This window comes from Podarcis cretensis (genome assembly GCF_951804945.1).
Source record: "Podarcis cretensis genome assembly, chromosome: 10".
Classification (NCBI taxonomy): domain Eukaryota; kingdom Metazoa; phylum Chordata; class Lepidosauria; order Squamata; family Lacertidae; genus Podarcis; species Podarcis cretensis.
In genome coordinates this window covers 37134872-37254556 of record NC_137179.1, presented here as the reverse complement: position 1 = coordinate 37254556, position 119685 = coordinate 37134872, and the positions used below count along the sequence as shown (strand labels likewise).

General features: G+C 41.2%; 2 protein-coding genes and 2 long non-coding RNA genes across 6 annotated transcripts; 1 reads left to right on the top strand and 3 right to left on the bottom strand.

The window, feature by feature from the left end:
- The first annotated feature begins 33637 nt into the window (after positions 1-33637).
- On the top strand, positions 33638-90324 carry PLXNC1 (plexin C1). Its single transcript, XM_079993438.1, has 31 exons — positions 33638-34700; positions 44766-44894; positions 46108-46242; positions 49107-49207; positions 50265-50379; positions 52021-52168; positions 54336-54411; positions 57056-57143; positions 57254-57316; positions 61503-61639; positions 62162-62341; positions 64342-64429; positions 67240-67440; positions 67567-67758; positions 69143-69236; positions 69957-70058; positions 71010-71113; positions 71795-71842; positions 73000-73124; positions 74500-74698; positions 76061-76207; positions 77310-77487; positions 78098-78201; positions 80572-80623; positions 82448-82491; positions 82592-82699; positions 83138-83301; positions 84108-84255; positions 86150-86290; positions 86792-86866; positions 88541-90324. Exons 1-31 carry the CDS (start codon positions 33723-33725, stop codon positions 88673-88675), a joined length of 4599 nt encoding a protein of 1532 aa, XP_079849564.1. The 5' UTR covers positions 33638-33722; the 3' UTR covers positions 88676-90324.
- On the bottom strand, positions 84192-86110 carry LOC307225583. Its single transcript, XR_013843094.1, has 2 exons — positions 85579-86110; positions 84192-85268 (listed from the first exon to the last, which is right to left on the bottom strand). It is a non-coding gene; the product is annotated as an uncharacterized lncRNA (long non-coding RNA).
- Positions 89012-92176, bottom strand: LOC307225581. The gene is made up of 2 exons (XR_013843091.1): positions 91558-92176; positions 89012-90073 (listed from the first exon to the last, which is right to left on the bottom strand). It is a non-coding gene; the product is annotated as an uncharacterized lncRNA (long non-coding RNA).
- A 1112-nt stretch (positions 92177-93288) lies between these two features.
- CEP83 (centrosomal protein 83) lies at positions 93289-116542 on the bottom strand. Of its 3 annotated transcripts, XM_079993887.1 has the most exons (16): positions 116218-116540; positions 114142-114400; positions 112657-112807; positions 110516-110608; positions 108375-108506; positions 107538-107789; positions 105557-105688; positions 101170-101284; positions 100111-100255; positions 99547-99696; positions 98091-98166; positions 96550-96707; positions 95425-95554; positions 94438-94541; positions 94081-94258; positions 93289-93495 (listed from the first exon to the last, which is right to left on the bottom strand). In XM_079993887.1, the coding sequence occupies exons 2-16, from the start codon at positions 114288-114290 to the stop codon at positions 93304-93306; spliced, it is 2157 nt and encodes a 718-aa protein (XP_079850013.1). In that variant the 5' UTR covers positions 114291-114400; positions 116218-116540; the 3' UTR covers positions 93289-93303. The 3 variants fall into 3 exon arrangements, with proteins under 3 accessions (XP_079850013.1, XP_079850012.1, XP_079850011.1); XM_079993886.1 differs by lacking the exons at positions 93289-93495; positions 94081-94258; positions 94438-94541 and adding an exon at positions 115728-115795 and having other exon boundaries at positions 95255-95554; positions 116218-116542; XM_079993885.1 differs by lacking the exons at positions 93289-93495; positions 94081-94258; positions 94438-94541; positions 116218-116540 and adding an exon at positions 116101-116196 and having other exon boundaries at positions 95255-95554.
- Between the last annotated feature and the right edge of the window lie 3143 nt (positions 116543-119685).

Sequence of the window (119685 nt, the reverse complement as noted above, 5' to 3'; positions counted from 1 at the left end):
GTTAAACATCAGGTGATGCTAAGACAGAAGGAAAGGAAAGGGAGGAAACGTTAAAGGAATTATTAACCCAGCCTTGTATATTCAACTTTATTCTGGTCAACTGCAAAACAGCAACAAATTTTCACAAGTCACAACCAGCATATGCCCAACCACGTCAATGCTGATAGTAGCAACGGTGTTAGCGTCTGCTGCAAATTTTCTCCTTGCTGTTTGTTATTCTCCCAGTCTAAATTATACTTTTAACATAAGTAACAATACAAATCCTTGCCCTAAGGTGCTTACCGTTTACATTTTGTCAGTAAAGGGACAACAAAGGGAGAAAATATGATTATGATCAAAGCCATTGTAAGTGGTGTTATTGTTGTTTAGTCGTTTAGTCGTGTCCGACTCTTCGTGACCCCATGGACCAGAGCACGCCAGGCACTCCTGTCTTCCACTGCCTCCCGCAGTTTGGTCAAACTCATGCTGGTAGCTTCGAGAATACTGTCCAACCATCTCGTCCTCTGTCGTCCCCTTCTCCTTGTGCCCTCAATCTTTCCCACCAGCAGGGTCTTTTCCAGGGAGTCTTCTCTTCTCATGAGGTGGCCAAACTATTGGAGCCTCAGCTTCACGATCTGTCCTTCCAGTGAGCAGTCAGGGCTGATTTCCTTCAGAATGGAGAGGTTTGATTACTGTGCCGCAAATGCAAGCCATCATTCAGAGTGCAATCCTATGCATGAAAAGTAATCTATCTCACAGATGTGACCAACTAAGATACAAAGCTTATTTATCTACTTATTCATTCTGATATACAAGCTGTTGTCTTTAATGGCAGAAAAAATCCTCTCATGGTTTCTGAGAAATGGCATCTATATCTTATCTATTATCTATTATCTATCTATCTATCATCTATCATCTATCATCTATCATCTATCTATCATCTATCATCTATCTATCTATCTATCTATCTATCTATCTATCTATCTATCTATCTATCATCTATCTATCTATTTATCTATCTATCTCTATCTATCTATCTATCTATCTATCTATCTATCTATCTATCCATATATCTATCTATCATCTATCTATCATCTATCTATCTCCTTCAGAGTCAGTGTGAAGAATGTCAGAAGTATATGCTCGAACATAACATTTACAGTCCTTTGGGAGCGATGGAGACAATGACACATCCATTCCACATGGGAAGGAACAGAGAACCTGCCACTGATTAATAAACTGAATCATCATTGTTGCTCTGAAGTATTATCGTTTATGAGTGCTTGCAGCTTTCTTTCTTTCTTTCTTTCTTTCTTTCTTCACAGTGATTTACACTCTAGCGACTAACCTTAACGTTGTTGATAGAACCTAATTGCAGATTGATGTGTTTATGATCTGCTCTATGAGGTATTATTCACCTAAATGTCTGAGTATTGATGGCAGCAATGCAGTCGTAGTTCTGCAGCCAGAAGGGAAATAGGACTTAAGAAATGCTGATTGGCACAGGCCAAATTCTGCTGGTCGTCATTTGTTTGAGGTTGTGATATGGCAGAATCTAAGGAAATAAGCTGTACTGGAGGTTGTGCATATTGTGCAGAACAAGGAACAAGATCTGTTCAGCTCTATCAGTCAACACTCTTTTCCAGAAGATGACCTATTGAACATTTCCAGGAATAGCCCTGCCAAGCTTCTCAACTGCTTTCTTGGCAATGCACTCAAGAAAAATGGCTTCAGGCCAACAGAGATGTACAGAAATCCTGGACTGGATCGAGCACTATACTTAGATGGAGAGAAGTCTGCCTTTCATAGCTGCTGTTTCAGGATTCAGAAATTTCATACTTCCATGTATATTTGCTGCGCTGCAATTATTTGTTTATTGTTTATTATGGAGGGGTTTTTTTGTCATGGAGATAGGACAAAAGAAGGAACATTTCCTTTACCAAGGTCTGGAGAATGAGGGTGCTGCTCTCTCATTCTAAATGAATTTAGAGAAGTAGTGTATTTTAGCATTTGCCTATATATAGAAAAGGTAGTAGATTTTAGTTAAACTATTTTTGCAGTGCAATCTGATACATGTCTATTCAGCTGAGTTCAGTGCAAATGATTTTGAGGTAACTGAGTCTAGGTTGCCTTTCAGTGGAATTCTTAGAGCTGCTTAGAGCAGAACACCACACACACACACACACACACACAAACTATAGAAATCAAGCAGAACAATAAACACTAAACAGAAAACTTGCTAAACAAGTAGCTGCATCATGCCCAAATGTGCACATTCACATACAGTACTTGCAAATACAATAATACACGCTCACAATAACTCAGACACTTAAAAACAGAATTTTAAATATGAAATGTTAAGAGAGGTTCAGTCAGCAGGGTTGTAAATGATCGATGCATTGGATACAAACATCAGGTTCTGTTAAACTCCTCACTACGATTTAGTACCACTGTTGATATCATTGTGTGGTCTGGGCTGAGACCAAATGTACAACCTTACCATCTGGGCAAACTAAACTTGGTGGAAATAATTAGAAACCAATTAATTGCTGACATTGGACAGCAGACATTTATTTGGCAGTAGATGGCAGATAAATGTCCCGGCAGCTCACTATCAGCTCCTCCTCAGTTCACTATCAGTTCACTATCATCTTCCTACTCCACCCATATTGATTTTTTATTGATTTGGTTTCTCTTCAGAAAAATAATGTAGTTGGCAAGTGTAGACATCTGCAGATTTGGTGGGTGCTTTGGTGTGCTTGTGGGTTTTGTAGACTTTTGAAGATGGCAGCTTTACAAACATATTCACCTGACGTAAACAGGAAAGTCCTTGTGGGATTTTTCATTGTGCTTTTGAGCTCCTTGCCCATAAAAAAACAAAAAACACTACCTGGGAATCTGAAGACTGATACAACGCACACACAAAAGAACTTAATAGATATGTCAAGCTGATCAGATTTGAACTATGGGTTTGACACCTTTTGTTGACTCCTAGCTTTTCTGCTGCAGGTTCTTAGGATGTCTGCTCAGATAGGTGGCATCTACAGCCTACAGCATGAACCCTGCAGCACCTGGATGAGGGTAAGCCGGAAAAAAGGGCGGGGGGGGGGGGGGACTTCGTTGGACTTCATTCAGTGAATGAATGAACTAAAGGCACATTAAATAAAAATGATTTGTCTGCTGGCAAGCCCACGATCTCACAAGATTTGCAGTGTCCAAAAAAGACTTGTTCCAGTCTTAACTGAATAATTGAAAAGTCACGTAGACATGTTTTTCATATAATATTACTTCCCAGTAAGCGTTCCAAAGTTGGAGGAAGATGCTCAGGTATTTGGAAAGCAGAACATTTGAATAGTTCCTGAGAAGGGTAGGGTTGTGAGCTTTCCATTTCCCAGAGGCTTATCATTGAGCATTTCAGATTTCATTTATCAAAATAATTTTACACCGACAGACAACAGACAATATGGAGCTGGTATTTTTAACAGTGGTCTTTTCATAGAAAATCTGGCTCCTGTTACACACAAATCATAACTGGATAGGAGTTTGTCACAGCAATTATTCATTTTCTACACCTGAATTTTTCATTCGACTTTTTTTTTTAAAGCCATAATATGAGTTTTAAATAAAAATTACACTGACTTCCAGAACAATTATACCATCATGGATGGCCATCTGTTATGGATGCTCTGGCTGAGATTCCTGCATTCCAGGGGGTTGGACTAGATGACCCTCACGGCCCCTTCCAACTCTATGATCATACACAGTCTTTGAAATATTTCACAAGCAGCTGCCTGGATGAGTGATAAAAGTGGTGGTTTTCAGATTGTATATGGAACAGAAGAGCAGCATGTTGAACAACCAAATAGGCAAAACACTTCAGGCTTTGGACTTATTTTATAATACACTCCATCTCTTTGAATCTTTTTGCCTCTTTCTCCCATCTTGCTTTTCACATGTAACTGGCAGCCCCGATCAAATAATACGTAGTACATTTGACACTGGGGCAGTCTCTTACTGACAGTGCTGTGCAAATGGCTCTCCTGATCATAACATTGCAGCCATCTCTGTCCTTGGCTCTCGCTTGATTCAAGTTCTTATTATATATTCATGATAAAATATTGTTACCAGAAGTGCACTTAGTAAATTTCGACTCTTGGGGAGGGGAGGGTGGAATAATCTGTATCACTTCAAATGGTCTTAAGTGTTGCCTTCCTCCTGAACACACAGTAATGTACTTGACTTCTTCCAAAAAAATGTGTTAAGCCAGTCCTGCTGCGTTTGGGGTGTCTCCTGCTCCTTCTTCTGCATGAGACCCTGGACTTATGACCCAAAGGCCTGCCCTGATTGTTACACTCTCTCCACTTCTCAAATAGCCTAACACATTATAAGGCAGCTTCACTTGTTCATCAATGTGTGAAGGCGGCTCCCACACACGACTATGCTCCATGCCATAGGACAAATGGGTGGGGCTTCTCCCTCTTCACCTCCCTGCCATGTAGGAGAACAATATTCTTGAATTTGATGTGGGACAATGGATTTGGTTGTCTGGAGGAGTGTTTAAGCTAGCTCTCCACTTATGCTTGTTCAACTTGTATATTTATAGCTAAATCAAATATTATTAAACACCATTAGTCTCCAGTGACTTATTCCAAAGGAAACGAAATCTAGTTGAGCACTGCTCACCTGGAACTTCCACGTTGTTTTGAGCAATATAACAATATCCACACCATTGCTTTGCTTTATGAACACCAGTTCCTTTTGAAATAGAAGTATCACAAGTATGTTTCTGGCATTTTTGTGTGTGCACAGTTTGTATTGCAAAGCTTTTTTTTATTATTTAAAGTTGCCCATGTTTTAGTGTGATGATAATAATAAACATAGTAATAAATTATCTTATTGATCTGAAAAAGAATAGTAGGCATTAGTTCTGAGTTAGATCAAATCTCTTAAAAAACAGTTTCCAGTCGGCACACAGTAAGTGAATTATTTGTGCTATTTACAGCAATAGTGCTTCTAGGCATGTTCCACTGCTGGAATTTAAAACCGTGTATTTTTAGACAAGCTTTCAACAGAACTTCACTTCCACTATTTATTTTGCTGTCTTTGTCTTTAAAGAGCAAGTGTAGCCAGTAGTGCCATTAGATAATTTTCTGGAGATCATGGACGGGGGTGTGGGGGTGTGGGTGTCTTTAGATGGTTATGTGTATGACTTACTTCAAAACATGGTAACCAGCCTTGCTGCATTTGGTGAGGGGGAACCTGCCCTTTCTGCCCTAATGTTCTATCCTAAATGCACCACTCAATTGAGTCATACAGTGAGCGCACAGTGTGTTGGGGCAGGGGCACAGAAATATACTATACCAGAACAGAAGAGTCACTCTGTACTGCTGTTCTGATTCTTCCCTATCAGTGTGTCTCTGTGTGTGATCCCCCTGCTACATGCCACTCCAATCTCTGACCAGCAGTAGATTTCAGGGGTTCCAGTGCTAGTCCAGAGTTCAGTTTCCTTGGAACAAAGGTCAGTGGAGACCATGGCCTCTTTAAGATATATGGTTTTATTTTCACATATATCCAACCTGAGCATGGATTGTGGATGTGACTTAATATGGTTTCTATTTTCAGAAAAGAAGAGCTTCTTTGCCTACGCTCATGGGCTGCACAAACTTGCAAAAGCCAGATCTGATGGGAAATTTCTATGCCACAGATGACTTAAAATGCTAATGTTAAAGAACCTTGTACTGGAACACAAGGCCAGCCCACAGGAGCCAGCTATGTTTTTTAATTGAGTTTCTAGCATATTTTATAATTAGAAAAGCCCTAAGGATAAAATAAATTTAGCTGTAATTATTTCTTTATTGGTATTTTACCAGATGGCTGCTATTATGGCTTCATAAGCAAAAGACTAGTAGCATTATACTTGGCCTGCATATCCTGAATTAATTTAGTTGCAAACTCAAATGTCCTCAGGTGGTAAAAATTACAAGGCTTAGCCTATGAGGCTGTGCCTACTTCCCTAGGAGTAAGCCCTGCTGAAGGCACTGGGACTTACTTCTGAGGGGACATGTGTGGGTTTGCACTGTGAAACTATAATACTGCTGCCAGTATTGTTTAACAGATCTAACTAGCAACAACACACATTTGGTGAGTTGCATTGAAAAGTATGGGAGGAACAAATGACTGTTGGGAAGACTATGAACACTCCACAAGCAAATCAGGTTGAATGCTTGTTGTTGAATAACCTCTCTGCAAGCAGAACAAATGCTCAATAAAGACCAGACATAAAATCTAACCTCCACCTAAGCTTTGTGCAAGCAAATCAGAACGAAGGCTGAATAAACAGGTCATTGAAGGAGCCCTTAGTGCAAAGGGGGAATAATGCACAGTGCTTGCTGGATGGCATAGAGCTGCTTCTTTGAATGTCTTGCCAGCATGATGTGAAATGAATTGAATACACAAAGCAAAAACAATCAGAGTTTACATCTTAATCTTTTGCTTGGCTTCCCAAATATTCTTCAAACTGCCTCTGCTGGATGCGTAAGTACAGAGAGGAATGTCCAAAAATAACTCTTTGTGTTCAACATGTCAGCCAGAGGTTACCTTGTGTGTTTCTTAGACAAGGAAGAAAGCAAAACAAAGGCATTGGGCTGTCATGTGTGGACTTACATTTCTTTCAATATGAGTAAAAACCTCATGTGGTATAACACTGAAGTATATGGGCAATTTTGAAACATTGAATCATTTCTGTTTATTCTTTGGATTGCTACTTCCTATAGGCAAAATAGACCATCTGTGTGCATTAGACTTTGAAAGGAATATATTTCAGTTATCAAAATGCATATTAAGTCATATAGATGAACACATGTTTACTGCTTTTGTCAAATGTGAGCTGTCTGATTTCTCATTTACAATGCTATGTGATCTGAAAATTTGCCAGTAAACTGAAGCTCAGTCAAGACAAGATGGAGGTTCTTTTGGTGGTTAAGTTGTTGAGATGAGTAGGGTTCACCCAGTTCTGGATGGGGCTGGACTCCCCTGAAGAAACAAGTTTGCAGTCTGAGAATGCTCAGCAATCCATCTTTGCAACACCTCTCCATGGCATGGTGCATTTTCTACCAGCTTAGGCTGGCACCCCAATGATGATTGTACCTGGACAGAGATTGCTTGGCCTCAAGGATCCATGCCCTGGAAACCACCATATTAGAATACTGTGGTGTAATAAATACCAAGTTGCCTTTGAAGAGGGTTCAGAAACTGTAACTTGCTGTGGAATGTTCTCCTTGGGGAGGTACTTATCCAGGTTTTTAGATCCTCCTCCCTGATGTTCTGCCTCCTGAAATCACAGATTGCCCTGGGCCAATCCAACCTGACTTGCAGCAATCCATGGTTGTGTATACCCTTCTCACCCAAGGCCCTCCAAATATACGCCATTTTGCTCAGGACTTGGTCAAATCCAGTGCACAGCCTTAGTTTGTACAGCAAATCTTGCTCGTTTTTTTTCTTTCTTTCTTTCCCTGTCTGTTTCTCCTAAAACAATATCTATGCCAATTACTATAAAGATATAATTTGGTACAATTAGCTACTGGCTGAAACAGGAGTCTCGTAATTCTGAGAGGCTTCCCAAATTGTGTTATTTGGAGCAAGTTCAAGCAATTTACTGCTCTTTGGGATGAAAAGCTTTTTCATCCACTCGACATGGATGCTCTCCAAGAGGGCTCCATTCCAGTTAAATGCAAAAGATGCAAAAATCTCCACAGATCAGTAGGATCTTTAGTAGTGATAAGGTATCCAGATTCATTGCATGGCTTGGATTTGGTAAAACCTCACATAAATTTGAAAACATTTCACTGATGAGGGGGCATAGCTCAGCAACAGAACACATGCTATACAGAAGGCCCCAAATTCAATCTCTTTCAGGTTCAGGTAGAGCTGGGAAAGATCCCCATCAGGAAACCCTGAAGAGCTGTTGCCAGTCATTGTAGACTGGGGTCAGCAAACTTTTTCATCAGGGGGCTGATCCACTGTCCCTCAGACCCTGTGGGGGGCCGGACTATATTTTGAAAAATATAAATACCCTGCAAGCCGGTCCCGCAGCTGCCTCCGGACCTGGAGGAGGAATGCACTCTGCACACGCTCAGGAGCACGTCACAGCGCTGCCCACTCACCGGCATTGTTGACAAGCAGCAGCTGCTTCATTGGCCCATCATGGAGGCCAGGTTAGCGGGCAGGCTTCGCAAGTGGAGTGCTGGGCAGGCGGCGCACAGCTCGCCCTTCAGCTGCTCCAGCGTGGCCGCCAAACGCACTAGCAGCAGCAGCACCAGGCCAGGTGCCAGGCATGGGACCAGCAGGCATGCCAAGCTCTGGCTGAAGCCCCACGACACGCCCATCACGATGCCCATGGTGCAGCCCAGACCTTCTGCCTGCCCATGGCTGCGCCGGGTTTACCTCAACTGTGGGCGGCGAGGCTTCAGATTGGCTGCAGGAACTTCCTGCAGCCAATCCAAAGCCACACTAGCATCACTGCCTGCCCAGATCTGCCTGTGGCTTCCTGCAGCCAATCCGAAGCTATGCCAGCATTGTCGCCCGCCCAGAGGCATCCACACTTCAGATTGGCTGCTGGAGCTTCCTGCAGCCAATCCAAAGCTGCACCGGCATTGCTGCCCACCCAGAGCCATGCCAGCTTCGTGGAAATCAGTCCCCATGCAGCGAGGTGTCTACAGTGCGCAGGGACTGACCGAGCAGGCAGCAGGGTCCGCGGGCTGGATTTACGAGCCGGGGGGGCTGTATCCGGCCCCCAGGCCTTACTTTGCCAACCCTTGTTGTAGACAATACTGAGCTAGATGAGCAAATGACCTGGCTCAACAAAGAAGACAGGTTCCTCTGTTCCCATGAGCCTGCATATTCATTGCCCATTGGTTAATCATGCAGGTGGCACTGTGGTCTAAAGCACTGAGCTTCTTGGGGTTGCCAATCGGAAGGTCAGCAGTTCAAATCCCCACAACAGGGTGAGCTCCTGTTTTTCTGTCCCAGCTCCTGCCAACCTAGCAGTTTGAAAGCATGCCAGTTCAAGTAGATAAATAGATAGCGCTGCAGTGGGAAGGTAAACAGTGTTTCCGTGCGCTCTGGTTTCCGTCATGGTGTTCTGTTGTGCCAGAAGCAGTTCAGTCATGCTGGCCACATGACCCGGAAAGCTGTCTGTGGACAAACATCGGCTCCCTTGGCCTGAAAGCGAGATGAGCACCGCAACCCCATAGTCGCCTTTGATTGGACTTAACCATCCAGGGGTCCTTTACCTTTACCTTTTTCATGCATTAAATGATATGGGAATGGTGGCTGAATAAAATGCCTTCAGAATCCCACAGGCATCTTGTTGGCCACTGTGAGAACAGGATATGAGACTAGATGGGTCACTCGCCTAATCCTGCGGGCTTTTCTTATGTCCTTATGAACTGGGATGGCTCAGTTTGGACAATTTGGAATGACAACCCTCCGCTGAGAGGGAGGGCATTCTATACATGCTCAAAAGCACTCTTTTGGTTGAGTCCTTCAAGGGACAAGAACATGAAATCAAGAAACAAAGTTGCTCAGAGACAGGTTCTTCAGAACCCTGGACAGGTCCCAGGGATCAGGCAGGTTGTTCCACCAAGTGCATAATGTTAAGTTCTCATTTGGGCCTGATTACCCCTTGCAGACTCCGCCTCCTCGCTGCGAAATGGAATGCCTTACAGGGCCATTGCCTGTAATAACTCCATATTACAGCACTGACTTTTACTGGGCACGCTCCCTGTAGTAGCAAGCAGGCTCAGCGGAGTGTGAGAATGCTGGGAGTGAGGACACCACCCCTGCACCCTGATAGCTTCCAGCTTAAGGACTGCAGTGTCTGGGGATTCTGGCTTACGGCTCTCTGGTTCAAAGGCTCTAGCATTCCCTGCTTGCTGGTCTTCAGAGCCTTGACACTGCCCTGATTCAGCCCCTCTTCACCATGTGCTGCTAGCCTACTTGAGCTGACTGGCTCTCTCTGTTTGAGTCCAATGTCCAGGAAACTGCTGGCCATCCGGGGTTGCTTCTATGTTATATACAGTATATTTTTCTGGAATTGCCATCTTTTGCTCATTCCAAGCTGGGACCAGACAGGCCAATGTTGGGGTTTGCTGTAGCTATAGATTTCATGCACTGAGCAGAAGGTTGGAGTAGGTGGCCTGCAAGACTTCTTGCAACTCTATGGTTCTTTGTTTCCCTTTTACAGAGCATCCAGATGGCACTGGCTGCTTGGTGCTTCCCCCCTCCTGGGTATTTCCAGACCTGCTATGTGGCAAATGTTTTTGAAATAAAATGCGCTTGCAGCTTCAACCTATGCAGGCTGGAGTGAGAAAGCTGTATTAAGGCCTTCAGGGTGCTTTATATTAAACACTTCCTCTTTATAGTTTCAGCCCATTTTTATTACTTCCTGTTGATAGGGGCTGGAGGATTAGCATGTAATTGCCCCTTCAATAGCCTCTCTGAATTGTTCCAGAGGCCACTTTTGTCTCCATGTGGAAAATTTAATTACTGATTTCTATGGGGCTCCTCTTGCTTTGGGGACGGGAGAATGAATCCAGATCAGAATACACAGCCAGATTACAAACATAATGGGAAGATTTCCAGTGCCAAGGGAATACCCATTAAATACAGTACTGAGGCTTTTAAATCTGGGCTATAAGTTTTTTTTTTTTTTTAAATACATTTTTATTCAAAATGTACAATCACACACATCGAAAAAAGAACAAAAGAAACAAAATACACTTATTAATAAACATATTAATTCTAGATAATTTACATTCTCTCTCCTCGTTTATACAAAGCACAAACAAATACAAATACACCAACAAAAAATTCTCTATATTTGGGCTCTATTTAAGAGCCCTGGACTCCCTTCCACCCTTTTGGTAAGTTTCAAATAAATTCCACGATCACGTATTTTCTTTTTAATCTTGAATATTAATTTTTCTCTGTAAGTGTTAATCCTAAAACCGCCAGTGCTTTCTATAGTTCATTTCCAATATATTTCCAATATTTACTCCAGTTTTTTTGAAATTTCTGTTCATCATGATCTCGAATTCTGTCTGTTAATCTAGCAAGTTCAGCATAGTTTACCATTTTTACTTTCCAGTCGCTTATACTAGGTATTATTTCCGTTTTCCAGTTTTGCGCTAACATGGTTCTTGCGGCTGTGGTGGCATAGAGGAATAGCATTTTGTCCTCTTTTTGGATTTCTTTGCCTGGCATTGCCAGCAAGAAGGCTTCCGGTTTTTTGGGAAAGGTGTATTTAAAGATTTTTTTAAGTTCATTATAAACTAATTCCCAAAACACTTTCACTTTATTACAAGACCACCACATATGGTAGAGGTCACCTTCTGCTTCTCCACACTTCCAGCAACTTTTATTCTTTAATCTATACATTTTTGCCAGTTTTGCCGGCGTGTGATACCACCTAAACATCATTTTCCAGATATTTTCCCTCAATGCCATACAAGCCGTAAACTTTATGTTGTTATTCCATAGTTCCAACCATCTTTCAAACTCGATATTATGACCGATATCCATCGCCCACTTTATCATTACCTCCTTCACCTCCTCGTCTTTTGTGTACCAGTCCAATAATATGTTATAGATCTTAGATAGAACTTTACTCTCACTCTCTACCACTTCTTCATTGAATCTAGATTTTTTATCTTCAAATCCTATTTTCTTTTTATCTTCATTCAATAAACCGTTCACCTGGTGATATTGCAACCAGCTAGTAAATTGGTTTTTAACCTCCTCATACGGTCTAAGTTTGACACCTTGTTCTGTTTTAATTGTAAGTTCTTTATATGTGACATTCTTTTCTTCCATGTTGATTTTCTTAATAGCCAGTACCTCTATTGGTGAAATCCACCATGGGGTCTTTCTTTCTAGAAGATTTTTGTTCCTCTCCCATACCTGAAATATAGGTCCCCTGAAGATGTGGTTTGAGAACCCCCTGTGTATCTTGGCTTTTCCATACCACAGGTACGAGTGCCACCCGAACCTGTTGTCAAAGCCCTCCAAATCCAATAAATCTGTGTTTTCCAGTTTTATCCAATCCTTTAGCCATACCAAACATGCCGCCTCGTAATAAAGACTCAAATCCGGCATGGAGAAGCCCCCTCTTTCTTTTTTGTCCACCAATATTTTCATTTTTATTCGGGGTCTTTTCCCTTGCCAGATATATCTTGCGAGAGCTCTCTGCCATTCTTTGCATCGACTCAAACCTCTAAGTACAGGAATTGTTTGAAATAAAAACAACATTCTGGGCAGAACATTCATTTTAACTACCGCTATCCTTCCTAGAAAGGATAGTTTCATTCTCTCCCAGATTTCTAAATCTTTCTTAATCTTCCTCCAGGTGACCTCATAGTTGTCTTTATATAAGTTGATATTTTTTGTCGTGATCCAGACCCCAAGATATTTCACCTTTTTAGCGGTCATAATTCCCGCCCTTTGTTCTAATTCTGTCGTCTCATCCTTTGTTAAGTTTTTGACTAACATTTTAGTTTTATTCCTATTTACCTTGAACCCTGACACAGCACCAAATTCTTCAAGGTTTTGCAGGGCTTCTTGTACACTTTGTTTTGGGTCTTCTAATGTTAATACAATATCGTCAGCAAAAGCTTTAATTTTGTATTCCTTTGATCCAATCTTAACTCCTTTAACCTCTTTTGATTCCCTTAGTCTCTTGTTAAATATTTCTAATATTGTTATAAATAGTAAAGGAGACAGGGGGCATCCTTGCCTAGTTCCTTTAAATATATTGAAGGCATCTGATGTTGAATTGTTTATTACCAGTTTTGCCTTCTGTTCCCAATAGATAGCCTCAATACCTTTTCTGAATTTTTCTCCTATCCCCATCATTTTCAAACTTTTCTTCAAAAAATCCCAAGAGACATTGTCAAATGCCTTTTCGGCATCTATAAATATCAGCGCCGCCTGTATATCTATTCTAGTATCTAAATATTCGATAATATCAATCACGTTCCTAACATTCTCCCTCAGTTGTCTCCCCGGAAGGAAGCCTGTTTGATCTCTATGAATTCTATTATTTAATACTTTTTTTAATCTTTCTGCCAATACGTCTGCAAATAACTTGTAATCGTTGTTCAATAACGAGATTGGTCTGTAGTTCTTCACGTCTGAGGCATCTACGTCCTTTTTGGGAATTAATGTAATATAGGCTTCCTTCCAAGTGTTCGGTATCCTTCCTTCTTTTAAAATGTTATTCATTACTTCGCATAGAATTGGCGATACCTGTTCACTTAGTACTTTATAATATTTGGCCGGTAGGCCATCTGGTCCTGGCGCCTTTCCAATCTTCGTCTTTTTTATTGCCCTTTGAATTTCTTCTTGTGTTATCGGCTGATCTAATAACTCTTTTTCTTCCTCTGCTATTTGTTGCAGGTGGTGTTCTTGTAAAAAACCCTCTATTTCACTATCTGTTTCTTTCCCTCTTTTATATAAATCTTTATAATATTTCTGAAATACCTTTTTTATTTCTTTTGGATCCTCTATTATCTTGTCTCCGTCTTTTATCTTGGATATTGTGTTTTGTTTCCTCCTGGGCTATAAGTTATTGTCTGCTGCCTCTGTGTAATGAGGATTTTGTTGTCCTACACACACACACACAGAGACACACACACACCCCAGCTCCAGTATACTTGCTAGAATTGCCCCGCAGTGTTCAGGCCAATACTACTCTTCAAAGGAACTCAGCATAAAATATGTAATATCAAAAGAAGCAAGATTTCAACTATGTTGAGATAGATGGATGGGAAAACTGAATTCAGAATTGAAATTGCATTGTAAATCAATGTGTGTGTGTGTGAATGTATTATCCAGCTGTAAAATAGTTCATTGGTTAAACTACAAAAAACAACAACAACCCAGTCTATAAAAAACAACAACAATCAAGCCATTCCCTCTATACTAGAAACAGTGAATGGTCCTTACATAGCTGGAATGACATAATCCATTCGTTATAGGATGGCATCAAGGAAAACTTAGTTTAAGGTAAAGGTAAAGGTACCCCTGCCCGTACGGGCCAGTCTTGACAGACTCTGGGGTTGTGCGCCCATCTCACTTAAGAGGCCAGGGGCCAGCGCTGTCCGGAGACACTTCCGGGTCACGTGGCCAGCGTGACATCGCTGCTCTGGCGAGCCAGAGCCGCACACGGAAACGCCGTTTACCTTCCCGCTGGTAAGCGGTCCCTATTTATCTACTTGCACCCGGAGGTGCTTTCGAACTGCTAGGTTGGCAGGCGCTGGGACCGAGCAGCGGGAGCGCACCCCGCCGCAGGGATTCGAACCGCCGACCTTTCGATCGGCAAGCCCTAGGCGCTGAGGCTTTAACCCACAGCGCCACCTGCGTCTTTGTTTACTGAAGTACAAATTCTGCAAGTGGGAGGGGTGACCTTCAGAGAAGGACCTCCTCCCAAAAGAGCCCTATAAGGACTGAATAGGTCCACAGACTGCTGTGTCCACAGAATACTAACTGTCTGTTGTGCAGAGACAGGAGATGACAGAAAACTGGGGTGGGTTGAGGGGGAATGGAATGGGGTGACTAGCATCCTGAACCGTAGCACTCCATACTGCAAGATTTTGTTGCAGATCCCACTTATTTATCTGCCCTTGTATTAATATAGGAAAATAAATAAATCTGAGGTAGGCACATGTCTGCCTGAATTGTCATGGTATGAAAACTTGAATAGCTTGAGTGGCTTCCATACAGAAAATTAGTTCAAACCATGGTGCCATAATATATATTTAAAGTGAGGATTCTTTGCTGGTTGAATTTGATGCATAATTTTCTTTTTTCTTTTTCCAACATAATTGTAGTCACTCGAATTTGATTAATCCACTGATGTTTATGTGGCTGCTTTGGGCACTTTCAGTTATTTGTCCTGTATATGATTGCTTAAGTAGGTCCTTGTGCAGAAATCCAAGGTCATTAGCTTCAAACTATGATGAAGCATAGATTTGGTAATTAAAATACTTATTTTACTAAACAACTGCATGTTGGCACAGAGGGTTTCTCACTGCACTCTTGGCAAAAGCACCATGTATAATTAATGAACAGTATACTTATTATTTTGTGTAACACCGGCTTGAATCCAGAAGCTAAGATGCAGTCGGATCTTCAGTTTCCAGGAATTTTGCTGTGGGGTTTCGTGTTTCTATAGAGACAGTATTCGTGTTGCTTCACAAAAATAGGCCTGAAAATTTGTAACATCTTTCGTTTTCTGTAATAGGCATTACTCTCTAGATAAATTGCAGAAGGCATCATAAATTGCTTCTTTCCATGATATAATTTATGTGAAATACTAACCATTTATTTGGGTCAGCTGTAAAACTTGCACACTTTAATTGGTCTCTCTGTAGCAAAAGCTACTTATAGGTTGTTTGACTGCATTAGTGCCTATGGTGGAATATTTTGTTTGCATTGATTTGAATTATACTTTGAAGCTAAAACACAGGCTCTAAACATGGTATCAACATGCAATGAAATTGCTTTGAATTTGAGAAGAAAAGCCTTGTACAATAGTTATTTGAGCAAAGGGAGATGCTGCCAAGCCTACCAACTTCTTTGGCATCTGTGACTGAATACACACTATTGTTCAAATTGTATGTTGACCATTTCTAGGTATTTTGAGAGTTCTAACCAGAACTCTGATTCTTGTTTATAAGTTTCAGTGCCAGGAACAGCTAAAACAGTGCTTCCACTTAGTGTTAAGATATAACATGAGGTTCATGCCCAAATGGGGACGCGGGTGGCACTGTGGGTTAAACCACAGAGCCTAGGGCTTGCCGATCAAAAGGTCGGCGGTTCGAATCCCCACGACGGGGTGGCCTCCCGTTGCTCGGTCCCTGCTCCTGCCAACCTAGCAGTTCGAAAGCACATCAAAGTGCAAGTAGATAAATAGGTACCACTCTGGCGGGAAGGTAAATGGCATTTCCGTGCACTGCTCTGGTTCACCAGAAGCAGCTTAGTCACGCTGGCCACATGACCCTGAAGCTGTACGCCGGCTCCCTCGGCCAATAAAGCGAGATGAGCGCTGCAACCCCAGAGTCGGCCACGACTGGACCTAATGGTCAGGGGTCCCTTTACCTTTACCTTTACATGCCCAAATACAGAGTGACACCATATAACATACGTGCCCATAAGGCATTTCCACCAACCATCGGCTGTGACCAAGGAGCTTCAAGGCATTCTTTTGGCCATTGCACACCCTTCCTCTCACTTCTCAAAGTCAAGGTCCATAGCACCTCAAGACTAATCAAAGGGGTTTTGTTTCTTACCTGAAGCAAAAAAACCCTACACAGGACTCTCCTCCTCCCTGGCACTAAAGATTAATAATAAATTAGATAGATGAACAATTTGCTGCCATTTCATGACAGCTAATTCACTTGGCCTAATAGTAGGACCGGTTTTATTGGCTTCTTTGGCAATGGGATGTTTGATACACTGCAGCTGTAAAAGGCCACAATGTCTTGCCTCTGGCAACTCTCTTGAGGTACAAATGTACCTTGTAGTTCTAATGGATACGTTGAGTTTTGGGTTCTCCATGGGAAGAAGGATGAAATCTGGTTATAAAGGAAAAGTTCGTTGTGAATTTCCATTTCATTATACATTATAAATGAAGTCTGGAGTTCACACCTAGGAGGATCACTGTAATGAGATCTCACTGATATGCTTTTTGCAGTCCGGAAATCTTGTTTTATATGCTTGTCACACCAAATGTGTGCATAACAGAAGATGAAAGATCAGAAATCTTAATTAGGCATACAAGTGTTTTGAGGAAGTCTTGGGTCTGGGTGCCAGCCTTCCTTTCTGTCCACCTTCCTGGTCTCTCCCAGACCTACTTCTTCTGCCTCTCTCAATTCTGTTCCAGGTTGGCACAAAGGTATTTTGGAAGTGCATCTTGCAGCAGGTGCTCATTGGCTGCAAATAAAATCCTGACAAAGTGCTGGTCCTGGATAGAACTGAAATCTAACTATGGGTAACAATATAGCTCTGGCACAGACAGCACTAAACATTTTTGGTTCCATAGTAGTCAATATGGTGCCCTCACATCTGCCTCAACCAGCTTGGCCAATGGTCAGAGATGGTGGAAGCTGCAATCCAACATCTGGAGGGCATCACACTGGCCAACCCTGATTTTTGGGCTTGGAAAGACAAATCCTGGAACAAATCTATTTTCCCAAGGGACCAGACGAGCCGTGTCTATATTTTACTTGGTTAAAAGTGTGAAAACAGGGTCTTCCAGGTAAGACAGAAAGGGAGGCTTAAACTGGACACTTTTGAGCAGGAAGGAGAGGAGGAAAAACTATGCAGACCATTTTAAATAAGCGCTTGTCTGTGAACCTCTTTTCAGCATATTTTAGAAACAGCAAAACCACATTGTACATATTTTAGGACCTTGTAGTCATCTGACGAGACAGAGCTTTAAAGTGTTCTTGCTTTGCTCATTTGAACAGCACTTTGTGAGATGGATACATTCCCAAATTTGTGTACCTTTGTCCGGCTTTCTACTAGCTTAATTTTTGCCAAATCTCATTATTTTGAACAGGTCCAGCTATTTCATAGACTTCTTAGAACTGAAAAGAGAGGACATTCACTGGAAGCTAGTGGCTTCAGGTTTTTGTTTTTGAAAAAGAATATTACAGTATGTGAACCTGAAATAATATTTAATCTTCTGAAGGCAAGCACAAAAATTGAAAAATAATACAATTTTAAATCATAAACTGACTCAGTCATGCTTATTTGAATCTGAGTTTAAGAACAAGACACAGATATGTTTTCTTAGTTAAGACCAATTAATTTCAACAAGTTTACCCTCTATTCTTTCCTAACATCAGCAGAAATATATTTCCCTACATGCTTTCATAAATTGTCCTGAAACTTTCCTGATAATTTTAACTGAGATGGGGGGGGAGGCCTGAAGTTGAAAGGGGATAATTACAGTGTGGAAAAAAACCCCAGACTGCCCACCTGTCACCTTCTTTGTTGATAGAATATTTAGATTTTCAAAGTGGTGGTTGCTCTTCAAGAATATAGACTGCCTGCAGAATAGCCTGTTTATCTAAATTGTATGACAACTGACTTCCTTCTTAAGTTTCCCCCAAAAAAGCCAGAGCAGCCTAGAATGCATACTAGGTGTACAAAAGGTTTATATGTGATGAGAGCACTGCATGAAATTCTGAAATGACATCTAAAAAAACACACACCCAGTCCTCCATTCAGTAAAAATAAGTTTACATTGACACATAGCATTTCCCAAGTAGTTTATTACTTACCTGGGCTAATTCTAGCCCCCCCCCCGCCCAATTTACTTGCTTATTTATTTAGTATTATAAAGGATGCTGTCCTATGCTTTCCATATGGCTGGATGAGGAGCCTCCACCAATGGAGAACGAGTTTGCTGGCGGGACACAGCTTATGCCCCAGGCATGCCAGTATAATGTTCCGCTTACACAGCTATTCTGCCAGAGGAGCAGGGGGAATGGAGTGCCTTGAGGGCATCCAGACGCTCTCAAAGTATAGGCATGGGTGCATCACATAGAAAGCGATTCCAAATCCACTTACCTGGGACTTAGTTCTAAGGAGACATGGTTAGGGTTGCACTTTATTTCCCTTTCCCATTCAAGTCTGTGGGAGGGCGGGAAAACTGTCACTCCTTGTCAATGCTGAAACAGCAGATACATCCCCATGGGCCAGATGGGGAGGCTTGGCAGGCCAAGATCGGCCCCCCAGAGCAGAGGTTCCCACCCCTGATCGAGAGATTCTAAAATTTACCTCAGGAGCTGAAGGCCTCTTGTCTTGCCTCAGGGAACAGTACGACCCTGTCTGTCAGTGGCTGAAAGCAGCCTTGAACACATAGTGCAAATTTATGTTAACATAATTCAAAATAAACACCAGAAACATAGGGAATAATGTCCCTCTGGGGAATGAGATTGTACTGAAATCAAGTGCAGGGGCAGAAACGACCACTGAAGTATTGCTGTCAGTTGGCAACTTTGTTGTTGAGAATAACTGGGAAATTGAAAGGAAGATTTGTTAGCCCTGTGATGCAATATGATATTCATTGGTATGAAATCCCCCTTTTTGAAAGGAGGACTTCTGTGACATTTGTCTTCTATGCAAATGATAGATGATGGGTTTTTTAAAAAAAAATCATTAGGGTGTTGCCACAGCTAAGTGTAAATTCTTGTGGACATTGCAACTTCCCACATTGCATACAGTCTTGCTTTGGTGGCATGTGAGTTTTCACATTACGTTGGTCGCAGGTCATGCACTAGAAAACCGTTTTTTTAATGGAGTTTCCAATAAATATTACCATAAGACTGACATTTGCCCATGAGACTTCAGCTCTTTATATATATTGCCACAGATTGCAGCGTGAGGGAATGATTTGTACTGATGGAGAAAATGGATGTTGATGATTTGTACCGATGGAGTTGCAGATAAATTCTTACAGTTGCAAGACTGCTGCATTGGTCACATCTTACAAAAGCACAATAAAAAATACAGCATTTAATCTACCTGCGGCATACTTCTTGATTTTTTTAGAGGGGAAAACAAGGCAGTTAACAAACAGTTTAATGTTAATTAATGTTAATTAGAATTATATATGTTTAGGGAACATCGACCTCCTGCGCTGCTTAACATCTCTTTAGATAATGATACACCATGGCCCCCAACATCTGAAACTGAAATCACTTCGTTAATTTTACAAATGAAATCTGGCAAAGCCCCAGGAAGTGATTTAATTGTTGCTGAACTTCTGAAAGCGCAAATAAACTGGTGGGCCCCGGTTCTTGCAAATCTATTTTCATATATAGATAAGACAACTGAAATCCCTAAAGATTGGGGACTGGCTATAATTGTTCCTATATTTAAAAAGGGCAACCCCTCTGATCCATCTAATTATAGACCAATTAGTCTTCTGAATGTGATCTGCAAACTTTATACAAAACACCTATGCCTAAAATTGTGTGAATGGTTAGACCATAATGATTTGCTAGAAATTAAACAAGCACGATTTACATCTGGACGTTCCACCATTGATGTATGTGAAACATTGGAAAAAGTCATTGTATGCGGCCTTTGTGGACCTAAAGGCAGCATTTGATTCTGTATCCAGGGTTAGGCTCTGGGCCAAATTGGCCAATATGGGTATTAACAGAAGGCTATTATTTCTGATGATTAAGCTTCATGAGAACAATACCCTCCAGATAAGACTCGCACAGGACGGAAGACTCTCTAGAGAAATCCCAGTCCAAAGATGAGTTAGACAAGGATGTCTATTAGCCCCATTTTTATTTAACATCTATGTTAACTCCCTGGTCACATGTTGCTGTGAAATCGAAACCCATCCCCCCGTGTTCTCTAACGGCAGAAAAGTACCAGTTTTAATGTATGCGGATGACGCTGTTCTTCTCTCTCAAACCAAAGTGGGTCTGAAACGTGCCTTAGGAAAGTTTAGTGTCCAATGTAACACTGAGCTGTTAACAATTAATTTTGCCAAAACCAAAATTGTACATTTTAACCGCTCCTTCAGGAAAGATAATTGGAGCGTAAAGGGAAACACCATTGAACAGACTGAGATCTTCCAATACTTAGGCATTACTTTCTCTTATAATGCCAAATTGTCAACACACCTGACCACATCAGCTATATCAGCAGGAAGAAGTGCAAATGCTATCCTTAGATTATTCAGAAGGAAAGAAGCTGGCTTCCTCCCGATGGCCCTTAAAGTTTTCCAGGCAAAATCTTTAGCCCAACTCCTGTATGGCTCTCAAATTAGCCTTTCTGCCAACCTCAAGACCCTTGAAACAGTACAATCAAAATTCTTAAGATCATTATTTGCTACCCCAAAGTGTACACCTAATGCAATCTTAAGGCAAGAGGCAGGACTGCCCAGAGTGGAATTAAAAGTCTGGGAGCAAGCAATATCCCTCTGGCTGAAAATCCATTACAATCCCAAGGGACTGTTACCCTACTTCTTGGCCGCAGTTCCCTACCCTCCTTGGCTTATGCAAATATCTAACAAGATCAAACAAATTGGCCTAAACCCTGAAAATCTTCTTATTGGAACTCTGAACAAGGCAAAAGTAGCTATCACTCAGAGACTTTACGATGTCGAATTACAACAAGAAGACGCCCTACTCCCGGAGACGTATAGATGTTTAAAAGCTTGGCCTAATTTTGCAGCTGCCCCTTACTTAACTAACATCACTAACGAAGCCCATAGATGGGCTTTCTCCAGAGCCCGCTTTGAGACAATGCCCTCAGCAGTGCTGTACAGCAAATTCACGCGGGTACCAAGGCATGCGCGTCTCTGCCCCTGTATGTCTAATAAGGTAGAATCTGTCACTCACATCCTTCTATTTTGCGAATTTTATAGTGAAGAACGAGTTCAACTTATTTTGCCGCTTTTATCAAAATTTATACACTACAACATTATTTGGAATCCTCCCCCGAAATTCTACGAAAATACCTGCTGGAAGATTCCTCAAGCTCAATATCATATGAGGTGGCCAAATTCTGCACTTTAGCAATCAGGAAGTGTAAATCTATTTTGCTGAATGGCACACTGCGAAGTTCCCTTGTGTAATTTTTTTTTTGATGTTGTTGTTGATCTCCTTTGTTTGATCTTGTGGTGTTCTGTGTCGCTGGCTTTTGCTGCAATAAAACTAACTTGAAACTTGAGAATTATATAAAACACAAGTTTTTTTTGGTAAAGCTTACAAATGCTACACTGATCACTATGGAATTACCCCTTTGCACTAGTTTCCACACACACTCTCACACCCCTCTGTTATTGTCCAACTAGGCAAGTAGGAGCCATAAGTGGGACCTTCTAGTAAAGGGTACATAGTAATTTAACAACAACAGCAACAATGTGATGTGAAAAAGTGGCAACATCTGCTTGTGGTGAGTGAGTCATGTTATCTGCTCACCACATGGAGGGAAAATGCACAAAGAAAAAAACAAAGAAGAGCAGAAAGCCTCAAGCTAATACGTACCTCTGAAAGATGTATTCCTGTAATACACATGCAGTTTGATTTAAGACAATCTTCTACGGAGGCATAAATAAATTCTCAAGCAATGTTCTCAAAATCCTTTATTCAAGTAGTAGTTTCCACATCATGTGAAAAGTACGCTTCCGTAACAGGGAAAGCAAACAACAGACTCTGTAATACCATAATGCTACTTCATTTTAAAACATCTACCAAGCCAGGATTAATTATGCTCAGCACGCTCACCATGGAAGGACATTTGTGCACTTGAAAACGTGTAGATTTTTAATAGGAGAAATTAGGCTGTAAAATATGGTGTTGTTAGTACAGCAGATGCATTGGCTGCCTCGAAAACAGCAGCTTCAAATCTCCTGCTCTCTGATAACATCTAGGAATACTCAACACATGACATAACATTCAGCTCCTGTTAAGATTCCCTGCCTCCACACATGGCAGTCAGTGAGGGGAAGAACATGGAACTCACAGAGTGATGATGTCACATCATGTATTGAATATCCCTAGAGCAGGGACAAAGAACCATTGGCTCCCCAGATGTTGATGGACTCCAAGTCCCATCATCTCCAGCCTGCATGGTCAATGGTCTGGGATGATGGGAGTCAGAGTTCATCAATATCTGGATAGTCATCGCTGCTCTAGAGGCTCCAGGAGGGAGAGGAGAAGATACATGCCTCCTGTTTTTGTAGCATCAGAACTGGTTAATGTCTTGCAGTTTCTTTGACTTCATCAATAGACAGATGTATTTCTTCAATTCGCAAGTGAGACACTTTGCATTAACAAACAGTAAGTTCATAGCCTAACTAAGAGCTGCTGAACTTTTGTCTGGGGTGAACATTAATCCCTTCTTGCAGGAACCTGCCAGAGTGTTTTGTCTTCAGGCAGTTTACAAAAAAGATGAGTCACAGAAGTTCATCCTGGTTAAAACACTGCAGACTAATGCCTCCCTTACACCTTTCGCCGGATGAGGTACTGGGTAAGCATTATATGGAAAAGTTCTGACTTGATAGAATGGATCATACTACTTTAGGCAGCATATTAGTATTTAATTATTTCTAGTATTCTTGTATTCTCCCTTGTGTCAAAATGCAAGCTGAGCTAAAAAAACTTTCTCACTGATATATGAGGGTTAAAAAAAACCCCTGCAGGGTTGTTGTTTCTTGTTTGTATATTTAGGAGCATTAAACCATAAGAAACAACAGGATAGATTTGAATTGTGGCTAATATCCTGTGTACACTGCTTTCCAAACCAGTGGTGAGAGTGCAGTGGATTCAGATTATATGGGAGTATGTAATCAGCCTCTATTTTACATTGTTATAGGAGATGTCAAATTCCTGCTCCTGTTTCTTTTTTGATAAACAAAATGTTTATAAAGTCATTCTCCCAAACTTATGAACTGTGATTTTGCTAAATTCCATACACAATCAAACACAGCTAAAGTTCTACTACACTTGCAGTGTAATCCTATACAGAAGTGAATCTTACTATGTTCAGTGTGGCATGGGCTGCATACAACCCATACATTTAAGGTATTTGGCTTCCCCCAAAGAATCTTGGGAACTGGTTTGTTGTTGTTGTTGTTGTTTTTTACCACCACAGAGCTACGATTCCCAACATCCTTAACAAACTACAAATTACTTTTGGAATCCATCAACATTTGCAGGGCTATCAGCTCCAGTCAGCATGGGACCATGGGATTTGTAGTCCAACAACATCTGAGATGCAATAGGTTCCCCATCTCTGAATTATTACCTTAACCTGGGATGCAGTTAAGGAAAAAGGAATCAATTGCCCTGCACCTTTGAGAGAAACATCCAGTAAACTCAGTGGAACTTCTGAGTAGACATGCCTAGAATTGTTTTGTGAGTCCCATTATATTCAGTGGAGCTTACCTGAGATAACTGTACATAGGACTGCAGCCTTAGCCTTAAGCTTGTTAATATTGCAGACGGCTTTCTAAACCCTAGAAAGCCTTCCCTGATTTACAGTAAAACAGATAGGTAGCCGTGTTGGTCTGCCATAGTCAAAACAAAAAAAATTAAAAAAAATTAAAAAAAAAGGTGCTACTGGAAGGAATTTTTTTTGTTTTTACAGTAAAACAGTAAAACTGAAATCCAATGTATGCTAATTCAAAAATGCATTTCATTTTACTCTTTAAAAAAAATCACTTGCTTTAATTAATAATTTGTACATTACCACAGTACTTAAAATTTGCATTTAAAAGGTCTTTATTTTAAGTAAATGTGTTTAAGGTTACAATCCAAGAATACGTATTGTGAGGCTGCAGTAAAGAAACCACATTTCCAAAAACTGAGTAATTAGTGGCACCCAGTGGTCAAAGTTGGCATTTGCAGATGAAGATTCATGCCTTATGGATCTCATTCCCCTCCTGCTTGAATTAAAAAGACAGGTAGAATGGATCAAGAGAAAGCCAGGGGAAAGAATAAATGGAAAAAAATATATCTCTGACAAAAAATTATATATATTCCACCTTTCTCCCAGAACTGGAACTCAAGGCAGCTCACAAAAATTAAAACAAACGTGAATAAAACACAGAAAGCTTTTTAAAAAACACATATAGAAGATAATAGTTTTAAAGTAATTAAACTATAATAAAATTAAATTTATATAAAATCAAATTATTAAAATATGGGTAGGAAAAAGAGGGAAACACTATTAAAAGCCCTTTGATTAAAAGCAGTCAGTTCCCAAATGCATATTAAAATAAACCAGTCTTCAGAACTTGGCTCCTTCATGAAGTAAATCTGTGCTGCAGTTTATTCTTTGGCAAACTACCTGAGATTTACCAGATTGTGCAAAGCTGAAGTGCATACATTCAGGGCACAATCTTGATTGATATGAATATATTGTTAGACGTGATACTCATGCTAACATTTCTATTTCTTGTGAACCACTTTGTGGATGGCAGAAAAGTAGCTTCTAAGGAAACTTGAGCTGGCTTGATGTTCCAATTCCTCAAGTGTTTGGAACGCTCATTGATTTCAGGAAGAGAGTATTGGCCTGTGTTTAATCCATTAGATATAATGCTTACCATTGTGACATCACCGGAGTTTGTGAGTGATTGACATTAGATGGAGAGCACCTTTTTTTGTTTGTTTTAAAGAAGAAAAATAAAATCCTTGAAGTTGGGAAGCTGAGCGAAATATGATCACTCTCTTTGGCCTGACTTTCTTTTATCATTAGCTTAACGGATAGTTTTCACCAAGAACATCCACAGATATTCTGAGGTATAATCCAGCTCTATGGGTCCCAAGAGATTATTTGCTGTAGGCACATTGTCCATTATATGAAGTGTATGCTATTGGATTTGGATGGCATTACATTAGCCCAATAAAAGCTCAGTGGAGAGGCTCAGAAGGGCAAACATTTCTCGTGGGACTGTGAGAATGCAGTGAAGGCAACACTCTTGTTTTATCTCTCACTCGATAAGTGAGTAGCTTGAGCTGATTTGATTAGCACAAAATAATTGTGCAAGACTTGCATTTCTGGAGAGGAAATTCAGACAAGTCTTCCTTTGCACAACACAACAATCTGAACCTTCAGATCAAGTGTGGTGTAGGAGACAGAATGTCAACTTTGACTGGAAAGTTCTGGATTAGTGGAGCTCAGTGTATTGTCTTGGAGCAGCAAGCATCTTTTAGCCTTCTACTTTATGGGGATATTGTCAAGATAAATTGGATTAATTCCATCTACACCATCCTGATCTTGAAGAAACAACTGGACTCTATTTTACACTTGATTTCCCCCTTAAACAATCAGGGTTATTGTTGTTTTTTCTCTTTTAGATGTCCAACTCACTGACTACCTGGGTAGCAAAGTTGGGTACCTTGTTTGTTGACATTTTTATTTTATTTTATTTCCTACCACACATGAGAGAAGGGGCAAGGGAAGCAGCGGTTTTTTAAAAAAAGGTTTTCCAAATAAAACATTCCTTCCAAACACACAAATGGTAGGTGGGGGTGGGGGTGTCAATTTTTCTAAAATACTAATAACACCAACTGCCTGGTCTGGTGGGATACTATACAAGGACTTAGAACAAAGGAGAATGAGTGCTACACCGTTACCAGTTAACCAAAGTTATCATCTGACAGCTATGAAGAATGAAACTTGTCCACTGTAAGTGGCAGTGATTTATTTCATAGAGGTACAGTGGTACCTCGGGTTACATACGCTTCAGGTTACAGACTCCGCTAACCCAGAAATATTACCTCGGGTTAAGAACTTTGCTTCAAGATGAGAACAGAAATCACACAGCGGCAGCGCAGTAGCAGCGGGAGGCCCCATTAGCTAAAGTGGTGCTTCAGGTTAAGAACAGTTTCAGGTTAAGAACGGACCTCCAGAACGAATTAAGTACTTAACCCGAGGTACCAGTGTAGTATGCTTTGACTTGCTATCTAATTTGAGCAAACCAAAGAGAACTGGTGTACTCAAAAGGCACCAGAACTCAGTTAAGCAGTTGCCTGGAGAACAACGTTTATGCTATTTTTGTCTCTCTCTTTTAGCTTTCTACAACCCTTTTTTTCTTAGTGCTGCTACAGAAATACATGAAGTCAGGAAGTGCATCTGGTATTCCCCTGAGGGTGGCTCAAGTCCTGAGATTATCTTATCTCACCCCCATAAATCTCACCACCCAATCTCACGTGCACATACATATGCACATAAATGCATGCCTCAGCTGCTGCAGTCATCTGTACACTTACTTGGAAGTAAGGTCCTTTGAACCTAGTGGCATTTGCTGCAGGATCAAGAGGATTAAGATTGCTCTACTATGCTGTGAGTGTGGAAGCTGGGGTGCCTTGCTTTACCAGTTCAGTTTGTCCAACAGTATGAATGAAAATGGTATAACAATATAGTTCATTTGTAGGCATCTGAAGAGAGTGACTTTCAAAGCACCCTGTTCTATCTCTACAGACACAGAACTGCATTGAATATTAGTCTGATTATTCTCTCATTCTGTGGATTTGCAAAGTGTCTCATTCTGTGGATTTGCAAAGTGTGCAGTAAACAATCAGGAACAGAAACTGCTGACACTGAAAAACCATTTTTGTTGTTGTTGTTTAAGTTTCCACTAGTCAGTTCTACCAAGTTAGGCAGTTGCCTGGCAGCTGATTCTGGGTTGTCATGAAAGGCCAGCAAATGGCTATTTAACACTGTTGCTGTGGGGGTTTTTCTGCTAAGTCGAAGTATTTGTCGGATTTTCTAACTTTGGTGATAAAATAACGTGTCTGGTCCTGGGTATTATGCACTAAAACATGGGCTGAGCAAAGGTCACCCCTTCCATTTTATCTTGGGCCATGTACCCAGGCAGCAAAATGTCTTGGGTTGGCCCTTATACCTGTGACTTATACTCATCAATATTGTATGTTGTATTTTATCTATTTTGTAAATTGCCTTGGGATCTTGACAAATAAAGATTTGTTTAAAAGTGCAAAAAATGAAAAAAAATGTAGTAAGAAATTGAATTTAGATATTTAGTTGAAATATGGTGGAACTTTTATTAGCCTTCTATCAATAGCTGCTGAAAATTTGTCTTTCCAAATATCATATTATGATTCTGCAAGCATCACCTTCCCACAGCCCACGTATCCTAGCCTCTGTTTCCCTTGTTCCTCCCTCAGTCTTTTTAGTTCATTTACATGTGACATTGTGTATTGAGCACCTCTGTGCTTCTTTCACACACATCTTTTGCCAGTAAACCAAGCTGCACTATGATGAGTATGAAATGAAAGCAATACCAATCGTTCCTGTTATGTAATGAGTCGAATAGGATCCAAGAGGCAGCAGTCTGATTGGTCCTAGAACAATAGGATTCAGAATGCAGCAGTCTGATTGGTCCTAGAACAATGCAGCAGTATGATTGGTTGGCAGGAACCACCCAATCATGCTCCAGATAGAAGTGAATCCACAACCTGATTGGCTTACAGTAGAATTCCGGAATTAGCCAATCATGTGCAGCCCATTGTGTAAATAATGTATATAAAGCAGATACTTTGAGGGGACATTCATTCATTCCTCCTCACCACTATGAGCTGAATAAAGAGCATGAAATCACTTTGCGACTCTGAGTATATTTCAGTTCCTCAACTAAACAGCTTGTCAACTATTCTTTAAAATGTTCAGGTGTGAGGAACTGGTTTAAGCCAGCTGAACTTTTGCATCAAAATGTTGAGATAGTTCCTGATTTTATATAAACATCAACAGCAGAGAAATCAGTACAGTGGTACCTCGGGTTAAGTACTGAATTTGTTCTGGAGGTCCGTACTTAACCTGAAACTGTTCTTAACCTGAAGCACCACTTTAGCTAATGGGGCCTCCTGCTGCTGCCGCGCCGCCGGAGCACGATTTCTGTTCTCATCCTGAAGCAAAGTTCTTAACCTGAAGCACTATTTCTGGGTTAGCGGAGTCTGTAACCTGAAGCGTATGTAACCTGAAGCATATGTAACCCCAGGTACCACTGTATAGAACTGCATTGTATATTTCCTGAACACTGAGATAAGAAGGAAGAATGTGCCTATAAAGTATGAAATATGGGGCAAGTCACAGGTTAAAACAGCTATGCCAAATAAATTCCCATGTTAGAATTAAATATAGGAAACAGATAGTAGCTTGTCATGCTAAGAAAAAACACACACCCATGGGGGGTTTCTCTGGGTTTGCCATCTGGCAACCCAGATATTCCTTGTAGTGTATTATTCTATATTCAAGGTCTGGGAATGATGATAAAAAATTTCCAGCAAGGCTTATTAAGATCTTATGTGCTGAAAACATACATACTTTTTAAATGTTAAATTTAAAAAATGCACATAGAGGCTTTGGTTCGGAGTTATCTTTCTCTGAAGCTATTTGTGATGATGCAAAGAGATGGCGATTATTATTGTTTAGATTTGTTAGTTGCTTTTTAGCTAAAGCTTTGCAAGTGGCTTGCAGTACAGTTAAAAACACAAATAGATTATACCACAAAACAATGGGAGGGGAACCCATAACAACCACAGGAAGCTTTGTCCGCACACTAATAACAAACAATATAGTCTTAGTCTGCCAACAGCCAGCCTGGTGAGGGCAGGGAGGAAAGCTATCAGCAAAGGCTCCAGGTAGAGAGTTTGCTAGGGACAGCATTCCACAGATGATAAAATTTATTTTCTTTTTTATTGTAATAAAATACTGCTATATTTCCTCTTTTGTACAAGTTTCTTTTAATAATTTTTTAATATATCTTTTGTTTCCTTCAATTGTTTTCTTGTTTCGTTTGAATTTTTGGAATACTTTGTTAGTCTTATTTGTTATACTTTTTATTAAAATAATGATTTTAAAAAGAAATGTAAAGTAGAAAACTAGCCTGCTGACCTTTGCATAAATATATAAGTAGCTCTTTCCACATTGACAATATGTTATTATTTGAAGCTTAATGTTCATGTATATTAAGAGCACAGTCTCGTATCCAGCTACCCACAATTTCAAGTAGCATGCCCTTGTCTAAAAAAAACCCAAAACACCCTTTGCCAACATTTCTGGCATGAAAGAACAACAAATAATGTGTTTCCAAAATTACAACCCATGAAATGCTGCACTGCACATACTTTTTTGTCAATGAGTGTTTGGCAGGCAATATGAAGATGAGCCATCTCGTTTGCAGAATGGGATATAACAATGAAATTCCCATGGCTGAGAACAGAAAAGTACTGATAAAATTCTTCTGAAGCCATAAAACCAAAATAATTGTTCTGGTAGTGCCTGATGGAGTGGAGAAGAGGAAGTAGTGGATCATAGATCATAGAATCGTAGAGCTGGAAGAGACCCTGAGGATCATCTAGTCCAACCCCTGCAATGTAGGAATATGATTGAGAATAGTAACATTTTTCTGTTTGAATAGGCCACGTGTTTATACTACGGGACCCAAGTCACTAAGAATTTCTGCATGAGCCACAGAATTTCTGCAAAATAACCTCCTGGTGGGTTGTGTCCTGCTTTTGCAATTGCCACATTGTGGCTTCCGGATGGAATGCCTTGCTAACAATGTTGCATTACATATTGTCATTATCCAGTTTCACAGAAGATACTTTTTATTAAACAAAAAAAAATTTTTTTAATGGATTTTCTTTTTTCTCATCACATCACAAATATACTTATATCCATAATATACAATTTGCATCACATCTCCCCCTCCCTCCCTTTGGACTTCCCTCAACTTCCATTTCTGATTTTTTAATCCTCATTATTATATTCTGCTATTTTCTACAATATATCGTATTTTCCCTTTGTTACAATATTTGTTCCCTATCCATAAAATTGCGAATGTTTATTTAAATCCTGCCATCGAGTCGATATTCCTTCTTTGTTTCTGCAAGTATAATATAAAAGGTTCCCACTCTTTTTCAAAGTCACATCCAGCGGAAGATACTGATCTGCTCCAGGAAAATATTTCATGCAGCTTAGTTGCTCTTTTATTTTCCGCTAAGTGGAGAATTTTACCCTTCTTGCTGAGTGTGCAGCATTTTGTTCTACTTTGCTGCTTGCTTACAGGAAAGAGAACTACCATGCACCATATTTAAAGCAGTCTAGCAAATATCTCTATTTTAAGTGAGAGGCAATATTTACATTTTTGTTTTGAGGAAGAGGTATGTATGCCACTGTTATTCTGCAGAAAGGTGAGATAAATTGGGGAAATTTCTTTCTCTCTCTGATTTTTTACACTCCACTGCTACGCACATTGAAATAATATCCGCTGAATTCAATAGGATTTATTAACAGGAAAGTGCCATATATCCTGGCTTTGCCAATCTGGTGCCGTCCAGATGTTCTGGACTACCGATGTAGTCTGGTGCCGTCCAGATGTTCTGGACTATCAGCCCCAGCTTGCATGAAATAAGTTTTATGGGGCTTACTTCAAAGTATACCATAGTTATGGATGGGCAATACTGCTTTCCCTCCAATATTTTTTTATGTACAGTAGAATATAGTGGTGACACTTTTTACTGTTCAGAATGCAAACAGTTGGTTTAGGAATTTGATCAATACCTCCCTGTCCACTCACATTCTACATTGATCTCCTTGAAGAAAGGGCAGGGTATGTGATAGCATATTTTAAAAAATGATAATGGTGCTAGAGGATATCAGCTATAACCCAATTGTTGTGTGTGTTGCAAATTAACCAGCTGGCAGCATTTAGAAAAGAAATACCTTCTGCTCTGACAGGTGATGATCACACTTTCTTGGATGAAAAGGGTGCCTAGATTAATCCCTGCCCCCGAAGGTATTTGATGCTGTCAAAGCTGACAGTACTAACCATTTGGGGGCTAGTTCACATTTCAAACAGAGATCTCAGGATTCCCAAGAACCATTTAAAAAACCACAGTCATGCATTTGCGTCAGCAAAATATAGAGTCTTAATAGATTCACCACAAACGCTTTGCACTTCAACGAATTTAACAGATGTCACCCAGATAGGGAGAAGGAATGTAGTAGCTACAGAGGCCCCCATGCCTGGAGGGAGTCCACTGGCACCCCTGACACCATGTTAAATGAGCATCATGCAAGTTTTTTAAAAAACAACAAAATGAAAATGGCATCAGGTGGCAGGGAAGCTGGTGATTAAGGAGGCTGGCCTGTTGTCTTCATTGCATATCTTTAGGCATTACGTGAAAACGTTTCTCTTCAACCAGACCTTTGGCTGATTAACATTCTATGTCCTCTTAAATGTGTTTGTGGGAGGGGAGTTATTTGTTTTTGTTTCTAATTATATGTATTTTTTGCTTCTCCTTTTGTCTTTGTATGTTGCGAACCACCCTGTGATCTTTGGTTGAAGAGCAGCATACAGATTTAATACATAGCAATGATTAGGACCAGAGTCGGCTTGGAAGGGAAATTTAACCTTCTTCCTGCCCCTGCTGTGGTCCTAAGAAAAACCACGCTTCTGAAACTACAGTTTACTTAAAGGGGAGAAGAATGTCCTCTTGGCATCTTGTTGGCCCAGAGAGAGCAGCCAGTCCTGGGCAGCTGTCTGTTGCTCAGCTGCAAGAACAAGTGAGTGGTAGTTGCCAGGGACAGTCACCTCTGCTGCCTCAGAATGCTCAAGCCGCCTCTCCCCCTGGGAGATGTGCCACCCACAGAGGAAACGCAGGCCAGTGGCAAATAAGAGGAAGTTGCTCTTGTCTGCTTCCCTCCATCTTTGGCTGGTGCAGGGGGGAGGATTGGCCAACACAGAGACAGGACATCACTTGCCACCTTCTCATGCTTGCTTTCTCTCTCAGAATGTTGCCACGTGGAGGGGCTGATTCCCGCTGCTGTGCCAGCCAGTGTGTGGTCAGAGGGAGCATCTCCCCTTGCTCACTTGTGCTGTCCCTTGGAGTAGTGCAGCTATTAAGATTGGGCCCACTGTGCTGCTAAGGAGGAGCAGGTAAATAAGTCTGTAGGGCAGGTGTTGGGTACTGAGTTGAATAGGATCCAAAATGCAGCAGTCTGATTGGTCCTAGAACAATGCAGAAGTATGATTGGTCCACAGGAGCCACTCAATCCAGCTCCAGGTGGAAGTGAATCCGCAACCTGATGGCCTACAGGAGAATCCCGGAATTAGCCAATCACGTGTGGCCCATTGTGTAAATAAAGTATATAAAGCAGATACTTTGGGAGAACTTTCATTCCTTGCCACTATGAGCTGAATAAAGAGCATGAAATCCCCACTCGACTCAGAGTATATTTCAGCAGGTAACTCCTCCCCCCCCCCCAACTCTCTATATATGCTCCTGGGCAACCTTATGGGGGGCCACAGTGATGGGTAGAGCCGATGAAGAACAAATATTGTTAACTGCATCTTTACGCAGTTCACATACACACACATGGGAAGCATGATCACGGCTCAAGGACTTATTCCAGCCAGGCAAGCACACTCAAGGAAGGCATGAAGCAGGGGCCGGAAAGGGGCGTGGCCTACAGATAGGGGCGTGGCCTAGGGTGTGTGGTCAAAGCAGGCTCTGGGATAGGGTCACGGGGAGGAAGCAACTTGGCCCAATCCTCCCTATGACCCCCTCCCTCTTGTCGTTTGCGCATGCTCTCTGGCTCTCTCCGAACAGGGTCTCGTGATGGGAGGGGCGAGGAGGATAGGACAACCAGCTGGCGGAGGGGGCAAGGAAGAGGGCGTGGCGCATCATAACCAAACCCAAGCAACCCTCCCCGCAATAATTTGGAATCGGCCATGGAGCTAAGGCACCCCGCTGAAGCGCCTTGCTCCCCTATGGACCTCACCAATGCCTAAACAAGGCGGGGGGAGAGCGTTTGTGGGGTGGGGAGACTGGGGACTGGCGGGAAGCCGCAGGCCGGCCAGTTTCCAACACGTGCAGCGCCCCAGCTGCACGCGCCTTCAGGGGGCGGGGCGAGACATTGGCGAGGGTGGGCGGTGAGGGGCAGGCGGGAAAGCTCGCACGCGCGAGCCGAGTGGTGCTTCCCAGCGACGTGGAAAAAGGAACTTCTGCGCGCAAGTCTTCTGGGTGGCACCGAGGAAACCACAGAGAGAGCGAGGCTGGGGGTGGGAGGGGAAGGAGAGGGGGAGGTTCCCGCCCTCCGCGCGCAGCCATGGGGCAGCTGTCGGCCCGCTGCCTGCAGAGCCGCCTTAGGTAGCCGGAGCGCGGCGTGTGTGTGTGGCCATGGCCGGCTGGTGGCGAAGGCTGAGGGGGCGCCTGGGCGGCGGCCTCGCCTGCTGCTGCCTGCTGCTGCTTTCTGCCTCGGCGCTGGCCTGGGCGGCCGAGGAGGAGGCGGCGGCGGCGGCGCGCGCGCAGACCTTCCCTCAGCCGCTCTCCAACCTGGCGGCGAGCGCGCGGCGCTTGCTGGTGGCCAGCGGCAATCGCTGGTACGAAGTGGAGCCCTCGCTGGCCTGGGCGAAGGAGCACCGCAGCAGCGCGGCGCTCGACTCGGGGACGACGGTCAACAAGCTCCTGCTGCCCTTCGGCAACGACCGCCTCCTCACCTGTTGGACGCAGCCGCAGGGCTCCTGCTACGAGGAGCGCCTGGGCGCCGACGCCAACGCCACCGTTTTCGGGGAAGAGGTGGTGACCTGCTTGCGGAAGGGCTCCGCCGCCGGGTGGCTCTATGCCCGCGGCTCCGAGTGGCGGCTGGTGGTGGCCACGTCTCGCCGACTGAACGATTCCAGCGACTTGGATCCAGAGTGCCTCGCAGAGGGCGACTCCAGAGTGGCCGTGGCTCTCCAAGAGCGCCAGAAGCCGGTCCCGGAGGACCACCGGCTGCTGGTGGACGACGGCTGCTACTTGCACTTCGCGGACGCGTTCCTGTGGAGCGGGCAGTTCTTCTTTCCTTATTATCACTACAGCCTCAGCATGGAGCCCAAGATGCTGGTGGCCAACCAGATGCCGGCAAACCGGTTCTTCGGCCACGGCCAGGCCATCTTGCGCTGCGGCGGCGGTGGCTTCACCCGGAGGATCCTCTCTTCCAACTACGTCCAGGAGCGCGGCCTCTGGGTCGGCGTCTTCGGCTCGGCCGAGGGTCCGGCCACTCCGACCTCCACGGCCCTTTGCATCTTCAACCTCAGCCAGGTGTCGAGCGTTGCGGAGGGATGCGCCTTTGGCGATTCGAACAGGATCTGCGCACCCGAGCCTGCGGAGACATGCGTGAGTAGTTGGGTTCTAGGTTGAGCGTTGTTGCCCTGCGGAATCGGAGACCAGAGGGCCGGCTCTAACAGCGCACCGTCGTTGTTGCCGGCTGGTCTCATGCTCAAGGTAGACCGTTTTAAAGATGTGAAATAACTTTGCGGTCTCCTTTGCGTTTGCAACAACCCCATAAGGTCGGTCGCGCTTTCTAGCCCACTGGGTGAATTAATAGCAGCTGAGACACAGTGAGTTTTCTAGGTCAATAGTAAAACACATTGGGGCATTACTCGCCTGGGTTCCTAACTATTTTCTTTTTCTTAAGTGGCTTAATGTCACAAAGAGGCAGTCCGCAACAGGATTTCGCTTTCGTTTTTCTTATCAACTTATCTCCCCACCCAAAAGGCAAATCTGCATTAACTGGGGAGGGAAAATACAGGCTGGCATGTACAGCAGTGATGTTGTGTAGATGCTGCAAAAATAGGGTTGCCATATTTCAAAGAGTAAAATTCCTGACACCTACAAAATTGTTGAGCTGTTTTATAGGACACCACCAAAATTGTTGACCTTTTTTAAGGAAACCACCCAAATGCAAAAATCCGCTGCACTGATCCCACAATAAAATACCCTAAGCATCTTGGAAGTACCACCATATAAACACCTACATTTTCTGTTCAGTTACTCTCTCTCCCATCCCCTAATCTAGATATGGAGGGAGAAGTAAATAAAAAGCTTGCATGTACCCTGTGACTCTTAAGAATATTCCCGTCTTCACTGTCAATATTTGTAACTCAAGATACATAGAAAAAAATACTAAATAGTACAGGGCAGAACAAGAAAGAGTGTAAGCTTTCTGTGTAGGTTTAACCATAAGTTTGAAGTTGTCCAGTTTAATGAATGCTGCTGCTGCTGCTGTTGTTGTTATTCCAAATTATTATCTGCCTTTCACCCTAAGGTTCAAGGGCAGGTTGCAACAATTAAAATGCAACATTAGTATTAAAACACAATATAAAATTGTTTTTCAACAACTTTAAATTACTAAAACAAGTTAGGTCCTAAAAATATACATTTCACATGTCAAAAGCCAGGGTGAACAGGTGTATCTTCCACATTTGCCAAAAGTTGTATGATGATGTGAAACAGCTGTCATCAAGTTTCGCTGAAATAGAAAGACTGGTAGAAAAAGATTATACCAAGCACCCAGAAATTCCAATATTTGGAGAGCTTTTAAAAAGAGTTAGACAAATTAATGAAAGTAAAATAAAAGCTTCCTTGATGTTGGAAAAGATGGAGGGCACAAGGAGAAGGGGACGACAGAGGACGAGATGGTTGGACAGTGTTCTCGAAGCTACCGGCATGAGTTTGACCAAACTGCGGGAGGCAGTGGAAGACAGGAGTGCCTGGTGTGCTCTGGTCCATGGGGTCACGAAGAGTCGGACACGAGTAAACAACTAAACAACAACAACAACAACAAAGTAAAAGCTACAGTGGTACCTCAGGTTACATACACTTCAGGTTACAGACTCTGCTAACCCAGAAATAGTACCTCGGGTTAAGAACTTTGCTTCAGGATGAGAACAGAAATCATGCTCCAGCGGCGCGGCAGCAACAGGAGGCCCCCATTAGCCAAAGTGGTGCTTCAGGTTAAGAACAGTTTCAGGTTAAGAACGCACCTCCGGAATGAATTAAGTACTTAATCCGAGGTACCACTGTACTGGCCATGGTACCACTGTACTGGCCACTGTACTGCTCCTCCACGGTTGAAGGTTATACAAGGGGAGAGTACTCTTGCACTTAGATCCTACTTGTGGGCTTCCCACAGGCATCTGGTTGTCCATTGTGAGAACAGGATTCTGGACTAGATGGGCCATTGGTGGGACCCAGCAGGCTCTAATTTAGAAGGAACTTTCACAAGGAATACTACACAAAAGTTTACTTATGGGTGGAAGACAGCCTCACAACTGATAATGGGTAGCTAACTTAAGGAAGCATGGTGAACTTACTGCATGAGGGTTGTGGGGTGAGACCCATGACAGGGGATGCATTTCTCCGGATATGTTGAACCCAACAACAACAACAACAACAATAATTGCCCTTCACTGCAAGGTCCTAGGGAAGGTTAAAACAACAGCAAGTACAGTGGTACCTTTGGTTAAGAACTTAATTCGTTCTGGAGGTCCGTTCTTAACCCGAAACTGTTCTTAACCTGAAGCACCACTTTAGCTAAGGGGGCCTCCCACTGCTGCCGCGCCGCCAGAGCATGGTTTCTTTTCTCATCCTGAAGGAAAGTTCTTAACCCGAGGTACTATTTCTGGGTTAGCAGAGTCTGTAACCTGAAGCGTATGTAACCTGAAGCGTATGTAACCCAAGGTACCACTGTACAGTTAAAAACAAAGTACCGGTAATCACCTGCAATTGCTGAAAGGCTGAGCAGATGTAACTCTGTAGAAGAAGTTCAGCCAACATGAATTACTGTCAAGCCCCCTTTGGTTTCAGAGAGATGCTTCACTTTCCCACTGCAACCAGCGCACTTACAGTTGGATGAGTTGGCAAAAAAACAATGTCCTGCTAGCTGAGCATATATAAAAGAAGATCTCATGATGTTGCTCAACATAGGAAGCAGAAAGTTGGGTTTGCAGTGGCAAGACAGTTACTCAACAGCTTTGCAAAGAAAGGCTTTTCTATTTGAAATGGCAAGTCAGCTCACCACATGCATGTGACCAAATTTTTTAAAAAATGCTTCTTGTACATTAAGTGCATCCTTTATTAAGCATTGACATATAAATCTCTGCAAACACTCATGGGGGAAAAAACAACAGTTTGCTGTAGTGTTGTCCATTATCTAAAACAGCTTGTAAGGCAGAACAGCATTTTTTTGGTGCTGGTATCATAAGGAAATAAGAAGAGTCTGCTGGATCAGGCCAATGGCCTATCTGGTCCAGACCTTGTTCTCACCAGACTCATCAGATGCCTATGGGAAGTCCATAAAGCAGGATTCAGGTACAAGAACACTGTCCCTTCACGTGGCCTCCAGCCAGAGCATGGTCATCAAGGCTAGTAGCCTTTGCTTTACCTCCATTCATTTGTCCAATCCTTTAAAAACGTTGTCCAAGTTGGTTGTCTCCAGTGGGAGTGAATTTCATAGTTTAATGATATGCTCTGTGAAGCAACTTTTTCCCTTATCTCGAATCATCTAACATTCACTTATCCACAATCTCTAATTCTTTGAGAGAGGGAGAAAACCTTTTTCTGTGGGCACTTCAAGTCACACAATGGTAAAAATGCTTCATTTGGATGAGGGTTTCCCAAACTTGGGTCGCCAGCTGTTTTTGGACTACAACTCCCATCAGCCCTAGCTAGCAGAACCAGTGGTCAGGGATGATGGGAATTGTAGTCCAAAACAAGCTGGAGAACTAAGTTTGAGAAACCCTGATTTAGATTATGGTTGGAAGAAGAAGAAGAGGAGGAGTTTGGATTTGATATCCCGCCTTTCACTCCCTTTAAGGAGTCTCAAAGCGGCTAACATTCTTCTTTCCCTTCCTCCCCCACAACAAACACTCTGTGTGGTGAGTGGGGCTGAGAGAAGTGTGACTGGCACAAGGTCACCCAGCAGCTGCATGTGGAGGAGCGGAGACGCGAACCTGGTTCCCCAGATTACGAGTCAACCGCTCTTAACCACTACACCACACTGGCTCTCAAGAGAACCTGTGATGAGCCTAGGTGTTGCTGGTTCAGCATTCTGGATACATTAGTATGAAAAACAAGAATTAAATAGATTGCCAACCTAGTAAAAAAATAGAAATACACTGAGTATGCATAGAATCACATTTTAAACCTGTGCTGTGGAACATTTTTGGCTATGTGGACCTTATTTGGCAGGTGGGCAGGACATCACATAGTTAGGACTTAAAAACACCTTGCATAGCCAGCCCAGTAGTCTTGGCTCTACCACTCAGCAACTGATGGGAGTTAGAGTCAAAGCTTGCTGTAGGTTGCATGATGGAGTTCCCTGCAGTGAATCCCCTTCCACACGTGTTCCAGCAGACTTCAAATAACATATATTTAAAGGAAAGATAATAAAATGAGCACCTGTAACCCAAACAGCCACTCTGGCTATAAAACTGTTTTAATAAATAGGAAAACAAGTTGTTTGTTTTTACCGTTGTAACAATTTTCTTCTCAAAATGTGTCTTCTGTATCATGAAAAGTAAATAAAATCATCATCATTATTTTAAAGTGTAAGGAAGAGTCCCTCAGGCCTTTACTAGTCTGGCCGCTATAACCTAGGGATGGGCCCCCCAACATGGTGCCCTTGTGAACCCTGCTTGGTTCCCACCAAGGCCCCCTGCACCTTCCAATGTTTACATTAAATTGAGGTGTGGTTTTGTTTTTTGGTTGTGGGCTGGTTGCATATTTTGTAGCGCCCAAGACTGTCCCTTACATTGGTGCCCTTTGGCCCTAAGAGGTTAGGAACCTGAAAGGAATGGGAGCAGTGCTTGCTGCAAATGGGAAATGTTCAGGCTGCATGAGATGTTTGGAAAAGTAAAGCCTCTTCTGCAGAGAGCCCTTCTAAAGATGAGCAACTCTGTTCTGCAGGCTTTCTCAGAAGTATTCCAATGGGCGTCCTTCCAGTAGATGTATTTGGGATTGCTGCCTTGGATGTGTACCATGAGACTGAATGTTGTAGAATGGGAAACCGCACTTGGTGGATATTTTGTGCCTTGTCTAGATATTTTTGTTTTCAGATTACAGTGGTACCTTGGAAGTCGAACGGAATCCATTCCAGAAATCCGTTCAACTTGAAAAATGTTAGGAAACCCAGGCACAGATTTCCATTGGCTGCAGGAAGCTTCTGTAACCATTTGGAAGCCTTGGAAGCTGCGTTGGATGTTTGGGTTCCAAAGAACATTCACAAAGCAGAACACTCACTTCCGGTTTTGCGGCCTTCGGGACCCAAAACGTTCAACTCGTAAGGCGTTCGAGATCCAACTTATAACTGTACTTCTAACCCCCAGTTAAAGGACCTGTACAACTATTCAGAAACTTAGATTGGCACACTGGTTGTTTATAAATACTTTATTTTTATATACCAGACATGTTCAACCGGTCAACCGCAATGTACAGGCAGATTGCCGGGGTGACCCTGGTTGACCACGGAAATGTTTTGGCCCTACGCCCCAGGCACTATGTCCCTCCTCCACCTCCTCCACAGCAAGGAAAGTTGGGGCAGGTGGGAAGCGCAAGTATTGTCGCCTGACCCTTGTTTCCTGGAAGTGTCAAGTGACTATCCTCCCCCCAAAAAAGCTCAATAACACTTGCCAACCCCCCAAAAAAGCTCAACTCTTGACAGTCCTCCCCCGAAAAAGCTCGATAACTCTGACAATGGGTAGATCACTGCCAGTTTTTTTTAATAGTGGGAGTAGATCACAGTCTTTAGGGAGTTGGACGTGTGCCTGTTATATATCGTTAAATCATAAAGAATATATCACAGCAGCTTACAACAATATGAAGACATAAAATGAAACAAAAAAATAATAAAAAGTTGAAAACAAGCTGGAAGCAAAAGGAAATTAAAAACATGTTTGCTTCTGGTATTTTAGCACTTATTGTTACGGCTGTTCAAGTTGCCATGGTGACTATGAGGTAGAGCTCCACAATTGTCCTCCTCTCACACTCTTGCCACTGGTGAGTGTTCCTCATTATGTGGTGAGCATACCTTTCCTGGCTTCTCTGTAAACTGGAAAAAAGGGAAAGAGTTCTGCCAAAAATAGAAGTTGTGCAAGGATGTTCTATCTTCTGCAAAAGTCCAATTAGAAATTTAACAATAACCTTTTGTCCCTAGTAGTCTAGTTCACGTTTGTATAGGACTTGGGGATGCTGAGGGGCCCTTTGTTTCACATCCATGAAGGCAAGAAGCAGCATGGTGGAGAAGGAAAACCTAAGAGGGACTTGCACCATATCTTGCTTTCTCCTAAACCCCACATGAGGTAAAACAACACCCCCTTCTTCCACAAATCTTCTGCAGGGGCTAGAGGACTGATATGGGAAGAAGTGAGTTTTGTTTCTTTTCTAGCATGGCATTTGTAGAAAGCAGAAGTCTCTTGCACTGATTCTGCTTTGGGAAAAACTCCATAAAGTGTTCTACACCTTATATGTTACCCATAAAGGTAAAGGTAAAGGGACCACTGACCGTTAGGTCCAGTAGCAGACGACTCTGGGGTTGCGGCGCTCATCTTGCTTTATTGGCCGAGAGAGCCTGCATACAGCTTCCAGGTCATGTGGCCAGCATGACTAAGCCGCTTCTGGCGAACCAGAGCAGCGCTTTTGTCTTATGGACGGCAAATTTATTTTTCGTTCTTGTTGCTGCTGCTGCTGCTGCTGTTGTTGTTTTGGCCTAGTCAAGAGTTATGTGCAAAGAACAAAACACAGTAATATACCCCTCAAAAATAATTTATTGGATTGCCTTATGCAGACTACATGAATATAAAGGGTATGCCTGTAATCTGACAAGAATGTTAGCTTTTATAGTTAATGAATTTCTTTTTAACATACTGTGTGTCAGATCTAGCTGTGTTTTCAAAATGGGGTGCATTTTAAGCATAGCTTTCTTTTAAATAGGAATTAAGTCACAGAAGTTCTATAAGCCTTCAGATAAATAAGTCTGATGAAAGATTAGCATAGTGAGCCATCTGGCCTGGCCAGGTGTTTTGTGTATACGTACATTCAGAGAATGAGAGGGGTATTTGGCTACAGAAAGAGAGGCAATACAGTGAATGATGCTGGAAGGAGGGATGATCTCTCTATCACAATCTGGTCTTATGACAGAGTTGTGTTAAGGTTAACACGTTCCCATGAACACGTTTCTCGTGAATTCTGTGTGGCCCAATTCAGAGTACTACAAAGCCTTACATGGCTCTGGACTTCAATACCTTAAGGAATGCCTTTCCCCCATACAAAGCGACCTGGACCCTCCACTTGTCATCGGAGTCTCTTTTCTATGTCCCTACTCCCAGAGAGGTTTGGAAGGTGGCAACAAGACAACAGGCCTTTTTTGTGGTGGCTCCCTGATTGTAGAATACTCTCCCCAGAGAGGCTTACCTGGCCCCATCATTACATGTCTTTACCCAGGTCTATGGCTATTAAATAATCTATGGCCTGTAAAAGTGTGGGGAACAGGACTGTTATTAGGATGGTTATTTTATTATGAGGCTCTTTGTCAGTATGCTTTTTACTATATTTTTATTATATATTTTTATCATTGATGCTCTGTATTGTGTTTTTAATGTAGTACACCACCCTGGGATCTTTTGATAAAGGGTGGTTTATCAATTGAATTACAGTGGTACCTCGGGTTACATACGCTTCAGGTTACATGCGCTTCAGGTTACAGACTCCGCTAACCCAGAAATGGTGCTTCAGTTTAAGAACTTTGCTTCAGGATGAGAACAGAAATCGTGCTCTGGCGGCATGGCAGCAGCGGGAGGCCCTATTAGCTAAAGTGGTGCTTCAGGTTAAGAACAGTTTCAGGTTAAGTACGGACCTCTGGAACGAATTAAGTACTTAACCCGAGGTACCACTGTAATAGTATTAGTAGTAGTATTGCAAGACCAAATCAGATCTGTGCCAAAACTTCAGATGCCTTAATAGTATGCCATAGACTTGGAGCATCCTGTTCAGTCTTTTTGTGCCATTTAATACTTGCACAACTTACCTGTTAGCTTCAGTGGAGTAAGTGCTAGCTAAAACAAATACACATTTATAAAGAAGGATAAAGTTTGCACAGTGTGGGAGGGCTTGGGGGGGTGGACTACAGTATGATTGTGTCTTGCACAGGGGTTACATTCTGGGGATGATTCATATAAGCAAAAACACATATACCAGTACCTGAACCACCCCTTTGGAACCCCCCCCCCCAAACAACCATCCTTATCTTACAAGAAAGGCAGAGAACTTTTAAGCTCTCAAGACCTGCTTACTAAGGTCTGGGATGCTCTTGCTTGTGAGATCTCACAGGGCCATCCAAGTTTCCATAAGATATTGTGAGAGCATCCCAGAGCCTGGTACCAGCAAGTCTGAGCGCTTAAAAGCTCTTTCCACACTGAGAAAACCCAGTGCAGAAGGAGCTTTTAAGCTCTCCGCCTTGCGTGCAATTGATCTGCAAGATTTCAGACATTCAGCTTTCAACTGAGTAAGGTTGAAATTGCTCGGGTTAGTTGTGCATAGGATGCGATCCTACTACATTGTCAGTGCCTTCCTGCATAACTTCAATTGGACAACATTGGCAGAGAACAGCTATGGAACTTCCCCAGCCATGTTCGTTCCAGAAGATATTTGACTCGTTACCTCCATCCTGTATCCTTGCTTGCATGACTGATGGTTAGTGATGATGGGAGTGGTAGAAGAACAACATTTGGAGAGCATCATGTTGGTTACTCATTTGGGGTGAAGATCATCCCCGCTGAGTGCCTTCTAGCAGCTTCAGCTGGTGGTCCAACGATGACACTTTGTGGATAGGGATAATTTGGCTACAGTAATCTATGAATGCTCTCACAGCCTCAATACAGTGGTACCTCGGGTTACATACGCTTCAGGTTACATATGCTTCAGGTTACAGACTCCACTAACCCAGAAATAGTACCTTGGGTTAAGAACTTTGCTTCAGGATGAGAACAGAAATCATGCAGCAGCGGTTAAGAACAGTTTCAGGTTAAGAACAGACCTCCAGAACAGCTTGTTTGAAAGCTGTTAATCATAGCTATCAGTTTGGACATAAAAGGAAGCTGTGATTAACTGTGACTTCCTGGCCTGTTTATCAGCTGGTGCTAAAGGAGGGGTAAAATGGGAGAAAAGGGATGCATGAGAGAGTATTAAGTTCCTGCATATCATAGCTTCCAAAGCAAAGATCATGATGTGTGAATGGGGCCCATCATGCCCAGTTAAATAAGTGCTTATTGTCACAATTTTTTTTATATCCTTTTAAAAATATTGAATTGCAGCACAGTTTTTCATTTCTTTGGTTTTTGGCCTTTACATTTTCCTGATTTTATAGTTCAGGTCCCCACCTAATTGTTTATTTGTGTTTGCAATGATTAACTGATTTAATTAAACTGGTCTCCACCCCCATCGCTCAGCGATGAGGTTCAGCACCAAGGGCCTTCTGGTGGTTTACTCTCTGCGAGAAGCCAAGTTACAGGGAACCAGGCAGAGGGCCTTCTCGGTATTGGCACCTGCCCTGTGGAACACACTCCCATCAGATGTCAAGGAAACAAACAACTATCTGACTTTCAGAATACATCTGAAGGCAGCCCTGTTCAGGGAAGTTGTTAATGACTGATTTTTTAATGTATTTTTAATATTTTGTTGAAAGCCACCCTGAGTAGCTGGGGAAACCATGTATGTATGTATGTATGTATGTATGTATGGATGGATGGATGGATGGATAAATAAATAAATAAATAAATAAATAAATAAATAAAATAAATTAACGGAATAATTTTTCCTCCTTGTGTTACACTCTTTCCTGTAGCTTCCAACATATAATCTTTAGCTAGGTTCACAGTAAATATCAACTAAAGAACATGCTGCTGTAGTTGTAGAGTTAGGAACAGCTAAACTCATGACTGATGAGAAGTTTGCCAGAAGGCATAGCTGTTATCTGTATGAATGCTTCCAGTGTTCAAGTAATACATGCTGTTTGTTTCCTGATTTTTCTCTGGTCTCCTGATTCATACTCTGCTTTAAAACACGACATTTACACCTAAGATATTATTATTTCTCATCCTGATAGGAGAAAATTGGAAGCTTCCAAACTTCACTTTAGGGCCGTATTGGGGTGGTCATGTGAGTTCAGGAGAAGCCTAGAATCATTCTCGTAATACTAAACTGTGGTCTAGCATTGTATCTAAACCGACCCATAAGTTGCCAAAGTTTTGCAGTAATACTGTGTGGAGCCCTGCTTAAAGTGCAACGCTACCTCCCATAAAGAAGCTTTCAGCAGCAAGTTATAGTTAAGGTAGCTTGAAAATAACAAGTTGCATATTCGATAAAATGATGTATACTCATATTTTGCTTCTGTATTTGATTTTTCAGAACAAGATAGCTTGGCCAATCAACAATACAACTTTGCTGAGCCACTCTGATTTGGTGTCAGTTTATGCCACTGTGGTTCTGAACAAGATTGTTTTGTTTTTGGGAACAAGAAATGGACAGTTGCTGAAAGTATGTGGCTTATGGTTTGTTTCATGGTTTATTTGATGAATCATTGTCGTTGCATTAGTTGATAGAAGCTTCTTGGCATTTTGCATGTAAAAGTGCTAGATAGTTGCTATATTGGCAAATACAGTCGTGCCTTGGTTTTTGAACAGCTTAGTTCTCGAACGTCGCAAACCCAGAAGTGACTGTTCCAGTTTGCAAACTATTTTTGGAAGCCAAACTTCCAATGGGGCTTCCACAGCATCTGACTGGCTGCAGGAGCTTCCTGCAGCCAATCGGAAGCTGTGCTTTGGTTTTCGAATGTTTTGTAAGTTGAACGGAACAGATTCTGTTCGACTTCCAAGGTACGACTGTAACTTCTCTTCTTGTATAATATTTGAAAGATGGTTTCTTTCCCCCCAAGTCCAGTGGCTTTCTACGTAATTAAACAATGCCTTCTCCCCAACAAAAATATATGTTGGACTTCATTCAACATTTCCTTGGATTGGTTTTCAGTGAAATAACTTAAATAATGTAATTTCAAAATAAGTTTTTAGGCTGTTTAGTTTGTCTAGCTTTTTGAAAAGCTTTTATTGCTGTCATCTTACACTGTTTTATTGTATGTATGTATTTATTGATTGCTTATTAGCCCACATAGGGCTAATATAGCTATACAAAGCAGCTGAGGAACCAAACATGTTAGGAGAAATAGAGGCATGCAGTCCAGACATTCTGCTTCCAACACATTACCTGTACACAGCTGAGACCACTCCATGAGTTTGAGGATGAATGTCTAAAGTTGGAAGCTCTTCTATTCATGGAAGCTGCCTGTATGATTTTAAGACCCTGTGCAATCAAGGTTTTCAATGGTATTTGTAAAGAATAGTTGACCAAATCGAAAACATACAAATCCTGATCATTAGTCACTGAATATGCATTCAAAATAGGTCCTTGTATCTTTCTTGAGATAAAAGTAAAAGAACATGTTCTCTTTCTAGGTAAGAGTATTTGTTAGATTATGCAGTTTGCTTGTTATCTGTTCATTTGAGGTTCTGCTTGCACAGTGGGACTTCTGCTTCCACCTCCTCCACCCAAACATGTTGTCCCGCCCCCCAAAAAAAATCTGTTCCAAATAGCTGATGATGGGGAAGAATAGAGGAACCATAGTGTATTCAAATAGGGCAGATAAATTAGCCCATGATAACATGATAGTGGTTCTTTTTGTTTCCTGTGCTTTTAGGTTATTCTTGATGAAAACATGAAAGCAAATTGCCCAGACATTTTATATGAAATTGAAGAAGAAACACCAATTTTTCACAAACTTGAACTTGACCCTGTGAATAAAGATTACATCTATCTACCATCTGGTAACAAGGTGAGCTAAGAGCAGCAGTCAGCACAAATAGTACTTCTGAAGTTGGCTTTCAGTCATCTGGCAAAGTCCTTGTTAACTGAAGTCCAGCAACCTACTTTACTTTTGGGTTGTAGAACAGGACCCTGAATATGAGTAGGTGTGATTTCTAGTCAACAGAGATTCTAAACTATGCAACTGACTTGATTAGTTCTGTGTAACTTTAGAGATTAGCTATCACATCATTTTCTTAGTGTTCGCAGTTGCGTAACTGACTTACATTGCCTTACGTGAGTGCAGAGACTTTTCAGAGCTGAGTTGATGGAAACAAGAGAATACTTGGATGTCATCAGCTTGTGAGGAATGTTTGGATGGATGATGAGTAATCACCACACATGAGATTTCCTTCTTATAAGAGAACTCCTTTCAGTCTCTATTCATATTAAGGCATTAATGCATACATGGCTCACTGTTGCATGTGCTTGTTCAGGCACTTTTATCCACACAAGTGCTTTCAATCTTACGGCTCCAAAAACCATCTTTATCGTGCACATTAGTGGGTGGTACTTGATAGGATGCATGTAGGTGTACTATGTAGTGTTGTCTCCTTCCCTCAAATATTATTACTTCCCTGAGGTCCATTGTGGATATGTGTGCAGTTATTTGCTTGCCTGTGTGTGCACTTTTTAAAAAAAAGAAGTACAAATCTGGAATACAAGTTTTTTCAGAACTGCGCAAAAGTACAGAACTGCGCAAAAGTAATTTTTAAATAAAGTATAATACTCCAAGCCAGATAAGATTAGGAATCATTCATACGAAAGACTCCTACTTCCTTTCCTATCTTTTCCTCCTTTGCCATCTGGAAAGCTACACTGGCTCCCGGTGGAGTACAGGGTCAGATTTAAGGTGCTGCTTTTGACCTTTAAAGCCCTTCACGGCCTAGGACCCTCGTACCTACGGGACCGCCTCTCCTGGTATGCCCCACGGAGAGCCTCAAGGTCCATAAATAACAACACCCTAGTGGTCCCAGGCCCTAAGGAAGTTAGATTGGCTTCAACCAGAGCCAGGGCCTTTTCAACTCTGGCTCCGGTCTGGTGGAACGCTCTGCCTCATGAGACCAGGGCCCTACAGGATCTGATTTCTTTCCGCAGGGCCTTTAAGACAGAGTTGTTCCGCCTGGCCTTTGGCTTGGAGCCAGTTTGATTCCCTTCCTCCCTCTCTTTCTTTTTTCTTTTCCTTCTCCTCCTGCGATGAGGCTACATTTTAATATTTTAATGTTCCATTATTTTAATGTTGTATTTTATTTTTGTTTTTAAGTTGTAATCATTCATCTTGTTTTTATTATTGCTTGTAAGCCGCTCTGAGCCCGGTCTTGGCTGGGGAGGGCAGGGTATATATATATATATATATATATATATATATATATATATATATATATGATGATGATGATGATGATTATTATTATTATTATTATCTACGTGCAAGGGCAATTTATATACCAGTATTTTAACATAGCTGCTCTGTGAAAAACAGCTGGGTTAAAAATAAAAATGCCATGAACATGTCTTTGGGGCTGATGGAAACAAAATGGAAGAAGTAACGCGGCAATAGAAACCATCCAGTGAAATGTCACCACATATGTTAAAAGCAATGATGCTTCCCACATGATAAGCTTCATAGGATCCACATTTTTGTATTGCATTTTCTTCTCCTATTGGATTATCCACAGATTGGCAAATATTATGTCACCACCAGCTGTCTCCTCCTAGTCAAGAAGAGTGATTGGTTGTAGAGAAGGTTTCTTCATGAGCAAAGGACTACTCAGGTGTAGCACCCTCCTCAGGAGAAGGATTCTGCAGAGATGTCTTGAGAGGCTGCAGCTGTGCCTAGGGTGGGATTCTGGTGCCTCTGGTTTAAGAGCCTCAGTGCAAGGCTGAGAGAACTGCTGGAACAATGGCTTGCTAACCAACACTGTTTCTTGCACCTGATTCTGACCGTCTGCTTACCTGGACCTTGGGTTGCCCCTCAACTCTGTTAAAATCACTGCTTGCCTGGAATTGGACCTTGGATTGGCTCTGGAATTTGCAGCTCTGGGTCTGCAATAGCCATAGTTATCTGGAAGGCTACTTGTAGCCTGGGACCCAGCTAGAACAAGACAGAAAATAAACTTAGTTTAGCAAGGGGAGGTGCAGGCTGCCACTTGGATGAGGAGGACACTGTATGTACGCTGCAAAAGTGAGAGACAGAGAGAAGCAGCTTCAAATCCACATTAAACTCCAGAACACACTTTTGCCAAGAACACACTTTAGCATCAAAGACTTGCAGCAGGATTTAATAGGATTAATAGTGGAGTGCAGTTGCCCGTAGCAATCTCCAGCCAGGCAGAAATGGTTATGAGAGACCACACTCCTTCCAGACCAAAAACCACGTTAACAGGTGTGCAGAAAGTTGGTGGTTTTAAAGTGCTGAAGGGCAACCACACATTCAGCAGCCTTTCCTAGAAACGGAAGTTTAGAGACAAAGGCTGTAACAGGCAGGGAATCTGCATGCAAATTATTTTTGAAGTCATATGCCACCCTGTTGGCTCTGAATTTAAGTACAAGTGAGCACAGCTGGCAAAGGTCTTGTCACAGGCCCAGTTTGCAAATGATCTCTTCTTATACACCCCCAAATTAGCAAAGTGGTGTGATGGATCCATAGAAGGTTAACTTGAAGTAACATGAACAGCAGAAGGTTGTTGCAGTATTGTAAGAAACTCCTTTGAATTCCTTTTTTAATTACCAATTTGCTTTTCTTTCTATTTCCTGGGTTTATGGAAATTATTTTGCGTTTTTGAAAATGTTTACTAGAAACATGCAAGAGTGATTTTTTCCCCCTTTCTGTTTTAGATCTGGAGAACAAAGGTTGCCAATTGTAGCAAGTATATTTCCTGTAAAGAATGTTTAACTGCCATGGACCCCCACTGTGGATGGTGTTATTCATATAACAAGTATGTATTTTTGCTTCTTAGGCTCATATGAATAAATGCTTCGTTATTGGTATTTTTTCATTCTTGATACCTTGAGTCTGTATCCACAGTTGTTTTTACAAAGCCATCTTGGATCAGTTTTAAGTCTGCAGTGACTCTTCCTATAACGACACTTGCTAATAATATTAATGTAAAGGCAACTCAAGCTTCTCTCTTAACCTTCCCAGGATATTTGTGTTAGTATTCTAACTGGGCTAAGACAGAATCCTGGGGCCAAATAACTTTGAAATTCTAAAACACAAGAAAACCATAACATTTATTTATTTGCACTAAATTATCTTTTTATAAAGTTTGAGCAAAAAAGAGCGATAAGACACAATAGTGACAAGCCAGTAGCCGAGCAGTAAATAAGAAATTAGTGTTTTAGCAATTAAAGCTAGCGTGCAGTAAGGCTCTTCTTAAAAGGACATCTATAATTGTGTTTATAATTATAGTTAGCAGGAAGGAGATATTTGGATAGTTGTGTTAAGTTCGCATACCCTGTTTTTAATTTGAAATTTGAGAAAGACATAATGATATATTCTCATAAGATTGAAAAAGTCATAGAGTGGTCCCAAGGAAAATAATGTAAATAAATGTTTTTAACACCGACTCTCAAAACTCATATCTACTCTGTGGCTTCAAGGGACAATGGCATCACAAGCCATGAGAAAGAATCAATGGGCGTGACTGGATTTTTATGGTTTTAAAGACAGAAATGAAGCAACAATAAAGTGAGAAAATCTGATTAGATTAATCAGTTCTATCTCCCGGAAATTTGCATAGCTAGCCAACAGGGTGGAACAAATTGATTGAAAGGAAATGATGGAATAGATGTTCATTGTTTGATGTATCTTTTTTAAAATCTAAATATCTGGAACATGATTTCTTAGCCTATTAAGAGCTGAGAAGGCACTTTAGAAATGTTCAGTCAAGGTGGCCACAGTTTGGCTAGGAGATACAAATAATGCAGATTTTTATATATAATTGAAAGAGATTTCTCTATTTCTCTCATGCATATATTTGGATTTTTCTTCAGCTGCACTTTAAAAGGGGAATGCCCAGTTTCAAATAACATAATGAACTGGACAAGCATTCCATATGGAACAGATAAATGCCTGAAAATCTACACATCTAAGCATTACAGAGGTGAGGTATGTTAAACATCATTTTCATTTCATTTAAAGTATAACTGCACTACTTAATACATCGTTTTTACAAATGAGAGAATTTAACTTGGCAGTGCTGAGCTCTCTCAGCACTGACTGAAACATAATAGTCCAATCCTATGCTGCTTATACAGTGGTACCTCGGGTTACATACACTTCAGGTTACATACGCTTCAGGTTACAGACTCCGCTAACCCAGAAATATTACCTCGGGTTAAGAATTTTCCTTCAGGATGAGAACAGAAATCGGGCTCTGGCAGTGTGGCAGCAGCAGGAGGCCCCATTAGCTAAAGTGGTGCTTCAGGTTAAGAACAGTTTCAGGTTAAGAACAGACCTCCAGAACGAATTAAGTTCTTAACCTGAGGTACCACTGTACTTTTCTCCTGGTGTAACAATGGGGTTCTTTGTGGGCGAACCTGGGTAAACAAAACCCTATTTATTTTTATGTACACAAAAGCATGTATTTGGCCTAAGTTTCCATGTCTGACATTCTCTGCAAACCATCTCTATAGACAAGCAGTTCATCCTACATAATGAATCCAATGTATTTGGCATACTGGTAGAATCCCAGCCTCCCATACTTGCAGATCACGCTGTGTCAGTTTGCATGCACCCAGCAGGATTGGGACCCCTAACCGAACTTCATTGGGTGGCTACAGTTGTTTGGTGCCTTGCACAAAAGGAAAGGCCAAGCTGTGAAGGTGCAGGTGAATCCTTGTTAGATCAATGGTGATATCTTCTGATGCTCCCCGCTTTCTGCTTGGAATGGTTTTAGATCATGTTGCTATAATGTGAAGAGTTTAATGGTTCCCTTATGCTGGATATGGATTCCTGTAAACATGCTCTACCTCTGAAGGGTTGCACTGATGTAGAAAGAATACGGACATACTTTAAAACAGGATTTGTTAATCGCTTGAAGTACTCTCACATGTCCGGGTGGACAGTCTGCCTGAAGCATTGATCACTGCAGTGTGTAGGGAAAGTAGAGAGAAGCCAGGTTCACTCAGTGGGACAAAAAAGAAACACACACTATTCTGGCTTCTGTTGGTAGTATTCTCCCATAACGTTGGCTCTTCAGCATCCTTGTAGGTGACAAAGTGAGAGCCAGCCTTGAGCATTTTGCTGTTTTCCCTCCTGCCTCTGAAACTATTTCCCTCTTCTCTTTCTGTTGTTAGTCATCATTTAGACATACTGATATGGTTTATGGTTAATGCAAACCAGGAATCTTCTTGACCATATATTGAAGCTAAGGTTTGAAGCAGATTTACAAACACTGCTTGGTATCAATTCTGGTTTGCATAAAACATGGTCTACATGTGTAACAAATCATCATCATTCTAGGGAGAGAAGGAAGTGGGAGAATCGTTCTGTATAAATCTCATGGCTTCCTAGTAGGAATCATTGGGTGCGGTGAATGGAGTTGGGCAGATTGCAGCAGCTCCTGCTATTCAGCCAATTAAAAGTTGCCTGTATATTTTCAATTGTTTCTTGCCATTCACTTTTTATCTAATCTTTAAGTAGCCTATCAACATTTACCCTGAGAGTTTAACTCTGATTCTCTTGGAAGTTCCTCCAGACTGTCATCTAAGAGGTTAAGAAATCTTATCAATTTTCTCATTCCTTTAGATTTCTGTAACTGCAGTTGGAAATTCTGAAGGGCCATTCACTTGCAGAGTGATAGATGTGAATACCAAAAAAATTCTTTGTGAGAATGTGAAGGAAGATGTCATGAACTGCTCTTGTCACCTTAAGGCTGCTGATCTAGTTGGAAAAGGCAAGTTTTCTTCATATTTTACCTACAACACCTGGCATGTATTGTTGTATGGAATGTGTGAGGATATATGTAGCCTGATCTTTAATTACTGTGCTTGGGCAGAGGGAGGATAAAGCCACGTTGGTTCTGAAAGAGGAAGCTTTGAAAGTGTGTTATGGATTGCTGTGGTTGGATGGTTGGAAAAAGGAAGAGAGGTTGGCCGTTGTTTGTGGTTGGTGTAAGCCTGGCTACTATTTTATCATGTCACACTTGTCAGTCTTTTCTTGCGTGTGCAAGATTGGGGAAGATGGTCATAATTGTCTGGCACCAAGATGAAGACCACTTCCTGAAAACAGCCCTGAATCCCAAATCTTGTGTTGACAAGATTAGAGCATTTGTGTGTACGATTTCAACTATTTAAACTACATTAGGAAAAAGTTGCTATAGAAGACTGAAGACTAATTGTCATGCAAGAGGAACGTGACCCATGTTATCAGCTCTTTGGAAACTCCACTGAAAAGAGCAGCATAAACAGAATAAATAATTAAGTAATACAATTATCTCTGGCATAACCTCTTCATTTATGTGGGCTCTATGCATGGGTATCTGCAGGAAGATAAAGGGGATAGCCTCTTCACCCATTGAATCTTAATCAACATATTCCTGGCTTTCATTTTTTTAAATTAAAAACGTAGTAAGTTTCTGGCATTTTAGAATTTGACTGATGAGTTAGACATTGCAGGCACTATTCTCCTCATTTGTTTGTGAAAAACTTACCTTCTTCTTCAGACATTTTTTATATGATTTGGCATTCCTTTATGACATATTCAGCAGAAAAAATATTTTCAAGATGTCCCTTGTCACTAGCATGGCAAATCTGGAACTATAGTTGATGATCTGATGAAGCTGATAGCCTTTACTTGGACTTTGTTAGTTTAACTTACGTGCAACTACTCATTCCACATGCCTATTTTATAGTTTTGTTTTTTCATGTTTTAATTTTAATCTGGTGTTATAGTTGTTCTCTCTATTTTATACACATTGTAAAACGAAATAATAATCACAAACTTTACAAAGAAGAAGAAAAAAATACTAGCCGATCAGTGGCAGAGCTTCATGCTCTGGCACCAGGGGGCGGAGAGCAGGCAGGGGCGCCATCCTGGGGGCGTGGCATGCCACCTGCAGGAGTGTGGCACCCAGCGCGGGGGGAGGGGGTGGAACCGCGATGGCACCCTACTGGGATCGCGCTGCTGGGGGCGGTGTGCTTCCCCCCCCCCCCGCACTCCTCTTCCTCTGCCAGTGTAGCCAATGAAATTTAAGAAAGGAGACCTAACCAATTAGTCAAAGAGAAGGCAAGAGTAAAACACCCATAATCAAAACCCTTGATTTATTGTTAATCTTCATCTGTTGGTATTCCCTGGTAAATAAGTGATTGCTGCTTCATAGAAAACAATTTGATTATACAAGATTTTAAGGTAGCTGTGATTTGGGACAAGTGTGCCAGCTCAAGAACAAAAGATAATAGCAAAGAAGGAGTTCATGATTTTTCTGTCACAGATATAATAATAAAATAACGTTTTATATGAAGTGAGTTTGTAAATATTTTAAAAATTACTCTGCTAATGCCAGTGCAGATAAAGTCAATCAATGTTAATAGCTATATTGCAGAGGGCAGGACTATGGCTGAGATATTATGGGGAACGCCAACCCTACAAAGCAGCCCAGACTTGTTACACCCATTTTGTTGAAAGGAGGGAGGAGGCTGTGTTTTTTAAGTTGTGAGTGGACTGTGAAATTGATTGTAGGAGGAGTACAGTTAAAAGCTAGAGGGGGTGAAGGCAGCTAGGCAAAGAACTAAGACTTTCAGCAGTGAGTGGAAGGAAGTTCCCTGGATGCCATATTTACTCATTGAGAAACAACAGGTGGGTAGACCTGACATACATGTTGCTCAGGGACCAAATCTGACTAGGCCTTGCCATTGCAGAGTCACCAGCGCTGCCAGAAATTGTTGACCTGTTCTCTGATGCTAGTTATGTTTGTCTATTTATTTGGAGTATTTTCTTTTCCGTCCTTGGAAAAATTCCTGGGGACTCTCTTGTGTCTACTTTAAAATCAGTTGTATCCAAATAACTCATATATATGCTTGTACCCAATATATCAAAATGTTTTCCTTTTTTTTCCTTTCCAGTTGCTCAAGTATTACTCATCTCTGGTTCACAGACTTTATCAGAAATATTTAAATATGACTGCTCATTCGAGAAAATGTAAGAGATGTTTACATATTTTTTTGTGGGTTGTGGAACAGCTTCTTTAGGGTGCTTTCACATTAGCATGTCACTCTTGAATTGTCACTCTTGGTTCTCTGTACTGTTACAAGACATCTACACAGTGTCATCATAAATGTGTTATCTTGTATTCTCCCCATGGTACTTTCACCTCTTTTGAAACTTTTTGGGGGGATAATCAATTTTTTTGGAAGGAACAGAACATATCTGTAGATGCAGTGCTAAGTTGAAATACTCTTCTGTCTTTTTGAAGGAATATGGTTGTAGATCAGTGATAGAGTACACCCTTTGCATGCAGAAGGTCTCAGCTTCAGTCCCTTATATCTCTGGGTAGGGCTTGGAAAAATCCTTTTTGAAACCCTGGAAAGCTATTGCCAATCAGTGTAGGACCAACCTTCCCCACCAGATGTTTTGGTCTACATCTTGCGTGATGACCACAGGCCATAATGAGTGTGGCAGCTGGAGCTGAACATCTGCACAGCACTAGATTGGAGAAGACTGGTGCAAACAATGTCAGTGGTGATCATTCAGGCAGCTGAGCCTATTCCCAGGTCTCTACTTTTCAGTACATAGACCTTGCTATTTTTAGTAATGTTATTTTTTTTTAGTCAAAATAACATCTTCACCCTTATTTTAAATCTAGGTAAAGGTAAAGATACCCCTGCCCGTACGGGCCAGTCGTGTCCGACTCTAGGGTTGTGCGCCCATCTCACTTAAGAGGCCGAGGGCCAGCGCTGTCCGGAGACACTTCCGGGTCACGTGGCCAGCGTGACGAAGCTGCTCTGGCGAGCCAGCACCAGCGCAGCACACGGAAACAAGTCCTAGGCACTGAGGTTTTACCCACAGCGCCACCCGCATCCCTCATTTTAAATCTAGATTTGTGTAATTATACCATGTAATTAAACTATGTAGTGCAAAATGTTAAATAAATTAAAAAGGATCACACTGCTTTTCTGGTTGGTGCCATTTCAGTTAGCTTAAAAATTATTAGCACAGTAGCAGTTAAGGAAGGGGAAGCTCTTTTTGGTAAACATGAAAACCTGTGTGTGTGTGTGTGTGTGTGTGTGTGTGTGTTTTGAAAATAAACATCCTGATAAAAAGGTATGCCACCTACCCACCTACATAGCTGTATATAACACACAAAAGTATGGATGATGTATAACAGGATGTACATTTTTTGCAAAGTGTGAGACTACCTGAAGAGTCTTGCCATTCTGCATGTAGGGTAGAGGAAGTGCAATCTCTATATAACACTTGTCAGTCTGGAAGCAACCTTAGCAATGAATAAGCCTTATGGGTAGGCTTGTTGTTTCGCTTGGAGCTATTATTAGCACATAGATTTATAACCGTACTTGGCCCATGATACATTCTTTTGCTGAAGCATCACTTTAGATCTCGACTCTGTTTCCCTGAACTCATAGCACTCATAGCCAACCTCCAGATAGTGATGAAAAAGAGCCATTGTCGATTCTGTTGTGCATTAACTCTATCTAAGCTACTGTGTGCTTCACACAGAAGCGTATTTTCCAGAATTGAGAAGTTGGTGAGTAGGAGGGCAAGGCAGGTCCAACATGAAGGTTTACATTTCTAATTAATTGGTGCAATAAGGCTTGCCACTCATGACTCCTTTTGTGTTAACCAAAGGGTTTTTGGAACAGCTCCACAACAACCTCTAGCCCCAAGGCAAAACCCTTTCAACGGATTTACAGTTTTAAGTGAGATCATAGGGATGATGGAAGTTTAAATAGCAAGGAGGAATGGACAGTGTGATTTTTTTGCGCTACCACCTTAGCATAACATATGACCTTTACTGTTATGTACTGAAGTTCTCACCCTGGGCCAGCAGGGGGATACTGTAGATAGTTCAGGTCCACATATGCAAATAACGGATTGATAGTGACGTTCAGTGATTGGATAGTTACAGAAAGTTGTTACAGTTATGTTGTACTGGAGCTCTATATAAGCAGGCTGGCTGAACCCTTCAGTTCAGTTCTGTTCTGACCTGTGAATAAACAAGAGCAGTTTGGAGAATCGCTGTGTCGTCTGATATGTTCACCCACAACTTAACATTTACATCAGATGGTATGAGCCATCTACTTTTGCCAGCAGTTGAAGCAATGCTATAGAAATGAGCCACTTCACTTGCCATGTTCAGAGGCAGCATGGCACTGAAATCAGTCACTAAAAATCAACAGCAAAGGAGGACTGTTGCCTCCATGCAATGATTTTGGGCTTCCCAGGGGCATTTGGTTGGTCACTTTGGAAGGCAGAATGCAATGGTCTTTTAATCTAATCCAGCAGGAGTATCACTATGGAGCATTGCTATCCCATGCCTAATATGACAAAGGTGCCCTTGAAGTTCTCCTGCTGACCCAAATTGACTTTACATGTTTCAATTAAATTTCCAAGTTTTCAGCAGGCAGTATAATATCTGAATTGTAGAGGACCAGCGTTCTGAGTTACTGAGGCCACTATATGAAAAGCCTTAGCTTGAGTAGAGCTAAATAAATATTTATGGCATGTACGCCCCCTGGTTAAGACCTAGAATTATATACTGACACACCTTCTCTGCTGGATCTCACCAATCCCTGCAGTTGTGTAAACTATTATTTTATATTTCTAGATGTTCAGAATGTTTGTCTCATGCTGGTTGCACCTGGTCTACTAGAGAGAACAAATGTGTCTCCTCTACCATGACTTGTACACAAAAGGTAATTTTTCTGGCTTGTATTGAATTTAAATCACTATATGGAAAGTTTTTTATTTGACGAATGGTGTTTTTTTAAAAAATATTCTAAGGAAGTGCTTTCAATTTTTTCAGGTTGACTGTGATTCAGTTACTACCAGTGCTTCAGATGGGAAAGATATTTCACAGAGACCAGAGGTCAGCAGATATTCTGAAACTGATAAGTTATAGCACAATTGATTGGGAGGGGAGTTCACTCATGTGTTAACACCATCTCCGCCTTTTCCTATAATGTATCCAGCTCACTGTCAATCATATGCTGTTTTCACTGATGGCAAGTGTGAAGGAGGCAGAAGACTAAAAGGACATGATGGAAAATAAGGGGAAGCATTGAAGGGTGATGGTTGGCAATTGGACACACTAATTCCCCCTTCAGTACAAGACCTTTATGAGCTCCTGTAGACCTTTCCCAAGTCCAAGCTCAGGAGAATTCCACTGGCTTCTCTAGTCTCTCTTGCTTATGCTATGAAATGCTTTGCATAACTCATAAGACTAGGAGCAGTAGCAACAATGCTAGTAAAATACCATGGGATGTTTGTGTTGCCTTCGCTTTCCACTGCTGAAATATAGATAGTTGAGATTTGTGTGTGTGTGTGTGTGTTTCACATTTTCTGCTTGTACTCATGGGAATTTGTGCTGTAATGAATAACAATGCTGTGTTTGGGTCAGATACCACGACGCTATGAGAAATCAGTAGTTGTCATTTAATATAATTAGTGGAAGGATTTCATTTCACAGAGTTACCCTCTGGGTTGACTTCTAATCCTGTTGGATCACTTTTCTCCAAATCTAGCTAGCAAATGGCTTGATCAAGCTTAAAAAACAACAATACACAGCTGAATACAGTACAATACATACTGCTGCAATTAGCTGCTGTATGTGTTTTCCTCTTCAATGATTTGGGATGATATATACTTAGGAACAAAAAGCAGTCAAAATGTAGTTTTGATTTTCTGTGTAACTGTAACTGTGTTTTCCGTTAAACTTTATTGGATAGCACAGGTGTTGCCCAAAGAGCACACTGTTGTTTGAGGGAAGAAGTACATTGCAATATGCTTGTGAGTTGACTATATTATTAGTACTGAATAGTATAAATTAAGTTTTGCAATTCTTGGTTTGTGTATTTTTAGGCAATCACCATAGTTTCAATCTGACTTAAACATGTTATTATTGAAAGTGTCTATTTCCTTGTTCTCTTCTACCCACCACCAAATCAGATTTCTTTCCTGTGCTAAACTGATAAGCCATTATGCATTAGATAGTGCTGAAACTGTAGAAGCAAATGTTGTGTTGGGTGGAGTGAATTAAAACTGAACTGCTTCTTTTAAGAAATGGGGGGAACTGGAGAATTTAATCGAACTAATCTCTGAGCTGGATGGTAAGATTTCCGCCACAGGAACAAGGAAGGGGGGCTGTTGGGTATGGGAGACTCACTGAAAATGGTTTCCCTCCCTAGTTTGCTGGCGGAAGACTTATCAACTGCTTGCCTCACCCCCCTTGGTACTCCCATAGTACTTCGGGTTTCTAGTTAATATAGTGGCAAATGCAGCGGGTTTTTCTAAGTGTTGCTGCCTGACCAGGCATGGCAGCAGTCAGCCAGCAAGGCACTGCCCATCAGGTGGGGGCCTCTGAGTGGCCCATTTGAAGCTAGCTTTCCAGAGGGAAGTCTCACGCTGTGATCCTGCTGGCCAGGGGAATTCACAAATGGCCAGCAAGCACCTGTGATCTGGTTGCTGGGGCTGGTGGCAGAGAGTGAGGGGCCGCAACTGCCACCTACCTGGGAAAGGGCTGAGCAGCCATTTACTACCATACCACTTCATTTTAAGTATGATTTAGTATCTTTTATACCAAAAATAACAGTGAGGTCAACAAAAATGTATCTAATCTTAATCCATAAATATCATTTTTTTTGCTTAACCTTATCACATTATTAGTATCCAAAGAACTTCCTGAAGTTTTCCCATAGGCCTGTGCATTCCCAGTAAAATTGTTTACTTTTTAAAACTTCAGATAGCACTTTTCTTCCCTCTGCTGTTTAGAGCACTGTGCATTTTAAATTCTTCCCAGTTTCAAACCTAAATTGTTTTGTGGAATTAGGTGGGACTTTGCAGTTCAGGAAACAGAAGTCCAAAGCCATCTGTGTTCATATACGAGTATAGTACCCTGCCTAGAGGAGCTTACAAAAGAATATTGTAATATTTAGTTTGTTCTTTTGCTAATTCTTATGAAAACCGAACATGTTCAGCAGTTTTAACGTTTGTGAGAGATGCATATCAATAGACACATATCAGATTGGACTTCCTGTTGGTAGTTTTAGCTTTTCAGCAGCAAATGCAATTTAGCAGCTAACATCAAGGTTAGCTACTGTTGCTGAGTCCTTTTGAAATATAGATGAAATATTTGGATTAAAAGACTCATGAAGGAAGAAACAAAGAACCAAACTAATAATTTATAAACTTTTTGTGTCGTTCAAAAGAGGGCTCATGCAACTTAGAAACATTAATTATAGATATTGCTATGAAGGATTGTTACATTGTATCCAAGTATACCATTAAATTTGTGCTATGATTTGTGCAGTGCCTATATTATTCTCATTGTGATTTTATTGCAATGCTATTTTGTGGGTATGAGTGTTTTTGTGTTCTCATGGAAATCTGTCTTTTAGGATTTCCCACTCTGTTTAATGGAGGAATCGGAGCCTCCGTTTAATTTCTTGGGGTGGTTGTTGTTTTTTTAGTGTGTGTGTGCATAAGCCCTGGGTGAATTGCAGTACTTTTGAAACTCTGTGGAATATATGTTCACAGATAGATATAGATGTTGAATGTGTTTTAATAAACATTTCCAAATTATTGTTGTGCTTTGGATTTTTAGCACCAACACATAAGTAATGCTAGCTATATGCAACCCAAAGCATGCCAGTCATACACCGTCCTCTTCTTCTTTCTGGAATAAGTTCTCCTGCCCATTTTTTGCTTGCCTTAGGTGTGTTTTATCATTACACCTACATTGTTAATATCTGGGTTATTCAGATTCATGGGAACTGTGGTTGGCATTAACTAGGGCACATATGTGACACTAAACATAATAATAATAATAATAATAATAATAAATAATAAATTTATTATTTATACCCCGCCCATCTGGCTTGGTACCCCCAGCCACTCTGGGCGGCTTCCAACAAAACCCTAAAATACAATAACCTATTAAACATTAAAAGCTTCCCTAAACAGGGCTGCCTTTAGATGTCTTCTAAAAGTTTGGTAGTTATTTTTCTCTTTGACATCTGGTGGGAGGGCGTTCCACAGGGCAGGTGCCACTACCGATAAGGCCCTCTGCCTGGTTCCCTGTAACTTGGCTTCTCACAGCGAGGGAACCGCCAGAAGGCCCTCGGTGCTGGACCTCAGTGTCCGGGCAGAACAATACTGCCAAGGCTGACAAGGGTTGAGAGGGGAAATTCATGGGCTACCAAGGCTAGCTCTTTGACCACAGTTTGTAGGGGCAATAATTTATTTTAGCTAGCTTATATTCACACCAAAAAAAAATCTTAAGCAGTTTACAAATTCCAACCATAAGCAATCAATATATAAAAAAATACAAAAATACAAATTCCATATTCAAAACAATACTACCAATACCATAAGAAACAATTCCACATTTTAATTAGCATAATTAAATGTAAACATAAATAAGAACCACAAAAGCAAATCATATACAAAAACATCCAAATGTAGCATGACATATCATTAAAAGATCTCAAATAATATTATAAAAATCACATAATACAGTCACCGAAAAATCATTAACCTACACATTCACACTGCCCAAAACTGATATAAACATGTAGTCCCCATATGTGCAATTACCCAACAGTCTTTTTGTACCCAGTGGTGGAGTTTCATGCTCTGGCACCGGGGGGCGGGGCATGTTGCCTGCAGGGGTGTAGTGCCCAGCGCGGGCAGGGGGGTAGCTGCGATGGCACTCCACCAGGATCTCGCTGCCAGGGGCTGCGTGCTCCCCCGGCACTCCTCTTCCTCCGCCAGTGCTTGTACCCATTCATTTCATCCCATCCATTCCTTCCTATCTCTCATCTGGGCCAATATACTGTAGACTTATGTCTCCACCAGGCCATAGGCGCTTGTGGATTTGGTTATGCCCTTCTATGTTTGGTTTTTATATTCCATCCTGAAGAATATGAAAACCAGTGGAAATTACGGCGCATGGAACAACACTTAATATCTACCCATTAACAAGAAAGGTACAAGTTAAACATGTTTATAAGTGCATGACTGGATATTGAAATCTTGTTTTACTCTGTTTCCAACAGTCCATGCACATTACGTCCATTGAACCAATGTGGATATCAACATTAGGCAGCAGTGAAGTACTAGTCAGAGGAGAAAACTTTTCAAATGCAGATGTTTTGATGGAAATGACTGGAACCAGTAGCTGCAAATCAGAGGAGTGAGTAAAAATACAATCAATTATTTTATCTTTGAATTAACATGCACCTGTACCGCATAGACATTTATCCTGGAAATGTTTGGACTCGTGATTAAACTATATAATCAAGATGGAGCCTTTTAACTGTGTGATTTAGACTTGCTTATTCACACTGCACTAATGTGCTCTTTTGTCGCATTAGTCCCAAAAGTGAAACTTTAGTAATCACTGTAATAATCCCAGTTGTTTTAGGTTGTCCTCCTGTTCCTTGGTAGATAGTCTAATCTCTCTTTCCCCTCATTAGATTACTCTTATTCTTATTTTTTAATTTTCTACATCTGTGAATGGAATTAAAAGCAATGTTAGTTCTTAAGATGCTTTCTTCCTCTTCTAAATCACATTACAATATGAATTTTGATTGAATCCTTGGGCTCCATATGTTGCTAATATTGAGTTCCAGTGAGAGTTGGCTTGCAAAATGCTTTAAAATTAAACAGCATTTGGGTTTGGGGAGAATTTGAGAGATGATGTTCTTCTTTTCAGAATATTTGTCACTAAAGTGTTAAATCGCACACACATGAAATTCTGTTTACCACCAAGTCGCAAAGAAGCCAAGAGCATATGTATAAAGAAAATTGGCTTTCCGTGTTCACTCCCTGTGACACTGTCTTACGTCTCTCTCCCTGCATGTACTGGAATATTTCCAAATGTCACCTGGAAGAGGTAATCTTAAATTATTTTACTTCTTATAAAAAGTAGTACATTGAATATGACTGTGAAATAGTTAACGTAGTATCATAACAGACCTTATTGTCACTTGTAGAACCTTCAGTTTTATAGGGTGTGGCTGAGCATTGAGATCAGCTGTTCATGGTGCCATACCAATACACCCATCAGCTCAGCATTCATTCATTCATTTACATTTGCATACCGCCCTGTACTCGTAGGTCTCAGGGTGGTTCACAACATAAAATTACAATTGAAAAAAACACGACATACATAATATAAAAACATAAAATAAAAACAAAGACAACCCATTAATCCCCCCTTCCACAACACATTTTAGAAGGGCATTAGATGTCAGCCAGTCAAAGGCCAAGTTAAAGAGTCCAGCTGTACCCTTATCTCGACAGGAACAGCCTAACTGCTCTGTTAACCTCTAGGTTAGATTACTGCAATGCATTATAGGTAGGACTGCCTCTGTAGTTTGGAAAATTCAGCTAGTTCAGAATTCAGCTCACTAAATAGGTTAGTCACTGAGGCAAGGCAGTTTGAGCACATTACATCAATCCTGGTCCGACTGCACTGGCTACCAATTAGTTTCTGGGCCCAATTCAAAGTGCTGGTGCTATAAACCCTTAAATGGCTCAGGACCGCAATACCTCAAGGACCGCAGCTTCCAGCCATCACCCCTCTATTATTGTCCATTCTGGGTCGCCCAGCCACTGTTACAGTGTCCATTCTCTTGGCAGATCAAGATGAACAGGTAACAGCAAAAGTTACAAGGCAATTAGAATAAGATCCGTTATTTGACTATTGATCCAAACCCCCAAAATGCATTTTATGTAATTAACTGTTTACCTTTATCCTCTGTATACTGCATTTTGTTTTATTGCTATGGCTGGTGGCTGATGCAAATAAAGATTCAGTCAGTCAGTCAGTCATTCATTCATCCCAGCCATCACCACTCCCATGAGTGACTCCCATACCATTTCAGAACCACTGCTGAAGAAGTCCACTAGGGAAAGGGAAGACAGCTGGTAGTCGTTATGCTAAGAGTCCATTCAAACCTTGTAGTAGAATTGTAAGAGCTAAACATTCTTATATATGCAGTGTGTGTATTGGAAACCTAAGTAGAACAATGAAAACCAGTGGTCTATAGTTGTTAGCTTTAAATCCTACTGAAATATGTGACGAGATCCTACTGGAGATTACATTGCTTACATGTCATGCTAGGCAGACTCCGAAAAGAGGTGAACAATCACAATCAGTATGGATAGGAATTTTGTCAAGAGAAGGCAGTGTACTGTAGAATCATACGCATGACACACAAATACTCATTCCTTAAGCCAGGCTTGAGATTGACATTTGTGAATGTGAATAAATTTGCTTTGCAGTCATACACTGAGAATAGTAGTATTTACTGTGGGGTAAGAGAAGGAGCTTTGGGACGTGGGTGGCGCTGTGGGTTAAACCACAGAGCCTAGGACTTGCCGATCAGAAGGTTGGTGGTTCGAATCCCCGCGACGGGGTGAGCTCCCGTTGCTCGGTCCCTGCTCCTGCCAACCTAGCAGTTTGAAAGCACAAAGTGCAAGTAGATAAATAGGTACCGCTCCAGCGGGAAGGTAAACGGCGTTTCCATGCACTGCTCTGGTTCGCCAGAAGCAGTTTAGTCAATAAAGCGAGATGAGTGCCGCAACCCCAGAGTCGGTCACGACTGGACCTAATGGTCAGGGGTCCCTTTACCTTTACCTAACTGCAGGAGGCAGTGGTAGGCAGGAGTGCCTGGCATTTTCTGGTCCATGGGGTCACGAAGAGTTGGACATGGCTAAACAACAATAACAAAATGTCTTCTGAGCTGCAAACTTGATTATTATTTTTTTTTGTAGTTTTTTATTTACTGTGAGGTAGAAAGTTTTCTGAGCTGCAAACTTGTTTTTTTTTTTTTTTTAATTTGAAGTAGACCCAAGTTCCAAGCTTATTTCCTTTCCCTTTTTTTGCAGTGGAGGTCGCAACATGACTATACGTGGGAGACATCTAAATGTCACAGAAATGATTTCTGTTTTAGATGGAGGGGGACAAAAGTTGGCAGTAAGTGTTGTGAACTCCCCTCCCCTCCCCCCCAAAAAAATGTTGGCTATATTAATTATAAGTGCCACAATTCTGCAAACTGCCATAAAAGGTAAATGAGTGCCTTCCTGAAAAGTGTCATGATGTTTTGGTCCTGTATTATTCGTATTCTTTTTCAGTAGATAATATTGCTGGAACTTGCTTCCCTTTCCCTTTCCCACCCCCCTCCCTTTGGGCTTCCAATGAAGGATAAAGGCTCTCTTATTTTGGAGAGTCTTTGGGTTTTTGCCAATAATAGCTTTGCTGATCAATAAATATTTCTTGGGCTGCTTACAAACAAACAAAGTACAATGATGAAAGTACAATGTTATAATGATTAACTGCAGCAACAACAAAAAAACAATAAAAGGCAGCAAATAAAAAATCATTACAGGGGAGAGCACGCGTAAAACGGCATGGATTTATAACGAAATTAAAAAGGCTGAGTGAATAAAAAAATCCTGCTGCCAAGAATGCTATAGAGAAGGCTCCAGGGGAGCAGTTGCGCCACAATTTCACCTGAATTCCTTCACAGCTTCAGTTTTATCTCAACTTTCAAATGACTGGCTTGCTAGAGTGTATATCTAGCTCCCATTATAAAGCCCTCTCATGCTTGCTGGTGTTCAGCTAAATGGGGAGTGTAATGAACATTAGCAAGTCAGTGGAAAGATTAGGTTTAACTGGAGCTTCCAGGGAATACTAGCATGCTCAAATCACACCCCCCCCCCAAGTGCATTGTTTTAATGTACATGATTTTTGGTGCATGAGGCATAGTGGATGGGAAAAAACAAAGCTGTGGAAGAAGAGCAAACAATCCATGTTCTGATTCTGAAATTACAGAAATTATTCCAGATAGTACATGACCATTCCTGTCCATAGCCAATTACAGTGGTACCTCTGGTTAGGTACTTAATTCATTCTGGAGGTCCGTTCTTAACCTGAAACTCTTCTTAACCTGAGGTACCACTTTAGCTAATGGGGCCTCCTGCTGCCACCAGCGCACAATTTCTGTTCTCATCTTGAAGCAAAGTTCTTAACCCGAGGTACTATTTCTGGGTTAGCGGAGTCTAACCTGAAGCATCTGTAACCTGAAGCATCTGTAACCCAAGGTACCACTGTATTGCAATATTAATATCATTAGAGACTGAACAAGGGAAATCTGTCTACCCCTGCGTAACATTACAGGCTTGCCCCATTTATCAAGCATAGGATTCCTTTTCAGGGAGTAAAAGAAAATGCAAGGCTGTACACAATCTGTATCAAATATCCAAGTTCTGCAGAAAGGAATTCAATTGTTCAAATAAAAAAAATTTGAATTGTCATACAGTTGGTTAGCTAGAATGCTTTATTCTGAACTTAACCTGTGAGAGAAAGTTTGTTTGGGGACCCATGCCTGCACATGTGTAAAAGCTAAAAAAACAGACACACATATAATTGTTGGGATTTTATACTAAATACCAGATTTTTACACGAGTGTATTATCACCAAAGTTTATGGGCCTTAGTCCAATTGTCTAGTGGATTGTGATGTGATTGGCATTTATAGCTTTAAATGCAAGTAAGCTGCAGCTTTTAGACTGCTTACTCTGCAGAAATAAATGAGCTTATTGTAGGAGTAAGCAATTTAAGGGCTGTACTCCACCATAAGGTTTGAATTCAGACTTCCGCTTAGTGGAGTTCCAGTCATGCTGGAGGAAGCCAGTTCCTCCTCCCTGCTCCAGTTCTGAAAACCATCTCCAGAGTGCTGGGTGACTGTCCAGAACAGCATGAGAAATGGGGAAGGATGGGGGGGGGGGCGGAATCCGTGAAAATAGCTGACCTATGTTCCGTTGGAGAGGCTCCATTGGATCTCAGTTGCTTCTGTGAATGAAAGAGCCCTTCCGTTCACACAAGTGACCTCCTGAATCCAGCACAAAGTGTCTTAACGTAGGCTTGCCATATGTCAGAAAAATTCTAGACATTTCCTGGTTTCTGGGTGTAAAAATGGTGTCAGGAGGGAGTTTTGCCGAATTGGCAAAATGTCAGGAGAAAACCCGGCTGTATGGCAATGGAATGGGGGAGGGGGGAATCAGCGTAAACAGCTCCAAAAGCTTAAAATCACTATTTTGGGGGGAGGTTTCCCAAAAAAAAGCTCAACAAAATATGGCAATCCTACTTAAGGAATATTGTGTACAGTGGTACCTTGGTTTACAACCATAATCGGTTCCAGAGATCCGTTTGTAAACCAAAACAGGTTGTAACCCAAGGTGCATTGTCATCAATGGGGCCTCCCCCCAAAAATGGTTCGTAATCCCAAAAAATGGGTTGTAATCCAAAAAAGGTTGCAATCCGGGACATGCACTTCCGGGTTTTACGTGTTTGTAATCCAAAACATATGCAAACCAAGGTACCACTGTATATGAAAATATTAAGTTAAATTCCATGGAATTCTGTGATGTAAGCATCATAACTGTGCATAGAATTGCAGCCAACATATTGGCTACAATTTAACAATGTGTACTATACATTGGTACCTCGGGTTAAGAACTTAATTCGTTCTGTAGGTCCGTTCTAAACCTGAAACTGTTCTTAACCTGAGGTACCCCTTTAGCTAATTGGGGCCTCCCGCAGCTGCCGCACCACCGCGCGATTTCTGTTCTCATCCTGAAGCAAAGTTCTTAACCCGAGGTTCTGTTTCTGGGTCAGCAGAGTCTGTAACCTGAAGCGTCTATAACTCGAGTTACCACTGTATACAATTTGGCAGTGCTTTATAGTTTTTTCATTTTCCCCCCTTCCCCCTTTTTCTTTTTCTAGAAATTTACATGCCGCAGTGACAGATCTGAGTGTAATTTTACAACACCAGCTGTTAATACTGAGAAAAGTAATGTAAAAGTTGTTCTAAAAGTTGAAACGAAAAGTATACCTTGCATTGAATTTCGATATGAACCTGACCCTGAATTTATTCACTATGAACTGACAACTGATATGCATCCTGTCTTGGAGTTAAAAATACATGTAAGATGCTGGTTTGGGTTTTATAAAGAGAAAGCACAAATCTTCTATTTTAAACATTCACATGCTAAAATTCTTTGAATTTGGTGCGTATTTCACACTTCATAGTATTTTCTCATCTCTTTCCAGAAAAAAAACGATGGGTTAAATATTTCTATAGGTGAGATTGACGTTTTTATGTCCTGCATGGCTGCTGGGAAATTGCTAAACGTAACTTTCACTGTTCAAAATATTTCGCAAACTGAAAGTCGCAGCACTCTCTACTGCAGAGCCCAACAGACATCCAATGACGAGATTGATACATCCAGTGTGAAGGTTTATGTGAGTAAAAGCTTATGGGCTCTGTATTTTTTCTTATTACATGTGAATATACTATTTAATCTAACATAAAACAAAGAAGAAAATACTGCCATGAGATTAAATAAACAAAGAAACATAAGTACTTTATAGTCTTAACCAAAATTTTCAATTCTTTAATTAATATATTATTCTCAGTGTGACATTCACAGTTACCAAATAGCAGTTAGCAACGGTAAGGCCAATACCTTAACTTAATTTCTTGCTTGATTAAGAGAGTATCAGCACAAAGCTATGAGTGTGCACTAACAATAAGTTCCATGGGTTAGCCAGACAGAACATCCTCCAGAGGGTGTCTCGCAAAGCAAGGGTCCTATGCTACCAATGTGAGCACCCTACATCCACCGCCCGAAATTATTGAACACCTGGGTGACTCTCCGTGTAAAGATACCATCAGAATAAAGGGCAGCCAGTTGCCACAAAAAGTGGTAAACTCCAAACATTCTTTGGAAAACAACTGACAAAGATTAGACTTCAGTAAAACTGAGACTTAAACTAACCTGGGTGGGGGGTGTTTATGACCTCCAAAAGTTCCCCCATGAGGGAATGCATTTGGGCTAGAGTCCCCCCACCCTGCGGTATCAAGGGTGTGTGTGCGCACATGCGCACAGCTCAGCATCAGAGGCAGAAAAGCCCAGTTTTCAAGAATCAAATATAAAATCAATTAAACTGAGAACAAAGGGGATCAAAACTGTATGAGAACAGGTACGCTTGGGCATTATATTTTTCTATATCAATACTTGTATGATAAATACGCAGTGCAAAATATAGGTAACCAGATGCCAGGCACAAATACTGATGTGTTATACTCCTTCAACATGATCTTGCAGTAATTATAATTTAGAAACTGAAGTGCTGGTATAAAACCATATGATTTGATTTTACATTAAGAAATCCCAAAGATATAGCTCCAAAATTAATATGGGGCAAATATTTCTACATCTTAGTTTTCCCTGAGTCTTTTGTGGGGAGTAGATTGGTAATGTTGAGCATTATTTTGGTGTTTCCCCCCTTTTTCCCTTGTGTTGTACAATTGATTTAATCTTGGGTTAGATAGCACTGTTGAGTTTCCTTCTTTCCTGCATCGCTTCTATATATAGCACCTCAGTCATTGTTATTTCAGTCATGCTTGGAGCTGCAGCTCCCTGTGCGAACGGAGTGCTAGAAGGAGAGGTAACAGTGTCTATGGTTTTGTCTATTGATTTCAACACATAGTATTAGCTCAGCTGCAGTGTGCTGTTTTTTTCCAGCCACAGAAGAAGGATAACAACTCAGCGAGCAGGGTCAAGAACTACATATCAATATAGGTCTTTCTTACATATTCATTTCCCCCTCCCCAATCCACTAGGTCAAGCTGGGAAACTTTAAGCAAGAAGTTCCAAAAGAAGCACACAACTATTCATATTTGACCCTTCTTTTGTTAATCCCCGTAGTCATTGCTGGTAAGTAGCACTATTCATGTGTCCAGTTTTCCATCTGTTAAAAACCAGTAAGCGCATGCAATGGTGGTCAGTGGGGTGGTTTCTTAAGTGAAAGACCCAGCAGCCCTGACACAGCAATCTGTGGTGGATGAGACTTTCTGCCTTTGTTTTGTGGTGAAGGAGGAGGAGGAGGGAGGGAGGGGGGTTTAGTAGCCAATACATGCAAGCTTACAGTTTTTGCATAGATGGTCATTCCCTAATAACATCAGCAACCAGTACCCACACTGGGGCAACCAACTTCTTTGTAACAGTGTTGTATGGTGGCAGTCACTACTACCTTTTGGTGACTATTCTGAGACACAGCTGTTTTCAAAGTACTGCAGATTCCTGTTTTTGCCCTTTGTTTTGATAAAAAGAATGCAAATTAGTATATTTGATGGTTCTTATTTCTGCTTTTTATTGAGTACAGTGCTACCTCGGGATGCAAATGGGGATCCATTCCGGAGCCCCGTTCGCATCCCGAACAGAATGTAAGACACAACAGCACGTCTGCGCGTGCCGTGTTTCGCTGCTTCTACGCATGCGCGTGACGTCATTTTGACCGGCTGCGCATGCGTGAGCGACGAAACCCGGAAGTAACATGCTCTGTTACTTCTGGGTCGCTGTGGAGTGCAACCCAAAAGCGCTCAACCTGAAGCGTATTTATCCCGAGGTATGACTGTATCAATTTTTTTTCCCCAGTTGCAATTTTCGTGACCCAAAGAAAATCCAAGCAGTTGAATCGTAAACTGAGCGAACACCTGGAGCTTCTGGAATGTGAACTCCGCAAAGAAATACGTGAAGGTGAGGGTTTTAATTTTTTTTAGAGCTCTTTTGTGGATGAGGCGCCTCGTGATCTATCAAGTGCATGTATTCCTTCAAGTAGATCACCATTCTGTGATTTCCCATAGTCATAACACACAGAATTCCTTCTTCATGTTAATATTAGCAGTTCTGTGATAGCATGAGGTTATATCAGGGATGGCCTGTGTGGTGCAGCAGATGGTAGTAATTGGCTGCCATCATTCTCTAGAAGCCAAGGGGAAGAGAGATCAGCTGCTTTCAAGCGGAATATAATGCAGTGATTTTGGAAGCAGAAAGTGGCTGGGTCAGCACCATGTGTGCAGGTATTGATTAGCCAGTGGCACCTAGTATGGGCACAAACTGGCATAGCTAAGAGTGTTGTGTCTCTCCCTCCACTGCCGCCCCACAACTGCCCCTTGTAAGAATCTAGGCCCCAATTTGACCTCGGTGCAGCTGCCATTTACTACTGCCAACCCACCTTCTTTGTACCGCTACATTATGTTCAACAGTGCAGGTAAATGGGATATTTATTTAAGTGCCTTTAGTGCCATTTGCCCAGTATTGTGGAATGCTCTGCCAACAGAGATTCAGCAGGCACCTTTTGTTCCAACTCTTAAAACTTTCCAGTTCCATCAGGTTTATGCAAGCAGCTAAGAATGCATCTTTCCATAGCAGTTAGCTAATTTCTGCTTTTAACATTCTTATATGACATTTACTGTAAGATTTTATATATAATCATTGTAAACTGCTCTGCTATTTTTATGAATAAATAACTATTAAAAATCATATGCGATCAACATTTCCCATTGCATTAAAAATGAGTACAGAGATAAATGTATACTGTGAAAACTGTCTCATGATAGCTACTTTCCAATATCTCTTTGAAAGCTGTAATTAAGATAATGTTATATTACAAAAACCGGCACTCCAGGGGATCTTTGTTTCTTGCAGGCTTCGTAGAGCTGCAGATGGAAAAATTGGATGTGGTTGATAGTTTTGGAACCATCCCCTTCCTTGACTACAAACACTTTCTTATTCGAACTTCCTTCCCGGAGGTAAACGACTGCTTATGTATTTGTTATAAACCTTTTGCAGGAATTGAAATCGCCCAAGTTGTAAATGTGTCATGGCTTTGCATACAGTTAAATGACCTTTATAATAAAAGGGCAGCGCTTGACAGAATAAACCTTGCTGATTTTAAGACTTGGGGTTTGTTTTTGTTTTTGTTGCTGTTGAGCTTTTGTGGGATTTTTTGGGTTGAACTCAACTAACTCAGTGTGCTAGTGGAAGCCAACACAAAGACTCACACTACTGCAATGGGACTTTCCTCTCTTCTCCCCATGTGCCCCCGCACCTTCCCAAAATCCACTCTGAAGGGTTAGGAGAACCCCAGAACAGTGCACAGGAGCAGAGGGGAGATGTCATTCATCAAAGTATTTTCAGGGCATGTTGTTTTGCTGCCAGGTCACCTCAGGTGCTGTGACATTCTACTAAAAAGTTCACCAAAGTTGACTTCAACCCAGAAAATTATTACGTGAATCCAGTTTGCTTATAAAAATATGGGGCAGTTTATGCAAAGGTCTTCCTTTGAAAAGTCATTTGGTTATTGTGTGCATGCAGCTTCACCATATGGGCCAATCCAAACCACTGCTTTTTATTTGAATGCCTTATCTATTTTGCAATCTTTTGTTTTGCAATCTTCTGTCAACATCATAGTCGTCAATCTGTTATTTTAGGCTGGAGGCACGTCGTTTATCTTGATTGAAGACTCCAGTGAACCCCTTGTAAGTGTTTTACATATAATTTTAGTTCTCTTACAAAAGAGGCAACTGGTTTAACAGAAATAAAAACTGGGTAGTATGATTCTTTTAGTGTTTCTAGCGAATTTCTGTTGTCATTTTATGCTGCATCTTGCTTTCAATTCCTATACAGAGAATGCAACAGATAACTTTTATAAATAAGAAAAAACAAATCTGAATGCTGTAACTAATTTCCATACAGAGATGTTCACAGGATGTGTGTATTATGTTCATTAGCATGGCAGGTGGCAAGCTATATGTCACTGGCAGCCTTGTGCCCAGCATTGCTCGGGAATTGTAAGACTCTGTCAACCTGGGGAACGCTATCCCTCCTCAGATCCATTCTCAAATACGTTCACAGGTAGAACTAATGTTTAATTAGGGTTTTAAACCACTAATTAAACATGTATCCAGGAGACGGATGGGGGAAGTTGTCCTTGTGCCTCTTTCCTCCTACCAAGACCAGGAGTGCCTCTCCCCTAGGATTCCACGCTCAGGGGGCAGTCTGGGGACAGAAGAGCCAGGTTTTCCCACGCCTCTTACCTGCCTATCCGCTGACAGTCACAGATTGGATCACTCTGAGCCACCCAACTCATAGTGATCCATGTCTGTCTGAACCCGAGTTGATGCTCAGGTCCCTCCAAATAGGCCCAATTTGCCTCGGGACAAGACTGAATCCACTGCACAGCCTTCATAGCTATCTGCTCTGAGCTGTTATTGATAGGGATACTTATAAATCCTTGCTGTACAGGAGTTAATGAAGTTTGAAATCCTCACACTCTTCATTTTCAGAGAACAAAGAATACAGTGAATCTTAAAGACCTGCTAACAGGGATGGTGAAGCTGTGGCCCTCCAGATGTTGTTGGACTACAATTCCATCTCCCTGAGCACTGACCATGCCCATTGGAGCTGATGGGAGTTGGCATCCAACATCCTTTGGAGACAACCCATCCCTGTCCTAGCAGTTCCTAGCAGTGGTTGGTTAAAATAATATTACCTTGCCTGCCTGAAAATCTTTTTGTTTGTTTGTTTTGTATTCAACAACAATTTTTTTTGTATTCGATGCTTGCAGCTATAATTTATAATAAAACGAACAACATATTAAAAACAAAGAAACAGACATACAATTCATGTATTTCAGAGCAGAAATCCTGAGCAGAAGGATGAAAGCATTACAGCATTGTACGCCTTAATTTGTAACAAGCATTTTCTTGTTACTCTGATTCATACGCTTGAAAAACAGAAAACCTTCTCTGTAAAAGACAGGTATGCTACAGAACTTAGATTCTTCAAGTTGTAGAAACATGAAAGAACAACCTGCACATATAGAAATGTTGTGTTTCTGTTGACTTTGATCCCTCACACTGCTCCAAAAAATCTCATTAGTCAAGCTTCTGGAAAGAAAATGTAGGTGGTAAGCAATGAAGTTTTGGTTCAGAGTACTTAATGAAATTAATGGAGCTGCCTTAGTCATGTTCCTTAGTCCAGTGAATCTACTCTGAATAAAACTTGGTTGAATACAACCTGTATCTGATTCTTACAGAGGTATTTTCACTGTTATGTCTGTGTAATTACCTTGAATTAGAAAGAAACATATTGGAATCTTGCTAAGAGTTCAGTAACTTAGAATATTGAAACAGAATATGCAGACCAAATTGCACTAAGATAAGGCACTCTTCTGTAGAATGAAATCAACATATTCATTGGTGTTAGTTATTCTGTTTTGTGAATACTAATAGACATTCTGGGCTTTATTGGATTAAATGACTTGGAAGATTGACTGGCTGGAATAGCTAGAAACCAAAACTGGGGACAGCTAAGGCAATGCTAATACAAAGGGGCACCCAGTAAGATAATTAACTCACTTCTCTCCAACCCTTGCAATTATGGGGCTGGGGTGTTTTGAGGGTTGAAGTGGCAGGCCAAGTTAAGGATTCATCTCCACTGAAGTGAAATTCCAGGTATTGAAGATAGCTGGAGGTTACTTTTTTTAGCTGCATAATTTACACAAGTTAGTTATTCATCTCATAGGAGCTTCCAGCAATCATTTCTCTTCACTTGAAATAATACAAAAAGTTGGCAGCAGTGTTTAATGGTCTAGACCAGCCTTTCCCAACCTTGGGTCTGCAGAAATACAGCTCCCATCATCCCTAGCTAGCAGGACCAGTGGTCAGGGATGATGGGAGTTGTAGTCCAACAATATCTAGAAAATAACTACAGTGTTCCTGCCATGTGTCTTTTTCTTTGGTTACTTGTAGAGTGATGGACAGAGTTTAAAACTGTGGCATTTTGGTTCTTAGGTCTATGGACAGTACAAGTCTTGGTTTAATTTGAGACCTACTCCTGGAGCTTTGTCATGTGGACCATTTATACTCACTGCCTTATGTTAACAAGCGATCATGCATTTTGTATCCTCCATTTTATTGTTCTCCAGGTTTTCTTAGTAGTACTCCTATTTTATTTTATTTTGGAAGTGCTGGTATTTCCTTCAACTTTATGTGACAGCTGCCAGGATGAGAGTGGCAGCATATAAATCGAGTTAGTATTGCTATTACTTAGGTAATGATGTAGGCAGAATTACATATTAGCTTATATTCAAGTTCTTCCTCGTCATTAAATTTATTATTCTCTTTATAAACAGATGCTTGTTTGCATCATTCTTGACGATCGCACTACAAACAAACCTAGTCTACTTAACCCATATTCTAGAGGTCTTGACAAGGGATTTGATGGAACAGTCTAGCAATATACAACCGAAGCTGCTGCTAAGGCGTACAGAGTCAGTGGTAGAAAAACTGCTGACAAATTGGATGTCTGTTTGCCTCTCCGGTTTTCTTCGGGCAAGTATTGTATCTTTTCATTATACTTGCTTGTTTTCATGCAGAAGGAACCACTTGTGATGTGCATGTACAGCAGCTTTCTTGCCTAGCAGTTTGTTCAGTACTTAGTAACATGCATGCACTCGAAGAGTCCCCTTCAGTTCAGTGGAATACATTTGCATGAACAGGTTTTATTTTGAATCATTAAATGAATGGGAACCCCACATTTGAGCACTCATAAATATTTGGGGTAAAAGATGAGGAGTAGGAAAATGAGCTGTTTAGAGAAGGAAGAAGCCTTTCCAGGTTCATCTGTGGCACCTACCATTTCAAACATTGCTTCATACTTTTAAAGAGAAAACACATGTACATAGGCAAAAATGTGAAACATACAGGTAGAACATATTTTGTGACAATTGCACGTGTCTCTTCCACTAAATGTATGCATAACTGCATCCTGTAGCTGGCTGCCGCTTCCCATTACACATACATTATATGTAGATGTGAAGAAATAGATGAGCATGCAATCTACCGTATTTTTCACCCTGTAGGACGCACCGGCCCATAGGACGCACCTAGATTTGGGGGGGGGGGAGGAAATAAAGGGGGGGAAATTCTTCCCCTCCCCCGGTACGTGGCTGGGGCGGGGGAAGCCCCGAGTTTGCGGGGCTGGTGACAGGGAGGAGCAGGCTTCTCCCCCTCCCCCCCGCCAGCCTTCTAACAAAGTCGGGGGACAGCGGGATGGCGGCGTTCCGCCTCCTCGCTGTCCCCCGAGCTGTGGGGCTGGCGGTGGGGCTCTCCTGAAGCCTGGAGAGCGAGAGGGGTCGGTGCACACCGACCCCTCTCGCTCTCCAGGCTTCAACGAAAGCCTGCATTCGCCCCATAGGACGCACACACATTTCCCCTTCATTTTTGGAGGGGAAAAATTGCGTCCTATAGGGCGAAAAATACAGTATATGTGGGGTTCGTGTCTTTCCCTACATGGAAATGCCTATTATTTGCAGCAGACTTTAAGCAGGGCAGTTTTTCTGGTTGTTTTCCCCGTTTAACAAATAAGTTGTAATGCATAGAAAAATGCAAAGAAAAGAAGGTATAACTATAAGCCAGTGTGGTGTAGTTGTTAAGAGCGGTAGACTTGTAATCTGGTGAACCGGGTTCGCTTCCCCGCTCCTCCACTTGCAGCTGCTGGGTGACCTTGGGCCAGTCACACTTCTCTGAAGTCTCTCAGCCCCACTCACCTCACAGAGTGTTTGTTGTGGGGGAGGAAGGGAAAGGAGAATGTTAGACGCTTTGAGACTCCTTCGGGTAGTGATAAAGCGGGATATCAAATCCAAACTCCTCCTCTTCTTCTTCAATAACATTGTGTTTCATTATGTTTCTTAGGAGACATTTGGGGATCCATTCTATATGCTTGTGACAACCCTAAATCAAAGAATAAACAGGGGCCCTGTGGATGTAATAACCTGCAAGGCCTTGAACACACTAAATGAAGACTGGTTACTGTGGCAAGTAACTGAATTCAATACAGTGGTATGTCTTGTTAATTGTGTGTCCAGCAAATGAAACCAACAAGTCTTGTATGGTAGAAACTATATGGCTAAGCAGGGGTGGAATTCTAGATCAAGAAGTGGTCTCACATATGTAGTCTACGGTCGAATTGTGGTTCTTCATAGACTGACATTCATAAAAGATTCTATTGTTATGAGAGGGAGAGAAAAAATGCCAGATTGCTTTCTCCACACCACCTATAATTTGTGAGATAGGTCACTTAGTTTTTAGAGATGGATTATCTTGAGGCTGTGAGATACTGGCTGCAGTTAACAAGTTTCAAGCTAATACACTCTCACCTCAACTTTCCCAGTATGGTTGCAAGATCAGAAGCAGCCACTTCTGTTTCCAAGTATCCATAGTTTATCTTATTATATGAACCATGACAAACTGTAGCTTAATCTAGAGTTTGTCCAAACAACCAAAGATAAAATTGTGATTTCTGATCCTAGCTTATTTGGATAGGCCATACCTAAAAACACCAGTTCAAATAAATAAAATACTGTTTAATTTATTTATCTGGAAGCAGATACTTACAATTTCATGCCTGCATCAGAACAGATAAGAGGCAGCTATTTCATACATGAAAACTATGCTTTAGCATTATGACTAGATCAGGTTACTGACTTGCCTGAGTCGACTCAGCTTGCTTTTGGGTATGAGATTGAACTCTGCTGTCTGTGGCCCAAACTTAGCACATTAGTTCAGTTGGGATTGAGTAACTGTGAAGTGTGAAAACATGTTTTAGAAAGATCTATATTAATTTCCTCTGACATAATACAAGATTTGCTAACACAGATGATAATGATTTGCATACAAGTGGTTTACATATCACTGCTTGAGCACTAAGATAATCTTTGGAGGCCCTGCTCCAAGCGAAGTGAGTCAGGTGGCTCTTCAAGGAGAGTGCTTTTTCAGTGGTGGCACCTCGGCTATGAAATAGGCTCTTCAGAAAGACTTCCTTGGCACCAGCTATAAGGTCTTTTCAGTGGCAGATGGTTATCTTTTTATTCACTTAGGGTTTTTATGTGCTTTAAGTCTGGGTTGTAAATTACATTGTGTTTAAACATTTGTTCTCTTTCAGGAATTAAATGTTGTCTTTGAAAATATCCCACAAAGTGAGTGTGAAGGCACTTTTCAGACAATTCAAGTTAACGTCCTGGATTGTGACACCATAGGGCAAGCCAAAGAGAAGATCTTGCAAGTCTTTCTGAAAAAGAATGGCTCTCTTTATGATCTTCAGCTCAATGAAATGGCCTTGGGTAAGGCATTGCCACTGCCCTATATTTGTTAAAAATTTATAATCTGGCATTTATTTTCCTTTGTTTACTCTTAGAACAGAATTTAATAATGGGTTTTTGAAAAACCACAATTGAAGATTTCTCTGCTGTTAACAGACGAGACCCACAAATTACTATGAATTCATTAAAACCAATCTGTTTTAACTAAATAAATTCTGTCATTTGTGGATTACAGTTAGCTTATGTAATATGTAGCAGCCTATTGAGGACTGGGCAAATTAAATGCTTGACAAGCACAGTATCACAGTCGCTGTTGCTGCAGTATTAGCTGAAGCAGAATGATCCATTGGGAATAGCCAGTACAGCACTGGTAGTAGTGATCCACCTCAATGGCTGCTCACAAAACCCTATTGTGATACAGAAGCTCATGTAGCCATGAAGGAATGGAATATGGTTTCAAATGGTTCACAAATCCAGCATCATCAGTGCAAGTACTTTTAGCATCTTGACCTCTTATGAGAATTTTAAGACTGGCAAAATATGATAGGGTTGCCTCGCAAGCCACCAATGGCATCTCAAAAATCTAAGCACAGGATATGTTTGAATTGCAACTGTTTTAATTGTTTGGCAGCTCTTCAGTCAGGTGTACAAACAACTGAACTTTTGGACATAGATAGTTCCTCTGAGATTCTGGAAAATGGAATTACCAAGCTGAACACCATACGACATTATGCGGTAAGAACAAAAATCCTTAATAATTTGAAGATCTCTCTTTTGTAAGGACAATCTGGGATAGCCCAGTCGGTAGAGCATGAGACTCTTGATTTCAGTGTCATGGGTTCAAGCCCCATGTTGGACAAAAGATCCCCACACTGCAGGGAATTGGATTAGATAACCCTTGTTGTCCCTTCCAACTCTAAAATTCTATGATCTTCCACGATCTTCTCAAATACTGTATCTAATAGTTGTCATATGGTCTAGCTGAAAGACTGGACCAGGATTCTATTGCTAATGCCATCACATACTTGATGTGGGTCTATAGGAAGTCACTTAAGCTGCAGTCCTGTACATTCTTTCCTGGGAGAAAATCCCATAGTACTTGTGAGACACAGGATTACACTGTTAGCCTAGCTACATTTCCATGCACATTTCCATGAAAAAGCATTAGTACTGAGTGTTTATAAACAGTAAATTCAAAATGAGAAAAAAAAGGAAACCTTTGCATGCCAAACTTGTTCCTAAACAGTTTCAAGCATAATCAAAGGGACTTAATTGGTCACAATCAAGTTACTGAAATGGTTTCAATTGTATGTGCAGCACAAGTCAAAGTCCCACCAAGTTCAGCATTCTTAGTTATAGCTGCTCTTAGCTGGACTGGGGTCACTAGAATTAACTGAGTCTGAGGCAGAACTTTGTGTTACCGTGTTCTTTCTTACTGTGGTTTGGGGAAGGAGATCAGTGCTGGAACATCTGCTTAGCATGCAGAAGGTACCAAGTTCAATCCCTGGCCTCTTCAGGTAGGGCTGGGAGACTTCCCTGCCTGAAACTCTGGAAAGCCACTACCAATCAGTGTAGACAGTACTGAGCTAGATGGACGATTGGTCTGCCTCAGTATAAGGCAGCATCCTGTGAGTTGCATCTACTCATTGCCTTTCCAGGTGTCTTGCCAAGTACACAGAATGACAAAATTTCTCCTGTTCCCTTTGATTTGATTGTGTAATCTGAGATGTTTTCAAAGCCCTTACTGAAGTCCTGGAATAGTATATTCCCTTTTACACTTTGTCAATGACGTTTAGCACGTCATCACAGAAGGAAGTGAAATTTGTTGCCATGCTCTTTCCCCATAAATCCGTTTGAATTCATCTCAAGTACTCACCCACAAAATACACAATGTATATTCTTGTACTTAAATTTTTATTTACCCTTTTGTTAGCCCTATGCCCCTTGAGAGATTAGATTTTATTTGGAGCTATCTTTACTTTGTTTTTGCTATCTTCATTTTGCCTCTGCTTGGCTGTGCTACGTGTTCTTTTATTTGTATTTGGGGAAAGCCCTATAGCTCAGTAGTAAAGATTATGCTGTGCATGCATAAGGTTCCAGTTTTAATCACGACCATCTCCAGTTAAAAAGATTTCAGTCACAGCTGCCTGTGATTTGGAAGAGACACTGCCATTTGGCCTTGGTAATATTTGGCTGGATGGATAAATAATCCGATAGTAAAAGAGAAAAACAAACCCAGTTTTTCCTGTTCTTCGTCTTTCAGTTTTTGTAAATTTCTTGTTTCAGGTCATCAAACATTTCATCAGTTGAACAAAATCTATTTTTCTTGCACTTCCTAAATCTTGGTGTAACTGCAGGATTCTATTGGCAAAGGATAAGCTTTACAGTGGGCCGGCTGCTGCAGTTTCACTTTTCCCCATTTTTGGAAGGCATCCTATTCTGTGCAAGTCATTTCAGTAACTGAGTAGCAATAGGGAAGCACTGTGTTTTCAAACACACAGCATTCAACTGCTGAGCACTGCAGCTATCAGCTGGGTTACTTTTGGACCTATTATATAGGTAACAGCCTGGCTCACCAGAATGTTTATGGTTTTAACAGCCTTTGGGCACTGTTTTGGTTGGAACTCTTAATCCAGCCATTCCAAGGTTTTTTGTCCCACTTGATTAATGGAAAACCTGGATTGCATGCTTCAGCACATAGCTCATGCATAGTGGAATGTGACCAGTTTATGCCTTAGCAGGACATGTGAACAGTCATTATGATACATGTGCTTTCAGATAAGCATGTCACATTATATTAAAAAAAAAAAAGTACTGTACACATCCCAAAATATAAGGCCCTTTAGGAACGTCAGCCTTTATAGCATGGCTGGCTGGCTGCATTAGAATAGAAAAAACCCTATGGCTACTCTTAACTTTGCACTTAGGAAGCCTCAGAGTGGGGAAATGAACACAGAACATAATGCATTCTTTGACCTGTGCTGTGTATGTGCTAGCTGGGAACAAAGTAACAAGTCACATGCAGTGGATCATGTGAACTTTGAGGAACCGTGTAGTTTTAGGGAAAAAATGCATATTACAAAAGCTGTTTTATTTCCTTTTCAGATTTCAGATGGAGCGACTATTAAAATCTTTAAGAAAAAAACGGATCTATCAGGTACTGAAACCAATATAAGCCTGATATATATCATTGTGATGGCAGGATGGGGGACCCTTCCACAGGTTGTTGGACTGCAACGCCCACCAGCAGCAGCCAGAAAGGCCAATGGTCAGGGATGGCAGAAGTTGTAGTCCAGCAACATATGAACAGCCACAGGTTTCCCACCCCCACTGTAATGGGTTTTATAGAGCTATGAGTATATAGCAGACCATTTGAACCATAGTTCTGAAGCAGCCATTTATGCGAAGGGTCCAGTTTTATGATCTATAAAAAGAGTAAGTTGAAGAAAATCACAAGGATGGGGAACCTGTTGCCCTCCAGATGTTATTGGGCCACAACTCCCCCCCCCATCTTGAACCATTGGCCATGCTGGCTGGGACTGATTTCAACTTAATGGGCCACAGGCTCCCCATTTTGGAATAAGCTCTGATTAGTCTAAAAGAGCATTAAGCATACGGCCGGATGCTTCAGGGAAGCTTATATGTAGGTCATAAAGATATTACCCTTTTTTGTATTGTCAGAGCTGCCTCTAGGTCCCAGCTCACAGAGGACCAACGCTAGGCTGTCGTAATGTACAAAAGTTTTTATTGAAGTTCAATTTCCATTTCAAAGCCGCAGCGCGCAGCCCTACATCTTAAACCCTAGATCGGCGAAGTCCCGTCTGAGTCTCCTCCCCTCTGACACCAGTTTAAGATCCTAGCCCTGCTCCACCTTTTCCGCTGCTCTCTCCTCTTCTGGGTGCTCCTGCCCGCTGGGGCATTGCCCTTTCTGGACTCTTCCGACGCTGAGTCGCTTAGCTCCTCCCCCTGCCTCCTGCGGGCTTTAGGACCCGGTTCCCAATCCTCATTCTCTGCTGTCCCGCGCTCCTGTACATTTGAACTTGCCTCTCGCGCCAACCCAGTGACCTTTCTCCTAACCGTTACACTACTTCGGTCACTGCTTCCCTCTTCCGGGATACTGGCCGGATCTGACCTCCCCTCCGTTGTCCGACTTTCTGATGGAGGCGTGGTCAGCCCTGCCTCATCTTCTCTCCCTGGTGGGGAATGCACTGGCCCCAATCCTTGGGACTCTTCCCCCCCACTCTGCTCTGGTGGGGAAGCTGGTCCTGATTTCCAACTACTGCTCTGGGAGTCCCTGCTGCCCCCTTGCTCCTGGGGCGTTCCCCTTGGGAACTCCCTACCCCTGGCCACTGGCGCCCCCTTCTGTGAATCTTCCGATTCGCTGGAGAGGCTCATGGAATCCCTCGGTCCACTGTCCTCTTCTCCTACGCTCCCCTCGGATTCTTCCCCTTCGCTCTCCATCTCCTCTCTTCCCTGTGCCTCTGCTCCTGAGCCCCTGACACGTATGTTTGCAGAGAATATGGAGATTCCATTTTTAAGGCCAAAGTAGACAAGGCACAAGAGAAATTTGTAATTTTACACATTGTGAAATCAGCCTCATAGTTCGGATTGATGCAGGGTTGGTTTCACGAAGGCAACAGAATGCTACAGCAGATGTTTCATTCTGCTTTTCTTCCTGCTCCCAGAGGGCTGGGATGATATTTTGTGACAGAAGCTGGCAAAAGGGAGCAGTAAAGCCAATGATACAGATAATTTATTTAGCCTGTCTTCTTACTGCACAGAGTGGTGGGAATTACATTATGTAGTTATTACATTTATATCCTGCCCTTCCTCCCAAAGGAGCACAGGGTGGCAATTACACAACCTCAGGGTCCTTCACAGGAATATAATTAAACATGGATTACCTGGATGTCTTTTCTTGGCAACTGCTTAATCCCTTTCACTGTGTGCATTTCATTCATTCTCTCTTTCCTCCTTTAAGCATGTTTCTCAGATGGGGAATACCCAAACGACTATTGCCATCTGGTAAGTCAGCAATATCGGACAACTAGATGTTTTTGTTATATATTATTGCCTCCCTTAACCACTGCATCTGCATGCACATTTGTGTATACCTTTCTTACAGATAATACCAGATTCTGAAGCAGCCAAAGATACACAGGGTGCAAAACACAAAGGAAAACAAAAATTTAAAGTGAAGGAAATGTATCTTACTAAACTTCTTTCTACAAAGGTAAGTGCTGAACTTTATTTAAGGCTAGGCCAGAAAAGATAAGATTAAGAAGCTTCACAAAGAGGCAGCAATTAACTGATGTGACTTAAAAACACAGAATGAGATTGTAGAACCTAGTGACCACCTATAGATCTTTTTTTTCTTCTTGGCACATGGAGCTCAACTGGGCTTCCCCATTCATTTACATGAAAAGAGAATTATTGCGTACAGATGCATTCAGAGCTGCCCCTTCCATTGAGATGGATCTGAAGTATAAGAGAACACTGGCTTTTATACATAGTGATGGTGCCAGTCTTGAATGGGTGACTGAAAAGTGTTCAGCTCCATTTTTGTTGCACAAATTGTCCTTGATAGATGGAGCTCGTTGTTTTGTTAATTTACATCTCAGCAACTCTTTTGTCTAAGCAATAAAACATTGCCTTTTTATTTCTTTCAAAGGTTGCAATTCACTCAGTTGTTGAAGAGCTGTTTAGGAGCATTTGGACTTTACCAAACAATAAAGCCCCAGTTGCTGTCAAGTATTTTTTTGACTTCTTGGATGCTCAGGCTGAAAATAAGAAAATTACAGACCCTGATGTGGTCCATATATGGAAAACTAACAGGTATATATTTATGAATGTGCTTCATGTACCGTATTTTTCGCCCCATAGGACGTACCGGCCCATAGGACGCACCAAGTTTTTTGGGGGGAAAATAAAGAAAAAAAAATTTATTTCCCCCCCAGGCGCTTGTGGGGCCGGCAGCGGGGAGAAGCGCTCTTCTCCCCGCCGCCCACCTGCAGACCAGGTCCGGGGACAGCGGGAAGACGCACTGCGCCTCCCCGCTGTCCCCAGAGCTTGCGGGGCAGGCAGCGGGGAGAAGCGCTCTTCTCCCCGCCGCCCGCCTGTAGACCAGGTCCGGGGACAGCGGGAAGACGCGCTACGCCTCCCCGCTGTCCCCGGAGCTTGCAGGGCTGGCGGTGGGGAGAAGCACGCGTCTCCCCGTCAGCCTCCAAACCACATCGGGAGACAGCGGGATGGCGGCGTTCCGCCTCCCCGCTGTCCCCTGGCCTTGTGGGGCTGGCACTGCGGCTCTCCTGAAGCCTGGAGAGCGAGAGGGGTCGGTGTGCACCGACCCCTCTCGCTCTCCAGGCTTCAGCGAAAGCCTGCATTCGCCCCATAGGACGCACACACATTTCCCCTTCATTTTTGGAGGGGAAAAAGTGTGTCCTATAGGGCGAAAAATACGGTAAAACTCAAACATAACAATGCATGAACTGGCAGTATGTTCAGCAGTGAAGGGACTATACTATCACCTGAGGACATGATTATTTATTATGCTGAAGCACTGATGTTAAATTACTTTTAGTGGGATTAATAAACTTTTCCTGGAACATTATTAATTTGAAGTTTGCCTTTTCTCTTGCCAGTCTTCCTCTTCGCTTCTGGGTGAATATACTGAAGAACCCTCAATTTGTCTTTGATATCAAAAAGACTCCACATCTTGATGGCTGTTTGTCAGTAATTGCACAAGCATTTATGGATGCCTTTTCTCTATCAGAGCAACAACTGGGAAAGGTAGTATCTCGATTTCATGTTTTACATACTCTTTCCTTAGGCGATACCTTCCAAACCAATTTTTCCACAGTACTGTCCCTATTGAAGGCAATCATTTTACTCCAGAATTACTTCTGTAATTCAACATTCACTCCACTTCACATGCATGCCCTAAACTTGCAAGAACTTCAGTGTGCAGGTTTTCACATTCAGAGTGCTTTGTGGGATTAGATCCATGCACACTAAAGGGAGTTACATAGTTAAGGAGCCCATATCTGGCATCCGGAGTTGTGTGTATTACAATCCTTGATGCATCAGGTTCACTCAATAGACGAAGCTGTGGGAGATCAAGTAGTTTACATTTAACACACACACCCGATAAAGGAACCAACTGTCTGATTTGCATACAGGAAACATATTTCCTATTTTAAAGTTTTTTTAGGTTAGTGCACAAAAAAAGTCAGACTGGAAATAATAAAGGAAATTTCAGAAGTGCTAGATTTATCTTTCAGGCTTCCACAATACTGTTCATGAAAAAGCAACTGCTGTGCTCTGTTATATTTTAATGCTTAACCCCATTGAAAGTTTAAAATTTGATCCAAAGATGCAGTTCCCTTTGCAGCTGAGCAAGTGGCTGTGGTTGAAACTTCAAAGCTACCAAGAGGCTTCCCTTATTGACTTGTAATGAAAGGGTGCGATAAAGTGGTTTCTTGAATGACACATTTCTGTGACACCTTGAAAACTCAGCAACGCTGTTTTCCTGTAACGTTTCTTTTTCTTTTGGTTGCCGTACCAAAAGTGGGTAAAAGTTATGTAACCTACAAGGCTGAACAGAGACCACTACCAGCCATGATTTGGGGCTTAGTAAGTGCTTGGATAAACCTCCTATTCTTTGCTGCCCGCCTAGGACTATAAGAACAGGAGGCTTGTCACAGGCATGGCGTCTCACTGCATGCGGCTAGCATATACAGTAAAACTGTTCTGCAGTGCAAGTATAATGCAGTTTTAATTTGGAAGCCTTTTTTAGTACCCTCCTATTCCACATGTGGGATGCGGGTGGCGCTGTGGGTTAAACCACAGAGCCTAGGACTTGCCAATCAGAAGGTCGGCGGTTCGAATCCCTGTGACGGGGTGAGCTCCCGTTGCTCGGTCCCTGCTCCTGCCCACCTAGCAGTTCGAAAGCACGTCAAACGGCGTTTCCGTGTGCTGCTCTGGTTCGCCAGAGGCGGCTTAGTCATGCTGGCTATGCAGCTGTATGCCGTCTCCCTTGGCCAATAAAGCGAGATGAGCGCCGCAACCCCAGAGTAGGTCACGACTGGACCTAATGGTCAGGGGTCCCTTTACCTATTCAACACCTGCAGTATTAAAAAAGGAAATGACAACAGAGAACAAAACATGAGGCATAGTTTTCATTACTCCACACACACACACCTATCCATACGCTGTGGGTAACCTTCCTTCAAGGGACCCAGCTGTCTGAGGTGAAGCTGGTGATGAATGGGAAGTTGCCCTTCTTGATGTTCACCCCACAGATGGTTGTCTTTTCAGTGCCAGACCTTTTTATTCCCCCCAGCCTTTAATATCCTTCTTGCTTAGCCAAGGGCCATCACAAAATCATACTGTAATAAAAAGGTACACCACCAAAAATGTAACTAAAACAAACTATCACAATCCATTGCAGCATTCAGAGACAATTTTTGTTAGAAAAATGATAATAACTGTAACACTATAATTCTAACCCTCACTACCAAAAAGGGGCCTTTAAAATCTTAACAACTGTACAGTTTTAATGCTGTAAACTGCCATTTTATTCTGTGCTTTAATTGTTCGACACTGTAAGGCAGCCTGACATTATTTATATTGAAAGATAGTGTGTAGAAATAACAATAGTTGTCTTTTGTTTTCTTTTTTAAAGGAAGCACCAACAAACAAACTTCTCTACGCGAAGGATATTCCACTTTACAAAGAAGAGGTTAAAGCTTTCTATAAAGCAATTAGGGATTTACCTTCATTGTCCACTTTGGAGCTAGAAGAATTTTTAACTCAGGAATCTAAGGTATCATTTCATTGTTTCTGCCCACCTATGCAGATGGTATGACGGCATGCTGTGCCTTGGCTGTAAAGCAAGAACTGGCCTCTTGAATGAGAAACATCCCAGTGGTGCCCTGCAGACAGTAGTAATGTTTCTCCCTCACCTTGCATATTTATTAACCCAGTTCACACCTAGTGCTAAGCCAGACACATGAGTTCCTAGAGCAAAGATTGTGGCCACTGTGTTTCTCCCACAATGCTACTGAGGCATTAAGCCATAGTTTGGCACAGTGTTTATGTCCAAACCTATAGATGATACCATGAGCCTAGATTGGGACATAACACCCGTGCAGTAGCAGGTCCAGTAGAGTATCACAGTGGCTGTGATCTTCACTCCAGAAAGCCATATATCTGCTTGCTTGCACGCAGCCATGGTTTGGCGCAATGTTGTATGCAAGCCATGTCATTATTAACTATTTCATATGCTATTAGCATTGTTTCACCAGTTTTCCTTTCCTCCTCGCAGAAACATGAAAATGAATTTAATGAGTCTGCAGCCTTGACTAAAATTTACCACTACATAGCAAGATATTACGATGATGTAAGTTCCTCTTCTTTTCACTCCCTCTCTTTCTCTAGTTACCAAAATGTTTAGTAGTATGCCCTTTATCTATACTATACTGTGCCTCCGGCTGCAAAACTTCTGAGTTGTTGACTAAGGAATTCTGTAAATATTCAGACCACTTTATGAGCATGTACATTGCACATATACTTTTTGATCAGGACCTAAATATTCAGCTTGGTTCACGTACATGAGCAGGCCTCAGGTTTGACACAAAAGAAAATGAATCAATATACAAGAGGAGAAAGTGCTCACATTGCAGATGGAATAGAAAACTGTATTGCACTTCCCCTACAAAACAGAACTGCAAAACTTGATCAAACCATGGTTCGCAATTCTCACTTGCAGGGAAAATATAAACAATAATTTGGAAGTAGCAACAAACTATGTATTGCCACAAAAGAAGTGGGGTGAAGTAGAAAGCATACAGGGCCACATATTAACCAAGCCACTGTTTGACATTACATCCTAATAAGCCATATATCAGAGGCCGATTTAGGGGAGTACAGCTAGTTCAGTCACACTGGGCATGGAGCTTTAAGGTCACTAAAACTATGTAGAATGGAAGGCAGGAGGTGATTGACCTTGCCAACTTTTGGCATTGCACAGGTTGCTGCTGAAATTTGAGACCCCAAGGACTGCCACTGCATGTAAGGCATGTCTTTTTACTATTTAAATCTACAGTGGTACCTCGGGTTACAGACGCTTCAGGTTACAGACTCCGCTAACCCAGAAATAGTACCTCAGGTTAAGAACTTTGATTCAGGATGAGAACAGAAATTGTGCAGTGGCAGCAGGAGGCCCCATTAGCTAAAGTGGTGCTTCAGGTTAAGAATGAACCTCCAGAATGAATTAAGTACTTAACCTGAGGTACCACTGTACTGTCAAATTATGTAAGGTAAAATAAAACTTACTTATGGCAATTTTAATAATGCACAAACTATCCCACATGTCGGGGTAGTGAATGAGTTGTGTCAGGCTAGTCAGAGCTGAACAGAGTTAACTAAGGATTAGCCTGATGAGAACAGAGGAAGGGCTACCTGGGACCAGAAACAAGAACCTTTACCCAAGTTAAACAATATGATAAAAAAAAGGAGTGACCAAGTCTCACTAAACTTTATTGTCATAAATACCTGTTTACTCATCCAATTCTAAACAGTTTTGATGCCACATATAACTGGGCCACTCCATTTCATAGCTACAAAAGTGTGACTGATTAATCATCTTAGTATAAACATGCCCCTTCAAATCACACCCTATTATTACAACTGCTGAAAATGTTTCCGTCTGTGGCTCTGGAATAAAGGATGTGGTCATTTTATAGATATAAATTTCTGCTTTGCCCTTGTTATGCCACTGGAGGATGGGGACAGGACAGCTTTCCCATATTGGCTGTATCTTTCCTCATGACTGTTGTACATTGATATGCTTGCTTTCATAAATTTGGGCTTGCATTTACTAAATGTTTGTGGTTTTTAATTTAGATAGCTCTTGTCAGAGGAAGTGTTTTATCTTGTGATTGGCAATAAACTTATAAACAACAAGATGCATAGGCTAGCATTAGAAGGAATGTGGTTTGCTCAAGCAGAGCTACTGTAACACTGAAAAAAATGTGTTAAAATAAGGCCGCACACATTTCTTTTGTTTCCATAGATACTGAATAAACTGGAGAATGAACGAGGGCTGGAAGAAGCACAGAAGCAGCTGCTGTATATAAAAGCCTTAGCTGACGAAAAGAAAAAATGCAAGTGGATTTCAGATGAATCAACTGCTCCCTTACTAAGCTAGTATGAACTTAAAAAACTGCTACTGCATTCAAAGCATCAAGTTCTCCTCAAGCATTAGTAGTCTACAGCAACTGTAAGTCCAGATGGGAATGAGCATCCCTAGCTGCACTGAAGACACATCTCAGAGAAGTCTGGATAAACATTACATTGTTGATGTAAATATGCAGCCATGCGCATAGGACTGGAAGCTTGCTGCCATGTGCAGATTTCCCTTGCCAGATCAAAGCCACTATGGGAAGCAAGATGCTGCACTCGATAGAGACCTTCGGTCTGATGCACCAGGGAGCATCTTACATTAAGTAATTTTGGCAGTGTTTTAACCACTTTTGATGTGGGGGTTTTTGTTGTTGGTTTTTTGAAAAAAGGCCCCGAGCCACAAATCTATAAAAACCTGCTTGCATTTCATTTTCAGCACAGTGCTCTAAAGGCCCACTTTGCCAAAATAATTTCCTTACCTCATTGAACTGAGACAGCCTCCTTCTCTAAGTTCCACAAGAGCACAAACATGCAGTATGTTCCAGATGCTTGGGTGCGGCAGCCTTAAGAAGCATAACCACTGGATCTTGGAGGCCCAGCCTGCTGAGGTCCTTTGCAGCTTTCCAAGAAAATAGTTTGTAACAGACGTGGAATGATATGGGACACTTTCCATACCTTCTTGTGGAGAAGCATGCAGAATGGATTGGCTGGCTCACATCCCACTGGAATTTTCAATTGCTATAGCTGTGTCCAGCACTATGTATGTCCTAAACATTTCTTCCCCCTGCATAGACAATAGACAAGTTTCAAAACAAACTCAGGGACCACTAAGTATTAAGGTATTTTTAATTGACTCTTCTTCTGAGGCAGAAAAGGGTGCTCTGATTTATTTTGTACCTGCAGTTGTTTATATTTTTTTAAATGGTAGATAAATGGAAGGATTATCAAACTAAATTCTACATAGCTTTGCAAGTATATGCATCATGTTTTCCAGCTGAGGTAGCTACAGTAGTCTTTGGTCACCTTAAAGACTAACACACAAGCTTTCATGGCCCACCGTCCATTTTAGCAGAAGCATGAAGTGTTATGCCGAGTTGGCAGGTTAGAAATGCTAGAAGTGCAGACTGTGACAATCAATGAAATTATACAACTATCTTGGCATTGGGAAGCAAATTAGCAGGTCACTTCTGCAGGCAATACAAATGAATGGGAAGAGTCACAAACAGTGGTCAACACTATAGGATAGTTGTCTTACCAGGAACAATGCAGGCATTTTTTCATGACGGAACTGCTTTGTAAAGTGCACCTCTGATATTAACCTCTACCTTAGCTTATGAAACTAATGTAGGTGTCAAGCTGTGTTGTTGCTTGTAGAACCTTTGATTGGCTTGATAACCGTAGTATCTTGCATCAGTCAGAGGAACTAAATAGTGAAATGAAACGGAATATTTGTGACAATCTGCAGATGAAAGCATATTATAACACTTATTGTAAACTGCGTAAAACAATCAAAACTTATTTTCAGACGTATGCAGGTAAATATTTCATCTGATCATGATACATCTAATAACTCCTCTTCTATGAAAATGACGTTTGTATAAAAATGCATTGATGAAAAATACATTGGATATTTACATGAGATGTTTATTTCAAATACAAAGTATTTGTTGTTTACTTTGCTAACTTGTCTTGCTAACTTGATGTGTATATATAATTAAAACTACAACATTTCAAAGCAACTCAAAGTGAGAACACATGTCAGACTTTTATAGCAAAACCCCTGCTTTACAAAAGGAAAAGAACAGTGTACCTCTACTCAGCTAGAGTGGCATGAAATGACCTTTTCTCCCTACCTCTCTGGTCTCTCAGCTGGAGGTTTATATCACAATTTTTGAATACTTTAGTTGCTAATGCAGGTCATTGCCATTAGCAAGAGAAGACCCACTAGCCTAAGGTTTGTTTTGTCCTTCCTCCCCTTCGGTTGTGGCAGCTCTGGACGAGTACTGGGAGTTTCAGGAGAAGTTATACTACACATATTCTCCCTTCTTCCCCTACCAGATTGCCAAATTGCAAAGGAGGGAATCACTGACTGAAGCCAAATTCTTCCATGTAGCTGAACAGCCATTTCCAAGAGAGGCTGGGTGATATATTACCTCTTTTGGCCACTTTGAAGATCTTGCCATGTAAGGCTGTGAAATGACAGTACACATCACATCAAAATGTGGTCCTCACCAAGTACTAGTGAACCCATTTAGTTATGCTCTAGGTTTGGCTGCCACCAGCATGATTGTTCTGTTTTACCAAAAGAATCAGAGTGAAATACAGACTCTGGAATTTGTATACAATGAACATGCAGGTCCCAAGCTTTGTGGCACCATGACAAGTTGGTAATATCACTGCCCCTTTGCTACCTTGGAAGTGTATAAGCATTTCATATCAGCTCATGCTAGGCCTCTATATTACTTAAGTGTAAAGCATCTAATGCAGTGAGCGGGTTGTGGTGTTTCCATCAAATTGCTAAACAGAATGTCGTTTACAATATGAGACATAACACATCCTTAGCATTGTTAGGCCTGCTATTTCTGGAATTTCCAGGTCATGTGGCCTTGCCTTTTTATTTCTGGAATCTGGCTGGTATTCTATACAAAGCCATGGTCTGACTTAAGATTCCAGTTGGGAAAGAACTCCCTATTTATATGCATAACCTGAGAAAGAAGGCCCAGCCTTATTCAGAGCCAAACAAGTATAGTGAGTCACACAGTTGTTCTAAAATAATATATCCTGGTGCATTAAGTATACCTTGCATGCTTTCTAGACCTTATTGCTGCCTTCTAATATTTGCAGTTCAACATACATGGCACTTTGATATTAAAGTTACAGACAACATGTGAAGGGATCAGAGATTACCTGTGAATATTCCTTTTACTTGTTCATCGATGACTCGGGAATTGAGGTGATCTCTTCATCCACCAGACATCAGTTTGTTGAGGAAATCTTCCACTTCTTCCCTATACCCAATTACTCAAGACACAGCAAAAATTTACCACAGCCCAAAACAATAACCATAGCTTTTGGATTCTCTGTGATTACCTGATAGTTTTAAGATTAACCAAACTGCTTGTGAAAACTAATTTAATGAATTGTCATGCAAGACTGCTTGACAAGAGTTGTCTAGATTAGAGCAGGAAGGGGCAGAGGCACCATAGTTCATCTACAATCAGTGTTGAGTCTGTCTCCAAAACAGTAGGAGATTATTTCAGATATGAAATAATATCTAGAACCACCAGAAAAATGACCATTCTTCTGCATGGCTTGTTCCCCATTAGACACAGAACCCAAAATTGGTTGGCATTAGGTGAACAGCATGAAACTCTGAGCAACTTCCAATACATATGCCACCACAAAAGTATTTTCACTGTTGCACGAAGAAAAGGAACTAGGTGCATTTTTATTTATTTGCATGGTAATCAAGGGCATGGTAATCAAGGGCACTTAGGTAGGAACAAAAAAAAACCCCTATATTTTAATTATCTACACCTATATTTATCTAAGGGGGACGCAGGTGGCGCTGTGGGTTAAAGCCTCAGCGCCTAGGGCTTGCCGATCGAAAGGTCGGCGGTTCGAATCCCTGCGGCGGGGTGCGCTCCCGCTGCGCGGTCCCAGCGCCTGCCAACCTAGCAGTTTGAAAGCACCTCCGGGTGCAAGTAGATAAATAGGGACCGCTTACCAGCGGGAAGGTAAACGGCGTTTCCGTGTGCGGCTCTGGCTCGCCAGAGCAGCGATGTCACGCTGGCCACGTGACCCGGAAGTGTCTCCGGACAGCGCTGGCCCCTGGCCTCTTAAGTGAGATGGGCGCACAACCCCAGAGTCTGTCAAGACTGGCCCGTACGGGCAGGGGTACCTTTACCTTTACCTTATATTTATCTACCCCTATATTAAAATAAGAAAATCAGTGCTCTTACACCACTGCTGCAAGTAAATAACACACAACAAGGAAGTAGATTTTACAAAAATATATTATAATAAATAGATTTGTTCACTTTTTTTGTTAACAAAAATTGTTTTGCACCGCACACATCTCTCTGTATAAAGGTAAAAAGCATATATTCATAATTCATAATCATTTTAAAATATTGTTACTTCTGATATCCTTTATAATCATATTAAAGTGCAGATAATAAAGTACTTTATAAAGGCAGAGATCATATTCCCAAAATTTTACCGGCCTTTAGTTGTTCGGGTTGTTAGGGTTCAGCCAATAATGTTTTGGGTTGTTTCAGTCTTGTTAATTACATGATGCCAGTCTTAAGCTCACAGTACTGATGAAAGATGGAGAACTTCATGATCAAACTGGAAAGGGGGATTTTTCCACACAGCTACTGCACTCCCTAAGTGACTTGAGAAAAGTCTTGTTAGAAAAAAATCTTTAGTGCAACATGATGGATCTCCTCCTATAATCCAAACTAGAAGAGCACAAAAAACACACACGCACAAAAAACACACACATTTTTTCTTGAATTCTACTGCTGTTGTTGCTTTTAAAAAAACAATTAAAAATATAGAAAATGATACAGACTATCCTCTACTTCAAGGCACTTCTGGGTGTGTTTTTGGCAAAGGACAAAAAGTATATGATGCTTTAGAGTCATGTGTTTATTTGGCATCCCCAGCTGGTAGACCATACTCTTCAACAAGCTTATGTCTATCAGAGTTTGAGTCCATGCTTATTACTGACCGAGCTCGTTCAGTAGAGGCCTCAAGCTCCTGCAGCTGTTTCCTCTGGGTGGTTTCTAGTTCTTCCAAGCGCTTGCGAAGCAGGGAAAGCTCTTTTTGATGCTGTTCCTCCTTGAAATTAAGAAGCAACCCATTATGTTTAACATTTAGAGAGATATTCTATGACTAACACTTTCACTGCAATCTGATGTTGTGCTTGTGCCTTTCTGGCTTCTGTTTACTTATTTAGATATTTTTGTATGGCTCACTAAGTCAAAAGAATGTGGCTTTCAGAATTGGTTATTTTATTTTTTAATGAAACCTATACAGTATATAACCTGTATATAAAATAGTCCATAATCCAAATGAGAGGGTGTTGGGATTCTGTTTCTCAAACAGCAGATATCCATGTCATATGGCAAACAGCTTTTGAAAGCAAAAGTCTTCCCGAAGCATTTTTTTATAAATAGAACACAGAACTCTGATGTTTAAAGCAATGAAGTAAAAACTTACTGGCTTTGCTTAAGGTAATTCTTTGAATTCTGGGTCTAACCCACCACAGGGGGCTGTTTTATATATTTTCTCATATCCAAAACTTTCAGAAACCTGCTTTGAATTTTAAGCTTTCAACACTTCTTCCTATTTTACAGGCTCATTTTCTTGTTATCACCACCTTAAACCATCTCTCTGAGAATGCCTATGTCACTTGGCACCTACCGGCAAGAAAGGGAAGGATGCCTCTGCTCCAGGTATCGGAGTTGAAGGCAAGAAGCCTACTTGATTCAGCACCGGGATGTTGGGAAACAGAATTAGCCTGCGGAATTCGTTATGTCTCCGCTGCAAATCCTTTAGTCTTTTCTGAAGGCGAATATGTTCTTCAAAAGGAACATTCTGCCTAAAATAGTCAAGACGTGAAACAAATAGGACATTGTCTTCAAACATGCAAACTTTACCTCCAACGCCATCTCAAGTGATGCAGCAAAGAATTTATTTTGGAATTTATTAAGTAATGATGACAGTCATTCTGTCTCTGAAACATAACAAAATTCAAGAGCAAGCAATATCTCAATTTACCTATTTAACACCTGGTTTTCTGTTTCCAGTTCTTCTCTCTTGGCTTCCAACAGCTCTATCTTCTCCAGTAACTTCTTTTGCTTTTTGTCATTAAGTGTCTTCCTCTGCAAATAGGGCAAATACTATGTATAGTTAGAGAAATAAACATTCGTTTGATTGTTGACCTCCAATGCAGCATACCATTTTCTAACCCATATGCTCTAATTGGAGTCTTATCCCCAAATTATCAAATTAGGTACATATATTCATTGGGATGGAGGTACTTAATACTGAGCACACCAACCTGGTTACAATAAGAAAAATAATCAAGTATAAAGGAGGAAGCATTTGTGAAATTGGTGTTTTTATGGGGGGCGGGGACATATCCATTTTGAGTTAACTATGATTACCAAAAGAGAGACAACATTATTGTCATTTTATTACAAACATCATTTGTATAGTGGGAAAAGCTAGCAGGAATGATGCAAACAGAGACCCTGACTGAAAAGGTATGTTTTGGAAAGAGGAACAGAAAGAGCAACACATCCTACTAGGACATCAAGTAGTGGGACAAAGCCTTGTGCTTCTTTCTCTCCTCAGTCACTGAAATTCCCTGTTAATTTATTTGGTGTGGAGGGGAGAGGGAAAGAAAGGTCGCTGGTACTCTGCAAAGCTGTGAAAATATTTCTGCAACACTTGCATTTTTCCACAGGAAAAAAATATAGCTACATATTTTTAAAATCTAATTAGCTTTGGTGTGTAGCTGTTAATATCTATCCACAAACAAAAATTACTGGTAGATGTCACAACTAGGGTTATTTCTCGATGCTATCACAGCTTTTTTTTTGCCATTTAAAACACAAAAGCTTTTAGCAATAGAGGTCAATATTTTGTTTTACAAATTACAAACATTATGTTGGCTACAATTAGAATCCTGTTATAGAAGCATAATTTTAGCTAACCCAGAATGAAAAAGTTTCCCTCAGATATATGTTGTAAGTGACATGCCTTTTTCTGAGCGACTGCTGCCCGGTGCAATTTTTCTTTCATCTGGTTATACTTCTGTTCTACCTCTGTAATACGCTGAATAAGTTTATGTTTTTCTTCTAGCCATTCGACATGTTTGTCTTCCAAATTTCTAGAGGGGGAAAAAAAAGCAATGGTTGCTCTTGCATATCAAATCCACAGTTAATCACCGCATTCATGAATGCGCTGAGTATATCTCACATGGCTAAATGAAATCCAGGTGTACCTAGAAGGTATGTTTCTTACAATTCCATAAACAATGGGAAAGGCGATCTGAAACTTGCACTATGTCAAGTGCTAAATCAGCATTTACAAAACTGTATGTTGGGGTACTTCTATATGGGCTTATAAATTAGTTAGTAGAAGTAATTAAAGGCTCCTGTGAGTCCTGTGAGAGAAAATTGACCATCATTTACCAGGCTCTGGGATGCTCTCCTGAGATCTCACAGAGCTGCCTGAGTTCCTGTGAGATCTTGCAAGAGCATCCCAGAGCCCAGCAAACATCCAGAGATTTTAAAAGCTCTTTCTGCACCAGGAAAGCCCAATGCAAAAGCAGTTTCAACCAGCCAACTTTCAACCATGCAAGACTACAATTGTGCAAGTTAATTGTGTGCAAGATGTAATCGTACTGTATTGTATTTATTGAGTTGCTGTGAGAGGCAGATGATAGATTAAGAGGTAACTAAGTACATGGCTATATGTACAGGCTACATTCACACTTAATGGAACAAGGTAAATTACTTTCCTGCTACAGAAAAGACATAATTAGTTAATAAATCCTTATGTCACAATTCTACCTAGACAGTCTATGTGTTTTTATGGCAACATTATGTATATCATCTTAATGTGCAGCACATTCCTATGCATGTTGTGCTTAATTAGGCTTACTTCCACATTAGTGTACATGGGATTGCATCCAGGCTATCAGTGCTATCAAATAAGTAGTGAAACCAAGACATAATTAATTCACATTTCAAATCTATCATAATAGAGCAAATTCACAATATAGGCAACTGAACCCAAGATAAACATCTGGGGCCATTTACTCTCCACAGAACTTTACTTTCTTGAGACAACAGTAGCAAAATATTAAAAATGAAATCATACTTCTCTGAATCTAACTGAGCCCTTTCTGCTTGACTTCTCGCATTCTGACATTCATGTTTTAATCTCTCCACCATTTCCTTCAGTTTCTGATTGGAAACTAGCAAGTTATTCTCCGACTGTGACAGAGAAGCCACTTGGAGTTGCAAATCTTGGATGCGCTGCAAAAGAAACATAAAAATGATTGATGAAATCATTTATCAAAGCTCTAGAAGTCCCACCAAACAGCATATAAGCCCTATGTACACATCACTCAACTGTAGCAGTTACATGTGAACATAGGAAGTGGAGCCATACTACAGGATCCAACCCAATGTGCCATAGATCCTACTCCCTCAACACCTGTGCATTTACTGAGGTAAAGGTAAAGGTAAAGGTAAAGGTACCCCTGCCCGTACGGGCCAGTCTTGACAGACTCTGGGGTTGTGCGCCCATCTCACTTAAGAGGCCAGGGGCCAGCGCTGTCCGGAGACACTTCCGGGTCACGTGGCCAGCGTGACATCGCTGCTCTGGCCAGAGCCAGAGCCGCACACGGAAACGCCGTTTACCTTCCCGCTGGTAAGCGGTCCCTATTTATCTACTTGCACCCGGAGGTGCTTTCGAACTGCTAGGTTGGCAGGCGCTGGGACCGAGCAGCGGGAGCGCACCCCGCCGCAGGGATTCGAACCGCCGACCTTTCGATCGGCAAGCCCTAGGCGCTGAGGCTTTAACCCACAGCGCCACCTGCGTCCCATGCATTTACTGAAGACGTCTGCAAATGAGTGCCTACTTGCAGTCAGTTTAAAAAGCCACCCTGAGCACCACTTGAAAAGCCTCCATCGTTTCTCCAACCCTCTCCATAAGTCTCTCTGCTTCCTCTAATCACCCTCTCCAACCACCTCTTCTGCACCCAAACACTCTCATGAAGGCTGCTGGTCATTTTTTCCTGCTCTCCTGCACCCCTCCCCACATGTACCATGTTTGTGCCATTTTCTTATTCTTCCCCTGTGTGCCATTTTTGCATCTCTTAAAAGTATTTTATTATTTTTCAGTGATATGCACACAGCTGCAAGTTTGCATATTAAATAAGCTGTGGAAGTTGTTTTCTCAGAGCAGAACTGGAGGTAAGTAAGTGCCTTCCACAGAAGGTGCATTAAAGACAATCTAGCATGGCCTGGAGCAAGTAGGAGTCACCTATACAAATTAGTCCCACAGGAAAACAACTCTAGTCACCCAGCGTTAAGTGTTTGGCAGACATGCTGGGGCAAAGAAAGTACTTCTTCACACAGCATATAAATAGCTAACTTCCAAAATTCACTGCCATAAGATGTGATGATAGTCACTTTAAAAAGGAACAGGAGAGATTCATAAAGAATAAGACAACAGCTACTTGGCATGATAACGAAACAAGTCTGTTCAGATGCAATGCACATCTGCATGCCAGACACTACTGACAGGCACACCTGTTATCACATGCTGGTTTCAATACAAGCTGCTACAATTAAAGAAGGAAAGTAACGTGATCTATCTTGAGAAGATGACAGAACATGATGTTGGATCCTTACCCCCTTTAGATTAGCATTTTCACTTCTCTCTTTTTCAAGCTCCTCAGAATGAATAGTTTGCTGTTGAATCTTTAGCCTATAAATGAATACAAAGTTGGATTTGTGATTTTTAAAAGGTCTACACTAGATGGACATTTTTAAATTAAACAAAAAATCTGATACAAGAGTGGAACTATGGAATTAAATGAAAAACTAATTTCCAGCCTTTTGGAAAGAGACTCCCTAGCATTAACTTTATATTTATCACTGAAATAATTTTTATCCTGCTCTTCTGTGAAAAGAGGTTACCAGAATAGCTTATGAATGTGAGAAGCCTGTCCCTCTCTCAGGCTTGGATATATACTTAAGATGAATTCAGCAGAATATTCTACACAGAATGCACTGAGCATCCAATGGAATGTTTTAATAAATGGTGGGTTAATATTGATAGCTGCTGGAAGTGTGGGGACCAGGGAAACATTTTGAAACATATATAATGAAAATATCCAGTAACTGCTGAATTTTGAGAACTGGCTAAGCATGCTAAGTCGGTCCTAGGAAAATGTGGAAAGTGGTCTTATGGAGTGATGATATTATGAAACATCCCAGCTCTTTCAAACTTAAAGAAGGTACAAAATGCTTAAGATTAGAACGGTAAAACTGGAATTTAAATTAAGGCAATTATTACATATTGGAAATATAGTATAAAAAACATACATTGATACCTGGACACTAAGAGTTAAATGGATTTGACTATACAAAGAAGAAGTATAGACATTTTTGACAGATAAAAAGTTTAAAAGGCCACAAAACTGAAGACCACCTGCTGCTATGCTTGACTTGAATTTCCCACTTTTCTTTTAATCTCTCCTTTCCTTTTCCTTGTGACCTTGTCTGACTCATTTGATTTTCTCTGTGTTGTGTGCATCAGAGTGTAAATGGGTATGAATTCATGGCTGAATATATAAAAAGTTCACAAGACAAAGTTCTTAACAGATAGAATGTTTAGAGAATATTGAAACTGGAAAGACAAACTTGAAGGGCAGGAGAGAAAGGATGTTGAGGAAATAAATGGGAGTAACAATGCATGTATTGAGGACTGGTTCCAAACAATTTTTAGCGATATATGTTTGTATAAGATATAATCCCCCCAAAAATCTAATACAATAGTTATCAGTTTCTTCACTGTATTTTATAGCGTATTGTGCACACATTGTGTAATTGTGAACAAATGTAGAAGTTTCAAGAATAGCTTTAGACAACAGCATGCTTCAGCTGGCAAAGAAATGGTGCAAAACAAGGGTCTACCAATTAAATACCTATTTCTATAAACCCATTTCTGGAGAAACAAAAACATCTGCCCAGCTTAGACACAAGCAGTGAAGTGTCAAGGGCTTTGTTCAGCAGGCAATAGCACTTTCTGATAAAGTGTTAAAAACTCCAATTCCTAAATAGAATTAAAACCTCTACAAATTACCTAAGATCCTTGATTTCCCTTCTGCTGGATTCTTCTGCCACCTGCAGAGCAGATAACTTCTCTTTGTACTCATCCTTTTCCAACTGCCTCTGAGTATCTTGCTCCACTTTGATTTTCTCTAGTTCAGATAATCTGGCTTCAAGTTCTAACCTGAAACATTATGGAGTGTTTAAGAGCTGTGAAAAACAGATTTTTGTTTTTTAAATCATATCACAAACAAACATATATAAACATATATATGTGAGAGAGAACATTTCTACTCGGCTGGTATAGCTTCAGTGTTCCATGATTAGTGCAGAAACAGCACAAGCTCCCGTCTACAGATTTCAGAGCCAGGCACAACTAATTCAGCAGCTTCCTTGGACAGGGCAAGAGGGATTTCAAGATACTGAAGCAATGTGAGATGCATTTAAAACACCCTGTCCACTGTAGCAATAGCAACTAGCAGCAGCAATTTTATAGCTGGAACATAATGCACAACGACTATATTCATAGGCAGGGAAGTTGCTACAATTTTAAACTCTTTTTTGAGCAAGAGAAGAAAACATACAAGAACATACTTACTTTTCCTCCTGTAATGCTGCAAGTTTTTGGAAGCCTTCTTCTTCTGCAGCTTGTACTTTGCGTACTAATTCACGATCCTTTTCTATTAAAAGCATCTTGTGCTGCTCAAGTGTTTTCTTACGTATTTCATTATCTGAGTGTAAACCTGTTTTTAAACATTTACAGTATTTGAAAGCTCTGAAAATCACTACACAGAAGCTGATAAAACTGAATCTGTTGCTCACTCACGTAAGCCACCATTCATTTTTCCTACATTCAAGTACAACTTTGCCCACAACTTTCCCACTACTTAAAGCAGTGTAGCTTTAGGGAAGTATTATAGAATTAGGCTAAGAACCTTCAATGAATATTTACTCAGAAGTAAATCCCACTGGGTTCAGTGAAATTTACTCCCAGGTACACGCACACAGGATTGCAACCTATGTCCCACAAGTTTCAGAAGGAAGGTTAATTTTCTGTTTAACTTTCACCTGTGGGAAAATCAATGACATTTAAATGTGTTCAAACTTCACCAGAAATGCATTCCACATGCATTTACAGAATTAAAATTAGACGCTATTTCTACTGGCATTAATGGGAGCATCTAAGTATAAATAATGATGAATGGATAGTTACAAGATGACAATTCTCATTTAAGAGAGGGTTCACACAATTATTGCAATATGGGAATATATTCATGTTTTACTTTATCATTAAAATGCTACAATATCCCTCCAACCCCAGAAAAAGATCACATTAAAAATTAAATATTCACAAAGCTATGACAGTTATGGCGAAAAGCCCCCACTGAATTTAAGAATTACACTAATTATATCCATGATTACTTCTGTTATGTCAGCTTACAGGTATATGAGCACATAGCTGGGTGGAGTGGGGCTACATGTTGGACAAAAACCATGGCAGCTTATTGAAAGTGACACATTAAAATGAAAGTATCCCAGTGAAAGGGATATGGCTGCATGACAGTACTTACTGGACTGTTCTAAATTTTTCTCCAAGACAAAAATCTGTATCTATAATTGGTGGCAATAACAAATCACTGAAGTAATAAAGTTTTACCATCTATTTCACTTTGAATCTTGTTTCTTTCTCTTTCTATCTCAGTCCTAGCTCTTGCCGCTTCCAGCTTGATGTTTGTTATTTCTAACTTGTGTGAATGCTTAAGTTCTTCAACCTATAGAAGATAATGTTTTATCAATTTCCAGTTTTGATCAGAACAGTTTTTCTGCTCAAGGAGGATAAAATCATGCAAGAATCCCTCCTATCTTCTTCTGGATGAAAGATTCTGAGGTTTTCTCCTACTTCCATAGGAGGAAGTTCCCCAAGCTAGAAATATGGTAGCTGAAATGATTTATGAAAAATATTTTTAAAATAGTAACCATTTAAAATACACAGTCTGCTCTGGGTGTCATCACCAAATGAGACGTGGCAGGGAAATCACTAGGAGCACAGCCTTTCCAACAGCGGCACTCATACAATGGAACACCATCCCTATAGAGGTCTGTCAGACCCCAACACTATATTCTTTCAGGCATCTTGGGTGCCTTGGTAGAAAGGTAGTATATTAAAGATAATAAATTAATTCCCAAAGTAGGGAATTACAGGGGGGGAATTAAAAATAGACCATAAAAGCTTTCAGGTTATGTTCATCAATGTCCGACCAAATAGGGGAATCTAGTGCCATGTACCTGTAACAGACTGCATTCATCTGATCAGCAACTTCCTTAAACCCAATTTGACAGGAGCTGGGTCTCCATCTCTCTTTTGCACACACAAATATTATTTGAGAATTCTTAGATAAAATTTCAAACAAATATTAATGAATACTGCAATCTGCTATTATGTAACTTGCAACATATATTAATAAGAACTGAAGACTAGGTAATAACTAATACACATGTACACCTGATACATATATACAACCTATAACAAGATACCTCTGCACATGAAAACTTTTTGTCTGAACCATGGCTTGCTTGCATGCACATGCTTGTGTACATAGACACATGCAAACCAATTTCACATGAAAAACCTATTTCCTGGAGCCATGCAAATTAGCTCCAAGTGGCTTAAGCATTTAGGTCAATGTTTAAATGAAACTGTCAACATCATTTCTAATAAAAATACTATACAGCTATGTGGGAATACTAAGTTTTTCATTCATTTATGAGCACTGCTGAGAAATGCACTCAATCCATTCCAAGCTGTGCTGATCAGTTGGGATACAATACCTGCAGATACTGCTATCAAAACAAATTCAGTTATCTGAACATAATTATGCTCAAACCTCACTATGTGAACGGCTGATTCAGATATCCAAACAGGCCGTTTGTCTACTTCCTTTGTTTGCTGGTCGGCAGCAGCCATTTTCAGGCAGAAACCGCGGTGGTGGTGCACGGAGGGAGAGTGGACAAATCAAGAGAGAGACTGGACAATTCAATTTTTCCTTTGTTTCTCTTCTGCTAGCTGGCAGCAGCCATTTTAGGAAATAACCACAGCAGAACAGGGAGAGACACCACAGATTAGAAATATTTCCATAGCAAAGAATGGAAATCGTCAGCTTGTTATGCGAATACTTTCTAACAAGTGATTTCCTGGGAACACATTTTGTTCAGAAACTGGGACCTGCCTGTACTACTATCATTAAGGTGTTAACATAAAAGAGCATCCTTAAAAGCCAGCATTCAGATGTCTAAAACATCTACAGTGTTTTAAGAGATTTTAAAAGACACACAGAGGATGCACACAATTTGGCAACTTGCTCTTTTTACTGAGTTCAATGTTCTGCGAGGCAATCTGTCACCTTGACAACATAAGCCTTCATGCTAGAGAAGTGCTAGTCTTAACTATGCCATTAAAATCACTGGCCTGGTATAATTGGCTCAGTATTATGGCAGATCATCTATCTCCTATATGTCACTTGCAAATAGCTAACCTTGGAGAAGAAATTTCAACGTGCTTCGTCACAAACCCAACACAATGTAAAACCGAAGCAGCTGTCTTCCTGCCTTGTAAGTAACAATGTTTTTTCAATAGAAAAATCAAAACATTGAAGACAATCATTGTCTGAAATGAACCGAAATTCTAGTTTAAACTTTCCTAGTACAGTAATTACAGGGTTGTTGAGAATTAAGCAGTAGGAGAAAGCGCTTTTCAATGTCAAATGTAATCACAACCGCTAGTGTAGAAGCTACACAAGTTTTAAGAATTAGTATTTGATTAAGCAACTACAGTTAAGACACTGATTTTCTTAAAGTAAAAAGGAAACTCCATTTGTCATTTACACACCACAAGGTTTGACTACATCCCTTCTTGGTCTATCTGTCATCAATGGTTATTCTAGTTAAAAATGTTAGTTTTTGTATCACAGCTGATCAGGATCATATGAAGCTGCCTTAAACCAAGTCAGACCACTGCTACATCTAGCTCAGAACTGTCCACAATAATTGGCACTGACATTTCAAGGTTACAGTGCGCTCATCCCACTTTATTGGCCAAGGGAGCCAATAAGCAAAGCTTCCGGGTCATGTGACCAGCATGATAAGCAGCTTCTGGTGAACCAGAACAGCACACGGAAATGCCATTTACCTTCCCGCAGGAGTGGTATCTATTTATCTACTTACACTTTGACGTACTTTCGAACTGCTAGGTGGGCAGGAGCTGGGACCGAGCAACGGGAGCTCACCCTGTCACAGGGATTCAAAGTGCCGACCTTCTGATCGGCAAGTCCTAGGCTCTGTGGTTTAACCCACAGTGCCACCCGCATCCCTATTATACTTCCTTTATACTTAATGTTAATTCTCACAATAAGACTTATTCCACACTGAAGAAGTTGCAGCTCCATTCTCTATCATATGGATCCCTGGCTTCTTTAATAATAGCTACTGCTGCAGGTATCAGCGTACATGGAAGGCCGTTAAGATGAAAGATCACAGTTTATCATTTCTACAATCTCCAACAGTCATCTTGTGGTTACCCAGTTTCTGTTTTCGTACTTCTGTGCTTTAAAACATAGTTTCTATTTTGCCCTCACGGAAGGAAGAAAACAGAATAATATGAGGAACAATTTCTCTAAGCCATTTACATAGCTGCAGGGGAAGTGTCCTGCTCTAACGTAAGAAATTATTTGGGAATATACTTATTTTAGGCTCAAAATATGTAAATATTTGAAAGCCACTTTCTGGGCGCATGACACTCAGCAGCTATTAATGCTGTTTATCTCTATATTGTGGTAAGTATAGGTTTAAAGTGGCTCCACCAGAACAGGAAACAATATGAAATTTGGCAAAGCAAAATACACAACATAATATGAAAGCAAATATTTCCATTCACTTTACCAGCTACTCCCCCCCAGTACTTTTTCTCTGTTGCCACAGTCTTTGACCCTGAATATATCAGGTTCCATTAACCCATGTCTCCATAACCTCTTGCTTCTACTTGCATTTTTCTACTTGTCCTTGGTTGGATCCAGACAAAGTCAATTGCACTTAGTTCCCACTAAAATCAAGTCCCATTGTGACTTAAGCACTACTATCTTAATCTGGATCCCATCTCCACCCCTTCTCTTTAGGCAGCTTAGACTAGCTGCAAGACATCTTATTTTTCCCCCTTTCCCAAACAGAATTGAGATGGAGGGGGAAGGTGCTTTCTAAGAAATAGGCTGTTATCACAGGTGAGATCTGGCACAAGCTTCAGGCTGAGAACATGAAACTACAATTCTCCCCATCCAAGAAATAAAAGCCCACTAACATTTAAAGAGTGAGAATCTTGAGATCGCAAGCGAAAGTACTAGCTATTTAGATTAACTTGATCCAGCAATTTCTTGTTTATATACCTATTGAGAAGGCATGCCTTACATCTTAAAAACCAAGGTGGATTTTTTAAAAAGTCATTGATCCCACTTTCACATGCAAGGAACTTCCACTCATGCAAGTGCTAATGGCCATGCAGCCATGTTATCACTGGTCACAGTAAAACTGCTTCTGGACTATCACTTCAGTCTGTAGATGACTAAAAGCTCGCAGCACATTTATCCTCCACACAGAGAACAAGCATGTCAAGGAAAAGATTAGGCCAGAAGTTCTCTGTCCAGTTTGCTACCTCAAGTAACTAGTTCTCAGAGTTGATTAGCGCTGGGCTAGACCAACCAACAGTCTGATGTGGCATAAGACAACCTCCTATCTTCACAATAGTAAGTGTTATTAAATGTGATTTGTGGATGTCATTACTGCTTTACGGAACAGTGCCAAAAACAAAATGCTATGTTTTCATGCCAACAGAAAAATCCAAGGACAATAAGAACATGGCTTTTCAAACACTGAATTATGAAAAAGGAGAGAAATAAAGCCGTGTAATAGAGACAATTTGTCTCCAAAGATACAATTAGTGATAATGGTTCTGGTAACATCTCCAAAAAAAACTGTCTTGAAAGCATCAAAATACTTACTTTAGTTGTCAAGGCACTGATCTCTCGTTCCGCTTTATGTAGCTTGCTTCTTAAGAGCGTATTTTGCTCACTGCTCATCTGCAGTTCCTTTTCAATGCGTTCCAGCTGCAGCTTAAGGAATTGTTTTTCAGCCTTAAAATTAAGAAAGGAAATCTTAAATTGCTTCACAGAAATGAATCTTGAAGCAGAGTTCTAAACCTATTTGCACAAAAGTAAGGTTCCTTCACTCAAAACCTCGCCACCTGTCTGGGACTGATGAACTGGTTTCAAGAGGCCAATAAAATCAGTGCCATTACTTATAGTGAGTAAGCATCTGAGGTCTCAAATCTTTTTGGAGTTCTCTGGGTCATTTTGTATGAACATATTTTAGATGGTTAGCTTATTTGCTCTGAAGTTAAATAGCTCCCCTAGGAAGCTAGGGCTAGTTCAAGCACCAGAACTACATCACAATATTGCAAAGTTATAAAATGCTCAGGTTTGGGGCTGGCAGCTCTTCAGCAACAATGCAGCACAGCAGCAGAAAGGGGGAAGGGAATGTCCTTTCTCCCATCTCCTATCCTAAAACAGTCTCTCTCCCTCTCAGACCTGAACAAGAATATAAAGCTCGTGCACCTATTTTATTTTTAAAATTTGTATACTGCCCTTCATCTGAAGATCACAGGGAGGTTCACAACATAAAAATACAAAATGAAAACACAAAATGCATAATTAAAAACAAAAACAAACCAATGATCATCACCCACAAAGACATTTTAATCATTTGGCTAATCAGCCAAATGCCTGGCTGAAGAGAAAGCATTCTACAAACAAGGAGCCACCACAGAAAAGGCCTGTTCTTGTGTTGCCACCCTCCAGACCTTATGTGGGGAAGGCACCCAAAGAAGAGCCTCAGATAATGATTTCAGGGTCCGGGTCAGTTCATATAAGATGCATTTCTTGAGGTATTGTGGTCCCATCTGAAGCCATTATCATGGAACTGCTTTTATGGGTGGGGATAACACTGCAGCATTGCCCTGCAGACCCCATTTATTCTCTCCAATTGGCACTCAGACATATAAATTTGCTATCAGCTGGGAAGCAAAACAGGGTCATAAAAAATAAGGAAGTGGTTTCTATTTACCCAGACATCTCTTAAATGCAAGTTGCATTTAAAGCCTGACAATAACCTGTGAACTTCCTGGACACACACAACGCTAGGGGATCCTTTGAAGAAAAAGAAAATAGGAAACTGAAGGTGGGGGAAGAGGAAATTGGTCTACTCAAGCTGCAAACAGCTTATAGAAAGTACTGTATTCTTCCCTGTATAAGACTAGGTTTTTTCCCTAAAAAAAAAATGTCAAAAATTAGGGGGCATCTTATACTCTGGGCCATCTTCCCCTATTTTCTTAAATCCGAGTCCCCGAGTCTTATACAAGGGGGCGTCTTATAGGTGGAAAAATATGGTGATCTGGCGAGGGGTGATTAGAATAGGGAGGTGGGGGGTTTTTTTTATAAAACAAAAACTTACCTTCCTGTACTATACAAGTCTCCTGAAATTCCCCCTCACAACCTCTAGTCTCCTAATAAGTTTGAACAGCTGTATAAGATATTGTTGCTGGACCCATTTGTAGAATTTGCTTATTGAATGTTTTGGACCTTAGTGTATTATTCAGCTTATATATTTATTTATTGTTTCTACAGACAGGTTTGTTTACTAGAGTAAAATATCCTTCCACTTTTAATCTTATGTAAAAAGTTCAAACCTGTAGACTCCGCAATGATTATTCAAATTATCATGATTCAAACCACTTTGTAGATAAATCTGTCATATTTTTCAGAACTACTTTGCAATGAAGTAATCTTATTACTATTAGGGAAATGTGAATCTGATTAGGAAGAATCAAGCTCATTGATGGCTTGATGTGAGTTTCTCATTATTTAAGTTAACACACAGTGTACACCTTTACTATGTCTTGTAGGGAGAACAATCAGAATCTCCTACCTCCAAGGATCGCGTTGTAGCTTGCATCTCAGTTAACTGTCGCACCTGTATTCTTTGCACATTTTCTGCTTGCATACCAGAGTTCTCCCTCTGAGCTCTTAGTTCTGCTACTTCTGCTTCAAAACCCTTTAATTTCTGAACTAGTTGAGCCTTTTCTCTTAATAGTGCTTCCACACGCTTGCCATCTCTTGTAGGATCAATATTAAGCAGCTGATTATGCAATTCTTCTTTATCTTTGCCAAGTCTCGTTATCTATGAGTAAATGAACAGACAACACTATGGGCCCACTCCAGTCTGAGTGTGACTTCAGAAAACCCAAAAGATTCAATGATTCCTTGCACCAGGTGCACACACAACCGTGTATGCAGACGGGAGGGAGTAAATGAGAACCCACCGTGTGCGAACCATGTTCCTGCGCTTGGAACTGGTCAAAGTGTATTTAAATATAACATTATGTTGATAAGCCCAGAAGTACGAGAAAAGCACATAAAAGTACATATATTTGTTCTAAAATGAAAACACATTTTCATTTCATTCAAAATAAGCAATACATTGGTAAAACTAGCACTATGTTTTATAGGCCCTTTTCTCACAGAAAAATTAAAGTGACAGAAATGTGTCCCCCATAAAACTGGAACCAATAACACACCTGAGGTAATTTTTTAGTCAGGAAAAATATCAACACATTAAACTGCATATTTCCTCCTTTTTCTTAAGACATTCATGAAGCAGAAGGCCTGACTGATTATGCTTTAGGCAGGGTTCAAATTTATTACGGTTGATTAAATTCATATTCAAATGTTATGGTTTTTCTTATATTAAAATATTCTTCCTTACCTCAGATTCATATTTTAATTTGTTCTCTTCTAAAATATGGGCATGTTCTTCTTTCTGATGCTCAAACTCTGATTTAAGGAAAGTATGTTCATAGCGAAGTTTGTTATATTCTGTTCTCCATTTTTCTGCTTCCTAATTAAGAAGAACATATGTGACTAAAGTGAATAAAAAATACAAACCCATGCAGAAAAAAATAAACACACAAGATGTTTAGTAAGTATCAGGTGTAAACTGAAAACAGGTCAACAATTGTTAATTGTTTTTGATGGCAACATTTACAGTTGCATCAAAAGAAATACAGTAATACTATTGTTTGGCTTAAGCTCCAGAAGCAACGGTGAATGCTCCTTGCCAGTGACCATTGCGGCAATGGAGTCATATTGCCAGGAAGAACAGCTGAGATTAGGGCTGTGCTATAAATCAATATATCAAATCATGATAACAGGTTTTTTTAATGACTTTGCAATTTATCACATATTGTGTGTGTGATATTAAAAAAAATCACAATATTGGAAAAACCAGGAAGCCGATGCTTCTTACTGTGTGTGCAGCACTTGCTATCTCCACCTCAGTCAGCTATTCCCTGCCTCCTGCAGCAACAAGAAATAGCTACAAATCACTACAGTAGGCTGACTCAAATATTGCCCAGCAGATATCACCAAACAAAGCTTTGAAAACCGGTTAGCAGTCACTGTCAGTCAACCTTCCCTGTCTCATGCAGGAGGAGCAATTCACTACAAATTACTACAGGCTGAGTCAAGTATCGCGAAGCAGATATTGCCAAATGGAACTTTGAGAAATGGTTAGCTCTCTGTCTCCCCAGCCATCCAGCCGGCGAGCAGGGACTTCTTCCCTCAAGGCTCTTGCTTAAAGGCACCAGGCTGGTAGTTGGTTTAGGAAAAGCCTGCAAGGTTCAGAATTCTGGAGCCCTTTCCCCCAGTAAAAAACAAACTGGGGTTAGTAAAAACAGACACCTTCCTTTGGCATTTGACCATCTTCTGTCATTCTCCCCCTCCATCTGCACGTGCGTACTGCTTGTGGGTGTGCGAGTGTCTATGTGTGTCTCCCCCCCCCCCATCCATTGGTGGTGTATGTGGTGCATTTGTTTTTGTGAAGCAGCAGCCACCAGTCGGCAAAAAACACTGGGTTTTCCAACCAAGGATATCTGAATATCTAAAAGTGTGACACTGAATTTGCTTTTTCTTGTTTAGTAATGTAATTAAATTTTTAGGGAAGCTTTGATATCTATGCTAATAATTACTTCTATAACTTTAATTTTACAAAAACTGTGCTACTATTGGTACAGTAGTACTATAACATAACAGTTGTAACAATATGTTAAGTAAAAAAAATTCAGTTTTAGAGTTAGACCCATAAGTAGTAGCAGCTGCCAGGACATTGCCATGTTCACCTCTACATAGCTCCAGCCTTATTTCACATATCGTGATATAGCGAAATATCACAATGTTTAACTGGTAATAGTTGAAAACCAGATATCGCCCAGCCCTAGTTGAGATAGCTGATCCACTGTCAAGAGAATCCTGTTCTTTCTCTTATTGTTACCTTTAGTCACTGAAGGGTTGTACCAGCCTCTGTGACGCTCATGGGCCCAAAAGCTTAATAGTGCAGTGGGTAAGATCCTATCTCCAGCCTCTTTAATCACAAAACAGGAGGCATTGCATGGTTGCATTTGCACTAACCCAGTTTAGCATGACATAGGTGAGCCAGAATGTGCCTGAGCAAAACAGGCTTACACACTACACTTTCCCTCTCCTATGTAGCCAGGGAGAGGACTTTATCAGAATTTAATTTCACTTTTACAGACATATGCTTGCTGTTGCGTTCAACCAGGGAAGCTGAATTAAAACAAACTGTTATGCTTCATGGCAAGATAACTTCGATCCATGGGTCTTTAAGCTCACCTTGTTATTTAATCAGCTTGTATTTAAATGTTATCAGAAAGAAGATAAACACTGACCTCTCCTGTCCATCAAATATAAGTAACAGTAGATAGGAAAATATATTTTGGTTAGAAAAATTGTAACTAATTATGGAACCAGCTAACTAAAAATATTTTTATACTTTGAAGAAAAGGCTAGATATAAAACTTTCATTTCATAGAAAACTTTGTTTCTACTTACTTTATCTAGCTTTCGAAGGTTCTCTTTCAGAGGTGCTTCTATGTTGTCTCTTATTTCTGTTTTAAGCAACTCTAACTTCTGTGGAGTAATTACCTACATGTCCGAAGAAACGCATAAAAAGAAAGCAACAGTTTCATTATTTGCCTCTATGAAGATTATGCCGCCACTTAAAAGACCTGGCGTTCCCCCACCTAAGGATGGAAACACTCCAATATTATCCTGTTACGCTGCATATATTCCTAAAATACTGGAACTGGCAACAATAAAAAGGTATAGGATCTGTTTGAACACTGCAATTATAACAAGTTTTCATCACTGGGCAACTGCCAAAATGACTCAATCAAAGGAAAATACAAACTAAATCTACAGGCCTAAACATACCTGGAAGTAAGGTATGTTCAGCTCAATGCAGCTGGCTTGTGAATAGACATGTATAAAACGGCACTGCACAATTCCTAACACAGATCAAAGATAGATGCATATTTGTTATAGTACACAGTCTACCCAACTAATAAAAATTCAGTGTTGAGACACAGTATGAATAACTAGGACTATGGAGACTCAGGTAGAAATCCCCACTCAAGTCATGAAACTGACTTAATGACCTTGGGCACTTGTCTCTCAACTTACTGTAAGTCATATGGTTGTTATTAAGATAAATGCTGGGGGTGGGGTGGGGGAGAGAAACCACTTAATAGAATTCTATGAAATAAAGAGGTGTAAAAATTAAATAAATAAATAAACTCCATAGCTGCCATGAGCTGCTTGAAAGAAGAGTGGAATTATGTTATTAATAAATAATATTCTCAAATTCATGAACATGTGATAGGGAAACATTTTAATATGGATGAAATCTTTAGAAAGGCATATTTTTTTTTACCAGTGACCCTTCACAGCTTTGGAATGCCCTACCAAAAACATCTCATTATTATAATTTAAGTGCCATTCATGGTTTTCTGGGCATTTTAGGACTACTAATTTAACTTAGACATGAATGATTTCACCTTCTACTTAAATTGGCTATTGCTGTTTTAGTTTGCATGCTTTATTTATGACTTTTTATTGTACTTCATTTCTTACAACTCTTTTAGCCACTTTAAGAGCATTTATCTATGTAGAAGAAATTGGATATAAACTATATACACAAATAAGTAAATACAGTGTCACTCCTTCTTAATGTCCTGTCCGGAAACCTATGTCCCCACTGTGGAAGGACGTGTGGATCTAGAATTGGCCTCCACAGTCACTTATGGACTCGCTGTTAAGACCGTGTTCATGGAAGACAATCTTACTCGGCTACGAGTGATCGCCAAAGAAGAAAAATAAGAGTGTACAATATTCCAGGAGACATAAAGTTTCTTGACAGATTATATTTCACACACCCTGCCCTTCCTCTAATCAATTGAGAAAAACAATTTAAGCTGGGCAAAATCATCTAATGGATCAGATGCTCCCTGCAAGCCATTACAGTCATACCTTGTAAGCTGAACGGAATCCGTTCCGGAAGTCCGTTCAACTTCCAAAATGTTTGGAAACCAAGGCGCAGCTTTCGATTGGCTCCAGGAAACTCCTGCAGCCAATCGGAAGCCACACTGGATGTTCAGCTTCCAAAGAATGTTTGCAAACTGGAACACTTACTTCCGGGTTTGCGACATTCAGCAGCCAAAATGTACAATTGCCAAGGCATTCAGCTCCCAAGGTACGACTGTAGTAAAAGTGCATGTCATGTTCCAGACAACTGTTAAACAAGTTACATGAGTCAAAGGGGTCTTTAAACTTCTTTTGAAATGGCAGCTCTCATGCCTCATGTCAAATTTATTTTTGAAACTGAGCAGAGTATGGCATGGAGATATTTTGAATGAAGAGAAAAATAGTCACAAAGTACTCCTACATGATCGAAGCCACTGGTCTTCAACTGGTGGGCTGGGACTCACTATCAGGTCATGGCTGATCTAAGGTAGGTCACAACAGCAGTACTACCACAAAAGAAATATGTGGTAAGAAAAGTAAGAACTATATCCCCAATTGCAGTTCCTTAGATACCAGTAACAGTTTAACAGGAACATCAGACATAATTAGCAATGTGGATTAAGATACTGTGTATGAATAATGTAACTTAACAGAAAGATTTGTGGCCGTACCTGCTTCTTTAACTCCTCTACTTCTTTTGATTTATCCAACAATTCATCTCGGAATTCACCGAGCAGACACTGAAATTTATCATGAACTGTCTGCTTTTCACGTAACAACTGTTTGAGCTCATTTTGTGATTTTGTATATTCATTCTGAAGCCTGAAAAGAAATCATTTTACAATGTATCTGCTTTTCAGTTTACTGATCTATATCTTGACACATTGAGGATAACAGAGAAAGGAGAGAAAAGGGGAAGTAGGATAAACAGGGGAAGCATATCATTTCATTTCAGTTACACATACTTAGGCTTAATTACAGTTAATATGACACATAGGGAGTTGTGCCAAAAGACTGCACAGAAAAGGAGAGGTTTGAAAGAAGTAAGAGCAGCAACACCATGGAGGTGTTCTGGGTGGCAGCTTTGACATTTTCTTCCTGTTAGAAAGTTTTTTATACTGAAAATGCCAATACACACAAACACAAAATCAACATTGTACATATTTTTAAATACACTAGCACAACAATACAACCCCCACTTTGTGGTGGGCTGGGGGGAAGTGGATTGGGTGCAAGTGTCCCTCTACCTAGTTCTGGCAGCCTGTATCTGGCACAGAGTTCCACTCCCACCTGCCAAAAATGTGGAAGTGCCATTAGTAGGATTCCTACTGGCAGCAACCAGTGGATCTCCAAAACAGAACTTTCCAGGGGCAGGGCTGAACTGGCCTGGGATATGTTGGATCCTAAGCAGGCCCTACTACAGCCACATGACGGTCACCTCCAGGTTGGCACAGTAATCTGCCAATTCTCCACCTTCTGTGCAGGAGAGCTGTATCCGCCAACCTGCTACTCCATAAAGCCCTACCAAGCAGAGAAGAGTTAGAATTGTTCCCTAAATAACTGAAATTTCAACATCCCAAGAAATTGAGGCCCAATTCACAGAAACTAGAAGCAATACAATGGCAAAGTGAAACAGAACTGCATGGAGGCTGCTCCATTTGGCAAACAGTTTGTGTGCTTTTGCCAAGCTTCAACAGTACACTGCCCATACCGGCCAAAGAAATAATGTTGGGCAGATGGAAGAGCTGGTTGCCACTGCCTGAAGGCAACGTCCAACAGCACACATGCCCATCCAGTATGTCCCCTCAGGAAATACCAGGGCACAGAAAAGGACATCACTGTGTGAAGGTGCATTGTGTATCTTTGGGCAATGGTGCCTTTTCCACATTGAGGAGGGAATACCAGCCAAAAATTGTCTACCCATCCTTGGTGGCTGCGACATAACCATGCAATTCCACCTGTTGTCATCAAGTTCCTACAAACTAGCCCCTATTCCCAGTAAAAGTTTGTAGCAGTGTGCTAAACTTGAATACTACTCGTCTAACATCTGATTAGTACTGCAACTAGTTTAGCTATAGAAAACTTACATTTTATTTTCATGATCAAAACATTTAATTAAATAGCTCAACATCAAAAAGAAAGAAAGCATACTATACCTTGTATGTTCTGCTTTAAGAGTTTGGTAATTGTTTTTATGGTGTTCACACCGCATTCTTTCATCATTTAACAGTTTTTGTACTTCTGCTTGTGAGCTAAGATCTCCACTTCCACCGACTGATGAAAGGATATGTGGAAAAGGGTCCATTCTGACTGAATGTTAATGAGATGACAATGTTAATAAAGCTGTCAGCACAAGCCTGCCACCGTCATAGAGACCTCTTTCTCTCCTGAGGGAATCCCTTGAGGCCAAATTACCTGTACAAACAGAAAAGCACCCAATTAGTAGTCAATGGATTCATGGTTAAAAAGGCTCTGCTTTGAATACATGTTCAAAAGCTTCATTATTTCTCTGACAAGGGTATCTTTGAAAATACATATATATAGTGTGTGTGTTTTAATCTGATTTCATTCTCAAATCAACCACATTAAACAAAGTTAATTTATGAAAGCACTGCATAAACTTCCCCATTACCTAAACCATTTTTTTCTTTGGGTGCAAAAGTTCTGTTCCCGCAGGACTGTTTACTCCGAAGGATTATACAGAAGACAGCCAAACTGTGCAATATCCTCTGAGGATAATGCATCCCACTTTGTGACAGATGCAAGTTACAACCAGTATAATATTCAACACTTTGCCTGCATTGAATGCCTTGCTAAAATCTTCCCTGCCATTGCTAGGCACTAAACTGAAGCTACCAATGGTTTTAGCTATGTGATATGACTAATATTGTTTTGTAAAACAATTAACATTTGGTTTATTTGACACATGATGCCTAAACTTATTGAGGAAGAGAAAATAATTAATAGTAAAAATACAAGCCTTCAGGCTTTGGCACAGGATAGGCTATAAATCAAAACTAAGCACAAACATTAAACTAGTAAAAAGAACTTTACACCAGAGCTTAAAGCATGCCCACTAAATAAAATTTGAGGAGCTGGGGTTGCCAGAAAATGTCTTGCAATTAAAAGGTCAATGGATTTGAAACACAAATTTTAATACAGTACTTATAATAAAGCCACATGCAAAAAAATTAACTACACATCTAGTGTGTATAGGTGTTGAAGTTTTATTTGTTGTATGATTACTGGGTGACATCCAAAAGTGTAAATCTGCTTGCACAATGGGATTTCTCCTACCCTGCACAGCTCCCCAAAACAGATGGGGGGGGGGCGAGATCTCACCCTGTTTTTAAAAGATTCGTTTTTCAAACCATATCTTTTATTATTTGTGTTTTATTATTACTATTAACAGCCTTGATAAAAGATACCTGAATAAATATTAGGATAGATGCTAATTGTGCAAGATAGAAGACCGTAATACATTTGGATTATACTGACCCCTTGTGGTTAAGTTTCCAAAGGCTTATAAAACTGTGAGCGGTTATTTCTAAAGAGCTGCTTAAATCAGTGCAGCTAAATTGCAGGCAACTTTTAAGAGCAGCAGAACTAGAGCGGTTAGCCAGCATTACCTTACGAGCACCTTGGCGGTATTTTAAAAAAATCCCTTTGGCCGGTGAAACTATCTGGAGTGGCATTACTGTACAGTATTTATTTATTTTTTAGTAGAAAAAGAGGAACTCACCGTGAACGCCGACCTTGCTCCCTTATAATGGCAATGGCGCCCACCTGAGAGGTGCGGGAACAAAGTTCCTGCTAGGGGGGAAAGAAAAGAAATAGCCCTGGATGGCAATATTCCGTGTTTCGTCTCACTGGGACTGGGCTTTTCGGGGGGGGGGAGGCGCCGGTCTTCCTTCACCGGCCTACCTCAGAGGGCCGTCGCGAAGGCGAAAGGCGGGCGGGGAAGGGAAGCCTCCAGCCCAGCCCCCACGAAGGAAAGCGACTGACCGACCCACGTCGAAAGAACGAGAACCTCGAAGCAAACGGGCAGCGCCAACCGCATCAGGAGCAGCCCTGCCCCGCCGGCCCAGCCCTGCCTCCTTCCCTTCCTCGCTTACCCGCCACCTCAGGCGGGCATCGGTTGCCTCGGCTGTTTAAAAATGGCGCTTCGGCTTCGCTCGCCCCGCCCCTCTCGTTTTCCGCTGAGCCCTCCCGGGACCCGTATGCTCGCCTACCTTTCCATTTTGTCAGCTGGCGCTTGGAACCCACCGGACAATGTCTTCGCCAGCCCCGGGGCAGCACGGGAATGCGGAAGCGTGGTTGCCACGATGCAATAGATGCAAGAGGCGGGAGGCGGCGCGCGAAGGCAAAAGTGGGCGGGGCTAATTGTGTTAACCCTTAGCTCGTCCGTTTCTCAGGAACGCTGCTTGATTACGCCCGACGTAGAGACCGTTCTAATCGGAGGAGGCGGTTCTTGCGTTCTTTAAAAACGAAGTGTACTAACCTTTGATGAGAGGGAACCAATACTGCGGGGCGGGGCACGAGTTTTAGGGTACAGTCCTGACCGACCCCGCTTTCCTAGGAGTCAGCCCCATGGAATTAAATAGGAGCTCCTTCCCAGCAGGCACAGAAACATCCCACAAATTGAGAGGAAGCTGTAATGCTTGAAACAAATCTGTTCGTTCCCGTTTGGTAGCGCCTTCCTAAGTTTCAAGTGGTCAGGAAAAACAAAAGAGCTGTACATGTTTCATCCTGCAACGTTAACTCGTTTTCAGATCTCATGAAAAGAAGAACGCACGCCATTCACCTGTTTTGTACTAATCAGAGATACAGATTTGTAGTTACAATTAGTCCCCCTAGGCTACTCTAGCCACAGATATGGAAAAGGTCGTTTTTGAATGAATGTGCAGTAGTTATAAAGTATACTGCAATGTTTCCCCAAACATGAATAATGCAGTCAAAATTTTTTGTTTCCATATAATGTTAGTAGGGATCAAACTATTGAAATAAAAAAAAAAAATAAGGTCATACATATACATATACATATACATATACATATACATATACATATACATATACATATACATATACATAAAAAGGTAAAGGTACCCCTGCCCGTACGGGCCAGTCTTGACAGACTCTGGGGTTGTGCGCCCATCTCACTTAAGAGGCCAGGGGCCAGCGCTGTCTGGAGACACTTCCGGGTCACGTGGCCAGCGTGACATCGCTGCTCTGGCGAGCCAGAGCCGCACACGGAAACGCCGTTTACCTTCCCGCTGGTAAGCGGTCCCTATTTATCTACTTGCACCCGGAGGTGCTTTCGAACTGCTAGGTTGGCAGGCGCTGGGACCGAGCAGCGGGAGCGCACCCCGCCGCAGGGATTCGAACCGCCGACCTTTCGATCGGCAAGCCCTAGGCGCTGAGGCTTTAACCCACAGCGCCACCTGCGTCCCACATATACATATACATATACATATACATATACATATACATATACATATACATATATAGCTATAGATATAGATAGATAGATAGATAGATAAAATGTTCATAACTGCATATATAAACCACATGTCTGAAACCCCACAGAAAAAGTGCTGAAACCATTTTGTCCCTCCGAAATTGACCTCAAATATTTCTCTGCAAGGTCGAAGGAAAATGGAAAAGCCTCCCCATTGTCTTTTTTTTCACAAATCCTGTCTTAAGGGTATGTCTGTGTATGAATAGGGTGAGCCTGGGACGACTCAGGAACTAAGTATTTGTCATTACAAAAGACTGGCCAGGCTCCCCAGGGTATCCAAACAAGTGACCATTAACAGGTCTGCCAGACAGGAGATAAACAATGCACTCAAATTTATGTTGTAGACAGCCCTTTCTGTGATGTAGTTATGATGTATGGGGGGTGTGGTCTTGAGCTACACCCCTTTCTGTGATGTAGGTATGATGTTTCTGAGGGGTGGTCTTGAGTTACCTCCTTCTTGTGATGTATGTATGATGTTTCTGGGGGTGGTCTTGGACTCAAGGGCGGGCAATTTAAAATATAAAGGGCAGGCACACCTTTGTTCTGGGTCCTCCTCCTTTCCTGCGTGTGAGGAGAGCACCCTGTTGCAACAGTACAATAAAGATCAGGCTTACGAGCTGCTTTGCTTCTCAATATTCTTTGGTTGGCCTGTTATTTTCTCCGACCGATGGAGAACCTACAAAGAACTCTATTAAGGGCTCTTGTGTTCCCCATAAGGGAATAAGGGCAGATTTTTGTTTGTTACACTATTCATTGAGCAGGTGCATGGAGGGCACTGCTTCTCAGAAACACCAGTGGATCGCTCGAACTAGCCATTTTGAGAGCAATTGTAAGAATTCGAGGGTGTGTTTGGTTTTTTAAAATCTAGTTGAGTCTGAAGATAACCTACTCCTGATCAAGGGCATTGCCAGGATTTTTGTTAGTAAGGGCAGGACTTTTGTTAGGTGGAGGCGGAACCTACCTGATTGGTTAGTTAGTTAAGTATTTCTATTGTTTTACTTGTTCTAGAGGGGACAGCTGCTCTTCCCTGTTCCACCTTGGCTATACCCATGCTCCTGATCTCAACCTGCATAAAATGTAAGACCCTCAGACCTGTTTCTTCTGAGCTTACCATGATGTGCCCATATAGAAAACACCCTATATTTTGGAGGGAAACATACATGGAGATATGCCAGTAATCATGGTGGCCAGATAGTGTGCCGTGTACAAGGGACCACAGCTACTCCCCCACCTCCCAACTGTTCACATCAGCACTGACTTCAAATAGTTTCCATTTGTTTATACAGTAGTATCCCTGGTTACAAACTTAATTTGTTCCGGAGGTCTGTTCTTAACCCGAAACCATTCTTAACCTGAGGCGCGCTTTCGCTAATGGGGCCTCCTGCTGCTACCGCACCACCGGTGCGCGATTTCCGTTCTCATCCTGGGACAAAGTTCTCAACCCAAGTTACTAGTTCCGGGTTAGCGGAGTTTGTAACCCAAAGTGTTTGTAACCCAAGGTACCACTGTACACCTGGGGGCATATGACAAAGCATAACACCCTATGCAAAGGTGTTAACACTTTTGCTAGAAATGAGTTAGAAATGGCTTAAGGACTCCAACTGGTGTGAAACTAGTTTGAGAAACAGCATTCAAACAGTAGTGTTTAATAACAAAGTATAGGATACATAGGCATTTTAGAAAATGTCATGTGAACGTGGATGTTCACATGACATTGTGAAAGTGTCATGTGAAACCAGTACAGTGGTACCTCTGGATACGAACAGGATCCGTTCTGGAGCCCCGTTCGCATCCTGAAGTGAACGCAACCTGCGTCTGCGCGGGTCACGATTCGCCGCTTCTGCGCATGCACGTGACGTAATTATGACCGTCTGTGCAAGCGGCGAAACCCAGAAGTAACGCGTTCCGTTACTTCCGGGTTGCCGTGGAGCACAACCTGAAAGCGCTCAACCTGAAGCAACTTCAACCCGAGGTATGACTGTACTAGAAAGATAGTGAGTTTACAGTAAATGGAAGTGTGAACACAGCCTTCCTTGGTTTCAGCTGCCAGTCTGGTTAACTTTTGTACATAGATTAGGGGAGTCACCATCCTTTCCTTCATCTCAGGAAACAAAATGTCTTGAGCCATCCCAGCCAACTCCATTACTTTAATTGCTTCTCTGCTATTATGTTTGTGTCTCCC

Coding starts and splice junctions, on each gene's coding strand:
- PLXNC1 (XM_079993438.1), top strand. CDS start 33,723: ATGGCCGGCTGGTGGCGAAGGCTGAGGGGGCGCCTGGGCGGCGGCCTC. Junction 77,488..78,097: donor GCTCAATGAAATGGCCTTGG/GTAAGGCATTGC, acceptor ATTGTTTGGCAG/CTCTTCAGTCAGGTGTACAA. Junction 78,202..80,571: donor ACACCATACGACATTATGCG/GTAAGAACAAAA, acceptor TTTCCTTTTCAG/ATTTCAGATGGAGCGACTAT.
- CEP83 (XM_079993887.1), bottom strand. CDS start 114,290: ATGGACCCTTTTCCACATATCCTTTCATCAGTCGGTGGAAGTGGAGAT. Junction 98,167..99,546: donor AGGGAAATCAAGGATCTTAG/GTAATTTGTAGA, acceptor ATTCATTTATAG/GCTAAAGATTCAACAGCAAA. Junction 96,708..98,090: donor AAAATGCTAATCTAAAGGGG/GTAAGGATCCAA, acceptor TTTCTTTTGCAG/CGCATCCAAGATTTGCAACT.